At 54.0% G+C, this 139,624-nt stretch overlaps 4 protein-coding genes across 5 annotated transcripts; all 4 read left to right on the forward strand.

Annotated features, from left to right (window-relative positions):
* The first annotated feature begins 8,391 nt into the window (after positions 1-8,391).
* On the forward strand, positions 8,392-9,288 carry OTOS (otospiralin). The gene is made up of 3 exons (XM_030854034.2): positions 8,392-8,449; positions 8,562-8,588; positions 9,104-9,288. The coding sequence occupies exons 1-3, from the start codon at positions 8,392-8,394 to the stop codon at positions 9,286-9,288; spliced, it is 270 nt and encodes an 89-aa protein (XP_030709894.1).
* Positions 9,289-13,807: 4,519 nt separating this feature from the next.
* COPS9 (COP9 signalosome subunit 9) lies at positions 13,808-18,576 on the forward strand. Its single transcript, XM_030857685.3, has 3 exons — positions 13,808-13,941; positions 15,879-15,951; positions 18,307-18,576. Exons 1-3 carry the CDS (start codon positions 13,879-13,881, stop codon positions 18,342-18,344), a joined length of 174 nt encoding a protein of 57 aa, XP_030713545.1. The 5' UTR covers positions 13,808-13,878; the 3' UTR covers positions 18,345-18,576.
* A 4,256-nt stretch (positions 18,577-22,832) lies between these two features.
* Positions 22,833-45,301, forward strand: LOC115851892 (olfactory receptor 6B2-like). The gene is given in 4 exon segments (XM_060302632.1): positions 22,833-22,919; positions 43,121-43,172; positions 43,994-44,482; positions 44,485-45,301. Coding segments are annotated over 4 exon segments (1,002 nt in total). The 3' UTR covers positions 44,859-45,301.
* A 4,426-nt stretch (positions 45,302-49,727) lies between these two features.
* Positions 49,728-98,836, forward strand: NDUFA10 (NADH:ubiquinone oxidoreductase subunit A10). 2 transcript variants are annotated; one of them, XM_030857732.2, is made up of 10 exons: positions 49,728-49,871; positions 53,356-53,524; positions 54,265-54,480; positions 55,021-55,107; positions 57,019-57,140; positions 59,075-59,154; positions 62,942-62,996; positions 65,121-65,206; positions 73,856-73,964; positions 98,402-98,836. In XM_030857732.2, the coding sequence occupies exons 1-10, from the start codon at positions 49,797-49,799 to the stop codon at positions 98,468-98,470; spliced, it is 1,068 nt and encodes a 355-aa protein (XP_030713592.2). In that variant the 5' UTR covers positions 49,728-49,796; the 3' UTR covers positions 98,471-98,836. The 2 variants fall into 2 exon arrangements, with proteins under 2 accessions (XP_030713592.2, XP_069901979.1); XM_070045878.1 differs by lacking the exon at positions 49,728-49,871 and adding an exon at positions 50,301-50,572.
* The last annotated feature ends 40,788 nt before the right edge of the window (positions 98,837-139,624 follow it).

Genomic DNA, 139,624 nt, shown 5'->3' on the forward strand with positions numbered 1-139,624 from the left:
AGAGAATGCCGTACGATGCCAGGCCCACGGGTGGAAACCCAGGGATGGGGTCACCTGAGTAAGTGTCGCGGTGTTTTATCACACAGCGAGGTGACCTGGGTACCCTGGAGGCTCACCGCGCCCTCCGGCACACAGATCGCTGAGTCTGACTTTGCCACGAGGGGAGTATGGACCCGGGTTTGGCTCTGGTCTGGCCTCAGAGCGCTGCACTGCGTCCTTGGGAGGACTGAGGGATACACAGGTCTGGAGCGGTCTCCAGCCCACCTCACGCCCATCCCTCCACTCAGCCTCAGTCGTAGTGCCCAGCTCCGCCCAGGCCTCACCTGCTCTGCAGCCCCTCGCCTGCGGCCCCCCTCCATTCCCTCCGTGCTTCTCTGAGACCCCTGCAGGACCCCAGCGGGCACCCCTCACCTGGAGTAGCCCCTTGCCTGCGGCCCCCCTCCATCCCCTCCGTGCTTGTCTGAGACCCCAGCCCCAGACCCCTGCAGCACCCCAGCGGGCACCCCTCACCTGGAGTTTGGGGAGTTAACTCCCAAGGGCAACCCCCAACCAACGAGACAGAAGACCTCAAATCAGCGCTTCCTCTGGTCTGAGGACTTGGGAGCCCCGGGTGGGCGACGGCGTGCCCCGGGCCCAGCTTCGCCCCTTCTGTTCACGGCTCCATGCGGACTCCCAGCCCTGCTCCCTGACCACGCCCCAGACAGAGCATGCTGGCTACGCCCACACCGGGCGACGCTGATGGAGGCCTGCGGTGCTGGGATGTGGCCCTCGGGAGCTCTCAGTACCCTGGGAGGTGGGGGGTGAGTGGGCAGCCCCTTGTCCTGCGTCTCCCATCACTCTCCCAGGTGGCGACCACAGACCTCTCCCTCCAGGGCCCTTTCCTCCCGCACAGCCAGGGCCACACCTACGGCCTGGACACGATTCCTGCACCACCATGCTGCCGAGGCCCTGGGCTGCCTTCTTGGGGAGTATTTCCAGGAAGATGACCGCTGCACAGGAGCCTTGGGGGCCTGGGGGCACAGCTGGTCCAGCGCTGTGTCACAGACGCGTCACAGGCTCCTGGCATCTGTCACAGCTCACATCTCATGCCAATGCTTCCCATTCTCTGAGTCTTGGGGCTTTGGGGCACTGCCCCCATGTCCTCATCCCTGGCCCCAAGGTCCCTAAGCTCCAAGCCTGAGAGGAAGAGGGCCCTCTAGGAAGGTCTGCCCCACCTCTCCGGCTCCATCAGGCTCTCTCTCTTACGAGCTCCGCTGGGCCCTAGACAGCTGTGGACTCGGGGTGTCTCAGACCAGGAGCTTCGCTGACCGGGGGAGCTCAGGGCTGCAGCCCGGCTGCCCATCCCGTGTGATGACAAGACCTTTGCGATGCTCCAGGAAGAAGCATCTTGGAAAAGACCCTCCAATGCCTGCCCCGCCCCCAGGGCTGGAGCCTCCTCTCACTGCCTGCTGGAGCCTAAAGCCTTGGCCTGGGCCAGAACCTGGGCTTGTCACCACGGGCCAGGCAGGGCCACATGGCTCCAGTTAGATTAGAACCTCAAATAATCAGTGAACGCTTTTGAGTATCGGGGTGTCCTGCATTCCACCTGTCCACCCCGGCACCTGATGGGTCCGCGCTGCCTGGCCTCACTCCACCCCAGGCCAGGGTCCCCTCGGCTCAGGAGAAGGCTTCTCGTGGAGTGAACTGGGACCTGGTCACAAATTCTCACAGATCATTGAAAGGACGGAATGATTTTTGTGAAGAATCACACGGGCCTTAGGCGTGTAACTCCCGAATCTCCCCTCTGCCTTCGCGGGCTTTGACCAGCTCTCCTCAGATTCCAGTGAGCGTGGCGCCCCCTGGAGCCCACTCTCGGATGCGCCGCCCATGATGTCAGGTGTGGGTCTGTCCCGGTTCCAACTTTGCAGAGTTCTCCAACCCACACTCGACAGTAGTTTCCGGCAATGTTCACCTCGAGTGGGCCTTTCCAAGGCAACTGAGTTTTCACGCACGAAACTCTGTTCACGTTCACTGGCTTTCATGGTATTTAATTAAATCCTTTTCTTAAAATGACAAATACAATCAGAGCCTGTGGGTTTGGAAACAAAGAATGTGGCTGTCTCTTCAATTAGTGGTGCTGGGAAAACTGGACAGGTACATGTGAAAGTATGAGATTAGATCATTCCCTAACACCATACACAAAAATAAGCTCAAAATGGATTAAAGACCTAAATGTAAGGCCAGAAACTATCAAACTCTTAGAGGAAAACACAGGCAGGACACTCTATGCCATAAATCACAGCAAGATCCTTTCTGACCCCCCTCCTAGAGAAATGGAAATAAAAACAAAATAAACAAATGGGACCTAATGAAACTTCAAAGCTTTTGCACAGAAAAGGAAACCATAAACAAGATGAAAAGACAACCCTCAGAATGGGAGAAGATATTTGCAAATGAAGCAGCTGACAAAGGATTAATCTCCAAAATTTACAAGCAGCTCATGCAGCTCAATAACAAACAAACAAACAACCCAATCCAAAAATGGGCAGAAGACCTAAATAGACATTTCTCCAAAGAAGATACACAGACTGCCAACAAACACATGAAAGGATGCTCAACATAACTAATCATTAGAGAAATGCAAATCAAAACTACAATGAGGTATCACCTCACACCAGTCAGAATGGCCATCATCAAAAAATCTAGAAACAATAAATGCTGGAGAAGGTGTGGAGAAAAGGGAACACTCTTGCACTGTTGGTGGGAATATGAATTGGTACAGCCACTATGGAGAACAGTATGGAGGTTCCTTAAAAACTACAAATAGAATTACCATATGACCCAACAATCCCACTACTGGGCATATACCCTGAGAAAAACCATAATTCAAAAAGAGTCATGTTCCAAAATGTTCATTGCAGCTCTACTTACAATAGCCCGGAGATGGAAACAACCTAAGTGTCCGTCAACAGATGAATGGATAAAGAAGATGTGGCACATATATACAATGGAATATTACTCAGCCATAAAAAGAAACGAAAGTGAGCTATTTGTAATGAGGTGGATGGACCCAGAGTCTGTCATACAGAGTGAAGTAAGTCAGAAAGAGAAAGACAAATACCGTATGCTAACACATATATATGGAATTTAAGAAAAAAAAATGTCATGAAGAACCTAGGGGTAAGACAGGAATAAAGACACAGACCTACTAGAGCATGGACCTGAGGATATGGGGAGGGGGAAGGGTAAGCTGTGACAAAGCGAGAGAGAGTGGCATGGACATATAGACACTACCAAACGTAAAATAGATAGCTAGTGGGAAGCAGCCGCGTAGCACAGGGAGATCAGCTCGGTGCTTTGTGACCACCTAGAGGGGTGGGATAGGAAGGGTGGGAGGGAGGGAGACGCAAGAGGGAAGAGATATGGGAACATATGTATATGTATAGCTGATTCACTTTGTTATAAAGCAGAAACTAACACACCATTGTAAAGCAATTATACTCCAATAAAGATGTAAAAAAAAAAAAAAAGAATGTGGCTGTGAGAGGCTCCCCTCCCCGTGCAGGAGCAGAGGGGCGGGTGCTTCTCCAGCGGACCTGGGTCATGGGGGGGGAGTGAGGGCAGCACAGCCGGGCGCAGGGACAGCCGAGTGAGTGGCTGGCAGGACCCGGCTCTCACACTGACCAGGTGAACCCGGCCAAGCACAGACCTGACCCAGGTGTTCAGTCCGTGCTCTCAGCCAGCCCCATGCACCCTGGCCAGGAGCTGTTCCAGGCCCGGGACACTCGGATTCTCTCAGGAGCCTAGGGCTCAGAAAGGAAGTGGGCAGAGCACAGAGCCAAGAAGGAGGGCAGTGTCGCCTGCTGGGACCAGGGACGTGGGACAGAGCGACGTGGGCTGGGAGATGGGGGAGCTCCAGAGGAGGCGGGGCTCCTGGGCTGGGGAGCAAGTTCCCCAGCGTTGAAGCGGCGGGCACATTCCAGGGCCCGAAAGCAAAGCGAGCTGGCCACTGGGGTCCCGGGAGCGGACTGGGTGAGCAGCGTGGACCCTTCCAGCAGCAGATCAACACGGCGGGTGGAGGCGCGCTGAGGGTGGTCCTGGGAGGGGCTCAGGGAGGAGGGGCCTCCAGAAGCACCGGGCAGGGGGCCTGTGTCCCGGAGGACCTGTGGCTTTAGGACTTCATAATGAACAGGGCTCTGGCTTGCGTTGGAACGGCTGAAAGAACTGTGACGCAAGCGCCCTCCTGCCCTCAGGAGACCCGAGGTGGGCCGGGTGCTTGTCCTGGGGGGCGCAGGCTCTGGAGTGTGCGGGGCTCAGGCACCGTAGCAGGAGGCCACACCTGGTGCTCCCGAGCTGGCAGCAGGGGGCGCCCCGAGACCTCCTAATGGGAGCAACTGCGGGACTGGCCCGGGAGGACCGGAACCAGGGAGGACCGGAACCAGGCCGCCCCTGGGGCAGGTGGAGCCGCAGAGGTGAAGGGTCCCCAGGTCGGCCGCCCCGGCCCCGCCTGCCCGCACAGCTGGCAGAGCTCCGCAGCCCGGCCCCTCTCTCTGCCTGGGTAGCAAAGAGGGAGACGGGCAGCTTCTGTCCACTTCGTCCCTCGAGACCCGTATATTGCAACCAGAGCTGCTTCTCACCGCAGGCAGGTGGGACCTTCGGAGGCTCCGAGGCGTCCACAGGGAGGGTGCTGGGCAGGGCAGGGCAGGGGCAGTCGACCCGGCTTCAGAGATTTCACCACCACCAGCCTGGGTCCCACCCCTGAACCATTATATTAGCATCCTGCCTCAGGAGCCTGGGGGCTGGAAATCCTGACTATTTAAAAGCTCTGCAGGTGGTCCCCATGTGCAGCCAGGGTTAAGAACTTCTCTGGACAGCTGCTCTCAAAGCCTGGCCCTGGATCTGCTGAGCGCACCCCTGGTAATGTGATAGAAAGGCAGAGCCCTGGGCCCACCCCTGAGCTCTTGAATCAGAACTCTGAGAGGTAGGGGCCCAGGGATCTGCATTCTGCCATGTCCCCTAGGTGATTCTGACACTGCCCAGGTGGAGAACCTGCTTGTGCGTACCTCCCTACCCTAAATGTGCTCTGGGACCAGCAGCACAGACATCTCCTGGGAGCCTTGAGGGATGCAGGGTCCCAGGCTCTACCTCCAACCTGCTGAATCAGAACTGCATTTTAACAGGATCCCTGGGCGATCTGTACATAGTGTGAGAACCACTGCTTTGGGGTCCCACTGAAAAAGAACAGTACACGGCTGGGTGTGCAGAGCCCCAGCAAGGGTCACTGGGGGAAGGCTACCTGGTGAGGGGGTGAAGGGGCCATCTTCCAGGGGGCAGAGGAGTGGGCCCCAGTTGGGGTTCTCCAGGTGGGACCCTTCAGGTGGAGCCCCTCCAGGTAGAGCCCTCCAGGTGGTGCCCAAGACGTTCTGTGTGCAGGTCAGCAAGGGAGAGGAGCTTGAAGAACTCAGGAGGCAAGAAAAGGTTGGGGGTGGACACACCTGGGGGTGGATATGGAAGACCCAGGAGGTTGACCCAGGCCAGCAGATCAGAAAGCTAAGTAACAGGGAGCTTGGGGTGGTGGGTTTTCTTAAGATTTTTTTTCCCATTATAAAGGTAAACAAACTTATGGTTACCAAAGGCGAAAGGTGGGAGAGGGATAAATTAGGAGTTTGGGATTGACATATACACACTCCTATATATAAAATAGATAATCAACAAGGATCTACTGTACCGCACAGGGACGAACTCTACTCAATACTCTGTAATAACCTATATGGGAAAAGAATCTGAAAAAGAGTGGGAATATGTGTATGCATACCTGAATCACTGTGCTGCACACCTGAAGCTGACACAGCACTGGAGATCAGCTCTACCCCAATATAAAATAAAAGTAATGAATTAAGGAAAACGAATACCCAGAAAGAAGGAAAAACATATATACCCATAGCTCCCAACACCATCACTGCTCATTACTTGTGGACTTTTTCTATGTATAGTGTTTTATAGTGAAGTAATCAGTTATAAAATAAGTACTTGTAATTTTATTTCGTTTTCCCCAACATCACAGGGATGTTCGCACATCGTCTTCAGACATGGAACCGTTAGTGATGGACAACATGGTGATGACGGTAGCAAGACCGGCTGGTCCCCGCTCCCCGCCGCGCCCCGGCCAGCTGCACACTTCCCCTGCAGAGCACCGGCGGTCCCAGGCTCACCGCAACGCCGGGCCCGAAACGCACAGACGCCAGACCCCGCGGAGGCTGGCTCCCACCCGCCCTTCCAGACTTCACATCCTCAGCTCCCCATACTGCATGAGGCCTGTTCCTACCTAAACCCCGTGTCCCCTTACGCTCCGAGTGGCCCTGTTGGGTGGAGTACTGGAGCCGGGAGAGGGGCCCAGGGGGTTACAGGGCTCAGGAGGGGCTCGGGAGCTGCTTCTCTGGCCTCTGACATCGGTGGCGCCATTCGCAGTGGTCAAGGGCCTCCGTCGTCCACCATCGTCCACGGCACCAAGTGCAAGATCGAGTCCCGAAGCCAAGTGCCTACAGGAGGCACAGCTGTGGGTGACCAGGCAGCTGCTGTCACAGCCCCTTAGTGGGAATAAGGAGTAAAGACTGTTGGGTTGGCTGGTAGCTTCTAAGTGTGCTGGAGAATTTGGGAAAAGGAAATGAGGAGCTCAGAGCTTAAGATTCCCAGCCAGGGGCAGACAGAGAACCAGAAAGCGTCTGTGCTGTGCAGAAAAGCCCCTCAGACAGGCCTGCCCGTGAGATTGGCCCTGGGCTGGGCGCGCCGGGAGGGTCCCCAGCCCCCTCGTGGAGCAGACGGCCTCATGGCCCCTAGACGTTTGTGCCCAGTGAGGTTCTTGCGGAGTGCCGCTTCCTCCTGGGAGTCTGGAACCTTCACCAGGCACAGGTGCCCGCAACCACTCCCAGGAAAGCCCCAGGTGCTGTGTCTCTGACGGGCTCCCCGGGGAGACAGCACGTCACAGGTCATCACGGCTGGTGGCAGAGAGCTGTGTCGTGTGCTCACGCCTGGTCCCCGACTTGTCCCCACCAGCCTCTTCCTTTTACTGATGCTGCTTTGGATCCTTTCTCTGTCCTGAATCCAGCTGTGAGCACGGCCTCTGCTGAATCCTGGGGGCCTCCTAGCGAACCTGGGAGAGGTTCTGGGGTCCCCGACACAGTTACCAAGTGCCCACCTGAGGACCCCAGCTCAGCTTCCCTAAAAGAATTTCTCTCTTGGAGGCACAGGGTCCGACTTCTGAAAATAAAACCCAAAGTTCAGCCTGGTGTGCGGCCGCATCACAGGCAGGTTGAACAGAGGACTCTCGGGTCCCATCTCTGAAAGTCTGGGCATTCTGGGGGGAAGCATAGCCCCTCCTCACTTGGGTGGGGACGTGTGAGCAGATTCTGGTGGAGCCGGGGACTCGAACCCCTAAATTCTGCTGGGGCTTCTTTGCCAGAAGACATCCTTCCTGCGCATCTGGGGGCTATAGTCCCCTCATACCTGAGTAACCTGTAATGGTCACCTGCTAAGTAGCTGTCTTGCATGGCGACAGACTTAATCACTGCTTATAAGCCAGAGGCGCCAGTCTGGAGGTGGGACATCAGGCTGGACACCCCGCTTCCTGCCTGTCACTGTGCTCAACGGTGACCTGTCGGCGGGGACTGCTGACCCAGGGCTGCTGTTGGCTCCCCGAGGGTCCCGTCCTGCCTGCCTGTCCCCGGGGCAGCTCTGTGATTACCCTGCTCCCACAAGGGGGGCATCGCAGCCCCAATGTCAGACTTCGAATGTCTTTCTCTCCTGGTAGAAAGGAAATTGGGTTTATTTTGAGTACCAATGTTGAATTCAGTCCTAAAACCTTAGGCCTGTGCAAAAATGTTTTTCTCCCAATTTGATCTTTGGATCAGATTCCCAAAAGTGGACTCCTGGGAGGTGGCCGCCAGCAGGGTCACAGAAGCCCTCAGTCCTCTGGGCGGGGATGGAATATTCAGTTTGAAGGTTCACAGAGGTGACGTCTGCCCCTGTCCCCGGCCTTTTATAAAGGGGAGCCTGTGCGCTGGCAGCAGACGCCCGCCAGGCTACACGGCTGGGGGACAGCAGCTGCGAGGTAACCTCTGGGGAGGGCATATGCGGGGTTGGGGGGGGATTCCTTAAATAGTTAAATTAAATAAGGCCAACTGATTCTGCCTGGGGGTTAGCCTCAGAGGAAAGGCTTGAAGCCACTGAAATCGAAATTGTCAGGAAAACACTGGCAACTTCTCTTTTCACCAGGGCTGTTTTCCCAGGAGTGGCCCACCTGTGGGTGGCGGGAGCAGTGGCGGTCCGAGGGGTGGGTGGTCTCACCTGTCCGGGTTCCTCTTGCTGCAGGTGGACCTGAGCACCATTGGTCGGTGGGGGACAGGCCTGGGGAACATGAAGACCTGCCTGGTGCCCGGGCTGGCCCTCTGCCTCCTGCTGGGACCTCTGGCAGGTGAGGGGCTGCCTGTCCTCCTGTGCTGTCCTGTCTAGGCACTGGAGTACTGGTGGGTGGTGAGGTCCTTCCTGGGGGGCCTCTGGGGTGACTTCTCTCCCTTCCCTCGCAGGGGCCAAGCCGGTGCAGGAGGAAGGAGGTACCGTATTGCTTTCCCGGTTCTGGTCTCACGTGTCTGGGGGGCGGTGGGGGAAGAAGAGTGGCTGGGTGGGAGCTGGCCTCGGGTCCAGAGCAGGGGAAGTGGGAGCCCCGGCTCAGGTGTAGGCTGAGCCGCACTGGCAGAGGGACTGCAGCCTCTTCCCTGGGCCCTCTCCTCCAGCCACTGGGGACACACCGGGCAAGAGAGACCCTCTGAGCCCCCGAGGACCCCAGCATTCTCATCTCAGGCCCCTAGTCCCACCTTGGTGCAGAGCATCCGGACTCCAAGGCTGGGGGCTGTGGTGTCGTCCGAATCCCACCCGCATGCCCTGCATCCCGCTCAGTGTCTGCAGGATGGGCCAGACTTCGCCCTTCTCCCCTCCTCTGTCCCCCAGGCCAGGAGTCCTGAGGGGCAGGGCTGGTGTTACCCGCAGCTGCTCCTCAGATGGCCAGGCTCAGTGCCTCCGCGCAGGTGCGGGTGGGTCAGCCCCTGAGCAACTGTTGTCCTCCCTCCAGACCCCTACGCAGAGCTGCCGGCCATGCCCTACTGGCCCTTCTCCACGTCCGACTTCTGGAACTATGTGCAACACTTCCAGGCCATGGGGGCCTACCCCCAGCTGGAGGACATGGCCCGCACCTTCTTTGCCCACTTCCCGCTGGGGACCACCCTGGGCTTCCACGTCCCCTACAGGGAGGAGTGAGCCTCCGGGGCAGGGGGGCCCCCAGCCCGTGGGAGTCGGGCCGGCCTCGTACTGAATAAACTCCTGGCTTGAATGCACGACGCACGTGGTGGTCTTCTTGGTTTTCTTAGGAGAAGCATCTCCACTCTGCTCCACTTACTCTCTCATTTGACAAATCAGCCCGGCTCCTCTTGCCCATCAGGGAACACTTCTTAGAAAGGCCTGTGCATGGTGTCTGTCCACAGAGTACCAACTGCAATGCCCCCTGTCCTCACTGACCCTAGGAGGATCCTCGGAATGTAGGGGGGGAAACTGAGGCAAGCAGACACCAGGTAACTGCCTGGCTTGTTGACAGGACCCAGGTCCCATCCAGGCAGCTGCGCCCCAGGAACCCCCCCCACCCCTTGGCCACTGAGCTGGACAACAGGCAGACCCACAGCGGCCTCCCTGGGCTGGACGCCCTGCCGGGGCTCCACCCCTCGCGCTCAGCTCACACCAGGGCAGCCGGTCTGTGGGCATCGCCGAGTGCCTGGGCGCTGGGTCTGCAGGCAGAAGGGCCCCCAAAACATGACCACCAGCAGTGCAGACTCGGGGACTTGGGGGGAGTGGGGCTGCCTGCCCTGGGCAGAGCCAGGACGCACGAGCTTCGAGCCCCGCCCCATCAGGGGGCGAAGAAATCGGTTTAATGGGCTGCAAGCTGCTTGTCTTTAAAATAAAATAATAGAAAATACTCCCTATTTAACTTTAGACACTGGTATTTGTACTAGCATCTAACCATAGCAACCATTACACACAATAAGAATTTTGTAAGGTTTTGTGAAACTCGGGTGCTGCGTGTTCTGCTCGTTGGAAATATGTGATGGAATGAACTCCATCCTGTGTGCAGCCTCCAGGGTCTGCAGGCTGTCCTCTAAGGTGAGTGAGAAGTAGGGGTTATTCTGAGAGTTCTCTCCCGGGACCCTGGCATGGACACCCAGCTGTGCTGGGAGGGACCTGGGAGGGGGAGGGGAGGTGGCCGCGGTGCCCAGGCAGTGGCTACCCACTGGCCCCAGCCGTCCAGCAAGGCTTCCTGCCCTCACTTCTGTCTCCACCTCCTGTGGCCAACGTGTAGCTTCCCTCCCTGTGTCCAGGCTTCAATGTGAAAGAGGAAGAATCTGTTGGCCTGGCCTGTCGCTTTGGGAAAAACCAGTACATTCTTTGTTTCTTTTCCCCCTTGAGCTGGTCTGAGTTTGATTTCTGTAAATTAACTGCACACACACACACACACACACACACACACACACACATACACACACACACACACACACACACACACACACACACACAAAGTCCCGACTCCCATGAGAGTCCACTTGTGGCAGCTGGGCCTTGACCAAACGTACCAGACGAAAGGCACCCTCACCCCCTGGACATGGTGCTGACCTGTGTGTTAATTCATGTGCGTGCGTGTGTGTTTGCGTGTGTGTGGTCATTTACATGCCACTCGGATTTTCATGCACCCAGTTACGTCAAGCATTGGAGAATGACGGCTCCAGATGCCCCTCCAAAGTGCCCGAAGGACTGCCTCCCGTGCGCCTCCCGGGGAAGCCCCTGGGGTGCCCTGGCCAGAGCTGTGTCCCCTCTTGGACACACCCATGACCACCCAAGACACATAGCTGCATTATTGCGTGTCTTCAAAGTCCCAGCTGCCCTCCTGTTCTCAGAAGAAGAAAACCCCACCCTCAAGCAACCCTCAGCAGACGCCCTACCCGCCTGCCCTGTGGCCCCGGGGACACCTGGCTCCCCATTCAGGACCCTCTCTGTTCACCTGAGCACACACAGCTCCATTTCCCTTCTGTGCACCCCTCTTGGTTTCCCTTCACAGTCAGACCTGGTGGCGGGGGACCCCTCCAATTCCTGCCCCATGTCCTCAGCTGGCTTCACCCCTCAATGCTTGCTACCAACAAGCACCACTGGCAGCCACTGTCTTCTCATCCCTGCCTCGCCGCTGATGGCCTGGGGGGCCACACGCCCTCTGTGCCCAGCAGTCAATGCCCCTGTCGACTGAAAAAAACGCACAACCTAGAAGTTGAGAATTATGTTTTATTTGGCAGACATACTGAGGACTTAAGCTCAGGAGACAGCCTCTCAGATCTCAGGGTCCTGAAAAGGGAAGGGAGGAGCCAGGATCTATAGTTTTTGCCAAAAAAGACTAGGTAGTTGGGACATCAAAAGATTCCTGCTAATTAAAGAAAACCAGACATCTCAAGTTAATGAATTTAGTGCTTTTCTTTGTACGGGAAGATGCAAGCATCTGGGCTCACTGAAATTACTCCTTTGATATGCACCTGAACTCTCCTGCGGGCCAGGATCCTACTTCCCTCCATCCTGAATCCCCTCAGGGTGCACAGTGGGAGCCGCTGCAGAGGCTGAGAGGCTAAGGGCCTGACGGCCTCAACATCCTTTGTTTACTGATACGGCCTGCGACATTCTTTGTTCACACCTGCTGTCCTGGAGCAGTCACCAATAGGGTCCCTTTCACTCTCAAAGGATATGGTCTGGATGTGATCACCCAGCGACAAGCCCAATCCCCTGGTGCTCTGGGGGTCCCCCAAGCCTACCCTGTCCTTCCACCCCTGTGACATCACTGCCCTGCTTCTGCTCCTCCATAAACATAAACATGTGTCCCCTGGGGCGGACTCTGTGCCCCGCTCTCCTGGAGACCTCACCCCTCCACAGGAATGGGGGTCCCTGTGCTTTGAAACGACTCAGAAGGGGAGTTGGCTGGTACCACGGACTCAGGCTTCACTGGTCTGACTTTCCCTCGGGCACTTGGGGTGACTCGTGTCATGGTGACATTGGAGGCTCACCCACCCGGCCAGTCACTTTCCCTTCTCCCTTGGCCCTGCGCTGTCCACCCACGCCTGACCCGGGGCCACAATCCCTGCTCAATCTAGGCTCAATTCCCGTCTCCCTGGAACCACCCTCCCTTCCCCCTCCCCCCCACCCCCACTTCTCTGGCAGCTTAGCCCCCAAGCCTACCTACTTCTAAAAGTCTAGCTCAGATATCTCATGCTCTCCTTCCCCACCATCCCTTCCCCTCTCCCTCCTGCCCTCACTTCTCTCTCATTCACATTCTTTTTAAAAACTTATGATAAAATGCATACAATGGAACATTTACTACCTTAACTTTTTTTTTTTTTTTTTTTTGCTGTACGTGGGCCTCTCACTGTTGCGGCCTCTCCCGTTGCGGAGCACAGGCTCCAGACGCGCAGGCTCAGCAGCCATGGCTCACGAGCCCGGCCGCTCCACGGCATGTGGGATCCTCCCGGACCGGGGCATGAACCCGTGTCCCCTGCACGGGCAGGCGGACTCTCAACCACTGCGCCACCAGGGAAGCCCTATCTTAACTATTTTTGAGAGGCATTAAGTGCATTCACATTGTTATGCAACCATCATCATCCATCTCCTCATTAAGCACTAACTCCCCCTCCCCCTCCCCCGGCCCCATTCTACTTTCTGTCTCTATGAATCTGATTACTCTGCGTACCTCATGTAAGCGGAATCATACGGTATTTGTCTTTGGAGATTTCACTAAGCATAATGTCCTCAAGGTTCATCCACATTGGAGCAGCCGTTAGAATTTCCTTCCTTTTAAAGGCTGAATAATATTCTACTGTGTGGATGGACCACATTTTGCTCAACCATTGAAATGTTGATGGATACCTACCCGAGTTCTTTCACATTTTAGCCATTGTGAAAAATGTTGCTGTGAACGTGGGTGTACAAATACCTCTTCGAGACTCTGCTGTCAGTTCTTTTGGGTTTATGCCTAGGGTGGAATCCTGGACCATACGGTAAATCTATGTTTCACTTTCGAGGAACCTCCGTACTGTTTTCTACAATAGCCGCACCATTTTACATTCCAACCAAGAGCGCACAAGGGTTCCAATTTCCCCACATCCTTGCTAACATTTGGTATTTTCTGGGGTTTTGACAGTAGCCATGCCGATGGATGTGGGGTGGTATCTCATTGTGGTTTGGTTTGTCTTTCTCTGATGATCAGTGATATTGAACATCTTTTCATAGGTTTATTGGCCAGTTATAAATCTTCTTTGGATAAATGTCTATTCCAGTCCTTTGCTGATTTTTTAATCGGACTCCTTGTTTTCTGTTGTTGAATTTTAGGAGTCCTCTGTACATTCTGTATATTAATCCCTTATCAGATATATGGTTTGCAAATATCTTCTCCCATTCTGTGGGTTGCCTTTTTACTCTGTTACCCACGCATACTCTTTAATGGGTATTTCCTGGGCACCTGTCAGTGTCAGGCCCTTAGGTCCAAACTGTCTGTGGCCGCGGTGAAGTCACGGCTTCCCTTGCGTGCCGGCAGCCACGCGGAGACCCCGCCCACCCCAGCCCCAACCAGGCCAGTCCTGCCCGCCCCGACTAATGGAGGAGGGGACCATAGCGTGGAAGGTCCTCCGGCGGCTAGACCTGCCAGATGGTGGAGAGAGGAAACCATAGAGTCGGCCGTCCTCTCGAGTCTAGACTTGCCAAGGCGGGGCTTGCACCGGAAGAGGGACTCAGCGGGCCGGAAGTGGCTCGGGGACGCCGGAGCTGCAGGCGGAGATGAAGCCGGCGGTGGACGAGATGTTTCCCGAGGGTGCGGGGCCCTACGTGGATCTGGACGAGGTAAGGCGGGCGGCGCCGGGCCGGGCGGGAGCGGAGCCAAGGCCAGCTGTCGGGCGCGGGCCGGGTCTGGGGCGAGAGAAGGCGGCGGTCTGCGCGGGCGCGCTCGCCGTCCCGGCGGTTCCTACCTCGGGCGAGAGAATGGGGCCTCCGGGAACCCAGTGAGGTGGCGGCCGGGATGGCTACGGGCCGGGGTTGCGGTGAGCGTCGGTGCCTGCGGCCTGGAGCCCCGCAGGAGCGATTGGTGGGGACCCCGGGGACGGGGTTGAGCTCGTGCCAGGTGCTGGGGAGGAGGTAGGCCCCGGCCGGGATGGCGTGCTGTGGCGCGGCGGGGGCGAGTCCCCGTCTGGGAGGAGGGGAGACGAGAGCTCGGCTGACCAACGGCCCTTGGAAAAGAAGCGGCCGCCAGCCCGCGGAGCGGGGGAGAGGGGCGCCTGGCAGGTCTGTGCTCCGCGCGGGGCAGTTGCGCAGGGTGGTTGTGTCACCCCATGCTCTGGGCACAGGGCGTTCCTGTCTGGTGTTGGTGGTGTGTGCTCGGAGTGTCAGGCCGGCTTCGCGGGGTCCAGACCTCGATTTCTCCTTGTCAAACCTCAGGGGGGACAGACCCATTCTGTGTGCTCCTGGGCGTCCCGGGAGCACAGAGAGACGCTGGGTGCCAATTCTTAGTGCATCAAAAGGCGGTGCGGGTTGCTAGAAGCCCTTGGGCTTTGGGGTGGCCCAGCAAAGGCTTAGGAGAGCAGCTGGCTGCAGCCAGATGCTGGCGGCGCGCTGGGGCGCAGGTAGGGGCGAGGCCTGGCGGGATCGGGAGCGAGGCCTGCAGGGTCTAGGTGAGGGCAGGTCGTGCCTGAGAGAGCGGGAATGGGATGGAGCCGGGCAGGCGGGGTTGGGGGGCAGATGGTGCATGGCCTGTAGCCGTCCTGGGACAGGTGGGCCCTCTGCACCGCAGTCCCGAGGCACCTGCACTCACCCCCTGCTTCTCAGCCCTGTGCTCCAGGCGCTACTTTAGGCAAGCGTGGAGTCGCTGGAGGGCTTTAAGGTGCGGAGTGACGGCTCTGACTGGTTCGTGGCGCCGTCGCTCTGGAGGGTTTGGGGTGAGAGAGTGGGGCAGTACAAACAGGGGGACAGGGGGCGCGAGGAGGGTCTGAATGAAGGCAGTGCCTCCAGAGGGAGGTAGGCGCAAACTCAGCAGCTGTGTCACAGGTAGAATCCGCACAGCTTCCTGTGGGGACGGGGCAGGAGGGCGCCTGAGGAAGGAAGGAAGGCTCTGAGAGTCCCCGCTGCTAAGGGAGCACGGGAGGTGCTCTGCCCTTTGAGCCAGCAAGAGGCAGGGCAGACAGCCTGGGGGCGGTCGGGAGTCAGGGTGGCAGCGGGCCTGTGGGCCAGCCGTCCAGGGTGCTGCCACCAGAGGCCTCTGCTCTGGCTGTCACCATGTGACTCTAAAAGAGGCTCAGAATCCTCGCCACGTTGCCCAGCTTTGGTTGTGGCGTTGTTTCACTGCCACCGTTGAGTGGTGGCAGTGGGAAGGCCCGTGATGGCCCCGCCCCCCTCCCCAGAACCCCAGGTCAGCAGGTCGGTTTCTCAGGGGAAATGGTTTAACTCTCAGAAGCAGTCCAGAGCAGAGCAGTGGTCAGGCTCAGTCTTGCGCGCACTCGGGGCCTCTTGTCCAGGTGTGCGCAGCAGTGCTGCTGTTTGGGGCAGCGGCAGGACTCTACGGAAAAGGCGAGAGGAGTCGAGGACGTCCGACCCGAGGGGACCCTCGCCGTAATTCCTTGGAATGCCGCCTCCCCAGCCCTGCGCGCGCTCCCTCCCTTCCCCTGGACTAAATGTTGTCTCCGACCTGGACACTTTGTGCCCAGGAGTGGTGTGGAGCCTGCGTGGCACTTACACCACTCGTTCTCTCGGAAAACCCCGCTGCCATGAGCTTTCCTTTCCCTCCCCAGGCAGGAGGCAGCACCGGGCTCCTGATGGACTTGGCGGCCAATGAAAAGGCAGTTCACGCAGACTTTTTTAATGGTAAGGACGCTGGGATTGGCTGGCCGGTTTTAATCTGTTTCTTCTGCAAGTTATGCAGTGGAGCAACTTCGTGACATGAGTGACTTGGATCGTAGACCAGTAAAGGCCAGATCCTGTGCCATTCTTGGAACGCCACGCAGCCCTGTTTTTCAGGAGGGAAAAAAGCTTCCAGTCTTATGTTCCAGTTGTTGAGTTTGAGCCATGAACGTGCACTTGGACACTGAAACTGTAGCAGGGTCTGGTCCATCTGGCTTTCTCGTCTCCCCTCTCTCGCGATGGCTGGTTTGCTTTCCTCTCCCTGTTCGCCACTGGGTTCCTGTCCCCTGGGCTCTGCCTGTGCAGAGTGGCAGCCACACTCCTGCTCTTCTCCGCCCCTTTTCTCTGACACCGGGAGCTACTCGCATGTAAGGGCTTAATGCTAGCTTCAGGAACATGGGTGGAGTTTTACCAAATAAACAGTGAGAAACTAACTTTATAGGAAGTCTTCATATACGTTTGAGGGGGTCCTTCTCGTGTCCCCTTCTGGTTTCTTAAGGCCTTGTTCCTATAGAGTATATTCATCCCTACCAAAGGTTAAATCATAAGAAACACAAGATCGCTTTCTTAGGAGAGTAAAGTGGTATTTTATCTCTTATCGTCCGTCTGTCATCCAGGGTGCCTGCCACTACAGAGAACTTTCGTCACTAGTTAGTGGCGGTCAGGATGTTGCCTTGCCATGTTGGTTTTCAGGGGCCCCGAACCTCTCTGGCGCCCGAGCCCGTGTTGCTTTTTCTGGCTGCTTTTCAGGTGTTGTTGCCTAACGAGAGAAGCCAGCCTGCTGCATGAGGGCAGCCTTCCCGGGGAGCCCAGCTGCTCTCCCCAGGCAGCGTCCCCGCAGGACTGAGGGGGGTGACGTTTGTTAAGTTCTCCGGGGGAGCAGGTGTGGGGAGCACGGGGTGCAGAGCCGCCGCTAGGACCTCACCCGGGTAGGGGTGTGTGGTCCCCAGTATGGCACGATCCACTCACACTTTGAGGGTCTCCTTGCAAGCCCCCCTCCTCCTCTGCCAGCCCGGGGCTTAGAGACAGTTGGCTGATTTCCACCTACAGCCCTTTAATTCTGACAGAGCACCTGTGAGAAGGACCCAGGCCGCCAGGCCAGGTGAGCACGGGAGCGGACGAGGGCGCTTCTCCCTCCGAGTCCGAGTCCGGCAGGGAGGAGAAGGGGCGCAGGCGAGCAGACGCCGCCCGGCAGGTTGTGACGGCCCAGGTGTGCCGGAAGCCGTTCCCGCGAGGAAGCCGAGTGGCCTTTGGAAGGACTTGTCCGTAGTCCTTTTCACTCATGATTGAACAGATAGGTTTTGATGGCCTGTCGTCCCCTAGGCAGTGGAGTTCAAACCCCGAGCGAGGTTCGCTCTGCTCACTCACTTTTACAGAATGGGAGCGCTAGACGGGGTGGGCCGGGACGGCTCGGGGCGAGAGCCCAGACAGGTGGGCGCAGGGGGAGAGTGGCGGAGCTGCGGGACCACAGGCCAGGCCAGGCGGTGGCAGAGACGGGCACCGGTGGGGCCGTCCGGGGGGCGGGGCGGGGCGGGGCAGGAGGTGCCTGGGTGCCTTTCCCCGGGGAGCAGGGGTGTGGGGACCAACCCGTCCTCCTAATGGCTCTTCGTTTACTCTGCACATTCTCAGTGCACGGTACACGTGAGTGGCTTTTTCTCTTCTTGTGAAAGTAACACATAACCCGTGGTGGGGATGTAGAAAATATACAAAGAAGTAAACAGAAGGACAAATAACCATGAGTTTGGCTTTGACCCCCTCGCAGGATGCAGTGCGCTGTGAATTTCTGGCGTTTCTTCTAGTGGGAATGGGGATCAGGCTGTGTTTCTCAAGCTTAACTATAGGTCAGACTCTCTTAAAGGGAGTCGTTCTCACGGGGCTCTGTCCCTCCACCGCCTTTCTCCCCCCAGCTCTGCAGTTTCCTGCTCACGGCTGGGAGCCGCAGGCAGCTTCAGCCCGCCTCCCCTGCCCTCCACGCAGCGTTGGGGAGAGCAGAGCCCTGGCCGTACTCACGGGCACGCAGTCACGGCTGTGAGGGGTCGCCCACGTGGTCCAGAACACGCCCTCGTGCATTTTCTTAAGATTGTCATCTAAATAGAAACAAGAGTAAAGGTGCACTCTGGACTGCTGTCCCTTTGGACCGTATGAGCCCCGGTTGGATAAAATTGATAAAATTGAGAACCTGTCCTGGGAAAAGTCCTTTATCAGATTGTTCACTGTTTTCTCTCTAGTTTTGAATGACCATATACCTCATTTTATAGTTATTTCCTCAGCTGTAGACCTCGTGTGCCCCATCAATGTGTGATTTTGTTCATTTTGTAGATTTTGAAGATCTCTTTGATGACGATGATATCCAGTGAGGTATGTCCGGCGGTGCGTTTGCTCAGGCTTTGCCATGCCGTGGTGTGGTGGATCGCCTCAAAGGACAGTTTTAGATGGTTCTGGAGAACTTGTGGAAATCACTTGAAATTCGGAGATGGTTAACAAAGAAGGAAGAGATAGTTTTAACCATCTGGATGAAGCCTGTTAATCTCTGAATGTGACCGCCTTTTGTCCTTAACTTCAATTAAAAAAGTGATGTTATTACTTGCAGGGTGATTTTAATGCTTGCATTTTTGAGTGAATATTACAATCCCTAGACGTCTCCGTGTGCATACGTGTACATGCATGCCTGTGTTCCATGCTAAGAGAAACAGGTCTCAGCATAGAAGTACATGGTGCACTTTTTGTTTTTGCGGTACGCGGGCCTCTCACTGCTGTGGCTTCTCCCGTTGCGGAGCACAGGCTCCGGACGCGCAGGCCCAACGGCCGCGGCCCACGGGCCCAGCCGCTCCGCGACACGTGGGATCTTCCCGGACCGGGGCACGAACCCGTGTCCCCTGCATCGGCAGGCGGCCTGTCAACCACTGCGCCACCAGGGAAGCCCCACATGGTGCACTTTTTGCTCTGTGGCCTTGAGTAATTCTGACAGCTCGCGGTTGCTAACGTGGTGTTTGTGTTAGACCCGTAAGCGGTGCAGGCCGGCTCCTGGAAGTGCCTGTGAGACCTTGCTCGGGTCCCACCCCTCCCCGGAGGCACATGTAGCTGCGTGTTTCCCCCCCTAGCGTCAGAGCAGCTGCTGCCCCCACAGCTGAGGCTGGAAGAAGCAGGGCAAGTCGATAACGGCTCTGGAGGAGGCGCCCCCTACCTGAGAAACGCGTGCGCTGGTCCACCTCAAAGGAGGGCGCAGCACCTGCGGGGGGTTTCTTGCTGGCCCAGCTCAGCCATTGGTAATGGCTGTAAACACTAAGATTACTATTTCGTATCAGTCTCGAAGTGAAGAATGTTCCTTCGATAAGGAAAGGCCCAGGGCACATGGCTTCAACAGTCCCCACAGCTCAGAGTCGAGCAGAGCCACTTAGATGAGTTGGGACGTGCTGACCTTCCCCGTGAGAACTGCCGAACGGAGCACCTCGATGGCCTGGTTATGAAAGACATTTCACCGAAGACCAGGTGAGATTTTAAACAGAACGAGACGTTCCCTCTGCCTGTTTTCTCATGAGTGCCGAGTGGGCTTCTGCCACTTAGCAGGCCCGTCCTGATGGAGCTCCCGGCCCCCGGGAGGGAGGGCCAGTCATCTAGCGCGGCTCAAGGGGCTGACACGAGGGCAGCGACCCTGGGAAGACCAGCTTGGGAGAAACTGGGAACACCCTTCATTTGAAGCCCCGCCCTGTGTCGGGATTCGGGGCTACATCTGTGTCAGACTCACAGCTCAGATCTGCAGCCAGAGTGACAGGGCCTCCAGGCGAGCTGCACGGCCTGACCTCAGGGAGAGACATCTGCTTGTCCTCGAGGTCAAGTCACAGGCAGCTACGTTTCCTCAGCGGGCTCCTCAGAGCAGGCCCGGAAGGCTCTGTGGGGAGCACCTGGGCATTTGGGTGAGTCCTTAGCCAGCAGGTGGTTGCCCTGCAGCCGGCTCAGTTGAGGCCCTTCGGGGCTTGCACTTCACCGTGTTAAGGGCGTGGTGACAGCTCAGGCCGGTGGCGCCCCGAGTTGTCCCTGCGTCGAGCATGTCACCGAGGAGCAGTGGTCGTGCCCCATCAGCTCCCCTGCCTCAGGCCTCTGTTCCTCGTTGGTAGACACAGCCCTTGGTCCCCGCGGTGCCTTCTGGTTCAGGGTCTGTGGTCTTCAGCAGGGAGGAAGCAGCCCAGGCAAAGGAAGGGCTGCCGCGGGCCCGGGTGAGGAGCTGGCCTGTCCCTGCCAGGCCGCGGCTGTAGGACCCCAGCGGGCTCCGTGTTGGCCTCAGAGTTTCAGACCAGTCTGGTGCTCAGTGAACGTCAGCTGTGTGTGTGTGTGTGTGTGTGGGTGTGTGTGTGTGTGTGTGTGTGTGCGCGCGCGGGTCTTTTGCACTCTCAGGCCTCTGCTTACGCGCTAGGCTCTAGGCCTCCTTTGCTTTCACAGAACCCTCGCAGCTTCCTCAGTACCGTGAGGCCGCGGTTCAGTGTCCCTTCTTCCTCCTCTCGCTGTGGCTTGGCCGGCACCTTGGGGAGCGGTGGCTTCCTCAGGAGGTGCTCATACCTTTGACGAGGAAACTCTAGCCGTTGTCCGTAGTGTGTTTTCGCTCACAGTGACAAAGCACGTGGTTTTCACTTTCTGTTCCTAACTGCCGGGGTCACAGGGATCGGCCTGCGTGCCGGTCTGGAAAGCCCACGGCAGAGGGAAGCTGAGCTACCTTCCCCCGCAAGCTCGGCCGCCAGCCGGCCGCAGAGCAGAGGACGGCAAAGCACGACTCCGGCCGGAGTGCCTGCGGCCACCGGGAGAAGAATGGGCGGAAGGCGAGGGAGACTCCTGGGGGCTGGAGAAGAGACAGGAGGGAAGCATCCTGCATTGGAGTCCTTGGAAGCGAAAGAAGAAGAATTTGTCGGAAAGCTGTGGAAGGCAGGCGAGCAGAGGGCCCCGGGGCTCAGGCCACCTGCGGGCGCACCCGCCTGTTGGCTCCTTGGCCCAGGAGGTCTTCATCCACACGGGAGGTGTGGTTCCCACGGTGCCCTGCTGTTCCGCTGCCAGCGCCACCCCGTTGGGGGTTGAGGGTCCGCAGCAAGCGCTCGGGAAGGCCTCTGATTGGCGCACCCTCTGTCCGTCCCACTCCCTGGCCCGTCGGCAGTGTCCACGCTTCTCGCTGTGAGCCAGGAGGGCAGCGCCCACTCACAGCTCGCAGGATTGGGAAGGCCCTTTCCTCCGGGGGAGGGTGCACATGGGGGCCGCCGCTCGGTAGCTGGGGTGGGGACCTGGAGAGTATCATCTGCTAAGGTGGGGTGTTGTGGATCCTTGGGAAGCTGCGGGCTCTTGGAAGGTGGGATTCCATGAAGGGAGCCCTTCCTAAGCCACGTGATCAAGCGCGTGGCTTTTACACGCTTTGGTTTTTGAGAATCTGGGTTTGGGGAGGTAACCGGAGAATAGAACTGTTTTGATGCTTTGAGCTGTTGGAGGGCTTCAGTCACGGCCTTTGAAGAAGCCATCTGCTCCCCCTGCCCTTAGAGTTCTCCTTCTTCCCGGGTGGAGGGAAAGCGTTCGGCCCACGGTCAGCCTTTGCACTGGCCGCTTGTTGGGTAGAAAGGTGCTCGGGAAGCCGCCGGGGAGAGGCGACGGGCCTCTGATTCTTGGACGAACTCTGAGCAGCCGGGTTAGGGGCACTTCCAAACAAGTCACATTTTTAAGAAGCCACGTTATTGACTTTAGAAAATTCACTGCTGTGAATTCTGCTTGGAGCCAAGATGAGAAAGTGCTGAGAAAAGTGTGCTAAAATAAAAAGCTCCTTTGTCCCTCAGGAGGCCAGAGGTGGGCCTTCGGGCGCTGGGCCTTTCCACTGGCTCTCGGAGCCTGGGTCTCAAGAGTTCGGGCCTCAGCAGGGGGCAGAGGGCGAGGCCCCCAGTGCCCCGCACAGCTCTGCCCGCGCTCCTCCCCGACAAGGCTCACGGGACGAGCAGCTTCTCCACGAGCGTCCTGAGGCCTCCATGTCACTCGTCCACCCCCAGCATCAAGCCGGGGTCAGTACTGAATGGTCACGGCCGCGCTGAGGGGTCTTTTAGGTGCCTGTGTTGTGTGTGAATAATTATTATTTGATAAGTCACAAAATAAACTGCTCATAAGTGGCTTTAATGGCTGTCATCACGAGGGAGTGTGATTCCGTGGAAACAGCAAGGGCTCTGCAGTCAGAGAGGTTGTCCAGGGGAGGGGACAGTGGAGTGATGTCCAGGACAGTCAGCTGACCTGCAGGGTGACTGCGCTAGAAGACAGCTGGTCCCTTTGTCCCTGCAGCTGAGCAGAGTGTCCCCCACGTGGCAGGTGCTCGGTGCATGTCTGATCCATGTAAACAGACAGCGGTGTAGTAATCGAGTCCTGGTGCTGCTGGGAGGGGAGAAACCTGACCCAGAGGGGTGCAGAGCACCTGCCCGGAGCTCCACGCCGGTGCCTTGTGGCTTCAGGGCCGGGGCACCGAACTCCAGGCCCCAGGAACTGCCCACGCGTGACTCACAGGGAAAGCCTGGGACTCAAGTGCTGCCACGTGTTCTCAGGTAACACCCGGCCAGAGAGAGGCTGCCGTGTGAGACCCTCAATTCAGAGGCCCCGGAGGTGGGACAGGCCAGACCTCACCGGGGTCAAACAGGCCCTGCCAAACAAGACCGCCCCCTCCTTTGCCCCCAGAAATGTTCTGGCCTCAGCTCTGATTGAGACGGGGATTCGGAGAGGGAGGGGGTAGAGGAAGAGCTCTCAAGACGAAGCTGTGGTGAACAGCGTCCCTGGAGCTCGACTACCCCTGGGTGGTCTTGGGACACCCGCAGCCTCTGAGCCTGTGAAGTGAGGGTACCATGAACACCTTCCCCGTGCGGGTACGAGAGGGGTCACAGAGTGAATTCGAGTTGCACCTGGACAGCGCCCTGTGTGTGGTGGAGCAGGTGCCTTGAACATGAGCTGCAGTGTTGTTTTCACGTTTGTGAGTCACAGGAACGCCTTGTGCTCTGTGCTTGGGTTTTTTCCTTCCCTAAGTCCCTATCCTTGAACAAACACTGTCTTCTCATCGCGCGAGTGATTTGCCCCAGGTGACTCAGCGTTTGGGAGGCAGAGAGGCGCCGGACTGTGGCCCTTCGTCAAGGGCTGCGTTCTCTCTCCGCAGAGACCACGAACAAAGCCAGGAGACAACCAGCACATTTGGAAGGAATACAGGAAACCTGGCTCCCACACAAAGGGCTGAAGTGATCACATTTGCAGACGTAGAGAACTTTTACAAAGTGGCACGAAGGGGGTGACGCGTTGGAAAATGATGGGCACAGGTTACTGAAAAGTCAGTTTGCAGAAGAACATGTTCAAAGGGCCAGTAAGTACTTCAAGGTGCTCAGAATCACAAGAAGTTGGTAAACGTCCATTAAGGCGGCAAGGCGCCGCTTTACTCACTGGAGGGCAAGGGCTTTGAGTGATGGAAGGCTGCCCATGCTGATGCGGGGTGGGGGGGACCATGGGACGTGGCCATGATGAAGACTGGAGACCCGGCGGAACCAGGACAGGAGGTTGGTCCCAGCATTTTCCCTCCTGGCAACAGACCATGGAAAGAGTGAATGATCGTCGCTTGAAGAAGCATTGGTGCATCACACCATGGGGAGCCCTGCACCCCTAGACTGAGTGGCCTTTGACCTGGAGGGGGTTCCACAGGGCCCTGTGGATGGGGAAGCTGAGATGCAGGAGGTGGGCTGTTACCGGGCACATTTATACCTGTTCATCTGATGTATAGAACTTGCCTCTCGGGTGTGTAAAGAGGTACGTTTTGGGGGTGAGTGTGTGTGTGTGCACATACACCTCCTCCTGTACACCCACCGTAGCCCACGGGTTATGATGATACTTGTGTGTATATATATGATCAGGTGTGTGTATGTGAAAGTTTCACAGAAGATGGAGCTCACAGCCCTGTGGGAAAGGACAACAAGCAAAGAGCCTGTGAAAACACTGTAAAGGTGTGAGGGCAGGTGTGCGGGCAGGTATGAGAGCAGGTGTGAGGGCAGGTGTGAGGGCAGGTGTGCGGGCAGGTGTGAGAGCAGGTGTGTGGGCAGGTGTGAGGGCAGGTGTGCGGGCAGGTGTGAGAGCAGGTGTGTGGGCAGGTGTGAGGGCAGGTGTGTGGGCAGGTGTGCGGGCAGGTGTGAGGGCAGGTGTGCGGGCAGGTGTGAGAGCAGGCAGCCAGGGGCCATCCCCGCTCCTTGAGGTAAATGGGAGAGGGAACCTCAGGAGAGGGAGGGAGAGAGCGGCCCAGGTGTGTGCAGGGCCCAGAGGCGGGCAGGTGGGCCGACAGCAGGGTGGCGAGGGGGCCCCCCGAGCAGTGAGGGGTGCTGGGGCGGAGGACAGCGCTCACACGGCTCTTCCTGTCTCCTGCGTCCGCCCCAAGCTGGGGTCCCGCTCCGTTTCCTCTGGTCCTCGGTTTGCAGCCGAAGCAGAGAAGGCAGGCCTGGCCTTCGAGGTCAGGGACGTTAGCGCTAAAGGAGGGATGGATTTCATGGCTGAATTCCTGAGTTTGGAGAGACTGTCAGGGCCTGGCTGAGCCCTGCAGGCCGGGTGGGCCTTGCCTGGAGGAAGGCGTGCTGGGCCGTCTTCAGCGGGAGCCTGCCCCGCTCCGCAGCGTTTTCTGCTCCCCTGAGGACTGGCCCATGTCCTGGCAGCACAGAGACAGCTCTGTACCGCTGAAGGGCACTTGGGGTCAGCAGATGGAGGCTTCCTGTCGGAAGGGGCCCGTATGGGGACCCAGATCATCGCTCCAGCCGGCAGTCCATGGCCGCTGCTGCTGCTTTCGTTTGTGTTTTGTTTTTTTCCTTTGACTTTCAACTTTAACATTTATTTTGCTGAGACTTAATTTATCCTGTCACTTGTAAGGCTCAGTTCTGTCCCCAACTGTGCCCAGCGCAGTTAAATAAATGTTGAAGGAACCTGCTGGAACTTTTGCTGCTGAGACAGGAAAACCACCAAACCTGCTGTGAGAAGAGCATCTGGACAGTTCGCTGTAGTTTTCCTTTACTTAGCATCTTGCTGACGGTCCTAAGAACGCCCCAAAGGTGCCTTTCATTGAGAGCCAACTTGGGGCGCAGCGTTTATAGTCCATCCAGTCCTCAGAATGTTCCAGAGGGGAGGGTCGTGTGCTCTGTTTGCACGTGGATAAGCTGAGGCTCTTGGAGGTGACAAGACCTGCCTGGACTGGCCCTCCGAGGGGACAGAGCGGGCTTCACCCTGGAGCAGCGCAGTGGAGCGCCCTGCTTCGGACACTCAGGCCCGGGTCGCGGTTCTACCTCTAAATTTGTTAACTTCCTTACCTCTGCATTTCCCATCTGCACAAGTGGAGGCAATAGAAACACCCAGCTCAAGAAAAGATGAAGAATTTCTGCTCAGCAAAGATGCCATTGAGGAATGGTCGAACTGCAACTGTGGCAGTGTTGCAGTATACGTAGCTCACAAAGGACCCATTCACAATATATAAAGAGCTCCTGCAAACCAACAGTAAAACTCGGGCAGCCTAATGCAAATGGGGGCAAAAGACAGCAATGAAAAATGGATACGTGGAAACGTGCAAATGGCCACTGAGCATCTGACAAGATGCTCGACAATCGGGGAAATGACAGAGCAACGTCCTTTCACATTGGCTTGAAGGGCCAAAATCCAGAGTAAAAACTAACGCCTTAATCGATAAAGTCCCCCCACCCCTCCCCAGTAACTTCACTTCAGTGTGAGCCGTGACCTACGCGTATTACTGGCTAACAGTCCCAAAGAGTGTAGTCAAAGCAACGTGGCTTTGGAGAGCGTACCGTGAGCGAGGGTTGTGGCTCGCTCTTCTTTAGTGTGGGTGAGGCTCCCTGCTCAGAGCTTTACCTCATTTTACCACTTAATCCTTACAACCCCTCTGCAAGGTAGGTATTATCATTAATATTTTTTCTTCTTTAAAACTCTTTGTGGGACTTCCCTGGTGGTGCAGTGGTTAAGAATCCACCTGCCAATGCAGGGGACACGGGTTCGAGCCCTGGTCCGGGAAGATCCCACATGCTGTGGAGCAACTAAGCCCGTGCACCGCAACTACTGAGCCTGCGCTCTAGATCCCGCGAGCCACAACTACTGAAGCCCACGCGCCTAGAACCCGTGCTCCACAGCAAGAGAAGCCGCCGCCATGAGAAGCCCACGCACACCGCAAATAAATAAACAAATTTATATGAAAAAAAAAGCTCTTTGTGTTATGTACTGAAGTTTGCCACCACCCCCCATTCATATGTAATGTTTACATCCTGGTTTTGGTATTAGAAAAGCGCTGGCCTCATAGAATGAGTTGGGAATTGTTCCCTCTGCTTCTATCCTCTGAAAGAAATTACAGAGAATTGGCACAATTTCTTTTTTTTTTTTAAATTAATTTACTTTTGGCTGCGTTGGGTCTTCGTTGCTGCATGCGGGCTTTCTCTAGTTGTGGCGAGCGGGGGCTGCTGTTCCTTGCGGTGCGCCCTGGCACAGTTTCTGTCTTTAATGTGTGGTAGAATTCACCAGTGAACCCGTCTGGGTTTGGTGCTTTCTGTTTTGGAAGGATATCAATTATTATTTTAATTTCTTTAAAAGAGACAGCCATAACAAGGTTGCCAGTTTCTTCTTGTGTGAGTTTTGGAAGATTGAGTCAAGGAATCAGTCCATTTCATTTCATCTAGGTTGTCAAGTTGTTTGGCATAGGGTTGTTTTAGTAGTCTTTTGTTATCCTTTTAATGCCCGTGGTATCTGTAGTTCTGTTCTTGTCATTTCTGATATTAGTAATTTTTGTCCTCTTTGTCTTTTTCTTAGTTAGCTTGGATAGAGGCTTATCAATGTTATTGATATTTTCAAAGTGCCAACTTTTGGTTTCATTATTTTCCTCTCTTGTTTTTCTGCTTTTAATTTCATTAATTTCTGCTCTAACTTTTATTATTTCTTTCCTCCTGCTTACTTTGGATTTAATTTTCTCTTCTTTGTTTCCCTAAGGTGTAGATCTTTCTTGTATTCTAACGTGTGCTTTCACGGCACTCCACAAACTCTGATGAGTTGTGTTTCATTTTCATTTAGTTCAAAATATATTTAAACTGCTCTTGAGAGTTCTTCTTTGACCCATGTGTTATTTAGGAGTAGGTTGTTTAATATCCACATATTTTGAAATTTTCCAGCTATCTTTCTGTTACTGATTTCTAGTTTATTCCATGGTGGGCTGAGGGTAGAAACTGTAAGATTTCTTTTATTTTAAATTTGTTAAGGTGTTTTACAGACCAGCAGGTGATCTATCTTGGTGAATGTTCCAAGCAAGTTTGAGAATAATGTGTCTTCTGTTGTTGATGAAGTAATCTATAGATGTCCGTTATAGTGATTGATAGCGTTGTTTTCAGCTATGTCCTTACTAATTTTCTGCCAGCTAGATTCACCCATTTCTGATAGAGGAGTGTTGACATCTCCAGCTGTAATAATGAATTCATCTGTTTCTCCTGGCAGTTCTACAACATTTACCTCATGCATTTTGATGCTCTGTTGTTTGGTGCATACACATTAAAGTTTGTTATATCTTCTTTGAGAATTGACCCCTTTATCATTATGTAATGCATCATTATGTAATGCAAAACATATATGTGTATATATATTTTTTCTTCCAGTCTATGATTTGTGTGGTCGGTAGGCAACTTCCAAGATGGCCCCCAGAAGATCTCTGCCTCCTGGTTTCATGCTTTTGTTTAGTTCCCTTCCCTTGAGAACTTTGTTACTTCCTTCTAATGAGTAGAACATGGCAGAAGTGATGATGTGATTCTTCCAAGAATAGGTTAGTTATGTAAAGACTGTGGTTTCTCATTTGATCTCTTTCTTTATCTCTCTCTCCTCTGTCTCCCTCATCATTTTCTCTGAGGTAAGACAGCTTTCCTATTGTCAGGACACTCAGGCACCATATAGAGAGATCCACTTGGCAAGGAAGTGAGTTATCCAGTGAGGACCTGACACCTGTTCACAGTCACATGAGTGAGCTGGGAAGTGGGTCTTTCAGCCGATTGCAGCTGCAGCCAAAACTTAGACTGAATTCGAAGTGTCGCGGCTGAGCTGCTCCCAGATGGGAGACCCTCGGTAACTCTGTGAGATAATATACGTGTTTGTTTTAAGCTACTAAATTTTGGGGTAATTTGTTGTGCATTAATAGATACCTAGAACAGATTTTGGCGCCTGGAAGTGGGTGCTTCCATAACAAAATGCTAAAATGTAGGAGCGGCTTTAGGACCAGGCATTGAGCTTTGATGAGGTATTTGTGAAAGTCTAGGGTGCCTTGAGGAAGCTATTTATAGAAGCCCCATGGTCTTTGATAAGGGCTTACAGGAACGTGAGGGGCGTTTTCTTGGAAACTGTATAGAAGGGGACACCAGTTTTGCGGTGGCGGAAAGTTGGTTAATGCTATTGCCTGCGTTAATGGGGAAAGTAGGAATTACGGCTAATGAATTGAGATGTCTTGCTAAGGAGATTTCCAAGCAAAGTGTTGGAGGTGCCACCTGTTTTCTTTTTGATCCTTGTGGTAAAATGCAAGAGGATATAGATAAACTAAATTAAATGCTATTAAACAAAAAGGAGCCAGGAATCTGTGGTTTTGAAAATTCTCATTTTCTCCAGATGACAAATGGTGCTTTAATTAAGAGATGAGCTCTGGGCTTCCCTGGTGGCGCAGTGGTTGAGAGTCCACCTGCCGATGCAGGGGACACGGGTTCATGCCCCGGTCCGGGAAGATCCCACACGCCGTGGAGTGGCTGGGCCCGTGAGCCATGGCCGCTGAGCCTGCGCGTCCGGAGCCTGTGCTCCGCAACGGGAGAGGCCACAGCAGTGAGAGGCCCGCGTACCGCAAAAAAAAAAAAAAGAGATGAGCTCTAAGAAAAGCTCAAATCCAGGGCACTGCTAGGAAAACGGGGAAAGAAATGAAGCCACGGGTGTGACCATGAAATCCTTCGTTAAGATCTTAGAAGGATCTAAAGTGGTGCCTTAGCCATAAAAACTCTTTCAGAGAGAACAAGGCTGCACCCCAAGCCACTCACGCGATGGTGCCTCCGCGTGGCACAAGGACATCGTCTGCCAGCAGGATGCCGAAGGATAGAAGGAGTTGCCTCAAGGACCCCCAAGATTTGCAGGACACCTTCCAGGTTCTTAAAAGAGTTAAGTATGCGGAAGCAGCACCCGCTAGCCGTGAGGAGGACGGTGATAAATCAGAACGCGGAGAGGCCTTCCGGTCCCCAGAACTGTGGGTATTGGCAGAAGTCAGGGTGAGAGAGCTATTTAGCTAAAAACATTTTACACCTTTCATGTAAAAGGAAAGATGGGTCAAATAGCAGAACTGAGAACCCAGAGGGCAGAGCGAAGGGCCGGAGAGAATGATTCCCAGGCAGTCCAGACATAATTAAGGAACTTGCAGAATTTCCCAGCTAGATTTGAAACCTGCTGTGGTTCAGTGACACCTTCGTGCTTCCCGTTTCCTTCCTTTGTGTGCAGGAATGTCTGTAGACATTATCTTATTCTTGACCCACCATTGTGTCTTGGTGTGCGGGGATGCAAATAACTTCTCTCTTTGGTTCTACAAGTCTACAGATGGAGGAAAACTGTACTCAGTGAGCCATAGTTGAGCAACTACACCTGAGGAGCCTCACCCACACTTGGGCCTAATATAAACGATAAGATCCTAGACTTTGAGCTGATGCAGTAATGGGATGAGATTTGGGGAACCCTGGGATGGAATGAGGAGTGTATTATTCATGCGGGATAGAAATGAGTCAGATGAATAGAATACACAGAAATATGGGATATATTTCTGAGATTAGATTATGAAACAGCTCTGGCTTCCACCTTGGGGTTTTCTTCTCCCCATCTCCCGTGCTCGCTCTCTCTCTCTCTCTCTCTCTCTCTCTCTCTCTCTCTCTCTCTGTTTCTGTCTCTTATTGCTTATTTTGGAGGAAGTCAACTGCAATGTCATTAGTACTGTTGAAAAGATGCTTTTCTTTTAATGAGCTTGGAAGTAGAACTTTTGAGTCTTGTCCGTGGACACAGGTGATCTTGGGAGTGGATACTCCCCCAGTTGAGCCTTTAGATGACCACAGCCCAGAATGACATTTGATTTCTGCCTCGAGAGAGACCTTGAGCCAGAACAACCCTGCTAAGCTGCTTCCACGTTCCTGACCCACAGAAACTATAAGATGATAAATGTTTTGTTGTTTTGTTTTGTTTGTTTTTGGTTTTTTGAGCCTCTAATTTTGGGGTAATTTATTAATCGGTAATAGATAACAGAGCTATTCTAGTTTCTTTGCATTTCCATGTAAATTCTAGAATTAGCTCATAAATATGTACCCAAAAAAAGAAAATCTGTGAGGATTTTGATTGGGTTTGCATTGACTGAATCTATATATCATATTTGGGTGAATTGATATCTTAACAGTATAGAATATTCCAATTTGTGACCAAAAATTATCTCTCCATTTATTTAGGCTTTCTTTAATTTTAAAATTAGTGTTTATAATTTTGTGCGAATATATCTTGTGCTTATTTTGTTAGATTCACACTGAAGCATTTCATTTCTCTGGTGCTATTGTAAATGGTACTTTTAAAATTTCAATTCCAATTGTTTATTGCTAGTATATAAATATTTTGTATGCCTACTTTGTATCCTGAAATTTTGCTAAGCTTATTTATTTATTTTGCGGTACGCGGGCCTCTCACGGTTGTGGCCTCTCCCGTTGCGGAGCACAGGCTCTGGACGCGCAGGCTCAGCGGCCATGGCTGATGGGCCCAGCCGCTCCGCGGCACGTGGGATCTTCCCGGACTGGGGCACGAACCCGTGTCCCCTGCATCGGCAGGCGGACTCTCAACCACTGCGCCACCAGGGAAGCCCAAGCTTGTTTATTGTTCTAAGAGATATTTTATAGATTCTTTGAAATTTTCTGTATAAACAATCATGAAGTCTTCTTAACTGGCATTATCTACTAAAGTTAAACATGTGACCCAGCAATTTTAGTTTACTTGGTATATTTGCAATGTAAATCAGTACTTACAACCATCAAAAGATATGCAAAAGATTGCTCATAGCAGCTTGAGTTATAATAGCTCCCAAGGTGAAACAACTCGAATGGCTATGAACAGTAGAGAGGATAAATAAGTTCTGTATATCTATGTGATAGAATACTAGGCAGCAGTGGGAAAGAATGAAGCCCTGCTACGTGCAACAGCGTGGATGACTTTCACGGGCACTGCGGTGAGACCAATAAGCCAGACAAAAGAGCGTACATTATGTGATTCCATTTTTATAATGTTCAAAAGCAGACAAAAGCAGTTTATGCTATTAGAGATCAGAAGAGTCGTCACCCTCGAAGCAAGGTATTCATTGGAAAGGAACACAAAAAAGCGGGCCTTCTTCGGTTCTGAAAGTGTTTTCAGTCTTGACATGGATGGTAGTTTCACGGGGATTTTCATGAGAATCACTGAGCTGCACACTTAGTATTTGTGCATTACGGATGGGGATGGAGGAGATTGGACGACCTCATACGGAGATAGTGATCTTGGAGGTCACCGAGGGAGGGCCAATGATTACAGAGAGATGAGGGACGAGAACAGCCCCCCAGAGGGCACTAGCCTGAGTGAGAGAGTCCCACCAAAGTGTCTGGGTAGGATGGCCAGGGCTGTTTGGAAAGAACAAGTATCGCCAAAATAACATCAGACACTGAAGGGCAAGCTGGGCCTGACATGTACGACGCTGATACCCGTGATTAACAGAAGCTGGCTCATGTTTCCAGCAAAGACGAAAGGGCCAGACCAGACTGAAATTCTTGGGAGAAGCCACTCTTGACATCCCACAGGCAACTGAAAATAAACTGCAGTCCTTCCTATCCCTGGAACTTAGGAGAAACACCATGCATGGTTGGGTTGTCTGGAGGACGCAAATGCCACATTTGCGCATACGGCTAGCTCCAGTCCACACCCTAAAGAAGGCCATGTTCGAATGGGGGACTAAACAACAGCAGGTTATATCTGAGTTGCAAAAGCAGTCGCTCTACTGTGCCCTTGGCCCTGATGATCCCACTCAGTTATGGCTCTGGAAGAATCCGTGAGTCACACTTTGCAGACCGGAGCTCATGGCTAAAGCCCGTGAGTGCCGCCCAGTGGCAAACACTGGGATTTTGGACCAGGGCGGCTCCAGACCCAGCGGTGATGGTACACACTGTCTGAGAGCCAGTCACCAGTTGCTGTTGGGCATTGAGTGCGAGTGTCCCTGAGACTGAGGACGTAAAATGGACCTGAAGCCGGAGATACCCATAATGTCTTGGGCGATGTCAGAGAAACACTGCGATACAGAGGGAGTTCCATGATGACCTGGAAATGGACACTCAGGAACACGCTGCCTGGGGGTGGGAGGACCGGTTCCTTGTATTCACGCGCTGGGAGCCTCTTCGCCTATGGCTGGCTTTAGGGCCATATGCAGAGTGGCCAGGTACTGCTGCCGCGCGGACAACTTCCTATGACCATCGCTTGATTGACCAACCGTAAGAGTCTTGGTTCAGGGAGGGAAGCATCCTGTCCCGGCACTCCAGGAGGCTGTAAATGGGTCCTGATGGGAAGAGACACTCCGGACAAGGCTTTGCACACCTGACGGTAGGTGAAAATGCTGAAACACTGTAAAAAGACTGGAAATAAGATACTGTACCGATCTGGACCGCGGAGCTACATTTCTTCAAACCAGGGAACACGCCTTACAGCCCACGGTGTCCAACAGTGGGCAAAGAGACACCGTATCCGGTGGATACATCATGTAGCATTTCATCCTCAGAGTAGTGGTTTGATGGGGCGTTGGGACGGGTCGTCGAAACGCTTGTTTAAAGGGTACGTAGCACTGGCTCCCTCTCAGCATGAGGGGGCCAGGAGAGGGTCCCTACTCAGTAGCCCCTCCTTTGCTGGGGGAGGGGGAGGGGAGATGCAGTTCTCAACTTTCCTTTTCCTGTGCAGTGGTCCTGGGACCAGGGCTGCCACTGCAGGTACTGGAAGCAGGGAAGGCCCCTCAGCAAGAACCTATAAGGGTGCTTTAAACCTTTAGGCCAGAATTTCCGAGGGAGATGGGGTGAATTGTGCCCCATTGTCTCTGGAAGCATTGGAGCAGGCGGGGAATGCAGTGGTGTGGTCGCTGGTTGAGGAGGCCCATGGACTCTGCCCTTGGGTGCCCCCCCATGTTGGGGGAGCTGGCTGAGGGGGAGGCCCCTGCTGGACTGGCATTGCTGCCAGGATTCTGGAGTAGCACAGGGGCTGAAACTAATGTCCCTTGCAAAGGTGGAAAAGTTTGGACTAAAATCGATGACAAATGGAGAGAAAGAAAGATAATACCTGAGGGCAAAGGAATGCATAAATGTCATCTGCAAGGAGGGAAGTCCAGATAGCCTCCCAAATTGGACACGGGAGACCCCCTGTGACTTTGAGAGAACAAACATTTCTTGGACAGTGCCAACCTAAAAGAAAACGTGAACGAGCAAGACTGATAAGGGAGAAGGCATCTCTCCATTAATAAGGAGTAACTTCCCTCTATCAGCACCATGGACCAACTTAGGTCACACGTCTACCTGAAGCTGAACTCTCTCCAAGGCAACACTGTGAGCTGGTTTTCTGAATTCTGGGTTCTTGTGCATCTGTTGAGGGCAAATGGGTGTAACAACCACGCTTAGTAAACAGGCTTAGACTAGTTAATACTCTCCCAGGAGTTAGGAACAGGTGGTCTTGCCCCAAGTCCCATGGACTCAGTAGGGAAGGGATGGGCCCCCAGACAGACTGGTGCCCAGGACTTCTGTTCATCAGAAGAAATTAGTGAGAGGATGAAGAATGGAGAATATACCAATATACAGAGTGGAGAATATACTTGTAATACAAATAAATTACCAAAAACACCTGAAGTTATGAACACAGAATTCAAATCAATGAAAGAAATACAGTGAGTTCAATTAAAAACAAGTAAAAGACTTAAGTCTTTCACCAGGGGGTAAGAGGATGGGGGGAAGGAGGGGAGGGATGAACTGGGAGACTGGCAGTGACACATACACACTACTATATATAAAATAGGTAACTAATAAGGACCTACTGTGTAGCACAGGGAACTCTAGTCAATACTCTGTAATGACCTATATGGGAGAAGAATCTAGAAAAGAGTGGCTACATGTATATGTATAACTGATTCACTTTGCTGTGTACCTGAAACTATCACAACATTGTAAAGCAACTATATTCCAATAAAAATTTTAAAAAAAAACAAGTAAAAGACTTAAGTAGGGGCTTCCCTGGTGGCGCAGTGGTTGAGAGTCTGCCTGCCAATGCAGGGGACACGGGTTCGAGCCCTGGTCTGGGAGGATCCCACATGCCGCGGAGCAACTAAGCCTGTGTGCCACAGCTACTGAGCCTGCACTCTAGAGCCCGCAAGCCACAACTACTGAGCCCATGTGCCACAACTACTGAAGCCTGCGTACCTAGAGCCCATGCTCTGCAACAAGAGAAGCCACTGCAATGAGAAGCCCACGCACCACACGGAAGAGTGGCCCCTGCTCACCGCAACTACAGAAAGCCCGTGTGCAGCAATGAAGACTTGATGCAGCCAAAAATAAAATAAAATAATAGATAAATAAATTAAAAAAAAAGACTTAAGTAGTTGTTTCTGAAGAAAGAGAGCCAGCTGGACGCTAAGTGTATGAGCAGGGGCCCAACTTTACCTGCAGCTATAGGGAAATGCACGCTGATGTAAGAAGACATCATCCAAGTGGACAAGAACATAAAAATGTGAGCTCGATCCACACTCTTCGTTAGTTGGTTAGCTTCTATTGCATGGACGTAGTACAATTTGCTTATTAAAGGACATCCGAGTTATTTCCAGCTTTTACGGTTATGAAAAGAGCTGCTGTAAACATTCGTGCATAGGTTTTTGTGCAAATATACTTAGCTTTATAAGAAACTGCTGAGCTGTTTCCCAGGGTGGCGGTACGACCAGAGTTGCAGCGGCACCAGCAGTGTCCGGGAGTTCCAGTCTCCCTGCATCCTGGCCAGCGGTGAGGTTGTGGCTAATGGAGGTGCACACTTTCTCCTGTGCTTTTGGCCGTCCTTTTATCCTCTTTGATGAAGCGTCTGTCCGCCCATTTTGTAATCGGCCGTCCTTTTTTCATTCCATTGGCTTTCCCGAGAGCAGGAAAGTCACTGGCAAGTTGGGGTATTTCTTTACAAGCATGACAACCTCCCTCTGCATGCTCCTCCCCATGTCCAAGCTCGGTGATTCTCCATCAAGGGCAGCCCCAGACTCACTGGGCAAGCACAGGTCTCTAGGTCACTCCTGTTCTCCAGCCAACACAAAACCATCTTCTGGAAACGTTTGCAAGACGGGCCTGTTTAGGCTGAGACTAACACAATGGTGTGTGTGTGTTGATTACATAGATGGGGGAAAGGTTCTCATGCCAGAAACTCAAATTTCCCTGCCCCTTTGTGAGTAATAACATCCATGAACCCTGAGGTAGGGCAGGGTCCCCACCGAGTCCATCGCCCCGGACCACGCCGCGGTCATGGCACATGCAGCACCCCTGCCCCCAAGCCGGAGTCATACCCCTCCCCAGCTCCAAAGGAAGGGGTAGCGTAGGTCTTGGTAAGGACAGTGCTGTGTGGCTGGAGACTGAGTGGATTGGCGAGGAAGCGCGGTCAGGGGCCAGGACACCTGGACAGGGCACAGGGAGTGTCAGCAGCGAAGCCCAGCGGGGCTGTGCCCCCAGCAGACGTCACGAGCAGGACCGGAGGCCCGGGACGGGAGGGGAGATTCCGCGCTAGTTGGTGATGTGGGCAGTTACATCTCCGTGGAGGGGTGAGTGGACCCTGGAGCCCCGCATCTGTGCGCGATGGGGAAATGGCCAACAGCCGTTCTTCCGGTGCCGCCTTTGAACAGGCAGATGTCAGAGCCAGGCCGGCTGCTTCAGGACAGGCCAGGCCACGCTGGGGGCCGCCCGCTCCGGGCCCAGTGGGCAGAGAGGAGCGACGCTCGGCCTGCGGTGGGCTCGGGGAGGCCAGGGACACCCGCGGCTCTCCAGGTAGGTTTCCGTGGGGTCCTGCCCCTCGGTGAAGTGGCCGGTCTGCTGCCTCTGGACCTCGTCCCTCGGAGGGAAGTGTTTGGGGCGGGGCCGGGGTTGAGAGGTCCCTGATCTCACAAGGTGGGGGCTTCCTCCCCGCGTGCTTCACCCCACTGCACCCCGCATCTCCAGCATCCTCCCCCCTGAGCTCTGAAGTTCTCCACCGAGGGGCACTCTTGCCACCGCCCACTTCGTCCTCCCCCCAGGAGACTCCTCCCACTCTAGGAACATGCGGGAACCCCTGCCGAAGGTCTGCTTGTCCCTGCCCGCCACCCCAAGCTACTTACAGGATGCTCTCCATCTCTCTCCCCAACACATGCCTGCCTGCCCGGGCCCCCTCCCGTTCCCTCCTGTCCTCACAAGGAGTCTGCTGAAACGGGACATGGAGGGACTTTTCCAGACAGGAACACTCTTTGTGTCTATTCGCCGTTTGCTGCAAAGCCAGAGCGGGTGTTGGTGGGAGAGGGGGGCGCAGGCTGGTGCTGTCTCCACTTTGCTCACGTCCCTTGTCGGGGTGCCCTGAGTCTCAGTGCAAGGGACCCCCGATTTGGGGGAGAGCTACCCCCACCGCCGCCCCTCCGGCCCCGCCTCCTCCCCTCCGGCCCGCATCCTCCCCTCTGCTCACCCGCCTCCTCCCCTCCGGCCCTGCCTCCTCCCCTCCGGCCCCGCATCCTCCCCTCTGCTCACCCGCATCCTCCCCTCCTGCCCCGCATCCTCCCCTCCTGCCCCGCATCCTCCCCTCCTGCCCCGCATCCTCCCCTCCGGCCCCCACATCCTCCCCTCCTGCCCCGCATCCTCCCCTCTGCTCACCCGCCTCCTCCCCTCCGGCCCTGCCTCCTCCCCTCCGGCCCCGCATCCTCCCCTCTGCTCACCCGCATCCTCCCCTCCTGCCCCGCATCCTCCCCTCCTGCCCCGCATCCTCCCCTCCGGCCCCCACATCCTCCCCTCCTGCCCTGCATCCTCCCCTCTGCTCACCCGCCTCCTCCCCTCCGGCCCCGCATCCTCCCCTCCTGCCCCGCATCCTCCCCTCCTGCCCTGCCTCCTCCCCTCCGGCCCCGCATCCTCCCCTCCTGCCCCGCATCCTCCCCTCTGGCCCCCGCATCCTCCCCTCCTGCCCCGCATTCTACCCTCTGCTCACCCGCCTCCTCCCCTCTGGCCCCCGCATCCTCCCCTCCTGCCCTGCCTCCTCCCCTCCGGCCCCGCATCCTCCCCTCCTGCCCTGCATCCTCCCCTCCTGCCCCGCATCCTCCCCTCTGCTCACCCGCATCCTCCCCTCCTGCCCTGCCTCCTCCCCTCTGGCCCCCGCATCCTCCCCTCTGCTCACCCGCATCCTCCCCTCCTGCCCTGCCTCCTCCCCTCCGGCCCCGCATCCTCCCCTCTGCTCACCCGGCTCCGGCCCCCTTCCACTGTCTCCGTCAATCCCGCTGTGTCTGGCCCTCGTGTAAACTCCCGCTGACCCCCTCTCTGATGAGGCTGGAAATGACCACACATTCCCCTCATAACTGGGAACTTTGAGACCAACAAGAAATGCAGAGGAGCCTAAGAGTCACTTCCTTGAAACACTCTGCTCCGGCCCAGCAGACTAAGGGCTGCTGCCCATCTCAGCGTGAAAGCCAGTGGCCTCCCCATGGCCCACGAGGTTCTGCTGACGTCCCCCCTTCCTTGGTGACAGAGCCTCCAACCACTGCTCTGTGTCACTCTGCTCCAGGCAGGCTGTGTCCTTGCCGCCCTCCACGCACCCAGAGGTGCCCCGGTGTCCCCCCCTCCCCCTGTAGCCCCCTGGCCAATCCTCACCCCGTAGGGACTTTGCCCCTGGGTCGGTGTCGCCTTCTCACTGACACTTGCTCCCCACGGCCCTAACCCGGACCCGCCTTCCGGTCTCACTCTCCACCTCCGTACATCCTAAGCAGCTTATCTGCGTGTTATGAGTGGTGTTTACTGTCCTGTCTGCTTCCCTGCCCTCCCTAGAACTTACATTTCATGGAGGCAGAAGTTTCCGACTGTTTTTCTCTCCCCATCGACCCCAAGTACCTTGAAACCATCACTTCCCAATAGTGGGCGCTCAGTATCAGATGGATGGATAAGTAGGGGCCCCTCCCCTGCTTCCTCCGTGAGGTCTGAACATTGCGACCCTACTCACTGGGTCTCTACATGGTGGTCCCTCAGATCCAACACGTCCCAAAACAAGGTCTTCCTCCTCCTTTCTCTCACAAGTGTGCACCTCCCTTCTGCACCCAAATCCTGAGCTCTCCCTTTGGGGGCATCTCATAGCAGCGCTGGGAGCCCAGGGAGCCCTCGGGAGGAGATCACAGCTGAGACCTGACGGACGCCCAAGTTCCGCTGGTGACGGGGCGGCAGGGCTACCTGAGGTCAGCAAGGGGCTCTCAGGGACTGAACGTGATTCCTCGGGCAGGACGGGGACAGACAGGAGCGAGGGGGCAGCAGAGGGCTTTGCTCAGGAGAGCGGCGTTTGGACGGATGCGGCTGGGAGAGGGATCTGCGTGCAGTTCTCTGCCCCGCGCAGGGTGGACCAGATGGAGTCAGGGACTGTGGAGGAGGACCAGTCAGAGTTTTGGTTATGATCATTCCGGTGCGGTGATGGAGCCCGAATTCGCGGTGGCTGGAGGAAGCCCACGAGGGTGGCGGCAAGGGAGCCTGCTGGAGAGACGTGAGGCTGTGGGAGGGGTGGGACCGGCCTTGTCTTAGCCACGGGGGTAAGGAGAGCCGAAGCTTGGTGTCCGCCCGGGCAGCGGGGCAGGTGGTGGTGCCCTGGTCCGAGATGAACACGAGGAGGGCGTGGACTCCAGGGCCTGTGGAGGCCTCCTGTCATCGGCTGGACGCACGGGTGGGATCTGCAGACAGACAGGGCGGTGCGGGCGTCATCTGGTGGAGACTGGAGGTGGGTGGCTTTGCTGAGTGCGGACAGTGAGAGCAGAAGGCTGGGGCCACAGCACCAAATGCGGAGGCGAGACGAGTGGAGACGGAACGAAACATCCCCCAGAAATTAGGGAGGGGCTGGTTATTGGCATCTGGGGGGCCACCGGTCCGCGGCGCGTGGGGACAGAAGCCAGGTGGCTGCGGGCCGAGGGGGCAGGAACCCAGACCATGGCTGCCCGTGAGCATTGATGGACGAGAGGGGTCCAGGCGTGACAGAGATGCCAAGTCGGGGGGACGTCTGGGGACTCAGCGGAGACAGGGGCAAACAGGAGAGCCCGGAGGAGAGAGGGCGGGAAGCATGTGCCCAAGGAGACTGGTTGCGGGGCGTGAGCAGAGCTGCAGGGGTGGCTCGGCTCTGAGGCAGGAGCCCCGCACCCCACAGCTGGAGTCAGACCACAAAGGAGCTGCAGGTGCTGCCCGCTGAGAGGGCCATTCTCGCCCTGCCCAAGGGTCCAGCCCTTCCGGGTGCACGGGGACATGGAAGCTGCCCCAGCCCTTCCAACTGTTCAGGAGAAGCAAGGAATCTGTGCTTCTGTGTGGAATGTGCTGATTTTCCAAAACGATGATCAAAGTGAGGGTGTAGGGCTTCCCTGGTGGCGCAGTGGTTGAGAGTCCGCCTGCCGTTGCAGGGGACGCGGGTTCGTGCCCTGGTCCGGGAAGATCCCACATGCCGCGGAGCGGCTGGGCCTGTGAGCCACGGCCACTGGGCCTGCGCGTCCGGAGCCTGTGCTCTGCAACGGGAGAGGCCACAGCGGTGAGAGGCCCACGTACTGTAAAAAAAAAAAAAAAAAAAAGTGAGGGGTGTAAAGAGTTTTCTGTTATAAAACGTGTAGGATAAAAAGGGTCGTAATAACTCAATGGTGTCTGGGAGGGACCTGCAGCGTTGCTCAGCCTTCATTTAAATTCTCCCTCTGCCCCGCCATGAAACCTGCCCCCCAGGTATTCTTAAAATGTTGCTCATCTAAATCTTTCACTTATTCTCTAACAACCAAAGCCCAAAGGGAACCGAGGAGCAGGCAGGCCCCTGGCGAGTGGATTATGCCTCCACGCTTGCCGGCCATGCTCTCTGCTCCACTGGTGTCCGTGGACAAGGAGGCTGGGACTGCTGGCCTGCAAGTACTGATGCTTTATCCAGCGGAAGTTTGCTTTCTGATGTAACAGAGAGAGAAAAGAGTCATTTCGTTTTTTAACAAATACTTAACCTACGACCTTGGCATCACTTCTTAAGCAATCCACCCTTTCCTCACTAATTATATCCCATGAGCTCTGAGTTAGGACTTTCTACACTGTTTCCACACTGGCCCATTGACTAAATGGCAGTACTCGTTATTTTTAACATTTATTTTATTAAACTATTAGTTGCATTTTATTGTATTTTCTTATCTCCAAAATAGCCAGTCCACTTCATTAATCCTCTCCTTTCTTTTTCATGAATTTTATTTGCTATTCCCGTCTGTTCACACTTGCAGATGATTTTAAGAATTATTTCATTCTGTTCTTTTAAATTAATTTATTTGTTTTTATTTTTGGCTGTGTTGGGTCTTCTTGCTGTGCACGGCTTTCTCTAGTTGCGGTGAGCGGGAGCTACTCTGTTGTGGTACGCGGGCTTCTCATTGAGGTGGCTTCTCTTGTTGCAGAGCGCGGGCTCCAGGTGCATGGGCTCAGTAGTTGTGGCACGCGGGCTCAGTAGTTGTAGCTTGCTGGCTCTAGAGTGCAGGCTCAGTAGTTGTGGTGCACGGGCTTAGTTGCTCTGTGGCATGTGGGATCTTCCCGGACCAGGGCTCGAACCCGTGTCCCCTGCACTGGCAGGCGGATTCTTATCCACTGTGCCACCAGAGAAGCCCTTCATTCTGTTTTAAGAAAAATAAAATTTGGTGAGATTTCAACTATAATCAAATTAAATTTTAAAATCCATTTGGAAATATTGATAGCTTTACAATATATTTTTCTCATCAAGGAACGTCTTTGTTATTAATTGCTGGATATAGGAAGACAGTTATAATATCGGTTTTGAAATCCCTTAATTATAATAAGGTTCTGGATTTTCTAAGTTAAAAGCCATGTTATTGGATAGGGAGGCTGGGAGGGATACGCAAGAGGGAGGGGATATCGGGATATATGTATATGTATAGCTGATTCCCTTCATTATACAGGAGAAACTAACACACCATTGTAAAGCAGTTATACTCCAATAAAGATGTTAAAAAAATAAAATAAATAAAAGCCATGTTATCTGGAAATAATGAGAATTTTGTCTACTTTCTCCTTTTTGTAGTAGGTAGCAGAGGGCAGTGTTGTTGTGTAGTGGTGGTTAAGAAGAAGACTCATCTTCATCTGATCTCAGTGGGACGGGAGTGATGCTGGTGTCAACCACAGGGATGTTACAGGCTGTTGGTTAAGAGATTATTATTATTTTTTTACCTGATGTCATGATTTATCAGAAGCCATTGCTAAAAGAATCTACAACAAATGGTACTGAGTTTTTTTGGTTTTAAATTTTTATTGGAGTATAGTTGATTTACAAGGTTGTGTTAGTTTCAGGTGTACAGCAAAGTGATTCAGATAAATATATATATACTGTGTATATACATATATCTATTCTTTTTCAGATTCTTTTCCATTATAGGTCATTACAAGATATTAAGTAGAGTTCCCTGTGCTGTACAGTAAGTCCTTGTTGTTTGCCTATTTTATATATAGTAGTGTGTACCTGTTAATCCCAAACTCCTAATTTATCCCCCCCCCTTTCCCCATTTGTAACCATAAGTTTGTTTTCTGTGTTGAGTCAGAGATTATTTATATATGAAAATAAACCCCTTATTTGGGGATGACAAATGTATAACAAGTTTGGAATGGTTTTTAATCTAAGCCTTTCCACAGCAGCTGGGCTCTCGTGTGACCATTTTCGTCACTTTGCCAGCCTGGCAGCCTCCCTGCACTCCGAGTGGCGGCACGCTGGCTTGTCTGCAGCGTGTGCCCTCCTCATGTGCTGCTGGGTGCCACTTGCTGGCTTTTTATCTGACTTTTGTAACTATAGTAAAAAAAAAGAAAAAAGAAAATTGGCATAGAGTTCTCCTTTTGTGCAAAGGAATTTGCCACTTTGTGAAATGAATTGGGAAGAAATTCCCATGCCCTGTGACAGTTTACAAAACATGAGGGAGCTCTGCTCCTGGTATAAAGGGAAGACTCGTGCTGCTGAAGCATCTGAGGCCACTGGCTTTCTCTGAAGCAACCCGAACAATTCTTGTGTTTATATTGTCGTGATGTTGAGGTTTCTGTCTTCACTTGTCAGTGTTCTCGGAAAGTGGTGACTTTGAGGCTCTAACACTGACCATTGCATGACCGACTGCCTTTAGGAATCGCCTAGGCTCTTGGTGTGTCATTTTCCTCATCTGTAAAATGAAGCTATAAAAAGAACCACTGGGCTTCCCTGGTGGCGCAGTTGTTGGGAGTCCGCCTGCCGATGCAGCGGACTCGGGCTCGTGCCCCGGTCCGGGGGGATCTCACGTGCTGCGGAGCGGCTGGGCCCGTGAGCCATGGCCGCTAAGCGTGCGTGTCCGGAGCCTGTGCTCCGCAAGGGGAGAGGCCACAGCAGTGAGAGGCCCGCGTACCGCAAAAAAAAAAAAAAAAAGAACCGCTGCGTAAATCTTTGCCTTTTCTTCTGGCCAATACTGTTTATTTTGTGAACTTTCATTTTATAGCCTGTTAGAATAGTGTCAGGGGGCAACCAGAAACTCTAACTGTCCATCTTAACAATTCCAAATTTCTAGCCCACACCCATATGGGTTCACTTTTTTCTCTTGTTGACATCCCTCGGGAAGAGCCACAGCCCTGGTGTTTGAGGACCCGGTGTGCACTGGTGCTGCCACGACCTTGGGTAAGGCGTTGAACTGTCCACTGTGAGCCTCAGATTTTCATCTGAAGAATGTGAGCCTTGTTCTCCCAGGGCCGTGGTGAGGATTACAGGGGGGGTTTATGTGGACACACCTGACACTTGATAAGGGCTGGGTGCGCCTTTATGGCATTGAGGCTGGCTCTGGGGGACCCACCTGCAGGATGCAGAGAGCGTGCCGGCGCGGCCACCGGACTGCTCTGGAAACACTGCATGTAGGAGCCCTGTTTTCATGCCCCCTTCACTCCCCCATCACCCCGTCACGTGCTGGACAGGTGGCCTCTCCCTCAGCGACAGGTCCCTCGAGAATGTTCTGGACTCCTCCCCTCTGCCGCCCAGCCACCCTCTGCCTTCTGTTTTCTCTCCTCCAGGATCGTGTTGACACCTCCCCTTGCTGTACTCCCTCCAGATCTTTTTGATGTTATGGGGTTTTATCTTTTTCTTCCTTTACCATATTTTAAGGGGGCCTTGACATGGTGCAAAGACAGACACGTGACCACTCTCCCCTCTTGGCCTGGGAGGCTGCTTCTGCTCCTGCAGACCCCCAGCCCTGTGGAGGGACCGCATGGGTCTGGGGTCTGGTTAAGCTGGCTGCCACACACCCCAGCATCCCATGAGCCCTCCTGGTGTCCCTTCCTCTTGTACAATCGTCTCTGAAACCAGGTGAAAGGCCAAGCATCTACTAGTGTAGATGACCCCGTGGCGAAGGGCTGTGCATCCCTATTGTTGTTAGATTCCTTGGGAAAGTCTGGGCTATAAGAGCAATTAGACGGTTTCAAGATTGCCTGGGGGAGAAAAAGGGCAGCGTATTCTGGAGGCCCACGGGTCACCAGGAGACCTAGAGCTGCCATGTTCAGTGGTAAAAGCTTAACTTGGAGACACTTTCTGGTCCCCCGCTGCTCCAGGAGCCAGCTCTCCCCTCCTTGGGCCCAAATTCACCCCCAGGCTGAGCTGTGCTTTCTTCCCCAGCTGTCCTCGGCCCTCATCTGGCACGAAGCTGGTTTGCAGCCCTGAGCTCCCCACACGGAAGGATGAGGGGAGAACGTGACCGAGGTCGGTGCCTTCGTGCTGGTGGGCTTCCTCACGGCCCCGGCTGCCTCCCTCTTCGTGCTGGTGGAGAACCTGGCCGTCATCCTCACCTTCTGGGGCAGCTCCTCCCTCCACAGGCCCATGCACTACTTTCCGGGCATCCTGTCGTCCCTGGAGATCTGGTACGTGTCTGACACCATCCCTAAGATGCTGGACGGCTTCCTCATGCAGCGGGGACGCATCTCCTTTGTTGGCTGCATGACTCAGCTCTACGTCTTCAGCTTCCTGGTGTGCACCGGGCGTGTGCTCCTGGCCTCCATGGCCTGCGACGGCTACCAAGCCATCATGACCATGGGGCTGTGCGTCCAGCTGGTGGCCTTCGCCTTCGTGAGTGGCTTCACCATCTCTGTGATCAAGGTCTACTCTATCTCCAGCACCACGTTCTGTGGCTCCAATGTCCTGAAGCACATCTTCTGTGACATCTCCCCCATCCTCAAGCTGCCTGCACGGACTTCTCGACCGCCGAGCTGGTCGGCTTCGTCCTGACCTTCAGCGTCCTGGTGTTCCCGCTCGTGGCCACCATGCTTTCCTGTGGACACATCACCCTGGCCGTCCCGCGCATCCCCTCGGCCACGGGCCATCGGCGAGCCTTCTCCACCCGCGCCTCCTACACGGTCACCACCGTCTACATGGCCTTGATATTCATGTATGTCTGGCCCCAGGCCATGGATTCCTGGAGCTCCAACAAGCTCATCTCTGCTGTTTACACTGTCCTCACCCCAGTCATCAACCCCTTGATCTACTGTCTGAGGAACAAAGAATTCAAGGATGCTCTGAAAAAGGCTCTGGACTTAGGTCAACTTTCACAGTAGCACAGTTAAATGTCCTATAGTCTAATCTGTGGTGATAATAAAAACAACACCGTATAGGACACTTTACTTTCTTTAATAGTGACAATTTATGTAATTAATTAGTTTATTTTTGGCTGTGCCACGCAGCTTGCAGGATGTTCGTTCCCCCACCAGGAATCGAACCCGCACCCTCAGCAGTGAAAGTGCAGAGTCCTAACCACTGGACCACTAGGGAATTCCCACTTTAGGTTTTTTAAAGTAAATTTTTAAATGAAATTTAGCAAACCCACAGAACTGTGAATAAATAATAAGTCTTCATCCGGATTTGGTTTCACAAAAGAACCACACTTATGTCACCAGCACCCGGATCAAGAGTCAGAAGCTACCCTCACGGCCCGTCCCCAAGATTTCCACTATCCAGACTTCTAACACCAGGTACTACTTTTTGACGTTTCTATGAATAAAACCATGAAGGATGATTTTACATTTGACTTCTTGCGTGCATTGTGATGTTTGAGTGAATCCTCAATGTTTCTGCATGTAGCAATAATACATGCACCTGATGTGTAATGTCCCACAGCACAAATACATCACAACACAATTATGCATTGCTGCTGGGGATAGAATTATGGGTACTGCCTATTACGGATAGCGCCGCTATAAATAACTGATTTGTGTCTTTTCATGAATGTACGTGCAGTTTTGTGATCCGTGTGCTAGGCCAGACCTACGTACATAAAGGCGACGCCTACAGTTCCTGCAACAAAAGATTCACGTATGATCAGGCTTCATAGAAACAGCGAGACTGTTTCCCCAAGTGGGTGCATGGGAATTCCAGTAGCTGCATATCCTTACCGACACCTGGCACGCTAAGCATTCTCTATTTGCCATTCCTCTGGGGTTGCAGAAGAAGTTCTCTCTGCAACCTTAACTCGCATTTCCAATGACCAAGGCTGCTGGGCACTTTTGTAAGTTTAGTGGTTTAATGTCCTTCCGGATGTGCCCTTTCTGGAGGGCTCTTGCAATCAGGTCTTTTGCCTATTTTTATATTGAGTCCCTTTTTCTTTTCAACATGCAGGAGTTCTTACATATTCTGGGTCCATGCCCTCTGTTGGTTATATTTACTGCAAAAATGCCCTAGTGTCTGGGCTTGCCTTTCATTCTCTTAATGGTGTCTTTTGATGAAGAGAAGGTCTTTATTTTGATGTCCAATTTGTTCATTTTCCCCGTTTATAGTTAGCCCTTTATTTTCCATCTGTTTGCCTCCAAGATCATGAAGATATTCTCCTGTTTAATTCCAGAAGCTTTGTTGTCTTACCTTTCATGTTTAGATTCAGTCCATCCAAAACTGATTTTTATTTATGGTATGAGATATGGGTCAACATTAATTCTTTTCTATAGGGATATGAAATTGCCAAGAACCCACTATTTATTGAAAAGACCATGCTCCTCCTCCGCAACGTCACTCTTTTCATAAACCAAATACCTATCTATCTATCTATCTATCTACCCTTATCTCTTTTTGTACTCCTCATTCTGTCCCATTCGTGTTTGTCTATTCCTGCACTAATACCATGCTGTTGTAATTACTACAGCTTCCTCATATATCTTGATACCTGGTAGTAAATCCTCTGTCCTCGTTCTTCTTCTTCAAGATCGCCTTGGTTATTCTTAGTCCTTCCCAAATGGGGGTTGGGGGAGAGACATTTTAGAATCAGCTTGTCAATTTCAACAAAAGAAAACTTGGGGGGCTTTTTATTGGGATTCTATTAAACCTATAGATCAATTTGGAGGTAACTGTCCTCTTTACAATTTTGAGACTTTTAATCCAAGAGTAAGGCAAATCCTCTCTTCATTTACAAGTCCTTCAACTTCTTGATATACTTTTGTGGTTTTCAGTGTAGGGCTCTTTCACATGATTCTGGGGATTTGAGTTTTTTGGGTTTTTTAAACAAAATTCTAACACAAATGGCATCCTTTCTTTTAAATTTTTAAAGTTAAAATTAAAAAGTTTTATCTCTCCTGTTGCTGGTACATAGAACACAATTTTTAAAACTTTCTTCTTGAAACAATTACAGATTTACAGGAAGTTTCAAAGAAAGATGGAGGGAGGTTCTGTGCACCCTTCACCCTGTCTTCCCCGATGACACTGTCCTACATGATGGTAGCCTCCACACTGGGACACTGACTTTGATGCAATCCATGGAACTTAGATTCTACCAGTTATACATGCATTCACCTATGTGCGTGCACCTGTGTGTGTGTGCGTGCACATGCATATGCAGATACGCTTGTAGCTCTATGCTATTTTGTTAGCTGTGTAGCTTCGTGGACCACCACCATCAAGATATGGAACGTTTCCATCACAACCCCCCATTCCCTAGCATCTGGTGACCACTAATCTGTTCTCCATCTCTATATAATTTTGTTATTTCAGGGATGTTACTTAAGCAGAATTACATTGTATGTAATCTTCTGAGATGGACTCTCTTCACTCAACATAATTCTCTCCAGGGGTCCAGGCTGTTGCCTGTATCAACAGTCCATTGGTTTTTCTAGCCGAGCAGTGTTCCATGGTATGGATGTACCACACTTTGTTTAGCTGTTCACCTTTGAAGAACAGGTGGGTGGTTCTCAGTTTTTAGCTGCTAGGAATGAAGCTGCTATGAACATTCATTCGAGTTTCTCTGTGAACCTAAATTTTCATTTCTCTGGGGTTAATGTTTAAGACTGTAATTGCTAGGCTGTATTACAGTTCATTTTTAGTTTTACACCTTTTCCAATTTGGAAACTGCTCTTTAGCAGAGCGGCTGTACTTTCTCACATTCTTACTAGCAGTGTATGCGTGAACTAGCTTCTCTTCATCTTCTCCACCAGTTGGTGTTATCACTATGTTTTTCATTTGGCCTTTCTGATAAGTGTGAAGTGGTATCTCATTGTGGATTTAATTTACATTTTTCTAATGGCTGATCACGTTGAACATCTTTTCATGTGCTTATTGGCTATGTGTATAACCTCTTCAGTGAAATGTCTGTTCATGTCTTTTGCCCACTTTTTAATTGGATTACTTCTTACTGTTCAGTTCTGAGATTTCTTTATGTGTTCTAGATGCGAGTGCCTGGTCACACCTGTGGTTTGCAGGTGTCCACCTCCACCCCCATCCCCACAGTTGCTTTTTCATCCTCTAAGGGTTTCTCACAGAGCAAAACTTTTAAAAAATTTTGATGAGGTCCAATTTACCAATTTTTCCTTTTTTGTATTATGCACTTGGTGTCAAGCCGAAGAATTCTTTCCCTAGTCCCAGGACAGTGATGTCCGGTATTTAATTTAAGGTTATTTTGTTTCCTACTGGGATCGCTCTCCCTTTTTCGCTAGGGCATCAGTAAAAGTTGTTAAACACAGAACTTTGTCTTGGGAAGTGAGATGAAGGATGTGTGTTTGCTTGGGGGTGAAGCAGGAAAGACAACCGGAGTGCTGGAGGGAAGATGCAAATGGTGTGGACAGTGACACAAGGCCAGAGAGTCTGACAGGGAGGTGTCCCCACCCTAACCCCCCCGGACTTCTCAGACGCGCTGGCAAGGACACGGAGCTTCTCAGACACATCAGAATGTAGAGCCAAGCCTTGGGTGATAAGCGGTGATTCCACAGGGCTGGATGACTTAGGGCTACCTGGTCACGCCTGCTCATCCAGCTGTATTTGAGGTGCACCTGTGATGTGTTAGGAGCTTTGCTTGGGGCTGGGGGCACAGTGGTGTAGGATCTGGAAGTGGCCCATGCTGCCGGACAATGCAGGGTGCAGAACACTATTCTCTCGATGTGGCTCATTGACATCAGAATTAGCTGGAAGCTTGTTAAACACATTTTAGGGCCCATCCCAGATCTTCTAAATCAGACCCTCTGGCACTGGGGACTAGGAATCTGTATTCTGGACAAGCAGGGATTCTCTTGTTAGAGAAACAGCCATTGAAAGGACCTTCGTTTTTACAACTCCATGATCATTCTGAAAAGTTGAAAACCAAATGAAATTTAAACAAAAGAAAAGTTAGGGTGTTAAAAACAATAAGCCCGCGGAGGAGAGTGAGGATCTTAAAGCCTTTTCAAACGGCAGCCTGGTAGGTAAGAAATCTCACATTAAAGTCACCTTCTAACCTGAAAGGAACTGAGGCCCCCGGTCATTGGATCATTGAGGTTTTAACAGGGGAATGAGGACAGCTTTTGTTTGCATGTTACTCAAGGTGTTGACAACACCAGGCCCGCCAAGGGGTATGAGACCTCTTAGACCTGGAGTCATGAGCCAGGCGGGGAGATGGGCCCTGGGGAGGCGGAGGATGCGCGGACCTCAGCCAGGCCGGCCCTGCTGGACAAGCGCCGTGGGTCGGGAAGGTCAGTCTACGGTCCTCCTTCAGAGCCTCTCGGACGCCCGCGCTCGTGCTGGGTCGCTCTCACGCCGGCCCTCCTTTCACCCCCCCGCCCCTAGCCCCAGGCCGCCTTCCTAGCCTCGGGTGGTTTGTGAGCTATGGAGACACTTTCAAGGAGGTGGTTTTGAAGTCCGCACCTGCCGGTCTAGGGAGTTTGGGAGGGTGGGGAGCGTCCTGGACGCGGGATGTGCTGCAGCAGTAACTACGAGGTCTGGGGCGGCCTCGGCTCCCCGCACTGCGCGTCCTCAAAACCGGGCAGTGGGCAGGCCTCCCCTTGGAGCCCGGGCGGCGGCAGACCCTCCCCTTTGAGCCCTGGCGGCGGGCGGGCACTACAAGGTCCAGAGGACGCGGACGCCAAGGGAGACCCGAGGTTAATCAGCCCCCGCTGCGCTCTGCGCGCCTGCGTCCGCCGTCCGGAAGTTCCCGACAGGCGCGGCGCGGGCATCCCGGCAGTGACGTCACTGTGGCGCGCCGGTCGCGGGAGGGGCCCTGTCGCGACTGCGTCCCCTCGGGTCCTTGAGCCGGTGCTGACAGCGGAGCCATGGCCTTGAGGCTGCTGAGACTGGTCCCCGTGTCCGCGACCTCTCGGGGCCTCGCGGCGGTCGTCCAGCGCGTGGTGAGGCGGCGGCGGGCGGAGGCCGCGGGTGGGACCTGGCTTGTCCTCCTGGCGCCGCCCCTTCCTCACCTCCCCGGGCCTCCCAGCGTCATTCTCGGGGGGGATCCTACTGTCCCCTGGAGAGTTTGGTCCTGAGTCGCGAGGGTAGGCCTCGGAAGGGCCGCCGCGAGCTTCTCCAGGTCGTTTTCTCTCAGCTCCGAGCAGAACGTGGGGCCCGGAGGGGAATAGGCGGCCTGGCCGCCCTCCTCGGGGAGGCCAGGTTGCAGATATTATTACCCAGTGCGATTGTGCGATAGACGAATGAGCTGGTGTGGGCGAGCCCCGAGAGCCTGGGGGCGCTCATGCATTCATTAATTCACGTGGCAGCGCTGTCAAGGGCCAGGTAAGGGGCGATGTGACGTTGAGACAGTGGAATGACGTCGTACGCGGATTCAACAAGACAAGCAAATGAACTGTGGCTGGAAACCTTAGGAAAACTATTTTATGACAGAGACTGTACATAGCTCCTTTGGATACTAGTGGCTGGAGCAACGTTGGTGTCGAACTGTAAAGGGACTTGACCTCTGTGCTCAGGATTTTGATGAGCAAAGGATTTTGAACAGAACAGTACAGTAACCTTATTAAAAAGTCATATAAATGTTTGCAGGAGATAACTCGGGCTGCAAAATAGAAGAAAGAGAGAAAGAATGAAAGAGGGAAAGGTGATTGTCTGTAACACCCAGCGTACTTCCCTGCATTAGTGACAGTGAGGGCCCCAGAGTAGAGGGGGCTGCCGGGCACACACTAGATGGACCCACCTGTAAAACTGTGTTCACCTCTGGACGCTGCTCCCTACAGGGGATGTAGATGGCCTTCAGTAGGTCCAGAGAAAAATGAATAAGATGAAAAGGGTATACAGCTTGATACTTGGAATAATTGAGGGAATTGGAAATGTGTCGTGAAAGATCACTTATTCCCTGTGATTCCAGAGAGCAGAAGAATGGGACTGAGGATGGGAAATAATAGAAAAACTGTCATAACCGTAAAAAAGCACTTTCTAAAGATTTGAAGTCGGGGAAGAGTTGATTGCTTTATTCACATATCACTGTGCACCTGCTGTGTGCCACATCCGAGGTATATTCAAGTTGGGGACACAGATGGGAGACAGTTTGCACATGGCTCAGAGGTAACCTGGAGGAGAGAGTGATTAATTTCTTGGGTGCAAGGTACCAATATGATTAACACCCCGTCACTTATCTCATCTGCTACTCTTCCCGCACCCAGTCCACTTGGCACCAGCTACACTGGCCTTGCTGACATTGCCTCAGGGCGTGGGCGCTTACTGTTCCCCCTGCCCGAGAGGGAGACCCTCTTCCAGGTAGCCACGTGGCCAGTTCCCTCACTGCCGTCCAGTCTCGGTTCAAATGTCACTCTTTCTGCGAGGGTTCCGTGACCACCCGTTTTAACGTACATCCCATCCGTAAACCGTCCTCCCCCTCACAGCACTTACTTAATATGCCGTATAATTACTTCTTTTGTTATCCTGTGGAATTTTTTGGCTCACTGCTCTATCCCCATCGTCTAGAAAAAAGACTACATAGTATGGGAATCTAATGAACAGTTGCCGAATGAATAAATGAATGAGTGAATGACACACAGTTGCAACTGAGTAAATTGGGTATTCGCAGTTGTTGGGATTTGAGAGTTTTGGAATATGTAGAGAACATCCTGCCGTTTACTCTCCTGGTCTCCTGTCGATGGACCTTTGGTTGGTTCCAGTTGTTGTTGTTGTTGCAGGTGTTACTCTGTGAGCGTTTTGATATGTACCATTCCTCCTGTTTGCTTCTCTTGGTTGCGGTGGCTTCTCAGATTCTCCTTGTTTCTGTTGACCTTGGCAGTTCTGAGCAGTACTGTGTGGGTAGTTTGTCCCTCAGTGGGACCCGTCTGATATGTCTCGTGACTTGACTTAGGAGGAAGAGCACAGAGGCAAAGTGCTGTTCTCGTCACATAATATGAAAGGTACACTGTGAGCATGACTTGTCACTGAGGACCTTCGTCACCTGGCTGAGGTGGCGGTAGTGTCTCTGCTGTGAAGCTACCCTTGCTTCCCCCTTTCCATCGTGTCCTCTTTGGAGGGGAGTCACTGCGTGCACACAGGGAGTGGGGGGTTAGGCTCCCTTCCTCGAAGGCAGAGCAGCCACATAAATTGTTTGGAATTCTTCTTTGTGGGAGGTTTGTCTCTTCTCCGCATTTATTTTTTATACCAGTATGGACTTGTGTATATTTATTTTAAATTTGGGGGTGAAGTTCAGTACAGCTCTCCTTTGTTGCTCAGACCGTTCCAGCTGTGGCCATTGGGAGCTCTTTCGGGGGGCTCCTGTATCCCTGTAACCTGCCCCTCACGGTGTGTGTTGAGCACTTCCTTACTACCTGGCCTGGCAAGCTGGCAGTCGTAGAATGAGCCATTTCTCTGAGGAGCGCTTGTTCCTTTTACTGGAGAATGGCGTTAGAAACCAAGACCTAGGTACTCCGTGTGACTGATCTTGGAGCTTTGTTGCTTCTAGGTCCTCTCAGCAGACAGAGCAAGGGCGTGTACTGTACTAACCTGTGTACATGCCCACATCTATAAGTACTTCTCTGTGTCCACTAAACGAGTTCATGCTGTGTCTGTAGCTCCAATGCGGTACTGCATGGGTCATTCCAGCTCCTCCCCTTGCTGATCCGTGGGTTTTTTTGTTTTTCAGGGATAGGGGTTGTTTGAGTTTCAGTGTGGAGAGTAGATTGGGACACTGGAGACAGGAGACAGAGCAGGCATTTGCGTTGCAGACGAGAGACGTGAGGATGTCGCAGAATCGGTGCACTGGGGGCGGGGAGGGGCCGCTGGCCCGAGAGACTTCAGATTAGGATCAGTAGGGTTTTGTGAGTGATTATGGAGTTGGAGGAAGGAGGAGGGTATCAAAGGTGACTCGTGGCTTTGCTCTGTTCTGCTTGGTGGATGGTGGATAGGGAGCTTGTGAGGGGAGCAGATTGGGGCTTGGGGTGCGGATGCTGAATTTCAGTTTTAGGTCTGTTAGCTTTCAGGTACTTTCAGGACATCTAGGACATCAGGAGCTGTTTAAAGGCATGAGATAACCCGTTCCAGAGCTCAGGACGGGAGCCTGCACTAGAGAAATGTTCCTTATCCCCTTCCGCCCTGTCCCCCCTCCCCCTCCTTCCTGCCTTTCTGTCATCCGTCCGTCCATCCATCCATCCAATTTTTATTGAACATGGTAAGCGTGTCCTGTTCCAGGCCCTGAGGATTTAGCAGTGATCAAAGCAGGCAATCGCTGTCTTTATGAACTTACGTTGGGGGTGGGGCTGAGAGGCAGTAATTCAACAAATAGGTTATACAGAGGTCGGTGTTTTGTCACCAGGGGTCTTCTTGGCATTTATATTTACCTAATAGCTGCTGGTGCCCGCGGTGACCAGAATGCTCACGTGCTGTTGTCTGCTGCGTGTTTTTCAGGGAGGAATTCACACAAGTGTCCAGTGCAAGCTGCAGTACGGCCCGCTGGCGTACCTGCTTGGTGAAAGAACGACCAAAAAGCTGACGGGAAAGAGCAAAGTGATAACTGTGGACGGCAACATATGTTCGGGGAAAGGCAGGCTTGCAAAAGAAATAGCAGAGAAGCTAGGTATGAACTTGTGTCCTGCAGAGTGACACGACTTTCTCAGATATACAGTTACTTATCTGAGTTGGATTTTGCTTTAATATTGAGCAGGTAGAACTGCGCCTGAGGTAGGTATTTTACGCTTTTGAAATATTTACTGAAAAAGCTGTTTTTAGTCTTTCAGATTTGGAAAATTTTAGAAGTCCATGCTGGTTGTCAGTTTGAATTGGGATTTTATCTTGACCATGTAAGCAGAGCACTTTCACAGGAGCAGTCTCATTTGAACTGCGTAACAGCCCGTGGAACAGGGCTGACAATCTCCTCTCACTTACGGACGGGCAACCCCAGTAAGAAGCTGGGTCACAGGCTGCTTTGTGTAGGGCCAGGCGTCCAGCCCGTTTCCCGACTCTGGAGCCGGTGTCGTCCCCGTGCCTTTCTCTAGTGTTTGACAAGCCGAAGCCCAGTTGCATGCAGCGGGCACCCACGCTCAGGCTCTCCTCAGGAGGAGTTCATACGACGGTGCAGTGGGAAATGCTGCCATGCAGCCCTGGACCTTCATGCTGCCCTTGCACATGTGCTTCAGACATGTCGTCTTCCGTGTCTCGTGTGCTCCCTTTCACGCACCAAGAACACAGGTGTCAGGGTAACTTTCCCCAGGTCTTCGCCGACCGGCCTCAGCAATGGTGTTCAGATGCATCTCCGCCGCTTGCTGGTGGGATGCGCCGTGCCCATAGCATGTTTTGTCTGGTTGTTTCTCTCCTCAGGCCTGAAGCACTTTCCCGAGGCAGGGATCCATTATGCAGCCAGCACCACTGGGGATGGGAAACCCCTGGACATACAGCTCAGCAGCAACTGCAGTTTGGAGAAGTTTTACGATGACCCGAAAAGTAATGACGGCAACAGCTACCGCCTGCAGTCCTGGTTGTACGCCAGTCGCCTCCTGCAGTATGCGGACGCCTTGGAGCACCTGCTGAGCACAGGTGCAGTATCTGTGGTTGGGTAGCTGTCGGGTGTGTCCTGCACTTGAACCCTTTTCTGAAATGTAGTCGTTTTAGATTGCTGCTCATTAGAGCTTTTTTGAAAGGGTATTTGATGAGGCAAGCTCTGGCTTTCCAATAAGATCATGGATTCTCTGAGATCCATGGTGGTGGGCGTGGGGCGGACGCCCGGGGGGTCTTACTGAGCATCTGGGATGGGGGCAGGGTTGCAGTGGACAGGGACGGGGTGGGGGGGGCACGGGGCAGGACCTATGGTTCCAAAACGAAATCCCTTTCTCTAGTAGCCGGATGCTTTCATCAGGGCTGAAAGAATGAAACAGAACATTGTATCGCCAAAACCAAAAAAGTATTGTAGTTTTGAAAATGATTTCCCACTTAGAAGGGCAAGTATGTTCTTTTGAAAATATTTGGTTTGGAAATGGAATTGTAAATAATTTTTTCCCTTTCTAAAATGAAAGGGCTAGTTTTCGTTGCTTTAATTACTACCTGAGTTTTGATGTTTGTCTCCATGTTTTTACACAGGGCAGGGTGTGGTGCTGGAGCGCTCCGTCTACAGTGACTTTGTCTTTGTGGAGGCGATGTACCGACAGGGCTTCATCCGGAAGCAGTGTGAGTCCCGCCGGCAGGCTGGCCTTCCTGGGCGCATGGGGTAACTTGGTAAAGGCCCTGCTACACTCACCCTGCAGTTAGTATGCGTTTTGTGAACATCCATTAAATAGATGAATAATGCCATTCCACAGGAAAAACCAATTCCTTCCACCCTCTCTCCCTCCTAAATTCGTCTCTCCCTGTGAAAGCACAGTGGTGTACTGGATCCTGAACGCACAGCTTACGCCGAGTCTCCACACAGCCTCCCAGGAAACTTCCCTGGCTCTCCAGCCACCTTGTGGCACAGCCACGTGGCTCTGTGGCCCGTGGCTAGCTTCACTGAGCGGTCCTGTTCCCGTGCCTCCCTCCCTCCTCTTTGCTGGCCCCCGTGACTGCAGCATTCTTGTCCTTTCCTTCTCTCCTGCACGTGCGGGTCTAGTGCTTTTAGGGACACTAGCACTGGGGTGGGGGATTGTTGAAAGTCTGGCAAGTGGCCAGTGACAAGAATAAAGGCTCCTGGCTAAAGTAGCCTGGCCGTGAGGAGTGAGGGAACCCGTCCGGTTGGGGCCGGGGTGTCTGGAGCTAGGCGTGTGCTGGACAGGGCTGTGGAAAGGCCGTGTTCTCGTTCAGCCTGTGGGCATTTTCACCGTGAGCTTGGTCGCCTGGATCCAGCAGGTGGCTAGATCTGGAGCGCAGAGTACGAGCGGTGGGTTCCTGAATGGGGAGACCGAAGCCAGCCAAGGCTGAGCGGTGAGGGGGCCGCCCTTGGTCTGCGGGCCCGTCCTGCTGTCTGCGCAGTCCTGGTGCCTGTGCGGAGGGCAGCCAGAGCCCGTGCTGCTGAGCCAGGCACTGAGTCACACAGACACTCCGACAGCCTCGAGGCCAGCCAGCCAGCCTTTCTGGGGTGCGCGCTGTGTGCCGGGCTCTGCCTTAGGTGAGACAAGGCCCGCGCCATCCTGGGGGGAGGGGTGGGAAGGCAGCCTAGGTGCGTAGTTGCAGCGAGCGCACTTGCTGGCTGCGCAGCCTGGTCCCCGGGTGCAGAGGAAGCGTGTCGAGAGTGTCTGACCCTCGGGAGACGGGGTGTTGTGGGCAGCGTCCCTGCGGAGTGAGGCTGGCTGAGCCGTTGGTGGTGCCGCTACAGGGGCTTTGAGGGCAGCAGGCGCTGGTGCGGCTTGGAGGGGGCCGGGTGCTGGCGGAGGGGCGGGCAGGGCCGCGCTAGCAGGACGGGCACCTCGGCCGGGACGCTTAGGTTCCTCCTGAAAGTACTGAGGAGCCCCTGAGGGGTTTTAGGTGCGGGAGGCATGTGGTTAGATTTGAATTTGTTTATCTGAAGGATGGTTCGGGGAAGGCAGGTCAAGGAAAAGGAGAGCCTTGGGCGCAAGTCGGGGTTGGAGGGGGCCCCGCGGGAGGGAGGCCCGTGGCGGGCAGCGGAGCAGCCTGCTGGGCTGGGCGGACCTGGACACGGGCGCGCTCTTGGCCAGCCCGGCTGCTCAGCTCTGTGGGAGAGGAAGAGTGGACCCAGCTGGGCCGATGGGGCCAGCAGCGAGGAGGACCCGGAGGGGCAGCAGGCTGGGAAGGTGCTGCACCCTCCGTGTGGCTGGGCACACTTCAGGTCTGGCCTTTAGAAAGCTCTTAGGCCGGGCCTAAAATCCCGGTGTTGGTATAAGTTGCCTGATTTCTCTGGCCTGACTCTTTTGGTCTGTAGAGATGAGAAGCCCTGCCCTGCAGGGTGGCTGTGAGTGCTGCGGTCGCCGTGTGCCAGCCTCACGTGTGTGCAGCTGGCGGTAACGGCCGTGACTGTTACATGCTTCGCAGGTCGACACGTGGCTCTGGGAACCCGCGTGTACCTTTGGCCTTTTATTTGAAGAGAAGTGTGCATCTGAGGGCTGTCCGTGGACCATCGGCTGACAGATGGTGCCTCTCTTGTGCCAGGTGTGGACCACTACAACGAGGTGAAGAAGGTCACCATTTGCGAGTACCTGCCCCCTCACGTGGTCATCTACGTCGACGTGCCCGTTCCCGAGATTCAGAGCCGGATCCAGAAGAAGGGAAACGTAACTCAGCCTTTAAGTCCAAGACCACTGTCTCTTAATGTGTCCTCGTTACGTTTGACATAGATCAGCGCTTCACACCGATACTTATAGTGGGATACTGTGAATTCCTGATGGCCCCCACAGGGACGGGGGCACGCACATGGGTCCCCCCGGGGGAGCGGGCACTTGCGCGATGGGCGACTGAAGGAGGCCCCGGCCGCTCACTGCTCTCCTCTAGTGCTCTCCGTCCCTGGTACCATCCTGCCACTGTCCCCTGACCCTGGGTCGCCTGAGCCACTCTGAGGATGGGTGCATCTCCTGACAGGACTTCCCCTTCTGTTTTTCTAATGGGCTTTTCATGCCCTGTTGTTTCCTACAAGTTGAAAATAATTTCTAATACCCTTTCAGTTTACCACTCCCATATGTTGGGCCTGTCTTCCTCTTTTTCCTACTCAGTGACCCTAAAACAGTAGAGCAGTGATCTCCACACGCGTTCATTAACTCTTAGGAGCGTCGAGACAGGCAGGTGCCTAGAAACCCTGCGATTTGAAGTTGGCTCTGCAGGTGTGATGCAGGATGCAGGTCAACAAGGCCCGTCTTTGCCCTTTTGACTAGTTCTTATTTGGAAAGATCCCTCCTACCTGGAGTATTTTTTCCTGGGAGGAAATGCTCTTTTTGACATTGTGATGAAAAGGTAGGCTTGCCTGTATATCTGTCATCCCAGGGCCCGTCCTTAGCGCTGGGAGTCTCGTGGGTGCTCCGTGGGTGCCTCTGATGGCAGGTCCTCGCCAGGGTGGCAGAGACACTCTGGGTGTCTTTGCTGCAACTGAAAGAGGCTGTGGGTCCCCCTCCTCGCTCATTTGGTGGTGAACACACGTGACACCCGTGGCTCCCTGTTGGTTACCAGTCTGCACCTGTGTGAGAGTTTCCTCCTAAGTGTGATGTGTAAGGTAGACTTTGGAGAATATTCCATCAGGTGGCGGAAGGAGGGAACTGCAAGTCAGAAGTATTTAATTATCATTCAGTGGAATAATTTTGAACACTTTTGCTTATTAGAGTGACGTTTATTGAGAAATATGAAGATATATATTTAGAATTCTCTAGATAACTTTTGATATCTGGATAGCAATATTTTAGAAACCATCTTGAGGAACAACTTAGAGCTATGAACAATTTTTATTTTTCCAGTATTCCATGAATACTGTCACCGGCTAAAATTACCACTGTGTCTAAGTAAAGGAGACATTTTATCAAAGAAACATTATGTCATTAATAGATGTGTGTTCTTATATTCTAGCGGGGAGACTAATAGTAAACAAGGAAATAAGTAAGAAGTACGGGAGATAAAGGCAAATGCCATGTAGAAAATCAAACAGGGTGACAGATAACTTAGCCTTTAGCGTTGCTAAACCGTGAGAGGTTTTCAGTATGGAAACTTGCCACTCATAATTGGAGCTTTATGTTTCTGAAATTGGCAAACGTTGTATGAAAGGGAAGTGGAGATGGAAAAAGCGGGAGAGGTGGGGGTGAGTGGTAGAAAAGCGGGGTGGGCCACGGGGGCGGGTTCTGCGGCTCGGGGGGGAAGTGGGCCAGTGCCCCTCCCAGTCCCCTCGTGTGGCGTGTTGTCTTGCATCGCCTGCACTCGGGCACGGCCCAGAACGGGAGGCGGGGCTGTAACTATAAAGGGGGTTCTTCCTGATCCTGTTCTAAGTCCACCTCTTAGAGTCTGTGGAAGAAAGGTCATGCCATACGTTCACCTGGGCAGGCTTCCGTGCTCTCTGCGGTGCAATGAGAACTGTTCTAACTGGTACCGAAGCCCCTCCCATCACCCCACAGTTCCTAGAGCACCCAGCGTGACTCGTTCTAGGAAAGCTGTTCGTTGATTGTCTCACATTTTCCATAAGCACGGGAAAAAGGAAAGTCCAGACGTATCACACTTCTCTGCTTCTTTTTAGCCACATGAGATGAAGATCACCTCCGCCTACCTTCAGGGCATCGAGAATGCCTATAAGAGGACCTTCCTTCCCGAGATGAGGTGAGCCCAGGGCACAGTGGATTGATGTATTTATTTAATTTTATTTAATTTTATTTTTCTAGATGTTTTTGATGTGCACCGTTTTTAAAGTCTTTATTAAATTTGTTACAGTATTGCTTCTGTTTTATGGCCTCAAGGCATGTGGGACCTTAGCTCCCTGACCAGGAGTCAGACCTGCACCTCCTGCATTGGTAGAGGAGGTCTTAACCACTGGGCCACCAGGGAAGTCGCAAGGATTTATCCGCCAGAACTCCATACGTGCAGTTCCTTAGGCCCCACCAGCCCAGGGGCGCGCTCTTGTTGATTTCAGTGGATGTCGTCTGGGGAGTTTTAATGTGACGTTCATAAGCAACAGTGACAGCAGATATATCAGTTTGAGTTAGTAGGTTTGGGGTTGACTTTTGTTTTTTGATTTGCTTATTTTGCCAAGACATTTTTTTGTTGTGTTTTTAGAATATTTTGATGCTAGAAGTGAGCTGAAGCTGTATTCTGTGACAGGTTTTAGGGTTAGAGAACTCATGTGTTCACTCTAGGTGGCAACTGAATGGTCATGTTTATTACCTGGAAGCCTTGCCCGAAGGTGCTCAGTGAGTCCACACAGAATTTGTGAAAGGTCAGCAACGTCTGTACATACCTTTGAAAGATGTTCTTAAGTGGGGTCTGGGTTAAATGAAAACACCACCAGACCTTTCTCCATTTGGTTTCTTCTCTCCCTCCCTCTTTCTTTATTGAAAGCACCGAGGGATTCGTGGTTTCATCCATTCTCTCTAGATGGTCATTCTGTGGTCTGCGTGTGTGTCATGTGTAAGGGGTCATCTCCTACTGTCACTCAAGTCCAAGTAAAATTAGGATGTTTGAATAATGCTGTTACTGAAGGTCTCTAGTAGTATTTCTCAGACTTTTAGAAAACGTAAGCCTCTCTTGATACCTTAAAGTATTATGCTCTTGTTTAAAATTTCAAAGTAACTGTAAAATTATGAATAAAAACAAAGTAATGTCTAGCAGTTTTGGAAGAAAAGTTCGATTTTAAATTGGAATGTAATTTTTTTAGCTGTGAGCATTGAGGCTTATAGTATCTCTGCTTGCTTGTGATAAGCTTTTCTCTCATAGGCGGTAGAAGCAACAGGGCGGACTGTAGGTCGTACTGCTCTATTTTCAAGGCCAGAAGTGCAGGAAAAAAGTCAGTTTTGTAAATCTTGTCCAGGGGAATGTATAGAGCTATGAGAATAAACAGAGATGGTTGACCCTAGGATTTCAGTTCCAAAGGTTCCTCTTGGAGATCTTCTGGCTACAAAATCACCACCGACAAGGCTGCCCGGCAGGTTCTCCAATAGGCCGTTCAGCTGTAACATCAGGAAAGTAAAGGCTAGATTGAACTTGCAGATGGGGTGGGATTTTTCCTGTACCTGGCAGTTATTTTCCAGAACTTACCCTCAGGGCTTCCTGATCATGAAGTGTTTAGCAGTGATTCTAAGTATCCGTTGCTCCACTTGGCGCTCTGCCCTTGAGCCGCGTTGGGAGTCAGCTCGTGGCCTCTCCAAGGTTCAGCGCTCCCGAGGGGCCGCTTTCCGTTGTGCTGGAGACCAGACAGCCTCCTCCTCCGCTGGTGAACCCAGCCCAGCACGTTGCCCTCTGGTGACTGGTGAATCCCAGCGTGGAGTGGATGGTTCTTCACATCCTCACCGGTCAGGGCAGACGGTCAGACGTTCAGTTCTGTTGTCACATCCCTGCCTCGGTGGTTGGGCGCGGGCCTTGTGGGTCGCCGCACGATTTGGAAGCCGTGGCTCGCTGGTGATGGACTGGTAGTTCCTAAGGATGGGTTTTTACTGGCTCTTGGTCTCTGCTGGACGGTGGTGCCGCACGCTGGGTCACCCCGCGGGGTCAGTCTGGGAGCTTGGTGGTGTCACCGTAACGGCGCAGGTGTTGTGCCTTCCAGATGATTCCCGGGCTTGAAACAGCAGCTTTCTCTGCACCTCATTCTGAGGAACCTTGCGGGTGGGGTGAGCTTCCTGTGTTGTGGTGTGCGGGGCCCTCGTCGGGAGGTGCCCCTGAGGACGTGCGGTGCGCCGGCCGTGTACAGCGGGGCCTTTGCGGCCTCTGCTGGTCCCTCGTGCCAGGGCCGCTCGCTCTCCTAGAGTCAGGTCGCACTTGGAGGGAGAGGCTTCTCCGGCGTCCTCGCAGGTTGGGCTGGGTCTGGATGTTTTTAAGTGCCACGGGCTCAGTTAGTTCAGAGTCGCTCAGGAGTGTTAGACCTACTGTGCGTTGTGAAATGGACCTCTGTTTCTGCCGCGCGGACTTCCCAGATTCCCGGGTTGGTTCCTTTCTCTCTTGGTCCCCAGCCTCAGCCACCTGAAAGGGGAAGGTGCAGCCAAGGTCTGGCTCTGCCTGTGGAGCTGAACCTGTTGGGGCACGGAGTCGGGCTTCCCCTCCAGGAGGCTGCGCTGCTGTCCTTCTGTTTCCGTCTCTCTCCTTGCAGACTCACCACCAGTCGGGCCCCTCAGGCCCGAACGCTGGCTTCTACTTTGATAAGCAGTGAGCAAACCAGAAGAAATAAAAAAGAGGGTTTTTTGTTGATGTTTGTTTGCTCTTCACGCGACATGTAGCGCGGCACTGTGACTACAGAATCTGTTTAAGATGATGCATGTATTCACCTGAAAGGAGGAAACTCCACTCTGTTTATGATGGTGTCACAGGCCGTCCTGTGCGCTGCTGCCCGACACTGCACAGGGGCCGGGCTTCCCGCCTGGAGCCGCTTTGCAGGAAGGTTGGGTGGAGCCCTGCTTCCAGTAGTTTGTATTGGAGGAGCTGTATGTGGGCATATGCGTGGGGGGCCGTGTGTTCTTGGAGTAGTGACCCTGGTGTAGATGTGGCTCCCGTCAGTAGGGGGCACTCTGGTGTAAAGACGCCTGAATGAGAAGATGCGGAGCGGTGTTCATGGGAGTGTGGTCCAGCCTTGCCCTTCTGCTGTACCCTCCTGGAAGCGGGGCGGGGGGGCGGAGTCAAACACTCCTGCAGAGACAGGCTCTCCAGTGGGCCTCTCTGAAGCGTCCCTCGGGTTGGTCTGGAGGTGGTGGCGGAGGCAAGGGCACACTGACTAGGAGGCGGGTTTCAGTCTTCGCCTGGCTGGGCAGCCAGGTCTCCGCACAGCAGTAGATGTGGTGAGGAAATGGGTAGACGTGCAGGAAGCTCCCTCCACCGTCCCCCTTTTTGGGACCCAGCGTGACTTTTCAGTTTACAGACTGAGGACCTGGACTAAGGGAACCGAGTTGCTGCTGTCCTGTTGCGTAGTTTGGTTGAAACAGGTTATTTTGAGGGTTTCATTTGTCTCCGAAATTCCAGCAGCTCAAGTAACGTGCCCCTCCCATCCCCCCTCTGGCTCCGCGACACCCACCCTCCAAACACCACTTAGCTGCTCTCTGTGCGTCCGTCCCACTCAGGCCCTGGGCTCCCCTGTACCTTCCTGTAGCGAGTGCTGCAGCTGGAGATGGTTTGCGTGGCAGCAGAGATGACTCGTGTCCCTGCTCCCTGTAGACGCTGGCCTCACGCCCATGCAGCGGGAACGGTCCATTCAGAGGGGAAGTCAGGAAACAGACCTGCAGCTGTCACCGTCCAGCCTCGAGCATCCCTGCTTCTGACTTGCCCTCCTTAGCTGGTCGTGCCCCGTGAGCCAGTTCAGAGAATGTGGAGTGTTGATACTTAGAGTGGGAGCCTTGATGTCAGGTGTTCATTTGTACAGTAACGTCCACGTGGGAAATTTACATGAATGTCGTCTTGTTTTCTCTAACAGTGAAAACTGTGAGGTTTTACAGTACAGTGCAAGGGAAGCTGAAGATGCAGAAAAGGTAAGAAAATGGCTGAAAAACCTATAATTATTCTTAAATTTAATTCATGTATAAGGTTTTTACAAATCAGGTAATGAATTCAGCTCCTACTGGTCTTAGAGGCGTCTGTGTTTTATAATCTAAAACAAGTACCGAGCCAACCCATCACATTCCCCTGGTCATGAGATTTTGATTTTCTTTTAAACTATTCAGCTTCTAGAATCTTAAAATTATGGAATGGTGAAGCTGCAAAGAACCTTAGGTTATCTGCACCAACATTTTTGTTAAACAGATGGTAAAACTGAAAGTTGGGTTAGTTAACGGGAAAGGCTTACTAAGACTGTTGACCCTTGAACTACACGGGTTTGAACCGTGCGTGTCTGCTCATACGTGGATTTTTTCAGTAGTAAATCCTATAGCACTGCACGGTCTTCAGTTTCCAGTAATAAACATCCTGGCGCTACACGGCACCGCGGATGTGCAGGGCACTGTCCACGCACGGGGAGGGCCGCCTCCAAGTTGTACTCGGGGCTTTGACCGCGTGGAGCATGTTGTTCAGCAGCCAACTGTGTAAAGATACCAGCTTTCCCCAGATTCGCAGGTGCATTTGTGAAATCAAGTCACCCTCTGCAATTTTCAGAACTTAGTAATAACCAAAAATTTTGAGAAAGAATAACATTTTCCTGCCCAAGTATGAAAACATATTACAAACTTACGTTAATTAAGGCACTGTGGTATTAATGCAAGGATTAATGAATACCTTAATGGAACAGAACAGAGTGCAGAAACGGGTGCATGTGTGCTCATGTGTGTTTGTAACTTCAGCTTGGAAAGGTCAGTACCTCAAAGGTTGGTAAAAAACAAAATAGAGGAAAATAGATTATTTCTTAAATGGTATTGAGGCAAATGACCATCTGTTACGTTAAAGAAAAAAGGCCCGTATTTTGTGTTATATATTAAGCATAAATTACTAAAAACACACAACAAAAGGTGTAAAAAATCTAGAAGAAAATACAGGTTTTATGATCTGGGGTTGGGGTGTAGGTGGTGACAGCAGACAGAAAGCTTTGCAAAGCAGTTGGCTGCTTTAATGATAGCACAGCCCTCAGCTGCCTCCTGGCTTGGGGAGAGGGGAGGAGAGAGTTGGAGGGAATAGGCCTCACTCCTCCAGGACGGGAGACCTGCAGTCAAGTCCGGCTCTGGGCCCAGCCCTGGCAGTTCTTTTCGGCTTGGCTCTTTCTACTTGGACCCGTTAAGTTGCATGTCATTTCCTTCCAGCCTTCTTTTTCTGTGATGTTGATTTTTGTTTGTCTTTGGGTAATTTTTGTTCCTTTGACAGACTGTTTCCGTGGCATGTGCCTGAGCAGAAGAGTAAGACATTTTCTCTGAGACTGGGTTATTATTTGTGTTCATAACTGAATGTGCTCCAATTCTTTTTTTTTTTTTTTTTTTCTTTTTTGCGGTACGCGGGCCTCTCACTGTTGTGGCCTCTCCCGTTGCGGAGCACAGGCTCCGGACGCGCAGGCTCAGCGGCCATGGCTCACGGGCCTAGCCGCTCCGCAGCATGTGGGATCTTCCCAAACCGGCGCACGAACCCGCGTCCCCTGCATCGGCAGGCGGACTCTCAACCACTGCGCCACCAGGGAAGCCCTGTGCTCCAATTCTTGAAAGCTAAAGAGAGGTCCCCAGGTTCGGTGTGTTTTGGGGGAGAATGCGTCTGGAAAGGCCGCCCCTCTGGGAGGTCAGGCTGTCCGGACCGCCGGCTTTGGGGCTGAGGAGCTTGGATTATTGGCGCTCTCTAGGACATGTATTTATTTTCTTGTCGTGTTGTTTCGAGTGGCTGAATCTTGCCTTCTGGAAGAAGGGTACATGGGAGGAAATGAGGAGTCTGAGGAATGCTGATTTTCCTCCCTCGTCTTGATGCTTCCTGCACCTGCTCCTTTTCTCCCAGCCTGCCAGGGAGTTTCCACAGCACCCTGGTGTCAGCTGGGCCAGGTGCCCACACTGGGCGTCGTCGCTCGGCCCCCGCTTCACAGAAGGCTGTCTGCCCGCCTTCCTTTCATTTCGACTTTCACGGTGCGCTTCTCCCGCCAGGTATTTGTGGCTTGCCGTGCACTGAATGTTGTCATTAAATCCTCCATCCAGGTGATCGAGGATATTGAGTATCTGAAGTACGAGAAAGGCCCGTGGCTGGACCAGGACGACCGCACTTTCCACAGTCTGAGGATGCGGTGAGTCTGCCGGAGCTGGGCGGTGCCGGGTGGGGCCGGGCTGGCTTCCAGTGTGGCGCGCTGCCCGCTGTGGGAACTTACAGAATTTTGGGGTAACCGTGTTGCAGGTTGCCAGATAATGAGGCGTACTTCCTGCTCCCTTCCACACAGGCTCTTGCTCCCTCTGGCCTGGCGGTGAGTTGATAGGCAGCCATTATCAACTCCCCAAGTATTTTGCTCGCGCCCTGTGCCAGGCAGTGCTCCAGATTTAGGGAATATAGTGTCAAATAAAAGTCCTGCTGCCACTGAAACAGTAGCGCCGTACGGGTGCTAAAGGCCGGGGAGAAAGGTAACCCTGCGTAATGGGGCAGCCAGTGGCTGGGGTGAGTGACAGAGGGCGCTCTGGGGAAGGCTCGAAGGCCTCTCTTCTGAGGAGAGCCGAGTGTGTGAGGACTGGGCCCGCAGTGTCTGGGGTGAGCGTGGGGCAGGGATGCCGGCGGGCGGAGAGGTCCTGAGACAGGAGCCGCTGGGGCTGGAGCCGGGAGAGGAGGGGCGGGGAGGCCATGGTGAACGTGGAGGTGGGGGGGCCACGGCAGAAGGGGACATGCTGAGTGGGCTACTTTGTTCATGAGAGATGCAGTGACACGTGGGCAGTATTTTGCCCAGAGAGCCCATTAGACACTCAGTGCGCAGAACTTGTGCTGGGTGCTGGTCACACAGCGCCCTCTGCTTTAGTACCTCCTTGGGTCCCAGCCTCCCAGCGAGGAGGCAGGTGCTCACCGTGGTCACGCTATCCCTGGTGCGTGGGGCTTGGTACTCCAGCCCAGGGAGACGGCGGTGCAGGCCTGCTGTGCTCGCAGCAATGGGCAGGTTCTGTAGGCGTGCGAGCTGTGCTTCTGCAGAAGTGTTCCAGGCAGAGAAGACGGCTCCGACCCAGGAAACGTCACTTTCCTGTGAGCGTAGGTGACTGCCCCTGTGCTGGAGGGATCCGGGGAGCCGACCCCCGTAGTGCCCCGGGGCGGGGGCCTGGCGGAGGCTCGCATCGGCCTGCGCTGCTGGCACCCGGGCTCAGGCGGTGGCGGGGCTCAGTCAGTGTTGGGGAACACACGTCTGTGTGACCCTCGCGCGGCCTTCTGCCTGGGTGACCGCTCTGCCGTCGGCCCATCGGGTGAGCGCCGCGGAGCTGGTCTGCTGGCCTTCCGCCGTGCAGAGCCCTTTGCTAGGTCAGGCTCTCTCAATAGCGAACGCACTTGTTTCTGTCCACTTGGACGCACCCTAACGTGAGCGTGTATGGAAAATGGACCTGCCGTTAGTTTTCCACATCCTGTGCTTGAAAGTGAATAAGTTTTCCTTTTGAACCTGTTGATTTAGTTGTTAAAACTAAGACTTAAAATTTTATTCATTTTTCACTGTTTTTGTTGTATGTTTTTTGTTGTTTTTTTTTTTTGGCGGTACGCGGGCATCTCACTGCTGTGGCCACTCCCGTCGTGGAGCACAGGCCCCAGACACGCAGGCTTAGTGGCCATGGCTCACAGGCCCAGCTGCCCTGCAGCATGTGCGATCTTCCCGGACCGGGGCACGAACCCGTGTCCCCTGCAGGCGGACTCTCAGCCACTGCGCCACCAGGGAAGCCCTGTTGTGTGTTTTAAGGTGGAAGAAATCGCATGTTTTGTACCAATGAGAGAGGTCCTGTGGCTGGACTGGGGGTAAGGATGCCGAGAGGACAGGAGAGGCCCTGGAGGAGGGCGTGGGCTGGTGCACTGATGGGCAGTTCCTGCTTCCCACGCTGGCGCTGGGCAGGCGGGGACAGGGCGGGGCTTAGGGAAGTGGGTCTGTGCCAGGCGCGCCTGGAGCTTCTCTTCAGCTGGAGCTTCTCTTCAGCTGCCTTCTGTCTTCATAGTGAAATGAGAGAGGGGTCATCAGCCCTGAGAGGCCTTGAGGGCGGGAGGGGCCGTGTTGTAGTTTGAGGAGGGAGGAGAAGGTCCAGAACGCCGCCCAGGCCCGTGGGGGGGACCGGACGGGGAAGGAGCTGTGGGCGGCTGCCGCGGACGGGGGTGCATGGTCATGGAGGTACCGGGGGGGTGAGGCAGAGCTCTGCATGCGAACAGGGTCGGGCTTTGCCGGTGGATGTGAGCGAGCAGGAGAGCTGAGAGAGTGTGATGATGAAGAATTTAACCTGGGGAGGGGCACTGAAAAAAGACTGGGATCGGGAGGGTCAGAGGTCAGAGTCACACCCACACGTAGAAGAAGGTCAGGAAACAGAAGTCCAAGACGGAGCCAGACCACCTACAGTTCTGCCACCACAGGAGCCAGCGTCAGAGTTTAATGCAGGCTCTTCCAGTCTTTTGTAAAGTGTTGGTGTGTTCATATATTTCTAAATAAAAATTACCTTGCATTATGTCTTTGTATTGTAACTTCTAATATGAGCATGTCCCTATCTTGTTAGACGTTTAAAACTCGATTTTTTAATGGCTGCTCACACTGCATAAATCCATTGACTGATGCCAGTCAGGGGTTGGCAAACCATGGTCTGTGGGCCCACCCAGGCCTCAGCTGCTAAGAATGGTCCTTACATTTTTAAAAGACTGAAGGAAAAAGTGCATATATGAAGCCGTACGTAGCTCTCTCAGGCTGAAATATTTACTATCTGGCCCTTTACAGAAAACGTTGTTGACCTCTGAGATACAGGCATAAGCCATTTGCCGCTTCTTTAATATCAGTCTTTTGGGTTATTTCCATTTCTTCATAATCGTAGTAACGGTAATGAGCGTAGTGTATTTATTTTTGTTCCATTTCAGGTTACTTTCTTAAGGTATAAAAGTGGAGTTACTGGGTCAGATTATATGAACACATTTTGAAATTGTTCTCCAGAAGATGTGTACCAGCTTGCACACTTGGACCGGTCTTCTGAAAGCCTTTATTAAGCCAGAATAGTTAAAATAAGAAGCAAACAAAAACTTGTGATTTTGATATCAAAGAAAAGCATTTGCTTTATTTTTGCATTTCATAAACACTGAACTTCAAACAGGTGTATTTTTATTGGCTATTTATTTGTCCTTTGTGAATTTTTTCTTCATGTTTATTGATCTTTTTAAAGCACCAGCTCTTTGTTTTATTGATTTTCTCTGTTGTTTTCTTATTTTCAGTTTCATTGACATCTACTCCAATTTTTATTGCTATTTTTTTAACCTGTTTCCTTTGGGCTTCAATTGCTCTTCTTTCTCTAGTTTCCTAAGGTAGAAGCTTAGATGATTGGATCTTTCTTCTTTTCTAATGTATGCACTCGATGCTATAAATTTCCCTCTAGTCTAATTCCGCTGTGGTCCTAGAACGTACTTTGTATGATTTCTGCCCTTTTACCCTTGTTAAGACGTTTCTCGTGGTCAGCAGTGTTTTCTGTCTTGAATAATGTTCGGACTGAGCGTGAGAAGAGTGTGTATTCTGCTGTCGTCAAATGGCGTGTTCTACAAATGTCAGTGAGACTGAGCTGGTTGGTGGTGATGTTCAGGTCATCCATGTCCTTACTGCTTTTCTGTTTGCTGGATCTGCCCGATCCTGAAGGAGAGTGTTGAAATCTTTAACTGCAGTGGCAGATTTGTCTGTTTCTCCTTTGAGTTTTATTCGTTTTTGCCTCGTTTATCTTGGTGCTCTGTAAGTGGCGTGCGTGTTTAGGATGTTAAGTCTCTTCTTGGACGACTGAGCTCTTTACTCTTACACAGTGCCCCTGTGTAAAGGATTCCTGATCCTTTCTTGTTCTGAAGTCTGCTTTGTCTGAAATTAATGCATCTGTTGCAGCTTTCACTTAGTCTAGCAATGGTGTATCTTCTTCCATCCCCTTACTTTTAGTCCGAGTCTTTGGATTGATTTCAGGTGGGTTTCTTATAGACGGCATATAGTTGGCCTTATGTTTTGAATCGACTCTGTCAGTCTCCAGCTTTAATTAGTGTAGTTGGATAGTTCACATTTAAAGTGGCTGTTGATATACTTGGATTAATTTCTACCATGTTTGTCATCATTTTCTATTTGTTGCATTTGTTCTTTGTTTCCTTCCCCTGCCCCTTTTTTCTACCTTTTCTGGTTTTAATTGGGCATTCTGTATGATTCCATTCTATCTTTTCTCGTAGCACATCTGTTGTACTCTGTAAAAATTTGTTACCGTTGTTGTGGTTTCCAGTTCATGTCTGCCTGCTTTCAGGTGGCGATACCACTTCACGGCTGGGGCAGATTCCTCCCTCCATCCCTTATGGCGCTGCTGTCGTTCATTGCACTCTGTGTGCTCTAATCACCCATATGTTGTTGCTACTGTTATTCCAGGACAAGCAATTGATTCTCATTTTTCTCAGCTTCCTTTGTTGTAAAGGACTAGAGAGGTGGTTTCCAGGCTATTTCCTTGTTGGAGCTGAACCTGGAGTCCCTCTTTGTTTTTTAAAGCTTAGTGGTTGACTTTGTTTTCTGTCAGATACTTACATATGTATATGTGTTTGTAAATTTACCTAAATGATATTATGTACTATTTCGTTCTGAACCTTGTTTAAAAAAAGTAATCTTTACAGGCAGACTTGAGAGATAATGCAGGTTGGTTCCAGACCACCACAGTAAAGCAAGTCTCACAGTAAAGCAAGTCACATGAACTGTTTGGTTTCCCAGCGCATATAAAAGTTATGTTTACACCAAACTGTAGTCTGTTAGGTGTGCAGTAGCATTATGTCTAGAAAAACGTACATACCTTAATTAAAAAATACTTCATTGCTGAAAAATCGTAACCACCATCTGACGGCGCAGGGTTGCCACGAACCTCCGACTTGTAAGAGACGCAGCATCTGCGCAGTGCGGTAGAGCAGAGCACGTGAGATGAGGTCTGCCTGAGCTGCTGCGTGGTGTTCTCCCTCTGCTGAGAGCTCAAGGTGTCAGCTTGATCCCAGGCACACAGTCAGCGTCGACACCGCGTCTGGGAGGTGTCTGGGAAACGTTTCCTGAGTCCACAGCACTCCGCCTGGTGGAGGTTCCCGTCCTCTTGCAGGTGGGGGACTGGGCCTCCAAGAGCACTGCCCCGCTGAGGTCCTGGAGCCCTCAGCTCGCCGCGCCCTCCTGCGGTCTCCGTTGTGCCCTCCCTCCTATCAGCCTGGAGGCCGGGTGGGGTCGTTGCTTCCTCCCCGGGGGTCATCTGCTTGAACCCTCCTTTTCCCTACTGACCCCTCACCTTCCCCTGGGTCCCGCCCTCAGGGTGGTGCTGGTCTCCGGTGACTCTTCTTTGGGGTTTGATCTCCGTTCCTTGGTTAGTTATTTCTTCATCCCACCCATCCCCTGTGCGTACGCCCGCCAGGTTAATTTTCATAAAATATCACAGTGACCCTGTTCTTTCTTTACTCAGAATCCTTCAGTGGCATATCTTGGTTTAGGCAGTTTCATTTCCTAGAATTAATTCAGAGTCCTAATCATCTGGTTCTACCTCTTCCATCAGGATACAGTCTCCTGAATCCATTACCTCCCCCTCTGCCCAGTAATTACCCAAAGATCTGAGCATTCTCCTAAGCCTCGCTCTGTGCACCTTCTTTTCTACTTGAACCCTTCTCTTAACTTTTCCGGCTGTCGTTTTATGTGGATTTATATGTGATTCTTGTTAGCATTAGCTACTGCAGGGCAGAGTACGTGAAAAACATACAAAAAGGTGACTGTCCTGGCACCCTGACATCTTGCTGAGACCGGGCTCAGCAGCCCAGTGGGATGCGGGATGCCTTTTCCACTCCTTCCACGGGTGGTAAGCACAGTGTAATTCCTAAAGGCACTCTGGAATGTGTATCAGTTAGATGCTACACCATGTCCAAAGTTCGTGTCTTAAGATCATAGTCTTATTAGTTATTCGGTTATGTTGATACCAGAGCATGGAGAGGGAGCCTGTCATTCCCTCACAGTTTACAAATTACAGCATTCAATTGGTTCAATTATTTTTGGAATAAATGGTATTGTTCTTCCTTCTCGCAGTTTTTTGCTCCTCTGCCTCCCAAGGATATTGCATAACGGTTTACAATGGTAATTGTGTTTGCTTTCATTTAAGTACCATTTCGTAATTTGGGAGACTCAAGTGAAAATTATGGCCATTTTCTAAGATAATTATGGTAAACCTGCCATTTACCAGTTGTACTCATTTTGTCTAGAACCTGACCAAATCACTGGTTTAGGACATTCTTGTACCGTCTCCGAACGCGTGTGGGGTATAATTATGTGCGTGTGAGTGCTTATTTCCCAACCTTGATAGCACTTTGTGTTCGTATCCGTAATCCATAACTGACCGGCGCCGCCCTGGTGGTTTCATCCTCGTGCTGGAGACTTGTTACCAGTGAGGCCTCCACTGTGCCCACCTTCCTCCCGCCCTCCAGAGCCTGGGCTCCCCTCTCGCCCTTGCTGACTTGTGTTTCTAAGACTCCTGGAGGATGGCTTTCTAACAGGAAATTCCAGTGCGACAAAAACTGCAGTGTATGAGTTTGGTATCAGAAGTATAGGGTTTCAAGCAGAACTTTGCAATTCAGGAGAAACTAAAGAATATGCTTTGGACATGTTTTAGGAGAAAGTATAAGCATTCTGTTAATTGGGAAACACTTTGAGTCATAAGTCATAGTTTACTATTTTTGTTTTCTTTCTCTTCTTGGCCTCACTCTTCTGTTTTGGAATTATGTGGCAGAGCACCTCGTTTTGTGAACCACACTGTAGGATGCTCTGTCTTCTTACGGGGGGTGGGGGGGCACTTTGGCCTGTGATGTGAAGAGCGTGTGCTCAGGTTTTGAATCTCCTTAATTAAACTAAGTGCTCTGTGAACAGAATTTTTCCTTTCACTGCTTTTTGCTCCTGAGTCATAAAAGGCTTCCTGTTGTCTTCGTTCCTCGCTTATCTTCAGTCTAGAATGTGTCTGTAGTTTTTGGAGGCTGAGATTTCGGGTTTACTGGAGACAGGACACACGGGCTCTTCTTGGTCATAGTTTAAGCTGGTAGTCAGAAAGTGAAGGAGCAGTTTATCCAAGTTTGAGTAAGTGGGAGAACAGTCACTGTAGATTATTTTTTTAATCTCCAAAGGCAGTTTGAAGATATTTGTTCAAAGATACACCCATTTTGAAAGGGGGGGGTTGTGTGTAAACTGTAATTCTGCCAACTTATGCATAGATGGCGCCGTTGCTCTGTGTATTCCACACAAGCCCCTAGGCCAGTCTGTACTTTCCAGTTCTTCAGGGTTGTGTTAGGTTTTTCAAACCACAGAGAAAATCACATCATACCCCACTTTGATATTTATTAACATTTAAAAATATAAACTTCATTTTTAGTTGAAATTGTTTATGGTGAGATCACTTTAAAAGTTATCCTTGCTGTAATAAGTATAGTATAATTCTATTTGTGTTAAAAATACATATGTACTTTATTGATACATGCTGATGAAAGGTATTCTATAACCAACTTACGGTTAAAACTGAGGAACACTTCTCATGTTTGAGCGTGTACGTTATAGCCATAGGCAAGATGTCGCAGCAGTGTTTGCTTGGAGTGATGTTAGGTTATTGGATTACTAGTTGTCATATGAGTGACACAGACACAGTGTTTATGGTGACCCTGGGATGTGCCTGTGCCTCCTGTTCAGTCACATTCAGCCTGTCACAGGTTCTCAGTGCTCTGTGGTCCTCTATGGGAGAGGGGCCGAGCGTCACCTGGGCTTGGGCTGGGACCAGGCGGTTCTGACTGCGGCTGAGTCTGCCCAGGGTGCAGGGGACAGGCTGGGCTTGTCCTCACAAAGCGTCTGAGAGCCAGATCCATTTAAAAGAGCTTCCGTTTGGGCCATTACAGACAGAAACTAAGTCATTAATGGGAAAGGGGCCATTTAAAAGAATCATTTTCTTTGGTTTGAGCCCTTAAGAAAGGAAACTTTAACATTTTTTCCTAAAAGCACTCAAAATGCTTTTTATCTTCAAGTATAGTGGTTATATTCAGACTAAATTTAATTTAAAATAAGCAAGTTATAACAAAGTATAAATATTTTAGCATTCAAAATAAAATGGTCAGGCAAGGAGTGTGTCCTCTCATGTGTGTTTCTCGGTGCCGAGAAAAGCAGGGGAGGAGACGTTTATAAGCAGGGATGCAGCAGGCCGTCCTGCGGGGCAGTTCTCCCCAGCCCCGCCCTGCAGTTCCACTAAGGCCTCGTCAGCCTCCGCCCTGGAATCGGTCCCCCAGGCGGTGTGGGCGTCGCGCGGGGCGGGGGGGGGGGGATGCAGGAGGGTTGCTCGTCTCTCTCCCCCAAGAGTCATTAAGTGTGCACATTGTTCATGATAGCAGACCACGCGCGGCACTGTGACACGTGGTGTTTGTGTTTAGCTCTGTATTCCTGGTAGTCCTATGTTTAAAACACACTGCGGCTCCTTTTTTATTGTTCAAAACTGTGTCTGTCCCCAAAGGGAGTCACCTGTGGCCATGAGACTCCTGAAAGACCCCGTCTCCGGCTGCGGAGGTGGTTTCAGAAGAGCAGCCGCCGCAGCCCGGACGGTCTCTGGGGGGGAGTTTGGCTTCTGAGATGCCTGCTTGGGAGCGCGTGGATGAATTTCTCAACATGGATGTTTTAAAGAACCAGCCTGATAGCTTATTTTGTTATATTTACTTTGATGTTTAGTGTGACTATATCTGCCTTACCTTCTAGGGTTCAGAACAAGTTGGAGGTGCTGAATTACACAACCATTCCTGTCTACCTCCCAGAGGTCACCATCGGCTCTCACCAGAGCGACCGGGTCTTCCACGAGTTCAAGGAGGTGAGGCCCTCGAGTGCCGGGTCTCAGACGACTGGCACAAAGTCACTTCTCTGAAGAATGCTTTCTGTTTGTTTGTTTTAGTGAGAGAGCTCCGTTTTCACTGCAGTAATTCTCCCTTCCCCCTTCATCAGTGTATTGACGCGGCAGGGCTGCGTGCAGGGCGCTGCCCCTCTGGGCCGTGTGTGCCGCGGGCGGCCTTCCGGGTCAGCGTGTTGTCTTGACATCAGAACCTTCTCTCCTCCTCAGCTTTCCTCTGTGTCCTTTCATGTCAGATTTCACTCTGGCGTCGCCTTCCTCTTCACGGTACATCCTCCATAAGGAGGGAGGGTGTGTGTTTCTGCAGAAGGCGCTCGGTGGGACGGGAGCCCTCGGGAGGGGGAGGGGCAGGAGTGAGGCGGGAGCTGGGCGGGGCCGACTGCTTGTTGGTCGTCTTTCCAATTTCCGTAGCTTTTTAGTGAATTACCTGTTTTCAGCATGGTGAATGGTGAACTTAGAGAATATTGTAAGTTCTGCCTTGGGACCTGGCCGGTGAGTGAGCACCTCCTCTGAGAATCGTGGCGTCAGTGGGGTAGTGAGAACGTGACCCGTTTCCGCGTCAGTGGTGGTTGTGTTTGGTTATCGGCAAAGGTGTGAAATGATTGTACTTAGGGCAGAACTTCGAGCTGAGCAGTCGATACTTAGGTGAGTTGAAATCTGGGTTAGATATTTTTGCATGACTGTGATTCTCTGATTTGATGCTTAGCACATTGCTTGCAGCTGCGCCGATCGAATGTCCGGGGTACCCCGTTGCTCTCTTTCTTACCTGAGATACTTGGCCTTTTCTTTTACGTAAGTTCTTTTGGTGGCCTTGGAAGTGGTGTTATTAAATGTAGACATTCGGGGAAGTACGTAAAACTGTGAAGGTGTCACTCGGAGGGACCTACAGTTAGTATTTTGGCACATTTCTTTCTTCCTCATGTTTGCGGGGATGTGAGTGCATGCGTGGTGTCTCTTTCTCTTTTTGAGGGGAGCTGGCAGGCCAGAGGCCGAGCTGGCTCCTCTCGGCCGCTGGTGCCTCGATGCCGCTCCTGCCGAGGCCGAGAGACCCACCCCGTCGCTGTCCCCACCCTACATGTAATGACCCACCCGGCCTTGATGAGGCTGTCTTACAGGCGGCTGTCCTGTCATCAGGGCCGCTACCCTGTGCCGGCCTCCACCGTCCTACTTAAATTTGTCCTGCAGCTTCCTGTCTGGCCTCCTCCGCGTCGGGTCTCTCCCTGCAGCCCTCCTCTGCAGTGCAGAAGTGCCTGAGCTGAAATGCCAAAGCGGCAGAGTCTGTCCCATGCCTGTAGCCCTTCCGTGACCTCTGATGAATTCGGTCCTGCAGGGTGGGTGCCCTGGCCCCTGCAGAGTCCCCTCCCTCATCGCAGCCCTGCGAGCGCCCGTGGTCTCACTGGTGGTGTCCGTGAGTCCATATACGGGGCCCTGGGGGTTTGGAGGTGGTGCACAGAGAATTTTGAAACAGATAAATAAATTGCCCTTTTAACTTGTAAATTTTTCTGATTACACCAGAGTAGTGATTTACTGATAATGTGTCTTTAACGCCTCTGTAGCGTTCTGTGACCTCACTTTTAAACAAGGAAGCAGCGGGCAGTGGGTTCAGAGATTGTGCAGTCGCCCACGTGGAGTGGGGTTTAGGGACGTGGCTTTGCTTCGGCGGTTTTTCTTATGCTTCCTACTGTGGTTGCGTGGTAATGGCTTTTCACTTGTATTACTGATACAAAGTTTCCTTTTAAAATGAATTTATGTAAGAAAAAAAGGCATTGCATTTTTTAATGTAAGCGGCAGTGCACTTGGTATGCAGCTGTGACCTGATGGGCAAGGTGCCCTCGGATGACCTGAGCAGCCGCCTCTGCTCATTTCAGGTTCTTTGGGCATCAGGCGCTTTCATCTTGTTCTTTCATGCGTTTACTCCATTTGTTCATTAGTTCAGTTATTTATTCCACTAAATATTTATGTGTGTGTACTAGGTGTTATGAGTGGTACTAGGTATTATGAGTGTGTACTAGGTGCCAGACCTGTCCTAGGCCCTGGAACAAAGCAGCGCGTGACCCGGAGAAGAATCCCTGACCTCCCAGGCACTTACATCCGAGTGGGAGGAAACAGAAAATAAACAGAAGGTGAAGCAAAGAATTCGTTAAGTGACGGTGGCAAGTGCTGTGGAGAAAATTAAATTCCCAGAGGAGGGCAGGGCCAGCTGTTGTGGGCTGGGGGAGTTGGATTTGAAGTCCGGTCGTGGTCCAGGAAGGCCTCACCCAGAAGCTGATGGGTGAGCAGAGGCTGCAGGGGCGAGGGGAGGGGGTGGGTGTGCTGGGGGAGGTGGCCACATGGGGAAGAGAACCCAGGCAGTGGCGCAGCTCCACGTGTCTGGGACATCAGAGACACAGGCAGGAGGCCACTGTGGCTGGAGCGTGGAGGGCGGGCTGGGACAAGCAGTAAGAGGTGGCGGAGGCCCCCCGGGCTGGTGTGAGGGCTCTGGCTTGTCCTGTGCAGGATACGGGGAATAAGAATGATTTGTGAGATGCACTTGGTAGTGGGAACGTTCTGGTTTCTGATTAAAGGATGGATTGAGTAGGGGCGCAGGCAGAAGCAGGGAGATTAGCTAGGAGGCTGGTAACGGCATACAGACTGGGAGGTATGTCAGCTGGGACCAGGGTGGTCCTCGTAGGCGTTTTGGACAGTGCTCAGGTCGTGGATAGACCCGACAGAGGCTGTTGAACTTTTGTATTGGCAAGTGAGAAAAGGAAGCTGATTTCTAGGTTTCTGGCCTCAGGAACTAGAACTCTGGAGTTGGAACCGGCAGACTTTGGGAAGGCGCAGAGGTACAGGTTTCCAGGAAAGATCAAGAATTTTTCATTGGCCATGGCAAGTTCGAGATGCTCGTTATTCCCCAGAGGAGGTGCTGAGTGGTGGTCGCCCTCTTTTCATCGCACTGTGTGGATACTGTGTTTCTCACCGATTGAAGGTTTGCCTTAAGGCATGCACAGTGGTTTTTTTCAGACATAATGCCACTGCACACCTAATAGACTACAGTATAGCATAAACATAACTTTTATACGCGCTGGGAAGCCAGAAATTCACATGACTTGCTTTATTGTGTTGTTTGGACCTGAACCTGCTTCCAAGGTCTGCCCGTAATGGGTTTGGAGTCTGGAAGTTGTCAGCGTCTGACTGTCCTGTGAAGCTGTGGTCCTGGTTGAGATGGCTTTGCAGTGAGGAGAGAAGGGGAGCACGGGGTTCAGAGGGGCGGGAGACGGCAGGGGGCCCAAGTCACTGTCTTCAGGGAGCTTATGCTTTTGTGTGTTTATTACTTCATCAGTTATCTTTACAAGTGGGAGACTGTTCATAGGAATTTCGTCTTTTCTGTTAATGTATGTCTCTTTATAAACAGGTTGTGTTTATCTCTATCTCTGTAAGCAAGGAGGATTGAGCCAAATGACCCCAGAGAAGTTGAATGGTACCCAGAACAGGCAGGACCCTCATAGCCAGGTAGGGGGGCGTGCACTGTGGTCGAGCATGGGTGGGCAGATGAGGGGCTCAGGAGGTCCAGTAGGGCTCCTGGGGACGGAGTGGCCTGACGTGTCGTGGAGGAGACTCAGTTGCACCGACGTTGTCCCTCGTGGAGTGGGTGAGGGCCCCAGGTGGCCCTGCTCACTGCTGGGAGGAGACACTTCTCAGAAAATAAATTCCAACAAACCAACAGCCCAGGCCATCGTCACGACAATTACGGGAAACACTACAAGTTTCAAAAATTAAATCTGTGTGGAAAATGGGCATTTGAAAGTCCCATATAAAAAGGAAAATGCATGCCAGCAAATAATGACAGTTTTGTTTCTTTCTAATCTTTATACCCGTGTCTCTTCCTTGCCTTAATACATTGGGTGTGTCTCTAGTTCATGGTTGGATAGAAATTGTAACAGTGGTCGTCCTTCTCTTGTTTCTGATCTCGTGGAGGAAGTTTTCAATAATTCACCAAATATTATGTTTGCTCTGGGTTAGGTGTAGATACTCTTTATCAGGTTGGGGAAGTTCCATTTTATTAGTAGTTTCCGAGGACCTTCTGTCGAGTACGGGTGTTGAGTTTTATCACATTTGTCTGTCACGGGTGATTTTCCTCTTCTTTATGTTAATATGGTCATAAAAATTACAGTGATTGATTTTCTCATGTGAGACCAACCTTGGTTTCCTGGGTCAGTCCCACTTGTGTGTGCTTTATAAACTCTCCATGTGTAGCTGAACCTAATTCACGTATCTAGTTCAGGAGTTTTGTGTTTATGTTGGATGGTAATGTTTCTTTCTTGTAATATCCTTGTCAGATTTACTATCAGGATCATGCTGCTATCAAACACTAAGCTGAGATGGGACCCTCACATTTTAGTCTCTGGAAGAGTTTGCCTAAGATTGTTATTACTGCTTCTTTCAGTGTTTAGGATTGACTGATGGAGCTATGTTGAAATATTTTAAATTATAAATTTGTTTAATCGATGCGGAATGTTCAATATTCTGTTACTTCTTAGGTTTGAAAGTTGTGTTTGTTGAGGAAGTTGCCCTCATTTCTAATTTTCTAATTTCTTTCACTAAGTTGTTTCAAGTGTCCTTTTTTAATGTTTTTAATTAGATCACATCTGATGGTGACCGCTGTCCCCTTCTCCATCCCTGTTGTTGGTCCTGGTGTGTCCCTTCCTTCTATACTCTTGAGAGAAATTTGTCATTTAGGGACTAGCTTCTTGCTTGGTATTGTTTGTTGTACATTCGAATTCACTGATTATTGCTCCTTATTTTTTCCTTTTCATTTGCTGTTTTTCTATCTTCTTAGTATGAGTGGGTGGATCATTGATTTTCAGCCTGTCTTGCTTTTGAATATATGCGTGTAAAGCTGGTCACATTGCCCTCCAAATTTGTCTTAATTAACTTGATCTCATAATTCTTTCTTTTTTAAAAAATTTTAAAAAAATTTTACTTGTTTTTGGCTGCATTGGGTCTCCGTTGCTGCACGCGGGCTTTCTCTAGTTGCGTCGAGCGGGGCTACTCTTCGTTGCAGTGCGTGGGCTTCTGACGGTGGTGGCTTCTCTTGTTGTGGAGCACAGGCTCTAGGCGTGCAGGCTTCAGTAGTTGTGGCATGTGGCCTCAGTAGTTGTGGCTTGCAGGCTACTGAGAGTGCAGGCTCAGTAGTTGCGGCGCACGGGCTTAGTTGCTCCACAGCATGTGGGATCTTCCCGGACAAGGGCTTGCTCGAACCCATGTCCCCTGCGTTGGCAGGCGGATTCTTAACCACTGCGCCACCAAGGAAGTCCTGATCTCATAATTGTTGATGTTATGTTTTCATTATCCTTCAATTCAAAATATTTTCTGATTTTAATCTGGTTTCTTTTTTGACCAGTGTGCGAATTCAAATTATATTGGATCATTTAAAAGCAGTTGGAATCTTTCTAATTGTCTTTTTGTTACTGATTTCTTGCTTAATTTCACTTTAGGCAGAAACAGTCTTATGATTTCTGTTCTTGGAACATGGCTGAGACTGACTCTTCGGCCGAGCATTGGTCATTTTGGTGATGTTTCACGGTCCTTGAGAAGAAGGCCTACTCTGCCCCATTGTGTGCAAGGTTCTTGCAGCGTCATTGAAAGGAAGTCTCTTGATCACATTCTTCAGATTGTCTCTATGCTCACTGATTTTTGTTTCCTTCTTCTGTCAGTTTGCTGTGAGAGGCGTCTGGAAATCTGTCACTCTGTGTGGGTTTCTGCCTCCTGTATTTCTGTCAAGTTCTGCTTTGTGTGTATCTTGAGGTCGTATTATTAGACATACACAAATTTAGACTTGCTCTACATTCCTAATAGAGTCACCCTTTTATGTGTTATGAAACTTTCCCTGTTAACTTTAGTCATGGTTCTTACCTTAAAGGTTACTTTATTTGAAACTTATGTAGTGTCTACAACTTTCCTTTGGTTAGCATTTGCATGCTATTGCTTTTTCTACATCTTTTAATTTCATTCATTCTGTATCTTTGTATTTCCAGTGGACACCTTTTAACCTGAAAACAGTTATGTCTTTAGTTTTTGTCCAGTCTAAATATTGGGAATATTTGTCCATTCACATTTAGTGTAATTACTGATACATTTGTGTTTAAATAGCTTATCCTACTACATGTTTTATATTTTTCTTACCTGTTCTTTGTATTTGTTGTCTTTTTTCCTTGCCTTCTTTTGGATTAAGAGGTTTTTTTTTTTTAACATTTTTATTCCATTTCCCCCTCTATTTGCTTACTAGTTATCATTCTTTCAATAGTTTTTAGTGGCTAACCTGGTAATTACAGTATTCATCCTTGATTTATTAACTTCTGTTACAAGTTAGTAGCTCTCTAGTTCCAGAACACTGTAAGGACCTCATAACACTTCTAACTCCATTTACCCAACTCTTGTGTTTTGTGTTGTTTTTGTCATATATCGTAATTCTTCATGTATTTTAAGCCCTCGGGACACTGTGGTTATTGTTCATGTGGTCAGTTCGTGCAGATTGACCCATGGCTGCCCTGCTGCTGCTCTTACCCTCCCTGGTCTCCATACCTCCAGGTAGGATCATAGTTCTTCTGACTGAGGAAGCTTTGCTGACAACAAATTCTCACCCTTATTGTTTAAAATGGTCTTTAATTTGTTCTAGTTTTTATTTTGGAATTTTTCAAACTTACAAAAATAGCAAGAATAGAAAAATAACTTCTGAACCTTTGTAAGTGGTCATCATTATACCCCATTATCTTCAAACATCTTAATGCACAGATTCTCAGAGTGTGGTCCCCATATCGGCATCACCTGGGCACTCATGAGGAATGCAAGTTCTCAGGCCCCAGCCCAGGCCTACTGGATGAGATTCTCTGGGGATGGGGCCCAGGAATCTATTTTAAGGAGTCCTCCAGCCGATTCTGATATGCACTAAGGTTTGGGAAATTGTAACAGTGGTCGTCCTTCTCTTGTTTCTGATCTCGTGGAGGAAGTTTTCAATAATTCACCAAATATTATGTTTGCTCTGGGTTAGGTGTAGATAAATGAAATTAACATTCATACATTGCTACCTCTAATCTACAGACCTTGTTCAAGGCTAATCAGTTGTCCCAGGAATGTTCTTCAGAGCAAAAAGTTCTAATCCAGGATAATGGATTGCATTTAATTATCTTGTCTCTTTAGAATCTTTGAATCTGATCAGTTCTTCAGGCTTTCCTTGATATTCAAGACCTTGACACTTCTGAAGATTAAAGGATGGTTACTTTTTAATATCCCTCAGTTTGGTTTTGTTTGATGTTTTCCCATGATTGGATTTAGGTTTCATGTGTTTTTTGTAGGAAGGTCACAGAACTCATTATATCTTATCAGGTAGCACGTGATTCCTCTTTGTCCCATCACTGTTTCTATTAACTTTGATCACTTGACTGAGATAGTGTCCTCGCTGTAAAGTTATTCTTTTACTCCTTGTAATTAATAAGTATTTTCAGGGGAAGTACTTTGAAACTAGGTAAATATCCATTTTCTCATCAAACCTTGACCCAGTAGTTAGCATCTGTTGAGTTTCGTGGCTAAATTAATTATTAGGTAATTTTCCTAATTCTGTCATTCCTTCTACATTATTAGTTACTATTCTACTATAAAGAAATGCTCTGTTTCTTCATTTATTTATTTATATCACTGTGGACTCACAGATTTCTGTTTTCTCCATATACATCTGTATTCATTTCTGTCTCTCAGTATACTGACAGCTATGAATTCACATCAGTACCTTCAATTCCAGAGTGACACAACAAGGCTCGTTCTCATTGTCCCCCAGCCCACGTCCTTCTCAGATAGTGAGAAACCTGGCTTCCCTCAGGTCAGTGCGTCTCCTTCCTGGATCATTCCCCCCAGTGTATCACCAGGTTCCCACCACTGCTACCACTGCTCCCTTCCACAGTTTCCACTGGTGTTTCTCCAGCCTCTGCTGTGTCCTGCTGCCCACCCATGTAGGTGCAAACCTCTTTTGAAGACCGTTTTCCTGTGTTTCTGGCAAGGTTTGGTTTTGTTTTGTTTTGTTTTAGGTGGTGTTTCTGACTTGGTTCTGAGCAGTCACACTGTCTTGGGGTGTGTGCGTCTGTGCTTCTGTGTGTGCTTTGCTTGTAGCTCAGAACATTCTTTGGCTGACGTTCGTTGTCAGTTTTAGAAGAGTCTTGCTGGCACCTCGTCAATGTTGCTACACCCCGTCTTCTCTGCTCTCCTTGGGCTCCACTTGACCACATGTTGGACCTTTTCACCATGTGCTGTGTCCCTCTTTTCTGTGTCTCTCATTCTGTTTTTTCTGTGACCTTCAGCCTGGATATGTTCTTCAGTCTGTCTTCTAAGTTACTACTCTTTCAGCGCTTCCCAATCTGCTCCTAGACATGTATTTTCTATATTGGAAGTTTTAACTTTAATTGTAGTCCTTTTTGATTTTAGAATTTCCATTTTTTTTATAATTTTGAGTTGTCTGTTGAAATTATTTTGTTATCTAAATTCTTTGACATATTAATCACAAAGTTATCTGGTAACCGTAATATCTGGACCTCTGTTCCATCTGTTTAAACTGATTCTCCCTCTGTCCTTTCCGTTTGGGGACATTTAATCTTTTTTGGTATGCTGGTATTTTTTAAAAGGCCAGTCATTATTTTGGAAGAACTGTACAGCTAGCGTGAGGCTGCTGTCGCTGTCCTTGCTGTCTTCTGGCAGCGTTTTAGTAGGGCAGGCTCCCGAGTCTGTCAGAAACCAAGCCAGGGGACGCTGCACTTAGGTGTGTGCGGTCTGGCGTATTTCCTGTCTGACCTTCCTGGTGGAGCACTTGTACTAGAGCCCCCCTCTTTGGTGGGTCCTGACCTGCAGTTTTGTCCCCATGGCCCCCTCCCTGCTTAGGGCTGGCTCAGCCCCCAGGATCCTGCCAGTGAGAGTGGGCGGGGCCCTGGGGGGCAGCAGTCACCTTGCAGCCGTCCTTTTTGCTTTCCTTTCCTGGGGCCTTGGCACCACCCTGCCTTCGATGTCTCGGCACAGGTGTTTTTTCATGTTGTCCGTTTGTCTTGGTGGCTTGGGAGGGGCTTGCTCTGCACTAGTCCACCAGAAGCTGGACGTACTCGTCGCTTTACCCAGTGACACGGGGAGGCTGTTTGGCAGGTTTTCATCGTTGTTAAGTTCTGTCTTATTTTTAATCTGTGAGCATTAAAGGGAATCTATTAATACTGTATTGGACTTACAATTTTAAAGTTTAGAAATGTTGAAATTTTTAATCAATATTTAAATGATTGGGGAAATCTAACTTTTAAAATGCTTAACTGTTTTTAAAAAATAACTTCATTTTTTAGAACGGTTTTAGCGTTACAGAAAAATGAAGGTACTGGAGAGTTCTCATATACCCCAGCTTCCCATATTAACGTCTTATATTTGTGGTATATTTGTTACCAATACTGAACAATATTGATACATGTTACTAACTAAAGTCCATACCTTATTCAGATTTCCATCGTTTTCTCCCTAATGTCCTTTTTCTGTCCCAGGATCCCATGCAGAATAGCACGTGACTTTCAATTGTCACGTCTCCATCGGCCCCTCCTGGCTGTGACGACTTCTCAGACTTTGCTTGTTTTTAGTGATTCTTACAGTTTTGAGGAGTACTGGTCAGGTGTCTTACAGAATGTCCATCAACTGCAGTTTGTCTGGTGTTTTCCTTACAATTAGCCTGGATGTGTGTGTTTGGGGGAGAAAGACCACAGGGTTAAGTACCATCAACGTGACACATCACTGCTGGTGTTGACGTTGACACCTGGCTGAGGTATGTCTGTCAGGCCTCTCCGCTGTGTGTTTGCTCTTTCCCCCTTCCCAGAAGTCACCATGCCTGCCGTAGCCTTTATATTTGTCTGTGGGGTAAAAATTGTGTGACTGTTTAGAGGAATGCTGTTTTCTGAAAGGAAATTTAGTTGCTTGATATTTTAAAAAATGATAAATTGAAATTAGAATGTAAATAGGGTGACTATATTTCTTCATTCACAGAATTTCTTTTGAGTGTTGAAGACATGAGCAACAGTTATTACCAAATTTCCCTCTAGAAAGCGTGTTATGAGGGATAAAGACGAATGAGTGAAGCCCTTCTGTGAGCGTCTTCTGCAGCTGTTTGTAGCTGGAAAGGTTTGTTGCTCCTCAGAGAAGGTTCCCTGGCCAGGCTGCAGAGCGTATTTCTAGAAACGCCCAGGCGAGCGGCCGGGAGGCTGGTGTGTCTCTGAGACACCGAGACACCGGTTGGTTCCCTGCAGGGAGGGAGCCAGCAGTTTGGGAACATTTTAAGGAATTGTTTCTTTTAGAGAAGGACTGGTTCAGTATTAGAGTGGAGGGTGTTTTGTGGCCATTTATTTCCTGGAATAAGGGGGGGTTGATGGGGTGCTTTTTTATGGCAGTGGTCTGTAGAAATCAGTTTCCCTGGTTCCTCATATTCTAGGAAAAAAAAAAAATTAATGTTAAGTATGTTTTAGCCAAACTCCACTGACAACGTGAGAAGTTTATACAGTTGACCCTTGTACAACGTGGGGGCATATAACTTACAGGCGGGCCTCGGTGTCCACGGTCTGTGGTTCCCCCGTCCGTGGATTCAGCCACCCAGGGCCCGGGTGGCACGGTAGTGTTGACTATCGAGAAGTACCCACAGATGAGTGGCCCCACAGAGTTGAGCCCACGTTGTTCGGGCTCCACTGTATCATCCTGATTAGTACAACAAGGGGATAAACTTAGAGACACACTTCATGGCTTCATGAGGAGCTTGAAGGGCACTTGCACTGTGCTTATGGAGACACTTGGGAAGCCTGAGGAGGGAGGTGTTCTCGTAGTACATCCATTATATCGTATGCATATTTTATGGTGGATATGGAACTTGTTGATACTTTGTGGCTGGAAATTATTGGCCAACACTTCTAATTCTTGGAAAAAGTCATGCAACGTCCTTTTGTGTTTTTTTTCTTTAAACACAGAAAAAGTAAACCAAAATTTATTCATATGCATATGGGGAATTATAAAATAAGTAGGTGGTAAATGGCTAAAATTAGACGCTTACATGATTAACTTCAGAAAGGAAAGGGAGGGGCAACAAGAAGCTTGCATCAGAAGAACAATTTTGTTCCTAGGGGAACAAACGGGAGGTAAGAAAATTTGTGATACTAATTGTTTATGCAGGTGCAAGTGGTATTTTCCATATGTTCATGGCCATAAACACCCCAGCAATAGGAATTTATAACAGTTTCTTCTTTCTTTAAAAAATTAATTAATTAATTAATTTATGGCTGTATTGGGTCTTTGTTGCTGCGCACGGGCTTTCTCTGGTTGTGGCGAGCAGGGGCTACCCTTCGTTGCGGTGCGTGGGCTTCTTGTTGTGGAGCACAGGCTCTAGGTGTGCGGGCTTCAGTAGTTGCAGCACTCGGGCTCTGTAGTTGTGGCTCGTGGGCCCTAGAGTGCAGGCTCAGTAGTTGTGGCGCATGGGCTTAGTTGTTCCGCGGCATGTGGGATCCTCCTGGACCAGGGCTCAAACCTGTGTCCCATGCATTGGCAGGTGGCTTCTTAACCACTGCACCACCAGGGAAGTCCCTTTATGACAGTTTCTTCCCCAGAAGTGTCTGCTTCCTTTTTTTTTTTTTTAAATGAAATATTATGGTCTCCTTTTCTCTTTCAGGAACTTTCTACTCTTCCTGTCTTTGGTGTTTTAGAGTTTAACCAAGATAGGTCTAGATTGAAATTTCTTTTTTGTTACGTGGGTACTTTCTGATTTGTTGGTAGGATCTTATTCCTTGCTTCTGTTTTCAGTTTCTTCTCTTGCTTTAAACATCTTAAATGCAGTCACTGTCTTCTGTGTGTGATCTCAGGTTTGGAGGCCTGACTCTGTCGTTTATTGTTTCCTCTGATTCTTACCCGTGGTGGCTTATTTCCTTCTGCATTTTGGAGACTTTGGACACTGAGTTCATGCTTCGTGGGTATTTATCCCTGGGCCCCAGGGACGTTTGATTTCAGGTGAACCCAGACTCTCTCGGTGTAAGCACGCCCCAAATATTTCGTTCACGGGGCATCCTGTGTTGTTTGCTCACGCTGACAGCCCCGCTCCTGGAAGGTCTGTTGCCGCCTCCAGGCCCTGAGATGCAGGAGGAACCGGGATTTAAGCTTCCTTTGCTGCTTGTGGGATTCCAGGCCCCGCATGGTGAGGATTGGAACCCCACACTTGTGTGAGGACAGGCTGAGGCTGTGAATTCTTAAGACGCCCGCTGAGACCCCCTTGCCGTCAGGGCGCTTTCTTCCCTCCCGCCTTCCCCTGAGGGTGCGCCCTCAGAGCTGTGCATATGTGCAGAGGTGCATCACAGGTGTCCACCTGCACGGGGCGCCGCTTTGCCTTGCCTCCCAGCGGCTCTGCAGATGCCCCGGGGTGGCGGGGGCTGCAACTCTCCCTCTGGTTTCCAGCTCGCTCTTCATTTCAGCCCCTTATGATTTCTCGCAGAGCCCATCAGTGCATTTAAAAGCATTTGTAGAGGTTTTATATCACGAGGTTTTTCAGGGTATCGGGCTGTTGTTTTGCTGGAAATGGAAGGCGTCTGTTTCTCTGTATGATCTGAAAGCTGATTTGGTGCTGGTTCTTCCCATGTCCCTTCCACAGAGGGTCCAAGTGGGGAGCTCTGTGTCTTCCTTTGCTCAGTGAACCCCCGGGATGGAGAAATCTTTCAGTCCCCAGCGTTGAAGGCGTAGGAGGGAAACGCAGAGGATAAAAGGCTTGTGCGGTGATGGGAGGATTCTGTCCAGGAGAGCTATTCGGGCATCTCCAGAGCACTGAGTGGCACGAGGGATGGTGGCTCAGCCCGCGCACGTGGTGCTGAGCCTGACGTTGCAGACACGCCCCAGTGGGGTCATCTCAGGCCGTGTTCTACATCGAGTCACTTACCCCTCAGCAAACACTTTCTGTTGCAGGCACTGTTCTGAGCACTGGGGATATTGGGGAATAAGACAGAGTTGGGGGAGGAATGGGCAAGCGATCACCAAATACGTGGGGGGGCCTCTGAGTGCTGTGGGGCGGAAGTAAAGCCGTCCCGGGTGGGAGCTGTTTTGTGGAGAGAGGCCTTGGGTACCAGAAGACGTGGGTGTCCCGGCTGCACTTGCGGGGAGGGGGCAGGGTCGGGAGGTAGAGGCAGGCTTGGCACGTTCTAGGAAAGGAAGAGTCCACGTGGTGAAATGGAGGGGCGGGCCCAGTGCAGGTGAGGTGAGAAGGTAGCAGGCCGCGCGCAGCAAGGGCCTGTGGGCTGTGGTGTGAGGACTTTGGTTGAAGTCGTAGCAAAGCTGTGGCCCATTGGCATGCTCTGAGCGATAGAATCTGAACCACGTGTTAGGAGGATGGCTCTGCGTGCCGTGTTGGGTGTCGACTGGGGCACGGGTGGAGGCGGGGAAGCAGAGCTTCAGGGTGTGGGTGAGAGACGACGGGGGCATGGCTGTGACCAGGACAAGCTCACCTTCCTTCCCCGCAGCTGCTGTCTTCCGGGCAACCTTGCTGTTCCCTGTGCAGCCAGATTTGTTCTTACTCCCTAGGTTTTCAAAACTAAACTATCATTGAAGGATTCAAACGAAAGAGGGTCCACAGGGGAAGGGCTGTGACTGCGAGACAGCAGAGTGGGCACCTGAGGTCCCTGCGATGGACGTGGGTATTGGTCTTACGACTTTCAGACTCACGTGTATGGTCCTAGGAAGAGAGTGGGGAGCAGTGTAGACCACACCTGGGTGTGCTCTGAACTGGATGCTGGTGGCAGTGGGGATGATGTGGGGGTGCAGGGGATTCCTAAGAGGGGGAGTTGCTTGTGGCAACAGTGGCCTTTCGTTGTAGACCGTCAGGCACTCTGGTTTATGGATAGCTTTCCTTTAGAGGCTGGACAGACTCAGGGGGGCCGGGGCCTGAGCTGGGAAGTGTCCAGGTCACAGGGCCCAGGCAACTCATTTTGCTTCCTGGGCGTTTGTAATTCTTTCTTTTGCTTGCCCTTGTGTAGTTTGAGGTGCACGCTGACATTTGGGCATGCGTTCTGCATGACTTATGCCCCGACAGGTGGCCCATATCCTGGGAAGGGGCCTGTTTTTCCGGGAACTTCTTCATGGGGCCTCTGAGCTCTTGCAGCCCTGGAGTTGGGCGCGTGCTTTCTGGCTCCGCAGCGTGCAGTGATACGTTTCCGTGGTGGCCACGCTTGTCACACCGCAGAGCCAGGAAGGGGCCCTGGGAGCTCCCCTGTCCTGTGTATTCATCCGGCGCCCATTCGTTGCGCTCTCAGTGCCAGACGCGGCTCTAAGGACACAGAGCTCTGGAGAGTCACCGACCGGTGGGGGCGACAGACACGTGGACACAGGATGCGACGAGGTTCCCGCTGGGGGCTGACGGGGGAGAGGGCTTCACGGTGGTGGCCCGGGTGTTGGGATTACAGGACGAGGGGGTGAGCCGAGTCGTCAGGAGCCTGGGGGCCTGGGTCTTCTCCGAGAGGAGAAGGCTGGAGGGCTGGAGGCCGCCGGGACGGGGCTGCCGCGGGCAGGGGGGCTGGTGTGTTGGCTCCGGGGCGTGTGTTCATGACGGGAAGGGGGAGTGGTGAGGACTGGGAACCGAGGCAGGTCCCGGGGGCTCCCGGCTGCTCGGGGATCCTGAGTCTCGCTGCGGGGAAAGGGCTTTTGTGGGCCCCTGGGATGAGCCGCGGGCTTTGTTTAGAATCACTGACTGCAAGAAGCCCTGTGAGGAGAACCTGAGAGACGAGGGAAGGGCGTGAGGCTCGGGGGCCAGCCCAGGGCGACACTGGTAGGAGGAGGTGTGCGGCAGAAGCGGGGTGGAGGTCGGGTCAGGAAGGCATCTCCCCGCGGCCGCGCACCTGGGGCACCCGGGGCGGCGGGAGCAGGCGGGAGTCGGGGAGGCTGGCCTGAGGGTGAGGCCAGAGGGTCACGGTGGGAGCGGGCCTGAGGGCACGGGACGGGAGCGGGGTGGGGGAGGAGGCTGACGAGGAAGTGGCCTCGCTGGCCAGCTTTGAGCCCCCGTGTGGGTGGGCCCCGCGCTGTGCCCACAGGAAGGCATGACAGTTCTCGTCGCCGCTGGTAGGTGAGGCCCTGCGGCTCCGGGAGGGCAGGTGAGGCCACGGCATCTGCCGTCCATGGCAGGCAGCCCTTCACGCCCACGTCCCGGCTGGGGCCACGGGGCCTCCCGTGCAGCCTGGGCCGGCGGCTCGTGGCACAGTTCACGTGTCAGCACTGCCCCTTCAGCTGTGTGGTGGCCCTGGGGCCTCCACTAGTGCGGAGCGACCTTTTTAGGAGAGAAGGGAGCTCGGGTTTTCATAGAACAGAAGAACTCGTAACGTCGGTTTGGTTTGGTTTGGTGGATCTGGTGGCCTGGGCGTGTGGCTCAGTCCTGTGGCTGGACCGGCTGGGGTCCTGCTGGCCTTCAGCCTCCCCTCTGGTGTCCAGGGCCTGCCCGGGGCTCTCAGGGGCGTGAGTCCCCGGAGCCTGAGAAGCATGTGTCAACGCAGTTTTCATGCACACAGCCCCCCCCATTTTCTGTTTGGAAGTGACCCTATAGACAAATTCATGTAAATACCTAGTGTGTGCATGAGCGCCTGCTAATTCTTTTAAGTCATTTTTCAGGCACTGTGCCAGGTCACTTTTTGTTACTGTGCAGCCCTCCCTTGGGGTAGACAAGCTGTGAGTCGGTCTCCACTTTACCGATTCCATCTCTTTCCAATTTAAGGAGGCCAGATGCTGTTAAGATACTGCGTTCCTTCCATGAATCCGATCTTGTCCAAGACAGTTGCTAGGACAACAGGATCTTCGGTTTTCTCTCCTGCTATTTTTATTTCTTTACTATCTCAGGTTACTATTTTCATTTTCCGTATCAAGTTCCTCTTTACCATTTTTAAAAATAGAGACGTTTAATAACTTTAATATGTTAACACTGTATGTTCTTGCCTTTACGAAGTTCACCTTAATAAAGACAAACCCGCAGTAAACAGCAAGGCCTTAGGATCGATGTACCTAAACCTGCCGAAGAAGAAAGGTACAGGCTCGCTCGTTTCATGTTTCCTCTCGATGTTCAAACCTTAGTTAGGGCTTAATTTGGTATTTATCTTTTATGTTAAAATACCGATTCTCAGTTTAGAAGTCGTTTAACGTGAAAGTAGGTGCTAAATGTCTTCAGTCTGTCCTTCATTAGTTGTGGCTGGAGGAGGCACGCACCCCTCTGCCCTCAGTGCCTGCCCCGTGGAAAGCTCATGATCGAAGTCCAGTGTTCGTCTCCATGTCCCGTTATTTATATTTCTGCGTGCAGGAAATAACGTATGTCCCTTGGAGAAGAAAGTTAGTGATAAAAGGTAGACTTTCTACCAGGTGCACTGATTGGTGTGCAGTTGCAGGTTTTCTCAGGGACCTGCTGGTGCGAAATGATAGGGTAGTGTTTCACACGCACCCTGGCCCACCAGGGGTGCCTGGACTTTGCGTGTGTCCAGTCATTACTTGGGTTTTAGAATTTTTAGGACACATCCCGCTTCCAGGTATTTGAACGGGCGCTTGAGTTAGGAGCTTTGCTTCTTCACGGTTAATATGAGTTAAATGGATTCAGACATTTAAAGTATATGATGTTGTGACACGTGTGGTGTGAAGATGGGACCTCAGTGTGGATGTATGTGTAATAGGCTGTGGTGTTCGTGTGCTAAAAATAGGAGGCACTCATTTTTAAAATAAAAAGATCGTTTTTGAAAATGGACTTTGATAAAATAAGATTTTTTGGAAGTTGATTTCATTTTTTTTATACTTGATTTATGTTTAACGGTAATGGAAAATTGGGGAAATTGTATATCAGAGAAGTGACTTTAATAACTAATTTCTCTGGTGCTCTTCTTTAAAATTAATGAGAAATTCTTAGCCGGGCTCATCAGCATTCGTATGCAATAATGAGTAACAGGGGTGGGCGATTGGAGTCCCCGAGCCACCCCGCAGTTAGTTAGTAGTTTCCAGCTCCTTAGTGCATCTAGACAGAGCAGAGTCAATAGTACCTAATAGTACCATTTACTGCTCCAGTGGAGTAGAGCAGATCCAGAAGAGGCGAGGCGTGGTCCATCCTTTTTCAAAAAATTCTCCTTTTTACGGTAATACAGCACAGGATTTGACGCTAGAATTACGACACATACTTAGTCCTCCAGGAAAACTCTTCCAACCAGGAAACCCCGAGCATCACTGACTACCCCTGAGGTGGTGCTAAGAAATAAAAGTGCCCCCGCTCCCCGGGTAGTTCTTTGAGGCACACGTAAAAGGGCAGGAAAAGCGGGGCCTCCCCAGGGCAGGATAGTTGTGGACTGGACCCTGACATGCGTCCTGCAGTCTCACAGCGGCAGAGCGCAGTGTGTACCGGGTGACAGGAGGGGAAAGCTCCACGTGGTGCAGGGACTTCACGTGCTAACAGCGCACGGAGACGCCGTTTAATACAGCGGATACCTGCAGGGGGTGGTGGGCAAGACGTTCCTGGACTCGAGAGTCAGAGCATCTGGGCTCGGGTGTCAGCCTGCCTCTTCTCGCCCGGTGACCTCGAGTGCGTCACTTAACATCTTTTACCTCTGAGACAGTGCCTGCCTGCTGACCTCCCGTGTCCGATCCCAAGGCGGTGCTGGGACTGGCAGGCAGGCCGCCCTCTAGGATCCAAGTCCATCTTCATTGCGGCAGGCATCACCAAGGTGGGTACCCATAGGATGGGACGGTGGACTCGGGAGTTCCCAGGAGTGGTGCTGGCTCCCTCAGCTTGAGGAAAGGTGCTGTGGAGGAGCGGGCATCGTTTAGGGCAGGCGTTCAGGAGGAAGAGATAGATGCTCAGGAGGGCGCTCCAGGGAGGGCAGCCAGTGCTGGGGAGAGCGGGTCCGCGCACGTCCAGGAGGCTCGCTGTGGGCCCGTGAGGACCCTCGATTCGTCTGATGGGGGCTGAGCAGCGGGGGTGTGGTCGGCTTTCTCCCGAATGGTGTTTCCAAGGGCATCGGGTCATCAGACTCACTGAGTGTTCTTTCCCCCCGAATCGTTAGTTTTCATAAAGCGGCAGTTTTCTTACGGGACTTCTTCCCTGAGAGTGATTCTCTAGCTGGTAGGTAACTGCGCGCAGTAGCAGCTGGGGCTGCAGAGTTAGACGTTCTCTGAGCAGAAACCGAAGTACCGGCACCGAGGTCATCCATTGAAGGGGGCGCGCCCGTGACCTTTGTGCTGTCAGCCGCCTCCGGGGAGGGGCTTCCTGGGTCAGGGCGAGGCGCTTCTGCTGAGGGACCCGCTGCTCCTGACCTGCTCACGTTTCAGCCCTGCAGCAGCGTCTTACTCCCTCTTTCCCTGGCTTCTGTGTGCTAGTTGATTGTTTAACGTGGTTCTGTTTCATTCCCTCCGTTGACCTATCCGCTGCACTTCTTTATCTCATCGTTAGTGACTGCTGTGAGGTGTGCAGTGCACGCCTTTACCTTGTCACGGTCCCCCAGAAAGCCAGCATCGGGCCACGTCACACATGACGCGAGCCCCTCGCAGCCGGCTTCTCTCCCCCCTTCTGTCCTCTGTGCTGTTACGCGTGTGTATTTCACTTCCACACATGTTAGGAACCTCAGGATATACTGTTACTACTTTGGCTTTAAACAGTTCACTCGAGCTTTTTATTCCGTCTTTCCTCCTTCCTGCCCTTCCTCCTGCAGCTGTGGTTCCTGCTGTGCTCGGTTCCTTCATGCAGGTCCAGGTTTCACCTGGCTGAGCAGAGCCCCCTTCAATAGCTGAGCTCCTACTACAGGCCTGCTAGTGATGACTTCTATTAGCCGTTGTTTAGAAAGATATGTATTTCCATTTCATTTTGGTAGATTTTTCATTCATCATAGAATTCTGGGTTGACGGTTGTTTTCTGCCAACACTGAAGATACTCCATAGATTCCTGGCTTGCACAGTTTCTGATGAGAAATATGAAATTATTCTTATCTTTGGCCCTTGTACCTAATGGAGCTTTTTTCTCTGGCTGCTTTTAAGACCTTCCCTTACTCTCTCTTTAATTATTATGCGCTCTTGTGGTTTCCTCTCTGTTTGTCCGGCTTGGCGTTTACTGAGTTTCTTGGTGGTGAGGGTTTCTAGTTTTCCTATCATTTGGAAAATGTTTGGTCGTTATTTCTTCAGATCATTTTCCTCCCCCATCGAGGACTCTGAGTGCACATATGCTGGATGACTTGATCCTGTCCCACAGGCCACCAAGTGTCTGTCCATTTGTCCTTGACCTTTTCTCTCTGTGTCTTGTTTGGGATAGTTTCTGTTGCTCAGTCTTCAAGTTCACTGCTGTTTTCTTCTGCGGTTACATGTAATAACGCTATTAATTCATTGCGTTAGTTTGGGTCCTCCGAGAAACAGAAGCCAGGATGGGAGTAAACACTGATGAGGTTTTGGAGGGAAGCCCCTGTGAAGGATAAAGGGACCAGACCTGAAGTGGAAGGAGTCTGGCCCTGTGACAGGGAAGCGGGGAGGAGGAGATTGGGGAGGAACAGTCCAGGAAGGGTTTGGCCAGGCCGACGGGGTGTCCTAGAGCCAAAGGCTCCTGCTGAAAGAGGCCCACGGCCCACGGATGGGCTGCCATGGAACTTCTGCTGCTCTTGGTCGTGGGCTGCACCCTTACGTGGGAAGCGTGGCCTCTGCGTGAGCAGGGTGGCGGGCCCAGAGGGTCAGCACCTGGGCCCTCGGCCACTCGGGCCTCCTCGCAGCAGGGCATCTGAGCAGCACATCTGCATGGCTGCCACACCTACCCAGTGGAATCTGTATTTCGGGAATCCTGGGTTTTTTTAAATTCTAGAAGTTCTTTTTATATTTTCCAGTTCTTTCATTGTTTTCCTTTTCCATTTAATTTCTTGATTACATTGAGTATTTTTATAGCTGTTTTAATGTCCTTGTTTCCTAATCCATCATCTTTGTCGTGTCCTTAGTCTGCTTGACTTTTTTTCCCCTGGTTACAGGCTACATTTCTCTCTCTCACGTGTCTAGAACATCGGTTGCCGTAAGTCATGAGCTTTTATGTTTGTGAGCACCAGGTTTTGTTTCATTCTGTTGAATGGCAGGCAGTTAAGATACTTGCAAGTCAGTTTAAGCTTTCGGGGCTTGATGTTTAACCGTTTTGGTGGGTCTAGAGCAGCCTGTCTTCTAGGGAAGGGTTAGCCCGGTCCCCGGTGTGCAGTGGGCGGTCCCTCTGCTCTGGCTGGCTCAGCCCCAGGGCAGCTCTTGGACTGCTCACCCGGAGACACCCTGGGACGTCCTTTGCCTGGGGTGCTCTCCACCCGCCGCGGGGGCACCGCCCCACGCACCCTGCCTGCTGCTCAGCTAGAGACCAAACGCGCTGGATGGACGTGGCTCTTTTCTGCCCCGGTCCTTCCCCCTGGCACTCAGCCCATGTCCCCCTGGCACTCAGCAGTGCCACCAGCACACTCAGGTGGCCCAGTTTCCAGATGCGTGTGGCCAGGGGTTGAGTCCAGGCCCTGTTACTCCCTCGTGGCGGGAACTACAGGCATCACCTGGCATGGGTTGGCCTCTCGCTTGGGCTGTCCCTAGTGGCGCCGCTAGAGGCCAAGGTGACTGAGGTCGTGGCCATCAGGGAGCAGCTTTCCACGCCGGCGGCTCCAGCAGGACGCGCTCCACCCCCTCCTGTCACCCTTGCCCCCCCGTCCTCCTGACCGTGTCCTCTTCTCCGCTGTCCGGGTCCGTCAGGGAGGACTTCTGCATCCCCTGCACTCCTCCAGCACTTTCCACCTGCTACCATCCCACTTCCCAACTGGTTTATATGTTCTGTGTATTTTATAAGGTTAGAGAAGATGGGACTTTTATTCGTGTCTCAAAGCAGCCAGGACACAGTGTATCAAATGTAGAAGGAATGCACAGTTTCCTCCAGGAGGATGAGTGCATATATGTTTCTCTTCTCAGCTGGCTTTTGTCCAAGCAGCTGCCAGTTTAAGCCCGTGCCGGCATCTCTAAGCTGCGTGTGACAGCAGTGCCTGGGAGGAGCAGCCTCTGTGAGCCCAGACCTCTTGAGCCACTCACGGCACCCATGCCGTCCCGGCCTGTAGCGTGTAGAGATGGGCGCCTTTTCCTAAAATCACAACTCACCCAGGGTTTAAAGTGTCCTCACAGTCAAACTTAGCAGCATCACTTTGTTTCAGCCGCACCACCCTGAGCTCAGACCTACCATGCCTGCGGCTCCCCGGCCTGACCCAGGACAAAACTGACTGCGGGCCCGCGGCCAGGAGTCACGCTCTCGTGCTGACGGTCGGACGAGGTGCCCGCGTCAGCTTCTGAGAGATGCTCCCGCCAGGAGGTCCTGGGCCACTCCGTCCTCACAGGGCCACAGAGCGTGTTTTCTCAAGTGGTGAATGTGGTGGACTGGGGCTGGGCGGTTTGAAGGCTGGCTTAAAGAAGCAGATGCAGGTATGAGGTGATGAAAAGGAAGCAGCTTTGTTTTGCTTTCTCGTTGTGAAGCATCCCAAATGGGAGCCCTCCTGGGGTTCTCTGTTGGCTTAACTGCACTGAACGGGAACCCTGAGGGTCTGGGGACCCTTGTCTGGGTATGAAGGGCCAGTTAGGTGCTGCCCCAGGAGGTCCAGAGAGCAGATTTTGTGATGCAGTTAATAGACGCTGGCTGCACTCAGCGGTTCCACATCCTGCGAGTTTTTATTCTCTGCTCTGTGGTTTAAAATTTGATTTGCAAAGAAGACAGCAGAGCCAAGCTGTGGCCTCCCGGCCCTTCCTCAGCAGGTGCTGGGGGCTGGCCCGGTGCCGGTGTGCTGGTGTCGGCGAAGCTTGAAAACCTTTCCGATGAAAAGAAACCACTTTCTGGTGTGATAAAAATTACGCAGTGATAAAAATTAAGATTGTTCTTTTATTGCTGCAGCAGTTGTGTATTCATAGCAGTTGGCTGGGAACGTCTTTGTGGACAGACAGGGAGAGACCACGTGGGGAGATGCACCCGCGGCTCCTGCTTTGTGGCCCCTCTGCCCCCGTCCTGGTTCTTGTTCCCAGGGGGTGGCCGCTCTCCACGGCCTCAGCGCGGCCTCTCTCTCGTTGTACAGACACGCCCAGTGTCTCTGTCATAAAACGCAGAACAAGCTGCATGGGTTTTCTGTAGCAGCTGTAACGAACGGCCACCGGCGGAGCGGGTGAGAAGGTGCCCGTGTCATTTTCCGGTTCTGGAGATCAGAGCACAAACCCAGGCGAGGGGCTGTGCTCCCACTGGGGCTCTGGGGAGCCTCTGCTTCTTTCCTTTCCAGCTTCTAGGGCCCCTCGCGCCTTGGCTCCCGTCCCCGGTCAGGCCAACCTCTGCTTCTGCCACCGCATCTCCTGACCTGACCCTCTCCCAGGACCCTCATGATGACCCTGGGCCCACCTGTCAGTCCAGGGCGGTCTCCCCGCCTCGAGGTCCCGGCTGAATCATGTCTGCACAGGCACAGGGTCTGGGGGTGAGGGCGTGGGAGTCTAGGGGGAATTTTGCGATCTCAGTACCCCCTTGACACAGAGGCTCTGCTCACACCCCGTCTCCGCACACAGCGCCCCCTGCTCGCAGGCTCCGGGGCCCCTCCTCTCCTCGGGTTCTCCCCCGCGCCGTCCTCGCTGGGATGGCGGCCCCTCCCTCGAGATGCCGGGGCGGCAGCTGTGCACCTGGGTCTCCAGCAGAGCCCCGCTTTCTCGGCCACCGACTCAGCTCCCCACCTTCCCGTTGGTGGTCTCCCCGCGGTGGCCCACGCGCTGCTTCCATTCCGCTTGGGAGCCAACCGGGGTGCCCGCCTTCCTGGGGGGGTGCCCGCCTTCCTGGGGCGCCACCCGCCTCTCCCCCGCTCGTGCTCCGCTGTGCTGCCCAGGCTCTCCTGAGCCCTTAAGGCCCGTGGAGGTCGCTGAGACCCTCGCGCAGGGCCGCACTTGCAGCTCTTCCGGCCCAGCGACCACCTTCTGTCGCAGTGCCTGTCGGAGTTGGAGAGCAGGGGCGCCGCCCTCACTCCCGGGTCCTCCCGCCACTCCTGTCCGCTGCTCCTCCCGTGGCCACGCCAGGTGTCCCCGCTCACCCCGTCCCCGGGCTCTGCTGCTCCGTGTGCGCCCCCCGCCGGCTCCCCCTTGGCGGGCACCCTGGGCCGTCATGTGCCACTGGCTCCCTTCCCAGTCTCCGCCCAAGAGGATGACTCCTGGGGGGGAGCCGGGTGTTTCTTTTCAACTCTGTTGTATACCCAGGATGCTCCTAGCACCTGGACGAGACCTTGTGCACAGAGGCTCCCAGGGCCGGAAGCTGCGGTCAGCCTGCACTTCGGTCCTCCCCACTTACAGGTCCCCACTTCTCTCCACGTCCTGCAGCCGCGCACGCCCACTGCAGGCCTGTGCACCTGCCAGAGGGGACGCAGGCTCAGTGCCGGGATGGGTAGTGTGGCCGCGGGGCGTGTCCAGGCAGGGCTGTGTCTGGCCTCGGGTGTGACTGTGACCGCCCTCCTTGCACTGTAGCCTCTGCCTCCACCTCGGTGTGGCTGGTAATGAATGCCCTCTGCTGATGAGAATCAAGGAAAGGCGGATTTCTTTCTTAAGCTGCTTCAGTACTTGTTCTCAAGGGCAAAGTGTGGAAGATTTTTGTGTGCGGTACGTAGTGTGTACTCATCTACTGTTGGACCACATTAACTGGAAGGTAGGAAAAAGAAAACTCCGTATTTTGTCCCCACTGTTGACTGGATGAATCTCATTGTGCTTTGCCTGTTCCCTGCCCGGCCCACGCAAGACTCCTTCCAGCCTGGCCTTCAGAGCCAGGCTTCCACGCTCCACGGCGGAGGCCAACCCCGTGATGCGCCATCCCAGCCTGTGGACCCCTCGTCCTCGCCGCAGGCTCCCTTCCCCTGGGAGCCCTCCTGGCCATGTGAGGGAGCCTCTGTGCCCCTCCAGGTCCACCCTGTGTGTGCCCTGCACCCCTGGGGCCCCTGCCCCCGATTTGTGGTGGGGCCCGTGGCAGGAGGTGCTGGCAGGAGACGGGCAGGTGGGGCAGAGAGAGGGGCTGAGACACCTCCCCTCCCGCCCTCTCCCCCCCGAAAGCTGCGGCTCCCCTAGGTCAGGGCCACTTCTGCCCGAGGCTCCACGGCCACCCTCCCAGCAGCAGCACGGACACGCGGGTTGGCCACTGGCGTTTGTAGCCCCCCCAGCAGCATGGAGGCTCCCGAGGGCAGGGTCGTGTTGTGCTTCCTTCCGCGGGACCCCTCACCCTTACAGTGGGACCGCCAGAAGCAGGCCCTGCCGGCGCGGGGAGGGCAAGGGTGGAGTGGAGGAAGCCGTCAGGTGAGCTGCGGGGACGGACGGACGTTGTAAACTGCTGGTGACCACGGCTTTCCCTCCCGCAGCTGCCGGGCCGCAGGTACAGCCCTGGGTACAACGAGGACGTGGGGGACAGATGGATCTGGCTGAAGTGACGGCCGCCTCCGTGGAAGCTGCCTCGCGAGGATGGAGGTGCACCCGGGCCGCCTGACTCCCCTGGACTCCACGTAGCTTAACATCGGGGGTGGGAGTGAGTGATCCTGAAGTTGCACAGTGGAAGAAACGGCCCAGCAGACGGCAGTCTGCCCTGCAGTGTACTTACGGGAGTGGAAGGAGGCACCCCCGTTTAAAGGGGGGCCCTCCAGCTTTATTCTGGGACGATGATCACTGGGGAGAAACAGTCTGCTGGAAAGAGCAGGTGTCACTTGGAGAATCTCATTTTGTCACAGTCATGCTCTGTGTCAGGCAGGTTTTGTACACTGTGTGTTCAGACTTCAAGAAATAAAACCGTTCCTGTGGCACATCCCTCCATTATACATCTGCCCACACGCGTACGCGCCACACACGTGTGTACGCACACACACTTACCATTAGCCAACAGTTGGCTTTGATGTGGTTTGGTTTGATCAAGACATATATTAGGATTGAAGAGTTTTTCTGAAGCATTTCTTCTTTTTGTTTTAGAATGTAACTACCACATTAGAGAAAAAGGAAAAAAAGCAAAGAGGAAATACCAAAAAGAGGAAGCAGTTACCCTAGATTCACAGAGCAGAGTATTGGCTGTGAAAGGGCTTTGGGAAGAGTCTCCTGTGACGGCCCCCGTCGCTGGTGGTGCGACTCCTTCCTGAGGGGACTTCCAAGCACAGAGTGTCAGTGGGAAAAACACAAAAGCAAAACATACTCTCTTTATCACCTAAAAGTCAAGTTGTTGATCAAAACTGAGTCACGTGAGAGAAAATCGCACTTGCTTATCCACCTCTGTTGAAACTTAGAAACAAAAGTAAGATTTCCTGAAGGCCAATTGCTGAGGTCCGCGTTTTAGTTGCGGAGTTAAGCTGTGAGTCCTGTTAAGTTGGGTTTTCTACTGTGGAGCCCCCCTGTGTTCAGCATGGTCCCTCCGAGCCCGCACGTGTCTATTTAAATGTAAATGAATTAAAATCCACGTCCTCAGTTGCTCTGGCCACAGCTCAGGTGCTCGGAAGCCACGTGGCCCGTGGCTTCCGTCCCGGACGGCGCAGGCGAGACGGCATCCTCACTGTGGAAGGTGCCCTCCGGCGTGGCTGTGTTGGAGCTCCCGCTGGCCCCCGCACCATCCTTCCTTTCCCTCCCTCCCTCCCCTCGCCCGTCTCTCCCTCTCTCTCTCTTTGGATTTTAAGAACTGAACGTAAAGATTCCCAGCAGTTTCCGAGTTGGAGTCTAGATTTAAGTGGGCGACATTTTGCATTTCACTAAAACCCAAAGCGCTTTCACGGTTGACTGAAAGTGCGCCAGGCGTGGGGCCAGTCCTGCAGTCTCGTGGCCCGGGCGCCGCACAGACCCCTTAGAGAGGGGAGGACGGAAGAGGCGACCACGTTCTACTGTCCTGGCTGCTCTGGCGTCTGGGCCGTAACGGGCCAGCGCGTCCCTTCTCTCGCCGCCACCCTGCAGTGTCCCTCCCGCCGGGGTCGGCGTGCGTGTGGCCAGAGGACTTGGGTGGCAGACAGGCCTCTCGGGCGGGCAAGGCCGGTTCCAGCTTTGGGGGCAGCCTACACCCCCGACGGGGTGTGGCTCTGTGATTGGTGGGGCTGAGAGGGTGAATGGTGTCACGTTCGGTGGTTCCTTTCCCGTGAGGTTGGGCAGAAGAGCAAGTGGATGGTGCCCAAGTCTCTGCACATTGAAGCCCCGAGGGGCCCGGCCGACGCCGCGTCTTCCCCCAGAGCTGCCGCGTCGTCGCCTCACAAGAATGCTCGCAGCCCTGAGCAGACCCAGGGTGGCAGTCAGATTGCATTCTGAGTGTTTCCTGCTCGAGGATCGGGACGGAACGACGCGGTTACATGTCTTGCAGGTGTGTGTTTCCAGGCGAGAGACTCTGTATTGAGGAAAAAGTGCTCATTCTTTTCCTAAAGTACATTTTTTGTTCTGTCAGGTTTTGTAAGCAGAAAGGTGAGAACGGCGGCTGCCCAGAGGGAAACGACAGACTGTTTCTTCCGTCCACCCTAGCCAGTGGGTCGCCCCGGCCTCACCATCCCCCGCTGGCCGCAGCCGTTCAGCAGTCACCCGCTGGGGCCCGCAGCCTCGTGCCGACAAGGCGTGTGGCCCAGCGAGGGCAGGTGACGAGGCTCCTGAGACGGCAGGTGTGCCGAGGACTCTCTGGTTACGTTGTTCTCATCTGATCTCGAGGGCTGGGGTCTGTGATACAACAGGAATGAAAGGCGCGCCTGCCTTGCCTGCCAAAAAAGCCCCTTTTGTTTGTCAAAGCCTCCCCCCCCTTCAGCCACCAGCTTGGCTTGGGACCTTGCTGTGTCCTGTGTCCTTACCAGTTACCCGTTTCTGGGCTGGTCGTCCTTAGAGGTGTTTGTACGTGTCAGAACGAAGGAAGCCTTCAGCTGCCTTTTTGTAGGAAAGCACGGTCCGTGCTCGCACTGGGTGCAGATCAGTGAGACTCGGGCATTGGCAGAGCGCGGGTGGAGAGAAAGCTGCAGTTACTGTCACGTTGGGCTTCAGAGGAGACGCCTGTGTGGGCGGCAGCCCCTGGCTGGTCAGGACTGGGTGAATGGAAGCGTGCGCCCGAGGGATTCGGGGCTTTCACGTGGCTGCAAATGAAAGGCGGGAACCTGAGGCTTCCTTCGGGGACATCGGGAAAACGCAAGGGCAGCGGCTCTGGTGCCACCCCGCTGCAGGGACCGCCTGATACTTTTTTGAATTTTGCTGAGGAAAGTGTGCTTTTAAGTCCACATCCAGGACTTGAACCAGAGGTTTCCTCGGGGAGGTGCTGGGGGCTTGGCCAGGATGAACCTGGGGTGTTGGGACCCTCGGGGCTGTAGGAAGAGGTGACGCTTCCCCGCGCAGCGTGGTCACCGGGCTCGCAGTTTGGCTCAAGTTGCCCTCAGGATTCTCCCCTCAGGAAGCAGTGAAGCGTGGTCAGACTTTACCTTCAAACACGTAAATAAATGCCACATCTATACCGTTGACTTACTAGTCTTGAAATTCTTGACGAAAAATTGTAATAAGAGGAATGACGTGTGTTTCACAAGTGGTGCTTCCTAGTTGAGGTTCTGAAGCTCCGTGCTTAGACCCGGCTGCTGCTGGTAATTTGGAAAGTACTCAGGTTGGTACCATGTAGTTTCATGGAATTAACTTTTTGTTAATCACGAGGCTATGCTAGTGACTAATAAAATCCCAGCTTTTCATTTTTAAAAAGGCCTTTTCCTCGGCATGGTTTGCGTGGCGGTGGGTTCTTTAATACGTGGGTGTGTGGAGCCTCCTGGGTCCCAGGCACCATGTGCGGCCCTGGACGGAGGGCAAAGAAGAAACAGACACCAACCGCAGCTCCAGATGTCGGGTCCCTCGTGCGGAGAAGCGCTGGACGCCGTGAGGCTCGGTGACCGGCAGGGTGAGCGTGTCGGCCGAGGAGGTCCAGGCCGGCCCCCGGGGCACCCCAGCACCGACTCGGGAGCTGAGGTCGGGGGACAGTGTGGCTTTGGGAGGTGGCCGGGCCGAGGTCCTGGGAGGATCTGGGCCGGGAAGACGGCCGGGGATGTGACCCCCGGCAAGAGCTGCATCCGGAGGTGGACGGAGAGCCTGGTGGGTGGGGACCAGGTGGGGCAGGGAAGCACGTGGGGACAGCTGGGAGCAGAGGCCAGGGTCCTGTTAAATTCCGAGTTTTCCACTGGGCCTTCTTGTAAAGTCAGTCCCCACGCCAGAAGTACACGAGGGTGAGCACGTGCCCGTTCCTCGTTGCTGAGCCTTCGTCTGCTTGGGAAGCGCCGTGAAGAGATGGCTGGGGGTCACCGGGGGCAGCCTCGCCCGGGCTGAGCATTCCCTCCCGAGACGCAGGGACATTCGGGCCGGGGAGGCCACGTCTTCTCCGAGTGTCGCAGTGGAGTGTACAGCTGGAGCCCTTTCGTGGGAGTCTGGGAGCCTGAAGGAGGACGTCGACTTTAATCTCCCAGACGTGTGCTAAGTGAGGCCAGGGCCCTGGCCGGACGGGAGCCAGTGCTAAGCCCCCTCCTGCTTGCGCTGCTGCTCCCACCTGTTCTCCCTCTAGAGGAGTCACCTGACACGTGGTGAAGACGCCAGTGTTTTTGCTTGAGTTTGTGCGTCTCACCTGTGTGGCCCTGGGGGCTCACCTGGGCTCACGTGGGCGGCGCGTCAGCAGGGGGGTGTCCAGAGCTCAGTTTTCTGTCGGGGGCCAGGGATGAGCGTGTCTGCGTCAGCGCGGCATGTGTCTCCAGGGATGACTCCAGGCCCCTGACCTGGCCCCGGCCCCTTGTCCTGTTGCTGCCTCCTCTCCTGTCCCAGTCCCGGGGCACCCAGCCCATCCCCCTGCGGCGTGGGTGCATGCAGCCCCGAGCCTTGCTGCTGCCGCCCTTCCTGCCCTTGGTCCCTCAGCGGGGAGGCAGTGCTGCCGCCGGAGGAGAGCATGTCTGCGGAGGGGGCCGGCGGCGGAGTCCACGCAGAGCTCGTGGGTCGGTGGCTGCCCCCTCCCCCAGTGCCGCCCTCAGCTTCCCCGCCTCCTCAGCCTAGGCTGCCTGTGGGCGGCCCTGGAGGGGGGTCTTCAGTGGACTCACAACTCTCACCCTCACCTCGTAGGCTCTTCCGTCCGGGTACCGGGCACTGTGAGCCTGGAGCTGAGGGGCCCTGTGGGCCGGACCCGGATGAGGAGGCCTGGGCACCGAGCGCTGGCTTGGCCGCTGGACAGCCGCATTCTGGTCCCGTTGCCATGAGCTCTCTGCCATCCTGAGGCCTGGACGCCCCCGCTGGCGCCCGGTCATCACACAGCCAGGCACCCCGAGGGCCCCTCCACCCTCCTCTGGCCCCTTCACATTCTGCAGAAGGGTCTTCCCCCACCCCCAGCCCCCCAAGTGCTGAGGTTGCCGAGATGACCTGCTCTCAGGGCAGTTCTCCACATATCTACGTCTATAGTATTTGTGTACTTCATGTGAGGCTTGCTTTCTTAGGAGATAAATGCAATAAACCCGTTTCTGTTGAAATAAAAAGCAAGACTTGCAACGCACCCGTCAAAGCTGAAACGAAAATGAATCCCTTCTGCGAAGGGGGACAGTCTTGCCAAGAGAATGTAGCTTAGATGCAGAAAGAATTCCAGCTGGCAAGAAATCCCCAGTGCAAAAAGCCGGCACATGAGCCGCTTGTCCGAGGAAGCGTGGCTGCCCGTGGCAGGGAGGGGTGGCGGCGGTGACGGCGGTGACGCCTGGGTCTTAGGACCCTTGTTTCCAGAACGAACTCGAAGCCAGCGTCATGGCGTCAGTCACTGCCTGCCAGCCGTGCCGTGCAGTCAGGCATCTCTGGTCTTGCTCTGGCTTTTTCCAGCTGTCAGCAGGTTTTACATCTGTGAGTACAAAAAAAAATCGAATGATAGTCTTTACCTGGTCAGAGGTGGCTGGAAAGACCCCAGACCTTCTTCTTTGTTGTAACATAAAACAGCCCTTTTCTCTCCGCCAACCAGTCTCATCACGTTTGCTCTCTCGTGGGTCCATGTCTGTTGCTGCTGCTTCCCTCGAAGGTGCAGGGTCGGCCGAGTGTGCAGTCACCTCGCCCTCCTTAGGAGCCGCTTCTGTGCCCCGACGCCGCTGCTCTGGAAGCCGGTTGGCGGTGGACCACCCCCCCCCCACCCCGGGGCCGGGACGTACCCCAGAGGAAGCTGTGGCAAGCGCACATGGGGACGCCGGGGGACTGGCTTTTCCCTGCAGGGCCAGGCCTGGAGCCCGGGTGAGGCAGCGGTGGGGAGCCGTCCTGTGAAGGGCGGTGTCCGGTGCATGGAGCGGGTGTCCAGGCGGGAGGGTCCCACGGTGGGTGCCCGGAGCCCCGCGCGATTCTGCAGGGCGCACTCGGCGGGGCCTGGGGTGGGGCCGTCACAGCCGCCACGGACTTAGGGGGTCAGAGGACACCTGTGTCCTCTCGCAGTGGGCCTTGGGTCCAGCTGCCGGCAGGGCTGGTTCCTCCCGGAGGCTCAGTGGACAGAGGCCAGTTCCCTGGCTTTTGCAGCTTCTGGGCGCTGCCCGCAGGCCCTGGCTCGCGGCCCCTTCCTCGCACCGCTGGCCTCTGCTTCTGTCCACACGTCTCCTCTGGCTCTGGCCCTCCTGCCTCCCTCCCTGAGGGCCCTGTGAGGACATGGCCCACCGAGATAAGCCGGGGGTCCTGTCTCAAGGTCCCCGATCACATCTGCAGAGCCCCGTCTGCCACACAGGGTCAGAGCCACAGGTTCTGGGACCAGGACATGGACATCTCGGGGGCCGCCAGTCTCTCCACCACGAACCCCATAACACAACGACTGAAAGCCCCTTTAAAGGCCACGGGGACGGCCTGGCAGTGCTCCTGGCGGTCCTGACCGTCTCCCGAGGGGCCCGGCCGGGAAGGTCCATCCCTGGAGAAGGTGCTCGGCACTGAGACCCACCTCGGGGTTGTACCCTGCTGTCCCAGCAGCTGTCGACAGCCCCGGCCGTCGTGAGCCAGGCCCACACTCGCTGGGATCCAGCAGCTCCCAAGGTGGGCCCTGCCCTCCCCGGGGCACCCTGCCCGCACCCAGGCCGGCTGCCCACACCTTGGGGGGCGGCTCTGAGCGGTCTCCATGGGCTTGCCCAGCGTGGTGGCTGCTCCCTGGGGAGGGTCCCCGCCAGAGCCGCCGGCCTCCCGGACCTTCACTGTCCATGACACCCGCTGCCTCCTCCCCACCCGGGTTGGGGTGCGCCCTCTGCTGCCGCCCTGCTTTGTGGTCCCCGGAGCCCTGCCGGCCACCCAACCCCTCCCCGGGCCTGCCTGCAGCCTCTGTCTCCCGGGGCCTCTGCTGCGTACCTCTCCGCGAGCTGCTCCACCCATGGCCCAGCTCCTCTGAGATGCAGCGTCGGGGCCACGTGCGTGACGGCGTGGGCCGGGCCCGGCAGGGTCACCGTGCACATACCTCGTGTGGACCGTGGGCCGGACCCCGAGGCTGGGCGGGGACAGGAGTGCTGGGCACCAAAGCCCCTTCCCAAGCGCAGTTTGGGTACCGTGGCCCCACTGAGCTGGGCACGTCCTACCAGCCGCTGCTCGAGCCCCGACCGTGGGGACGGGAGGGGATGTCAGGACCGGAGAGGAACGCTCCCACCCCCTGCCCTCCCTGCTGTCTGGGTGATGACCAGGCGGGGCCCTGGAGGTCAGGGCTCTGGGGAAGTGCCCCAGCCCAGCCGGTGGCATCAGTACCCCGTTTCCTTACAATCCTTCCTCCCCACTTCCTGATGCACCAGTACTGTGTGACCGTTTTACACAATTTAGGGATTCCAGGCGGCAACAAGGAAGAGGACTTCGGAGTCAGCTGTGTTCTCTTTCTCCACGTCCTTAAAGACCTTCCCAGACAGTGTGACGGCGCTCGGTGCCCCCTGCCCAGACGGGATAGAAGTTGTGATCCCACCCTGGGGTTTCTCACCTGAGCCCAGTGGCCAGTGTGCCCCGTATTGGGGGTTCAGGGCACCGGGGGGAGCGTGCTGAGCAGTGGACCCTGGCCCAGTGCTGCGGGCATCTCACGGGGCCGCTGGCGTTGGTACCTCTGCCACTTTGCTTTGCTGGTTTTCCCTCTTCCAAAATGAACGTTCCCTGATTCCTTGTGGCCGGACCTCGGGCAGTGGTGGGCACAGCTCTGATGCCTGCGCCTCTCCGTGGTCTCGGCCGAGCTTGCCCGCGAGCGAGGACACGCGTGGACCTGAGAAGGGGCCACGGAGCCCGGCAACCTCCAGCCTGGCGAGGAGAGGCCTCCGTGGGCACCGTCTGTGTTGATTCAGGAGTTTTCACTTAATTAGCGGATCCTCTGCGGCAGGGCCCTCCAAGATCAACTGCCTGCCGAGGGAGCCGGGCTGGAGTGGAGAGGTACGGAAACCGTGGCCGGCACGTGGTCAGCTGGACGCCGACAGGACACCTTCCTGAAGCAGGTGTGGGAGTCGTGAGAACGGTTTCCCTGTAAACTGTGGGACGGTAGCCTTCAAATGTCTGCCTGTTCTAAGGACACGGCAGAGCGCGAGGGGCCCCCGGACACCAGGATGAAGAAGCGGGGTGTCATGGGTGCTACCCCCGAACCCAGTGAGGGACGTGGACCCGCTTTGGGGTGTCTCTGGTTCCGTGGCGGCCCGAGCCCAGTGCCTGCAGCCTCAGATGGGCGTGGGAGAGTGGGTCTGTGCTTCTGATTCCTACACCAGTCAGATTCCCAAGTCGGTGTCTTCGAGGGCAGGGAAGGGCCTGGCCACCCTCCTGATCTCCAAGGGGAAGGCGCCTCGAGGGCTCCGCGGGCTTCAGCTGCCTGTGGGTCCCCGGGGTCTCACGGCCACGCCTGTGCTCTGACAAGGCTCTGGGTGGGTGCACCGGAGACCCGGCCTTGCTTTACCATCGGCTCCTTGAGTCAGTAGCAGGCGGCAGACCATTTCCCTCCAAGCTCAGTGCGGCCCCAGACCAGGGACACCATCGCGAGCGCTGCCAGGGGGCCTTGGAGCCGTGCTCCCAGAGTTCGATCTTGCTTCCCAGGAAGACTCCAGCTTCTATTGAATTGCAGATCATTTTTTTGATCCAGGCTGCCAGTTCCCGTGCAGAAAAACACTCCCAAACCAGCGTGGTGGGAGCCCCACCTCCCTGGCCTGGCTAGGCCAGGGCTGAGTTAACACAGGAGAGAAAACCCATCCCCGTGGGCTCGCCGAGAGCAAGTCTGACAGCCTGGGCCTTGGGGGTCTCCACCGTCTGGGACGGCACTCAGGGGTCCCCAGCGGGGGGCAGAGGCCCACCCCGCCACCCCGTGGGATGCTCTCCCGCTACGTCGAGTGATGGGAAAGGCCTCAGCATCCACGGGTCCTTTCAGGTCTGGCCTGGGGCTCCTAGCAGGAGGACCGCAGTGCCCGGCAGGGGTTGTCCAGCCTGTATCAGCAGCCTGGGTCTGGATCCGTGCTCTGTGTCCTCGGGAGGACCAGTCTGGGTGGCCGCAGACCCTCAGGATGCCGGGGGAGGCCCCGCGATGCCCCGGGACGAGGGAGCAGGGCACCTGGAGTCTGAGGTCCCCCGGCGACGGTGGCCGGCTAGGGCTGACCTCAGCTCTTTGCCCCGAGCACTTGCGTGCCGATGTCCATCCCTGGGAAGGGGCATAGGGAACCGGGCCCTGACGTGAAGAGGCGGGAGCTCCAGGCTCCCACGCTCACCTGCCCACACTCGCGCTCCCACCTTTATAGAGCTCCAGTGGGTTCCAGGCACTCTGCAGAGAGGGATCAGCACTGAGGGAGGTGGGAAGGCCCCCGGCCACCTGCGGGGGACGAGGATGTGACGGGGCACGGGGGGAAGGGGCCCGAGTGGAAGGTTGCACACAGAGCCCTGAGGATCACTCTTGAGAGGCCGGAGCAGCAAGGGGTGGGGGGCCGTGTACAGATGGGCCAGGGTCCCGGAGGTGGGCCGAGGTGGGGTGTGTGGGAGAGCAGGGGAGCCCTGGAGTCAGTTCCCAGGAGCGGGGAGCGACCGGTCCTGCGTCTGGAAAGTCAGCGCGGCTGCAGGGGGTGGGTGGTAGGTACCGAGGGGGCAGGAGCTCAAGAGGAGGGCGGGGCGGGCCGTGCAGGGGCAGTGGGCACCGCAACGTCTGAGCCCCGGCGCGGCATCCAGGTCGCACAGCCCACCCACCTCGGGCTTCGCCGGCCGCAGGGCGTCTGGGAAGTGCCTCGCTTTCTAAGGAGCCCGAGTCCCGCCTGGGAGGACGTCAGTCAGATCCGGAACCTGCCTGGGGGACGTCTCCCTTCTTGGCCTTGATATTACTTTTTGCTCTTTTGACCTGGATTGCGCTCCAGTCGTGGCCCTAAAGCACTACGTTTTCCCTTCTCAGGGACATCCCCAGCATCCCCAAATCAGATATGCTCTTGCGGGGCTAAGAGTTGTCCCTGCTTGTGAACATTCAAAAAAAAGGTCAAAGATAGCAGATGAGGCAGAGGCTCCTGCCCCCAGTCTCTGAACGAATAAAAAGGAAACGATGACAAATTAGAAAAAGAATCCCAGCAAAAAACAAGCTAGGTCATAAACTTCAGACACAGGTTGCTGAGGAAAGAGGGGAGGGCTCCACGGCAGAGTGGCGGCGCAGACCAGTTGGCGCCCGGGCCCGCCCTCCTGCCTTGGAAACACGCCGGCTGGTGACTGGGGGCTGGGAACCCTGGATCGTCTGCGCATACGGACCCTGGGAGGTTGTGGCATAGCAGAAATGGGGCAGGCTGTGGGCTGACCCTCCCTGGGGGAAGGGGAGGCTCCAGGCACACTGGCCATGGGAGTGGCCTGGGATCTGGGACTGGACGTGCCACTCTCCCACTGTGAGTCCAGGACATTTCACGGGATTTCAGGAGGAAGCAAGGTCGGGCTTCTAACAACACCCCTCCCAGGTCGTGGAGACCTTCCTTCTGCCACCAGCCCCTCAAGCATCCCAAGTCATCCAGAACACAAACGTCTGTGCCTCCGATGGGAAAAAAACATCATTGCCAGGCTTGGAGGGACAAGGGTTAAAGATGCAGTGGGACACTTGGACACAGTCGCTCAGGCTTGAACAAGATGGAAAGGGGTGGGGTGGCCAGGCTGTGTGCAAACAACCACGGGAAAATAAGTGACTCAGTGCACAGGACAGGGTCATAGCCTGCAAAGATGACTACACACCCAACTTAGGAAAAACACAGCTAGGGAACAGAACGAAACCTCCTCCCATGCTCTGGCTGAGAGAATAGTTTGATAAGAACACGGACTCATAAGATAAGCATCAAAAATATACCAAAGGCTAAGAAATGAAAATAAGGTTCCAGACCTTAGAAAACAACTTGAAAACCAAACAGTATCAATAAAGAACCAATAAATGAATTACAGAGAGCAAGGAGCAAAACAGACAAGGCTGAAGTCAAGCAGGGGACGAAAAGCAGTGTTCTCGGAGTGTGGTCCCTGGACCAGCGGTGCTAGCAACTCTGTTATAAATGCAGGTTCTCAGGCAGACCGTATTGACTCAGAAGCTCCGGGTGCAGGGGGACACCCAGCCTGGTTTAGATGACCCAGTAAATGAAGTAAGTTAAATAGGTTTTTATTAAGAACTGTGTAAACCTAATTCACATTAAGAATAGACAAGACAATCCAACATAAGGATAATCGGTGCTCTTGAAGTGGAGCTTCCAGCAAAAGGAACTTAAAAGGTGTGCCTGTGGGGGGGTATGTGTGTGTGTATGTGTGGAATGCACATATGTGTTTTGTGTGTGTACGCCTGTGTACACACGTAGTGGGGTGTATGTACACATATGGGGTGTACACGTGTGGGTGGGTGTGCACGCGTGCACGTGTGTGTGCACATGATGTGATCTTTCTAAATGCAAAACCAGTTTTGGTGGTTTGTTTTTTTTTTTCATTTCAAGGGATTTTTAAAATCAAAGGTACAGACTGTTGTGGTGCAGAAATATTTCAAGTTTAGAAAATGCACTAGTTTTACTTCCATTATGTTAAACCTAACATTAAATGAAATTAAATATACTTTGAGGTAGCATCTATAGTAAGATTTCATTTTATAAAAGTGTAGCTATCCTTCTGTATGTACGCACTTGAAAGTGTCACCTTCGCTTATGTGAATGGTGGTTTTGCTGAAGAGAAGACCTTGGCCTGTTTTCCTCCTTCCTTATGTGATTTTTTGTGTAGATGGCGTGGAGGGACGTCTGACACCAAGGACTGAGATGACCAGGCTCTCGGTTCCTGGTGCGTCGTCATACTTGGGCAACGGCAGCCCCTCCTCGTTCGTTTGCTGATGTGTTTCGTCCCCCGTCTCTCCCCTGACAGAGGCCGCGGGGCTCCTGTGCTTAGCCCATCTGTGCCGTTCGTGTGTGCTGCCTGATGCATTGTTTTGTGTGCAGGCATTTTAATGCACACGCGTGTCTATGGGATCTACAGCTCCTTGCGCTGCTTGTATGTTTTGCCCACTGCTATGTCTTAAAGATCCGTCCTGATGCCATGTGCACCTGGCTGGTCATCCCTAACTGCCCCGTGGGATTCGGTGGTGGCGTACCTTCTACAGGGACGGACACTCCGGCAGCGCTGTGAGGACAACCCTGCGGGTGTGAACGTTCCCACTTCAACATTAAACTGTACGTTGTCTAGAGAACGCGGTCAAGGTTACTTGATTCTAGTCTGTCGTGGGCTTTGGGCTGTTTTCCAGCTCTGTGGGGCGTAGGTGACTGAAGAGCACAAAATACTCCTTATAGATGGGCAAGCCCTGCACCACCCATGGACGCTAACCAACACCTCCTCTCACAATGTCCTTGTCCCTTTAAATCCGGGTCCATCCGTGTCTGGTCTTCGGATTCTCTCTGAGCCAGTTATAACGTCAGTCCTATTCCTACAATGAATAGAATAAAATCTCTAATGTGTTCCTTTTTACATCTCTCCATTGAGAGACATGACTTTCTTTCTAGAAGTTATCTTGTCCGCTGAGGGGACCCCTGACTCCTCAGGGAGCCATGCGAGTGTTTCTTTGGGAAACGCGTCAAAGGAGGATCTCACTGATGGGCCGTATTGCACGTTCTCACCAGCGTCTGTTCTCTCCTCCCTCCGGGTGCCTGACAGCCAGGTGGCACCGGACGACTCCTTGTGCGCTCCATGCTCACTTCCCTGGCCCTGGGCGTGTGTGATGTTCTAGATCAGGGGTCAGCTAACTGTGGCCCGTGGGCCGACTCACCGTCTGTTTCTGTAAATAAGTTTTATTGGGACATAGCTGCCTCTCATTCACCGGCTCTTCTGTCGGGCAGAGATGAATCTTTCCAACACAGGAAAGGCCTTCTGACCTTGTTCTGGTGGTAGGGCCTCCATCAGGTGAAGCAGAACCCACTTCAGCACGTCCGGGAGCCAGGCCTCTGCCGGGCGGGCCGCCCAGATCTGCTCTCAGGCTCCTGGCGGCTCTGTCTGCACGTGACAATGCAGGCTGCTCCCAGCCCCTGCCCACACCCCTCCACGCCGGGCTCGCCCCCTCCCTGACTGTTTCTCCCTGAAGAGCCCTGGTTTTGACGCACGATTGCCCGTGGGAGGGGTGTGGGCAGGGTCATCCGTTAGGGTCTTGCTTCGTGCCCGAGCTCGATTTCTTCCGAGTCGCCTGCTGCGTTCTTGGCTCCTTTCTGGCTGGGAGAGCTGTGGTCCTTTTGTTGCTGACATGGAGAAAATCCTTTTCTATTCTAGAAACTGTGCACATTACAAACATCTCCTACCATTTCTTTTTTTTTTTTTTTTTTTTGCGGTACTCGGGCCTCTCACTGTTGTGGCCTCTCCCACTGCGGAGCACAGGCTCCAGACGCGCAGGCTCAGCGGCCATGGCTCACGGGCCCAGCCGCTCCGCGGCACGTGGGATCTTCCCGGACCGAGGCACGAACCCGCGTCCCCTGCATCGGCAGGCGGACTCCCAACCACTGCGCCACCAGGGAAGCCCCATCTCCTACCATTTCTTGAGTGTTTCTGCACGGCTATCCTTTATAATGAACTTGCATAATTTTTACCAAAACAATGAGATTTTTCTTAAAAATACACACAGAAAAGTGTGGCAAGAGCAGAAATGCTTTAAGCAGCGGTGGAAACCTTGGGATAAGCAAACCCCGGGGAACTGTGCCGCGCGTAGCAGCATCACCTCCTGGTTGCGTGAGCTTTGCGGGCGGGTATTCCTGCTCCTTTCCTCCGCAGAGCCCTGCTGCCTGCTCCCCCAGAACCCACAGTTGTTTCAGCAGCCGCCCTGTGGGGTGAGCTGGATGAGTCACCTCCTTGGAAAGTTGTGGGAAGACGCCGGGGTGGGTACGGCCCGCCCAGCTGAGACCCTGTGGGGCCTAAGACAGCCACCTCTCTTCCCACTGAGCGCCCCCAGGGAGGATGGGTGCTGTCTGCCGGGACCCTGATGGGCACAGGCCCCCCACATCCTCCCCGTCTGGACGCGTGGCACCACCTGTGTGATGTCCCTCCACCAAGCAGTGTTCCTCCCAACTTTATGGTTGGACAGGAACCAGGTGGTGGACGAGAGACCCCGCTGCCCTCGTTACTCCGTGTGTGTTACTGGGCGCGCTTGCCAGTCAACACTCCTGCATCCCTGCCCGCAGGCCCGGGGCAGCCCAGTCTCCCCACAACCACTCCGGTTTAGTGGTTCGACCTTGCAGGCCCGCCAAGCAGGAGCCCGGCCTGGTCCACGCCCCCGTGTCCTCTCCTGGCAGCTCGGCCCTGCAGCTCGGCGGGACCCAACTCAGCACCTGCTCGGAGCAGAGGGCACAGGGAGGGGACACATCCTCTGCACACAAACACAGGGGTCCCTTCCTGCATTAGTTATACAGCCTCTGGCCAAATGGGGAGCAGTTGACCCGTTAGATGAGCCATAGGACATGCACGACCGCTGTGACCCCATAAACTCTTCAGCGGGGACGGGCCAGCACTGGGTCTGATTTATCTGCCCGCACAGTTGACGGCTGAAGATCTTGGGCTGCCAGCCTGGCTGGTCGTGTTTGCAGCAGCTCCATCCCAACAACTCAAACTGGTACTGGGGATCTGGTGTGACAATGAGGTGAAGTAGAGGCTGCTCTCCAGGGACTTAGCCGTGACCTAGTGGGTCCCACAGGGACAGCGTGCAGGATCAGGGTGCCGTGAGCAGCTGCGAGGTGTGTCACAGACAGTTTGCTGCAATGCAAGTCAGTGGCTGTAGGAAAAAATCAGACAAGAACAAGCGCTGGCAAGGATGTGGAGAAGCTGGAGCCCTCGTGCACAGCTGCTGGGAGTGTAAACACGCAGCTGTTTTGTAAACAGAGTCACCCGTGGCCTGGCGGTTCCACCCCAGGTTGATACTCGAGAGAAATGAAAACACGTGTCCACACGCACCCTTGTATAGGGATGTTCACAGCAGCTCTCTTCACAATAGCCCAAACCTGGAGACGCCCCAGTGTCCATCAGAACGTGGTCTGTCCACACAGTGGAATACTGTTTGGCCATAAAAAGGAGTGAAGCCCTGATAACATGCTACAATGTAGGTGAGCCTTGAAACCATGATACTGAGTGGATGAAGCCACTCGGAAAATGATCACGTATTTCACGATTCCCTTATTTGAAATGTTCAGAATTTCAAGGCCAGAGAAGCAGGGGCTGGGCGGACGGGAGCGAGGAATGATGGCCAGTGAGCCGGGGGGGGGTCCCTTGGGGTCGTGGGGATGTGCTAACATTGGATTTGCAGTGACTGTTGCACAACTCTGTCGATTGATGAGAAAGTGTTAAGTCGTGCACTTAAAATGGGTGAATTTTATGGTATGTAAGTTATGCCTCTGTAAAGCTGTGAAAAAACTGAGTGGCAAAAAAATAAAGTTAATGGGTTCGAGTTTGCGTATTACTGACACTTCTGTAAATCTCAGCTGAGCGGAGATTGTCTCGAGGTAGACTCTGCTGGCTGAGCCTCCGTGTCCTTCCTGGGTCCACGCCTTCACCCTGGAGTTTGAGCCAGGAATGAGGCACGCTGTTCCCTCCACTCCTGATTCACCGAGAGGGGGCACGTGACCCGGTTCTGGCCCACAAGACAGGAGGGGAGGGCTGCTGAGGCTTCTGGAAAAGAGTTCATCACTTTTAAGAAGGAGGCACCGGACGAGATGCCCACCCCCTGCCCCTGGACTTCTCCCCGCCTCCACGTCCAGCCGTCTTGTAGCCTTGAGGAAACCAGCAGGGACGCGGGAGATCCTGGGTTCTGGAGCGTTCCTGTTTAAGTCGGTGTGTGTAGGGAACTGTGCTTTCCTCTCAGCAAAACCATCCTAACTGCCTGTCTCTGTCCTTCCTTCCCCGTCTCCCTCACCCTCCCGCATCCTCACGAGCGCTCTTGAGCAGAAGAATAACGGCTGGGTCCACAGTCAGCATTTTGCTAAGCACACAGCCCGCTGCCTGGCCAGCTCTGCTGAGCCCTGGGTGAGCAGGTAGTGACAGCTTCCTTAATCACGGGCGGCTTCCAGGACGTTTCTGAAGGTGGCAGGGGTCTCCTCCAGGTCAGGACATGCCTGCCGATGTCATCCCTGACTTTGTGGGAAGATGTTACAGGCCAGTGAGCTCAGTGGGGGCTACAAAAGCGTTTATCAGCAAATACGCAATGAAAAGCTGAGCAGTTAACATGCCCCGAGCCAGCCCCTCGGGGTCCCGTTGGCCAGCGGGACCAGGGGATCTTGGAATAGAGCTGAGAGCAGTTCCTTTCTCTTATTCTGCCGTGAATCACAGATCTGTGACTTTCAACGAGGTTATGTCCTGATAAGCGCATCCTACGTTGAAAATATCGTCAGTTGAAAATGCACTTAATACCCCTGACCTACTGACCATCACAGCTTAGCCTCATACCTTAAAGGTGCTCAGAAGACTTACGTCAGCCTACAATCGGGCAAAACCATTGAACACCAAGCCTATTTCACAGTAAAGTGCTGACTGTCTCATGTGGTTTATTGAACACCGTCCTGAGAGTGAAAAACAGAACAGCTGTCAGTGTATCGGTTGTTCACCTGGTGATCACGGGGCCGACGGGGAGGTGCACTGCCCGGCATCACGAGAGGGGATCGGACCACGTACCACTGCCCAGGAGAAACGCAAAAGCCGAAATTCAAAGTACGGTTTCTACTGAACCCGAATCACTTTCACACCATCGTAAAGTCAAAAACTCAGAAGTTGAACCATCCTAAGTTGGGGACCGCCTGTATCAATGTTCCTACCCGATGACACAGGGCAGTGCCCACATTAGGAAGGACTCTTCCCTTGGGTTACTTCCAATCCTCTCACTAAATGTGTTCAGGTGCTTTGGTTCGCTCTGATTCACGCCGGCGGCGCTGCTGGAAGGGCAGGCAGGCCCCTTGAGTGCCCGGGGAGGCTTAGCGGGGAAGGAGTCTCCCGGGAAGGAGGCGTGTGACACCCACAGGGGGATGCTCAGGCCTACAGGTTCAGAGGTGGGAAGCCCTGTGCCCACCCTCCCGGCCCGGGCAGGAGAGGAGTAGTGCCATGGGGGACTCCCGGCCTTCTGCACTGTTAATTCACTTCAAAAATGAACATGAGACCATCTCAGTGTGAGAGCCGCTTGTCCCAGGAAAGGTGTCCTCCCGATGCCTCTCTCTTGCCCGCGGTTTTGGGGAACGAACGTCCCTATCTTGTTGATGTTCGGGATGTTCCCCCGACATAGCATCCGCAGACCCGAGACGTTTTCACACAGGAGTTTGCAGGACCCCCCACGCACCAGCACCGTGAGGACCGGCGCGGGCCAGGGAGGGGCCCTTTGGCTGCACGTCAGAGATGACGGCTCAGCACCGAGGCAGCCGCCCTGCCTGTGCTCCCCCGGGCCTGGCTGAGGCCTCTTTCCCCCTGACGACACCTCCGCAGGGCCCTGGTCTCCCTCAGGAAACCATAGGAAGTGGGAACTCCCGGGTAGACGTGGAAGAGCTTGGAGGATCTCTGGCCAGTGTCGGAAGCGCCCAGTCCAGATGGGGAAGAAGGGGCAGGACTGTGGGGGGAGTGTGGCTCCCAGACTTGCTGTCAGCCTTGAAGGAGTGAAGACGTGATGGACCCCCAGCTCTGCGGACCCGCATCCCCACCCCACCCCGGGCTCCTGGTCCTGCCCGGCTCCACCTCGGCAGGGGCCGCGGCGCTGCCTCCACCCGGACGGGCCCTTGTCGGAACTCAGGTCGCTCGGGGCTGCAGCCCTTTGTCCACAGGCCTGTCTGCCCCACCTCGGGAAGCTTCTAGAGTGGAGGGTGCTGACGTTCACGGTGTGAGCCTGAGAAATGGCTTTCGGATAAATGGATGATGCAGTCTGTGACGTACGCTGACCAGAGAGTCTCACCTCTGGAAACATGTCCCAAAGAAAGACCTACGTTACACAAGGATTCACAGCTTCGTTGTCGAAAGCAGCCAAACGCACAAAGAAACCCGCCCACCGTCCTCTGACCGGCGCCCCGGAAACCGTGCCGACGGCAAAGCGAGAAACATCTCGCTTCTGTCAACGTGGTGGCTGCCTGGACATTCGTGGTTCTTGGAAAACAGCTTTTAAACTGTTAGAAGAAAAAGAATGTGAACGAACGCTTATACACTTGTCTCAACCACATAAAAGGGTAAAAAATAGGGACTGGGATCAAGCATATGAATCGGATCCTTGGCGTTTACGGTAAAAGGGTATTTGAGGGTTTATTTACTGTGCTTTCCAAATATGAAGACAGGTATTTAATCAAAATAAAAATTCAGAGCTGAGCCCCACGACCATAGGATCTGGCGGAAATCCTGTTGAGGAGATGCCGCCCGCCTGTCTCCAGGAGGCGGGGGAGGGGGGCGGTCCTCCCGCAGGACGCAGGGCTTGAGGGGCTGCGTGCAATTCCTGGGCCATCCTTCTCATTTTACTTACTTTACACTCAGTGAGTGAACACACACTCACTGGGTGCCTACTGTGTTCCAGACGCTGGTTTGGGCGCTTGGAGATCCGGGAGGGAGTGGTCTGTACAGAGACCCCGCCTGCTGGAAAATGGTTGTAGTGGGTGTGGGGTGGCCCCCCAACGCTGTGTCCACCTGGGGCTTGTGAGTGTGGCCTTACTTGGAAAAAGGGTCTTTGCAGATGTGATTATTTGAGGATATTGAGAAGACAGCCTTCTGCATTTAGGGCGGGCCCTGAGTCCAACGCCTGGTGTCATGTAAGGGGACGGAGAAGGCACAGAGAGAAGCAGGGAGAAGCCAGGTGATGCTGCAGCAGAGGTGGGCTGGTGCAGGGTGGCAGCAGCCCCCAGGGGCTGGGCGAGGAGCAGGACATTCTCTTGCACAGCCTTGGGAGGGAGCAGCCCCGCCAGCGCCTGGAACGGGGACTCTGTTCTCCACGCTACGGCTTGAAGCCAGCCTGGTGCTTCATCGCAGGCGCCCCGGGAAACTCCAGCCGGAGACGAGCTAGATGGCCGGTGTGGCCGGCTCAGTGGGAGCCCCGGGAGAAGAGCCCGCCCGTGCCCGCGGGGCCGCAGGACAGAGCGGGGCCTGGGACATCCCCGGAGCAGAGACCCTGGGCACCGGGCGGAGGACATTCCAGGTGAGCGGCAGGGCCGGAGGCCCTGGGGGTGCACACACGGGTCGCGCTCAGGCCGTCACTGTCGGGGGACGGGTGGGCCGTGGGGCAGCTGAGGGTGTCTCGGGCAGAGGGCGCCTGCTGGGACCCCTGCCCCTCCCACCCCGTCCCTCGGGACGGGCCGCGGACCTTGGCGGGCGTGCACTCCCGGAGGCGGGAGGGTGTCTGCTTCGTGTGGGGACCCGCGGGTGTGTCTGCATGTCGACACCGTGGATCAGCAGTGAGGTCAGAGCAACACAGAAAGGAAGCCCTATACTTTGCTCATCTTAGGAGTCATTTTCTGGGAGCGGGATTCCAGAATAGTCTAGGAAGATCCTTGGAAACACCAAGGAGCACTTAAAATGCAGTGCAGGATGGAGCAGACAGGACTGGAGCCAAGAGGGGCCGCAGGGCCCACCCAGGAGGGGACGGGAGGGGAGGGAGGAGGGGGCCTGATGCCGTCCACGCACGCAGGGCATGAGCCTGCGTCCAGGTGGAGGGCACGCGGGAGCAGAGGGGCCAGAGCACACCTGTGCAGGGCGGGGAGCCCGCGGCCCAGAGGGGAGCCCGCGGCAGGCAGGCTGCCCCTCGCAGAGAGTGGGGTCCCGGGTCTCCCGGCCCCCAACTTGGGTGTGTGGGCACAGCGTGGTCTCAAGACCTCAGCGTGTACACACCTGCCCAGAAAGTTCTGTGACTGGACGGCCTCCTGAAGGTCTCCAAGCCACATCTGCTCCCAAATTCTGCGTCTTTGGACCCTCCGACTGCCCTGTTAGGCAGGACCCCACCCTATTATAGATGAGGAAGGAGGGGTTCAGAGAGAGAGCCTCGGCCGAGGTCACGTGGCTGTGAAGCGTGGTCACCCATTAACTCCTGGAGGGGAGGAGGGGGTGTGCCCAGCTGGGGTGTGGGGCGCAGGGGTCACCGGGAACCCGGCCGCATGACCCTCCCTTGTGGACGGCAGAGGGTGGCTTCCTCCAATGTGTGGGGAAGACCCGAACCCCGGCAGCCAGCCCCTCTGAGTCCGGCCCACAGACGGGAGTACAGGGTCCAGGCAGGTCTGGGAGGCGGCCCGATCAGGACTCGCCTCTGGCCCCAGCGCTGTGGTTCAGAGGCGATGCTCTTGATTCACTCCTCACTCAGCAAGGAGCCAGAATGGTCCAGCGCACGGCCGGGAAGCTGTGACAAAGCTCGTAGTAAGCGCTTTCTGGAGCTCGGTATCAGGACCTGTGAGTCAGCTGTCGGGTGCTTCCTCCGAGAGCGAAGGATGTACACGTAGCCAGCCGTCAGGGACACGGAATTACTGCGTTTGAGGGAGTAGCGAATAGCCAGGTTCACGGAAGGGGTCCCACAAGTGGGCACTTATTTAAACCGGCTCGTGGCGACCCACCCAGACTGACAAATCCCTTTGAGAACGGAAGGCTTAATGGCCCATCTTGGGCAGGTAATCTCTGTTTTTGCTGCAAACGTGGCGTCCCGCCGTTGGGCCCACTTCTTCCCTGGCCCCTGGCCCTGTACACCTGTCACCTCCCTGTGTACAGGCACGCTGCAGGGGGGCTGCAGTTACAGGGCAGCTGTCCCCCCTCTGCTGCGCCCCCTACCCCACTGCCCTCTCTCCCCCTTTTCTCCTGACCACTCACCTTCTAACCCACGGGCTCTGTTTACCCTCTACTCCTGTTTCCTCCGGGGCAGGGGGTTTACACTGTTTTCTGCTGCGTCCCCACACCTGGCTCCAAGCAGCAGCCCAGGTTCTACCTGGGGAGTGAATCAACCGTGAGTTCCCAGGGAGACCCAACCAAGAGAAGAGAGAATATCTTTAAGCTTTACGGCTTGGCGGCCGGCAGGGCTGCAGCCCACGGAGCAGGCGGCCGTCTGGAAATTGGGGTGGGGCTCGAGCCACAGCCGTGAGGCAGAATTCCCTGTTTCCACAGGAAACCGCCGGGTTTTCTCTTAAAGCCTTCAACTGATTGGGTGAGGCCCACCTGCTTTGTTGAGGTTGATCATCACTCAAAGATGCTGATGGCTAGTGCTAACCAGCCTGCCAGGTACCTTCACAGCAGCGTCTGGATCAGCGTTTGAACCGTGGGGACAGCAGCCTGATAAAACGGCACCGGAGCTCAGTGTCCAGGGGGTGAGGTACGAGCCCCGTGGCGCCAGAGTCGGGGCTCACGGCCCGTCGTGAGTGGGAAGCAAGGAAACTTCCTGCGGGAGAGAGCAGGGCAGCAGAGGCTCCAGCGAAGAGCTGCCTCCTGCCTCCTGCCCCTCCCCAGCCCTTCCCACCCCAGGCCCCTCCCCTGGCTGAGGGAGGTGGGAGCTGCGGACAAGGCAGTGGGCAGGGATGCGGAGGGTAGCGCAAGGGGCAGGGGCGCTCAGGGCTCCTCTCTCCAGCAGGGAAGCGCGTGCAGCGCCACGCCGAGACAGACGTGCCTCTCTGGGCGTTCTTCCCTCCAGCACCGGGGGACACAAAGGACCAGTTCTCAGCCATGACAGATGGCCAGTGAGAGAGGATGGCGGCCCAGTGAGGACCGGAGCAGGAGGGCGAGGGGATAGACAGCGCAGGCGGTCAGAGGACGTGTGGGCACGTGTACGCGCGGAGTCTGAGGGGCCCCGGGCGCCCCGGGAGGGCGGAGGGGCTGGGGGTCTCCCCCATGGGGGTGGCTGACCTTGCGAGGGTGGCTTCTGAGCCTGGGTGGGGGTGAGGATGGAATTTGGGGAAAACAGCCATCCCTGTGTTGGGAACAGGGCCCAGGAGAGACTTGGAAGAGGCAGGCGGAGAAATGTCCCCGCGTCCAGGAGGCGTCTGTGGATGTGGCGACCTGGAGGGAGGTGGTCCTCTGCGCCGTCCGTCCCTGGAGCGGCGGGAGCCCGTGGGCGGGGCGAGGACTCTGCGGGGATGGCGGCCGGGGTCCCTGCGGCCCTGCGGAGCAGCGAGGGGGCGGAGGACCGAGAGTTGCCCCAAGGACAGCGGGGGAGTGGACGCTCCCGGGAGCCCCCAGCGGCTGGTTTTGAGGGACCACGGGAGGAGGTGGAGGCATGGGGCCCACGGGGAGGCCGGGAAGGCCGTGCGCCCCTGTCTCATCGCCTCCCCCAAGCCCCGGCAGGAGGCGCTGGTTCTCCAAGACGGAAGTCACTGCCAATTAAACAATTTTGAGAGACAAGAGAATATTGTGTCATCATTTACTCTGTGCCCCTGAAAGAGACGCTTGCACTCTCGTTTTCCCCTTATGTGAGCACAGGAGGGATGCACGGACTGAACCCGTGTGGGATTCATGGGTTCAGCCTCCCTGGCCTCCCCTCCCTCTTCACGTCGGAGCCCCACTGTCCTGAGTCACCTCTTGGCTCAGACGTGGCAGCCTCCTCCCCGGCCTCATCCGTGTCCCCAAGGCTCATGCCCCAGGCGCTGTCACCACTGTCATCTGCCTACCTGCCAGCCGCGGCCCAGAGATGCCGGACATCTGCTTCATCGGTCCGACACGACATTCTATCCTCATGGACTCAGGACAACGGGAGGACGCTAGAGGGACTTCAGCCGGGTGGCCACGCACTTTGATTTTTGTCTTCCACCCACCTGTGCCCGGGTGGAAATTCCATCCCTCAAGCACTCAAGGTGAGCCTCTCTGCACTGGGTGCTGGTGGTGTCCAAGGGGAAACAAACTGGGATTTAGGATCACGGGGGGGCTATTACAATACAGGGTGGGGATCGGGGGCCACTGTCAGGGAGAACACTGACCGTGAGTCTGCTGGCACGTCTGAGTCAGGCACAGAGAGGTTTTCTTTTAGAGAGACGGGTGCAAGCAGGCTGGAAGAACGGGGACGTGAGACCAAGGGAGGCATGACCCCACCCTCCATCCAGGGAGTTTCCCCCAGGCCAGCTGCGTCTTGGGGGGCCCTAAGCAGGGGGCTGCGTGCAGGGTGGGGTGCCAAAGCTCAGGGGCCCAGAGAAAGGAGACAAGTTCAGCCCAAGTGTTTTGTTCCCGTTGGTCAGTGGGGTGAGCAGGTCAGCTGAGCAGCCTCCCCAGGCAGGAGTGGGAGACCGTGGGGTCTGGGGGCCACACTCCCAAGTGGGGTCTGATCAGGTGGCGCTTCAGGGCTCTGTTATGGGGCCCCTGCAGCAGTGCCCACGGGCTGGGACCTGCAGGAGCTTACGTGGGGTCAGTGCGCCTGGCTCTCTGCTGCACTCTCGCGAGGACCGCCCTGCTCCCCCCCGCCCCCGACCCAGAGTTGCTTGAGGATTAAAAGTGATCTGCAGCCAATCACCTCCACTGACCCCAACTGCTTTTGGGGCCCAGAGCCTCCTGCTTCCATGGGGCTCACATTCTGTAGCTCGGGCCATGGCTGAGCCCCACTGGGGTTACAGGACTCCAGGGAGGTTAAAGAGACCCCGACTCCTTTTGGGAAATGGGGCTTCTATCTGGAGACTCCTGTCCTCAATGGAGAGCCCAGGAGGGAACACTTCCTCAAATTGGAGGTGTCGGTCTGCAGAAGGCTTAACCTCCTCTCTCACGTTGCTGCCGCTTTCCGGGCCCCAGGCTGTCTGCAGGCGCAGCAGCTGGGGGCCTGAGCCATCTCCTGCCACGTCCCACAGAGGCCACAGGCCTGTCCTCTGACGGGAGTGTCCTTCCGTGGGACGCAGGTGGCTTCGCCCAGCGTCTGGCAGGCAGCCGCTGTTCAGTCACCTTCTACTCAGCTCGCTGGTGAAGGAGGGGGTCCCCGCTGTGGGGTTATGGGGAGGCTGAGCCCGGGATGCTGGGCAGACCAAACAGACAGCAGTCATCAGTCACGTACACTCACAGCCCAGGGAGGGGCTGCACGGCAGGCAGGGCCACATGGGCTGTGTTGGGCAATGGAATGAACACGGGGGGCTGTGCTGTGACATGAGGGTGGGGCTCCCTGCTTTCCAAAGGACACGATGACCTTGTTTACATAATTCTGGAGGCTGGCGTGAGCTGAAGACAGTACTCAGGGGTGAGCAGGCTTTGCTCCTGGTCCCTGAATGAGGAGGACTCTCTGGGCCCTTACTCGGCTCCGGCTGCTGTAACAAAATGTCCTAGACTGAGAACAGGTGCCAGCAGGTCGGGTTCTGGTGGGAGCTCTCATCCTGGCCTGCAGATGTCTGGCCGCCTTCTCACTGTGTCCTCACATGAGGTTCTGCTGTCTCTTCTCATAAGGGCACTAATCCCACCATGGGACCCCACCCTCATGACCTTGTCCAGCCCTCATCACCTCCCAAAGGCCCCACCTCCTAATACCTTCACGTGGGGGTTAGACCTTCAACATATGAATTGCGGGCGGGCACACAGTCAGTCTGCAGCATGCTGGAGCAGCGTGGGGGACAGAGCCTGAGCTCAGACCCCTGGAGGAGGCCCTGCCAGGTTCACCACACAGTCAGGCACCTAATGTTGCACCTAAATGTTTTGCTGTAGTCTGTTGCGCGTAATATTTTTATTTGTTTATTAATTAAAGTATCGTTCTATACAATTTATATAAGTTACAGGTGTACAGTGTAGTGATTCGCAATTTTTAAAGATTATACTCCACTTATAGTTATGATAAAATATTGGCTATATTCCCTGTATTGCACAATATATTCTTGTGGCTTATTTTACACGTAATAGTTCGTGCCTCTCCCTCCCCCATCTCCCCAGTGGTAAGCACAAGTTTGTTCTTTGTATCTGTGAATCTGCTTCTTTTTTGTTACATTCACTAGGTTGTTGTATTTTTTAGATTCCACATATAAGTGATGTCACACAATATTTGTCTTTCTCTGCCTGACTTATCTCACTCAGCGTAATGCCTCCAAGTCCATCCATGTTGCTGCAAATGTCATTCTTTCTCATGGCTGAATTGCACCTTCATTTTAAGCCCTAGCTCACACCCCCCCCCCCGATGGGAGGGAAACCGGGTCTCCTTGGGAACCACAGCATGGCTGAGTCCCAGGGCACGGCCCCCACCTACCTGAGGGCTCTCCCGTGACATCCTCCTCCCAGATGGCATGATAATCCGCGGAGTCTATCAAATCAATGCATCGTGGGCTGAGTGACGTTTGGGAGGAGGCTGCAGGGTAAAAGAAATCCTTTTGCGAAGCAAGGAAAACTTGGGAATTATTCTTGTTTGTCTGTACGTCAGGTGTCTGTGTTTTTTTGGTTGTTGTTTTCTTGGCCGTGCCACATGTGGGATATGAATTCCCTGACCAGGGATCGAAACCCCACCCCCTGCATTGGAAGCACTGAGTCTTAACCACTGGACCACCAGGGAAGTCCCTGTCAGGTGTCTTGGAATATGATTCTGTCTTGAAATGGGACCTCACAGGTCCACGGGTTGGTTGAGTTACACGAAGAACCTTCAAACCCGACGTCCCCAGTACCCAGAGGCAATCACTGTGACCACGTGGTGAATTTTTGTGTGTAGAACCTTTAATAAGACTATATTCAATTAGGGCTACACTCATTACTTATTCACATCATATGCCTATTACGTGTCAGGAACGGTCTGGGTGCTGGAGGTTTAGTGGGAAAAAATCAAAACTAAAGATGGTCCTGCCCTTGGGGGGGCTTCCCTTCTAGAAGGAGACGGAAGTGAGCTTGACGAATGACTGACAGGGCCATGAAGGATGGCATGGGGGGAGTGCATGGGGGGAGGGTGGGCTTTAAGCAGCTATAGGGGACAGCCCCGCTGCAAAGGTGACCAGATCTGCAGGAGAAGGTAGAGCTGGGAGGCCCAGGCCCGAGGGAGACCCCGTCTCCTCGGGCAGTCACTTCCCTTTGCTGGCGGGGTCATTTCCCTCGGTGGTGACAGTGACAACACAGCTCCCAGAGACCCCATGAGACTTGGTCATCCTGCTAACCGATCTGCAAAGTTGCACTTGGTTCTGACCCTGAATTGGGGGCTCTGTTCATGAGGGTGTGATCCCCCACGCCACCCACTGCCCAAGGCTGGCCTGGGAGTCAGGGGGTGCGGGAGGGACTGGAAACGGTAAAGCGCAGTTCCCGGGACTGGTGCGGGGGGCCTTCGTCCTGGGGCTGCTGCTGCCCCAGGGGACGACGCGGTAGGAAGTGGGAGGTGGCATTTACGGGCGAGAACGGCTTCGAGGACTCAGCTTGCCTTGGCCTCCATGCTGGGCGCCTGCCATTGGGGCACTGACTGGCCCACTGCCTGGCGGTTAGAGATGGGGAGGGCGCCCGGGGGGGCCGCGGTGTCTGGCCTGGTCTCACCACGTGGCCCCGGGGACACTGCACAGGATGACCAGCCTCAGAGGCCCTGGAGTGCAGGCCCCCGCCTGCTCTGCCCTTGCTGGTTGACCTTTGCCCTCAGCCCCCCCAAGGGCCAGGGCAGTGTCTGGGCTGCATCCCTCACGCAGGTCAGCAACTGGCACAGCCTTTCGGGGGCTTCGTGGAGGTCCAGTGCCCTCCAGTGGTAAGCGCCGCGTCTGGATCGGTGCCGCCACCCAGTGGTGCCGGATGCGTGTCAGGCGTCCAGTTCGAGGTTGACCTCTGCCTCCAGGCCCAGAGGAGAGACCTCGCTTTCCTTTCCTATCGCAGGACTGTAATAGGATCCCCTGGGGTGTATGAGCCCTCCTTGAGGTGAGGGTGGAAGCCCTGTGCAGCGGGAGGGACCTGCGCAGGGTGGGGACGGTGTGGACAGAGCCTGTGCCCCCGTGGAGCGTGGCTGATGACAGCAAGTGACAGCCAGCCTCCCCAGCCCTCCGCTTCCGCCCCGAAATCATCTGAGGGTTTCTGATGAAAGTCTGGAATCCTCAGCGGAAGCTGAAGCCTGGGAGGTTGAAGATATCGGCTGTAGGAACGGGATGACATTTTCCAGAAACTGAAGGTATGAATTCGGAAACTTGGCGGGGCAGAGTGAAAATGGGAAGGCAGCGGAACGTGGTGCTGGAGGGATTTAGCTCCATGTCGATGATCTGAGATTCCAGCCGTCTTTCCAGTTTGGGAAGGTGATGGCGAGGCTCCCAGGTCCTGGGCCTCTGTTCCTCTGTTGCCCTGGAGACCTGGGTGGCGGCAGGCAGAGCACGCGCTGGCCCGGCGGGAGGAGCTTCTGGAGAGAAGGGCTGCCGACCCCCAACACGGGGGCCCCGGGCTGTGATGGCAGCAGGTCAGTTGCTTTCCTGACACTTGGGGCTCTCGCTCACCCTGCTCCAGGGAGGGACTGGCCCTGGCTGGACGCACTGCCCTTCCCGGGGGACAGGCCTCCCCAGTGACCCTCACAAGACAGGGGCCACTTAGGGTCTCAGGCCCCGTCCGGGCGATGGGGTCCATGCCCTGAACCCAACTTGCCACTCGTCATCTGGAGAAGCATGTCTGGAAAGGACCAGCGATGTGGACACCCCTCTCCCAGGCTCTGGCCTGCCTCTGTCTGCAGAGCAGAGGGGGGCCTGGTGCCGGGTCACCGAGTGGTGCTGACGAGAGGGCAGCGGGCAGAAAGTGAGGGCGCCTGGGAAACAGACCCTGCCCCCGGTGGGCCTGTCTTCCCGTTTGCCGCGCTGTGGGCCGTCTGAGTGCCCGCGAGGCGCCTGGACGCCTGGGCCCTGCTGGATGCATTTGGTCTTGTTCCTGGAGTGACCCAGTGGGAGGCACAGCCTTGCTGTCCCGGGACAAGCAGACGCCCCGCCATCGAGGGCGCCCCGTGCTGCCCGCCTGTTGCCAGCTCTCTGCAGCCCAGTGACACGTGCCTCCCCTCTGAGGCCGGCAAGGCGACCCCGGTTTTCCCCGGGTGTCAAGGCCGAGAAGGCCTCCCAGTGCCCCCGACTCTAGAAGAGCTTTGGTCTCCCCGCCTCCTCCCGCCTTGGTGATCCTGTTTCAGCGGGGCCTGTGCGGCCGCCTGCGAGCAGGGGGGAGACAGGCTCTCAGAGCAGCTGGACAACAGGCATGGAAATTGCAGGAAATGGGGACAAATGGCAGATCCGGGACACGGCTTTCAGACTGCAAAGATGTTCTGACCGTACATACAATAGGTACAATGTATATGCTTTTCCTGTGCCGTGCTTGCAGATCAACTCTCTTCCTTTTGAGCAGGGCTGTGTCTGGCCCTCTTGGGCAGACATGCTGGTGTCTTACCTGTGCCTCACAGAAAAGCGGGCCTTTGACCGGGGGGTCTCGATCCAGAGGGACCTAGAGCTGCCCCGTCCCACCGCAGGGCGCGCTGGGCCGCGCGGCCACCGCCCTCCTGGTCACGTCCAGACAAGGTTCACGAAGTACCTCCCGGCTCTGTGTTCGATGAGGAACGAACGCACGGTGCCCCTAATTATGACGACCGTGTTCCTGGAAAACCCGATTGGAGTTCAGAGCACGCTGGGGAAGCCTGGTTCTCTAGAGAATTTGTCGTCGCTAAATGAGATCTGAGGGTGACCTGGGTCAGACCAGAAAACACCCTGGAATTCCCCTGCGGCCGCTCACGGCCCCCTAAACTCCGGGCCTCGTTCCCTGTCTGTGAAGCAGGCCCGGGGCCGGCCTGGAAGGCTGTGGTTTAGACTGAATGAAATGGCTCAACACAACCCAACATCCGATGGGCTCGAGCTGTCTCTCTGAGTTAAAATCAAGTCAGACCTGCGTCGGGAGCCCAGGAGCCCAGCGCCTTCCCCAGGAATCCCACCCAGGGCCCTTCCAGGTCTGACTCCGGGGTGGGGACCACCTGCCCCCTGGGGCTGGTCCAGGGCCTCCTCCTACAGCCCCATGAAGTGCCCAGCGGACACCCCTGGCGCGGGGGCGCGCCCGCTCAGAGGCAGGGCCGGGCTCTGCAGCCTGACCCCTCCCGTCCAAGCACAAGCTCCTCCGCTGTGTCTGCGCCTCGGGCGGGGTCAGGCTGCGGAGCCCCTCCGGATGCAGGGCTCTCTCCCCGCTGCCCTGCCCAGTGACCCCTTCTCCAGAGGCGGGGTACGACACCCCCCGGGGAGGTGTGCCCGGTGGTGCCTGTGCCACAGCCCCGAACAGGCCTCTCCTCTGTGCCAGGCCCAAGGGGTGCCCCCGGATGGGGCGGGACGGCGCCGTGCTGAAGCGTTTGGCCCCGAGGCCCAGCCTCTCTAGCTGGCAGGTGCGGAGACTCATTTTCCCCAGAATGAAGGTTTGCCGACCACGCCCCATGGCCAGGTTCCTGTCTGATCCTGGTTCTTGCAAGGTGGGTCACGACACCCTGCCCCACTGGAGAGAAGGCAGACAAAACGCCCGCACGCGCTGGGCGCAGAGTCAATGCCACGCTCTCTCCTGACGACTTGCTCTCCACGGACCCTGCCCCGATCCTGGATCCTGATTGGAGGAGGGGTGCACCTGGCGCCTCTCGCCTCACAAGACCAGGGGGCCTGGGGCCGGCTCCGGGGCCTTCCCACTGGCCACGGGCCCTGAGCCTTGTTCGAATGACAGGAACAGAATTAGGGCTTAAACAGCGTCTTTTGAGCCTAGACACGGGATCCCTCTTAGACTCTTCACAGGAGCTTCCAAAGCCAGAGCTGTGATTACTGACCTCTCCGTGGCCCCGCATGACGCCCAGAGCTCCGCCTCCCCCTCTGGCCCACACCTGCCTCGCCCTCCCGGCTCTGCCCGGGCCAGGCCGCCTTCTTTCCTGCGGGGCCCAGGGCTGTGCTGGTGAGAGACACCCAACGGAAAGACTCCGTGTCCAGGCCAGTCCCCCTGCCTCTGCCCACTCCGGCCACCCGCCAAGGCCGCTTGCTGTGCTGACCCTCTGGGGTCAGCGGCTTCCTACTTGGTCTGTGCGCCGATCTGGGACGCTTGTGTGCAGTAGGGAGTCGTCACTCCTCTCTGGGGCTTGGTTTCTCCACCTCAAGCGAAGGCGTTCCATCAGCATCAACGGCTTCCAGACTGAGCCGGGCAGCCCCGCAGGGCCAGTGGGATCGGGGGAGGAGGGGGGGCAGGCGGGCAGGGCTGGCGGCCTGGAGCTGCTCTCCCCTGCCCACCCTCGAGGCGAGGCTGCCCGAGGCACGGCTGCCTGGAGGCCCGCACTGAGCTCCATTACTCACGTGTCAGGTGCCCACGTCAGGAGCCAGGCCCCGGCTCGGGACGCCAAAGCATGGGCGCGGACGCCGCCCGCTGCCTACCTGGTCCTGGCACCGTCCCAGGCCAGCCCACTTCAGGCCCTGTGGTCCCCGTCTGGAGTCCTCTGAAGACCGTTCCGTGATTCCAGGGAGGTTTGCGAGATCTCCCTTGGAGGGTCCGTGCCCGCTCCCACCGTGTGCCCCGTAGCCCGGTGTTTGTCCAAGGTGTGTCCCACCGGTGGGGTGGAGCTGCCCCCGCTGACAGCCCGGCAGCAGCCACACTGCTCTGGCAAAGCCGCGTCGCCCTCCCGGCCCAGTGCCTTCCCCACCTTGAGAGCCGCAGAAGTACCAGGTGGAGGATCTAGGACATCACCGGCCCCCTCCTTTGCCTTCGCGAGAAGGGAAGGAAGGGGAGTCGTCTTCACAGACGAGCCCTCCGCCCAGTCATACACCTACTGACCTTCCACCGCTCAGCAAAGGAGCACAAAACCCTCCCTCAGCACTGCTCTGCTCCAGGGCCTGCCCAGCGGCCAGAGGAAGGACCCGGCTGGCTGGGCACTGGCCCGGGTGCCCTCGCAGAAGCAGCAGACCACGGCCCACGTCACCCAGAGGCGCTCCTCACAGGGAAGAGCCTCTGGTGTTCACGCTTCCTTTGGGTTCCGTTGTCTTTGTTTTAAGTGGCACGTCTCATAATTGAGAACCAGCTGTGGGCAGCTGCCTCTTCTGAGGGAACTTCTGGCTGAGCTGCTTCAAGATAAAATAAGAAGTATTTCCGAGGTTATCAGGAAAAGCAGGACAGCCTTGGCCTCACTGTTGGAGCTTCTGTCCATTCTAAGGAGTCTTTTCCCAACGTCTGCGTCACACAGGGCTGCTTTCCAAACTACAAGAGGCGCTTCGCAACAGCCGAAAACCAGCCAACGGTACCCCTCTGGCGTTATTAATCGAAGGCCATATTTAGTCAAATCCAATCTACTTCTGTTCGAAAGCTCTAACTCGCTCATCTGTAACATATGCATATTCAGTTCTCTTCACTGTGGGAAAACATGTGATATTAAAAATGTTGTTTTTCCTTTTCCTTGAACAGTCCTGGGAGGTGATTCGTCACACATAATTTTAGTGATAGATGTTTCAATAAGACAGGATTTCTCTTGAATTTGTTATTAAATAGAAACTTGAAAAATTAGCCACTTAGATGTGTATACTTACATTTTCAAGAAAGAATGTTCAAATGTGTCTAGGCACTGGGAAGATTTCCGTATTGCTCTAAGTAATGAAAAGGCAGCTACCAAGTTGAGACAAAGTGATTTTCATGCCCAAATCCTCACTTGTTGATCACAGAATTTATGTGTTTTCATTAACTGCTTAGTAATTTGTTGCAAAAAAGATAATTCAGTGTTGAAAATAGAATTCCTTATACACTAAGAGAAAATGTTTGCTCTTTAAAAATACAGAATAAAAATGATACATGTTTTGTTTTCCTTCTCTCCATTCCAGAAAATTTAAAACTACGTACAAAAGTAGAGAGAATAAAACGCTGTACCTATCACCTAGACGCAAACATTTTCAAAGTTTCCAATCTTGTTGTATCTATTCCCCCGTCTCCCTTTTTTTCTTTTCATAAAATACATTAAATGTCAAACGTCCTGTCCTCTTACCTGTAGAAACTTCCGCCCGCATCTGTCACCGATAAAGGTTGTTTCCTCTGTAGCCGCACACATACTGTCACATTTGACTAAGTTAACAAGGCTTCCTTTATACCCTCTTACACCAAACACAAGTTCATGTTCAAAGGTCCCTAATCACCTCGGAATGTGCTTTCACCACTGATCTGAACCAGGATGGACCCCAGAGCACCACGCCGTAGGTTGTGACGTCTCCTTCACTCTCTTTTCTCCCCTCCCTCATTCTCTGTGCCACTGGCTCCTTGGAGAAACCAGGTCCGGTTCACTTAGGACTGGAGCCTGAGTTATTTTCAGGTTCAGGTCTTCAGGAAGAGCGTCTCCTAGGTGGTGACGTGGACTTCTCACCGTATCACATCTTGACGCTCGTGGTGGCTGGCGGTTCCACCTTTAATGAGGCCAACACTGACCGTTGGTTCAGGTGGGTATTCAGTGGAAGCTAAATTTTTTTTTTTTCTGAATGTTTATGGGAGAGAATTATTCTTGTTTTTGCCATCAATCTTGATAAGGACATATGTGAGGTTAGACAGCCTGGATGGGGGTGTCCATGGGCTGAAGGAGGTCACAGCGCTCCCCTGGCATAGAAAATTCATCTCTGGATTCCAGCAGACCCAGGGCACAGACGGGTCAGCCCTGCTCAGTTCTCCGCTGGGTTCCCTGTGCTCAGCACAGACTGTTCGTGGAGGAGACTCCTAAGTGCCCGTCAGTAACTCAACCAATGGAAGCAAGGGGTCTCACAGACATCCTGGAGAGGGAGGATGAAGATGGGAACCAGACTGGTGATGCTGGGGACGAAGTGAAGGCTCTTCTCTTCACAGCACAGCCACCGGCCTCGGGCTAGAACGGGTGCGGGGGAAGGGGGGGAAGGGAGCCAGGCTCCAGCTCTCTGGCTTGGGTGACGGGGTAGATGGAGAGTGTGGAGAAGGGGGTCAGGTTTGCTGGGCGGCGACTGCATGTCCATTTGGGACCTGCTGATTTCGAGGTACTTCAGGAACATTCCTGTAGCCACATCCAACGTGGAAGAGGGCGCCTCGTGGGGGGGTCGGTGGCCCCTAAGTTTCAGCCTATCCTATGAGAAAGATGTGACATTATCAACAGAGCGTCAGGGGCAGAGAAGAGGCGAGGGTGTCAGAAGAGGGGGTCCATGGAGAGGGGAGAAGGGAGAGTCGCAGAGAGCAGAGGAGAGCCGGGAGGGGGCACTGTCACAGGGGCGGGGGTCAAGATGCGGGGCGGGGCGGGGCGGTGCTGCAGACGGAGCCACGTGGGTAGAGAAGCGGAGGAGGCAGGCCCTGAAGGCGCCCACTGGTAGCGAGAGGAGGGCGCCAGCCAGAGCCATTACAGAGGCCGAAGAGACAGGCCTTGGTGACGCAGTCGGTGCTGGAAGAGGCCGGAAGCAGACCCTCACCCCGTGCCGGGAGCTTATGGAGAGAGACACTGGTCGTCGCAAAGTGCGAGGAGAGCCCGACCGTGCTGGCGTGAGCCTGAACCAGGAGAGCTTTAGCAGAATTCCCAGGGCCTCACGCGCTCTCTCACTGGCACCCTCCACCCACGTGACGGCCCACGTGCATCCGGGGCCCCTGGCCCCGCTGGCGTCTGCCTTGGTACACCTTGTCTGGAAGGCCGTGACCCTTAGTGCTGGAGCCCGTGGGAAGTGCTGCGAGTGTACAGTAGCCACTACTTCCGCTAGTCAGCTTGCATCTGAAACGTCCGTGTCGTGACGTGTGACAGTCAACTTGGACAGTGAACAATTGATACAAAATCTGATGCATTTGGTTTTGTCCTGGCCAAACTGTCAGTTTTTCAGATACACAGAAGGTGATCGGGAACGTGAATAATCACTGAAGTTCTGTTTCACGTGAAGACGGTGCTGAGAAATGTTCTCATCCTGTATTTTCAACACTGTTATTTGTGATAATTCCAAGGGGGTTCCTGGATCCTCCACGAAGAGCCCCGTCAGAGCGGTTTCTCCGCGTGAAGGCTGACCGGGGAGCATCTCTCTTCAGCCACATGCTGTGTGGCATCAGGAATCCCTGATTATACTTACTTTATGAGCAGCAGTCAGACATACAGGCACTGCTGCTTTCTTCAGACGTTAAAGGGACACTTAACAAAAGCTCTCCACTCCTATGTGCTGTGGATCAGAAGTTCCAGCCCAGGGACCCTGAGTCAGCAGAGACAGCGGTGTCGCAGTGTGCCCCCAAAGGAGGCCGGATGCTGTCCACACAGCTGCAGAAGCTGTTGTGAGTGCCCCTCACCTTCTTTATTGAAATGCAAGGTGTGCACTGGTGCTAAACCCTGGATAGTATTCGAAGGAAACATAACACCCACCTGTTCCTCAGTGAAAGGTGTGACCCTGTCTGCCCACCGTCTTTTCTCTCTCTGTTCAGGTGACATCTTACCTTCTTCTCCAGCCCTTCTGTGATTCTCACCTGAGTCCAGCACCTCCTTTTAACTACAGATTCACTGAAATTACCCGTTCTCACCTTCAGCGTCAAGCTTGCATCTTCCGCGGCGCCGCCAGCTTGGTCCACCCTTCTCATGCGCGTGGGGCAGCGTCTTCGGTTCTGGCTCGTGTTTCTAATGGTAACAACAGGTGTTTTACTCATGAATCAGCTCTTGGCGTGCTGGCTGTCCAGTGACCCCGACTGGAGGTTGCTTATTTTGCCTCGTGTCCTGAGATGGCTTCAGCCTTGATCGTCGGAGACAGCGACACCAGGCCTCCTCTGCCACCCACCCGCCGGCTGCCTCGGGGCTCTGTTCGGGGCTGGCGAGCGCATCCGAAAGCCCAGCCAGACCCAGAGCAGCTGTGATTCCAACCTTCTCGGCCTTGCCACCTGCTGCAGCAGAGCCCACGTTGGCTGGGATATGGGAGTGGCTGCCTCCCCCAGACCCCTTCCCTGACCTTGGGGTCATCATCGTCAGATTCCCCAAGGCGAGGACACTAACTCCTGTTGGGGCCCCACCTCACTCAGAGTTGAATGATTTTGACCCAGGGAAGATGAAGACTTGTCCTCTTGTGTCCACCGTGGGGACTCCCATGGGAGGCCTGGCCTCAGCCCAAGCCTGTGTATCCCATGACTTGTTTCAAAGCAGTATGATGACTTGAGCTGAGATAAGGTCCAGCCAGGCCTCAGCCCACAGGCGTTGCTGCAGGGTTCACATAAGCAGGTCCCCGAGGTGCTGCTGCAGACCCCACTCAGAAGGGTGGGCACCCAAATACTGCCATCTCCCACTCCTGCTTGAGGAAGAGGAGACAGAGCCAGGGGCGTGTGGGGACAGAGCCAGCGGCTCTGGCTGCCAGGCCTCCACTGGGGAGAGACACAGACTTTGAGGGATGGAATTTCGACTCTGTGTTTGGGGTTTTCTTATGAGAGGCTCTGGGGCAGGAAGAGAAAGCTGGTGTGAGGCTGGGCCAGACGTGAGTGGGGCCCCATGGACAGTAGTGGGATGGGGCTCCAGGCTCACCTTTACGAGGGGGGGTCCCTCGAAGCCAGGACCAGCCAGACCTCGAGGCAGGATGGGACCAGGGTGTGTTCTGCTCTTTGCTCTAGGTGACCCCAATCTCAGAGCCACATTCCAGCTACCGCTTAGCGCCTGAAGGCCTTTATTGTTTGCTGCTGGGCTAATCTCATGTTTTCTACAGTTACTTCCCATGAGTCCCTGTTGCACTGCAGGTGTATTGATAAGCTTTTCTCATGTTTTCAGGTGTGAATTATTTCCTATTTGTGCCTTACTCTGTTCATCCGACTGGGGCTTTTTGTGTTTTATTTGTTAAGTGTACAGTTCAGGGGTTTTTAGTATAGTCACAGGTAAACACAGCCAAAGCACAGTAAACTTGAGAACACTTCATCACTCCCTGAAGAAACCCCAACCCTCCAGCCACCATTCTCATTATCCCCCATCCCCCACACCAAGCACCCGGTCATCTACTTCCTGTCTGTATACATCTGCTTATTCTGGACATGTCTTTTGGGAGTGGCTTCTTTCACTTAGCACAATGCTGTAGAATGTATCAGAACTGCTTTCCTTTTTGTGGCCAAATAATATTCCAGTGTATGGATGGACCACATTTTGTTTATCCATCATCTGTTGATACAGTTTTGCGTTCTTTTCCACCCTCTAAATACTATGAATAGGGCTTCCCTGGTGGCGCAGTGGTTGAGAGTCCACCTGCCGATGCGGGGGACGCGGGTTCGTGCCCCGGTCCGGGAGGATCCCACATGCCGTGGAGTGGCTGGGCCCGTGAGCCATGGCCACCGAGCCTGCGCGTCCGGAGCCTGTGCCCCGCAGCGGGAGAGGCCACAGCAGTGAAAGGCCCGCGTACCACAAAAAAATATATAAATAAATACTATGAATAATGCCAATAGGAACGTTCACGTACAAGTTTTTGCGTGGATGTATGTATTCATTTCCCTCGATTATTTGCCTAAGGCTGGAATTGCTGTATCATATGGTAATTCTATATTTAACTGTTTGTGGGAATGCCTGACGTTTTTCTAAAGTGGCGACACCGTTTACATCTCCCCCCAGCACAAAGGCCACGATTTCTCCTCATCCTCACCGGCACTGGCATTCCTTTATAATCCTGTTTCTTTTTTTGGCCGAACCGCACAGCATGTGGGATCTTAGTTCCCTGACCTGGGATGGAACACGGGCCCCCTGATTGGAAGCACGGAGTCCTGACCACTGGACCGCCAGGGAAGTCCCCCTTTATCATCCTTTTTATTTTTGTAAGATTGGTTGTAATGAGCCCTCTTTTCCAGTTCTGACTCTAGTAGTTTGAGTCTCCTCTCCTTTTTCTTGATCACTCTGGCTAACGGCTTGTTAACCTTTTTAAGGAATCCAGTTTGGGTTGCATTGATTTTTCTCTGTCGCTCTTCTAGTCTCTCTTTCATTAATTTCCAGACTAATTGGTACTGTTTCCTTCCCTCTGCTTCCTTTACATTTAATACGCTTTCATCTTCCAGTGTCTTAATATGGAAGGTTAGAAAGATTGGGGATATTTCTTCTGTTTCGATATAATCACTCACAGCAGTGCATTTCCTTCTAAGCCCTGCTTCAGCGGCACCCGGTAGGTTTTGCTGTGTCGTGTCTTCATCGTCATTTATCTCAAAACATTTTGAAATGTCCTTTTGATTTCTTCTTTGACCTATTTAATTCCCACATATTTGCAAGTTTCCCAATTTTCTTTCTGCTGTTGACTTCCGTTCCACCGTGGTCACAGGATACAGTGTTATTTCCGTCCTGTTACGTTCACTGGGGTTTATTTGTGGCCGAGCACATGCTCTCTCTTGGAGAGTGCTCCCTGTGCCTCCAAGAGGCAGGTATGCCTTGCAGCTGTTGGGTGTGGTGGTCTACACGGTCTCTCACTGTGTTATTTAAATCTTCTATTTCCTTCTTGGTTGTCTCCACTGTTGACAGCGGGGTGATCGAAATCTCCAGCTGTTACTGTTGAAGTGCCCATTTCCTTCTTCACTTCTGTCAGTTTTTGCTTCATGAATCGTAGTGGTCTGTTGTTAGGTGCACATATAATTGTTATCTCTTCCTGATGGATTGACCCTTTTCTTGTTATAAAGTGTCACCGTTGGGCTTCCCTGGTGGCGCAGTGGTTGAGAGTCCGCCTGCCGATGCAGGGGACGCGGGTTCGTGCTCCAGTCCGGGAAGATCCCACATGCCAGGGAGCGGCTGGGCCCGTGAGCCATGGCCGCTGAGCCTGCGCGTCCGTGGCCTGTGCTCCGCAACGGGAGGCCACAACAGTGAGAGGCCCGCGTACCACAAAAAAAAAAAGAAGAAGAAAAAAAAAAGTGTCACTGTTTATCCCTTTTCGTATTTTTGTTTCCGTTCTATTTTGTTTGTTAGTAACGTGGCCACTCCAGCCTTCTTGTGACTGCTGTTTGCGTGCTGAATCTTTCCATCATTTTACTTTCAATCTGTGGGCATCTTTGATCTAAAGTGTGTCTCTTGAGGACGGCATGTACCTCATATACTGAGGCAGGTGTGTTGTCATCCCCATTCACAGGTGAGATCACTGGGGCTGAGAGAGAGAGTCGCATACCTTGAACCCCAGCCCCGCCACTTGGGTGGTCTTTCCTGGTGCTCCCAGGGCGCACCGTCGGAAAGTTTCTCTTTTCCCATGTGAGTTTCGCTAACCATGGAGGGCAGTGTTTGTAACCCTGGGCTCCCTGGCAGACGTTTCTCACTTGGTTTTCACACTGCTCTGTGGACGAGGTGTTGCTGCCTCGCTTTGACAAGCGCGAGCTGTATGTAACTCACGGTGAAGAGATGCTTAGCTTGAGGTTGTGCAGCCGGTGGGAGGGAAGTGGACCCAGGTCAGGGCCGGGCTCATCTGACCCCTGGGCCGCCAGCTCCTCGCCGACCTGGGCGCCGCCCGGCTGAGCCAGACTCACGCCACGGCAGCAAGTTGCTTTAGGATGAGGTTTATTCACAGGCACACAGAGTCCATGGCTGGTGGAGTCGCCCCTCCCAGGCCCTGTCTCTGCACAGAGGCTCAGCGTGACCCCTCATCTTTGGTGTCTCCTCCCCTTCCTGGAAAGGGTGACCGTCACGGCCGCAGGAGGCTGCGAGAGTGGTGACTCCCGAGTCACAGGTGCCTCTTCTTCCAGAGCTGTTGACACAGCAGTGCTGTCTGCAGGGGGCTGGGCTTCAGTCTCGGACAGCAGAGCGCTGGCTGTGGCCACTGCACCTGGGCTCTGGGCACCATCCCCCTGGCCACCTGAGTCCGGATGCAGCGACTTTGAATCAATTTTCTTCCTATTTGCTGGTGAAGCGAGGTTCCTTCCTCTCAATTACCTCTGCACATGATGGGCCGCGCTCCTGGGCGCTGAGCTCAGCGGGGTGGAGGGTGCTGTCGGTTCCGTGGCTGGTAGATGCTTCTCTTTGCACGGTGGTGGGTTTTCACAGCCTGGCTGGGCAGCTGGTGGATGAGCGTGTTAGAAATCTTCTTGGAAATTTGTTTTCAGGACAGCACACCCCTCTCGGTCCTGATGTCCTCCCCGAGGCCTCCAACCTGCAGCATCCACTGAGGCTGACCTCCTGCGGAGCCTCTGCCTGGTGCCCAGAGTGGCCGATGCCTCCGGTAGGTGGGAGCACCTGAGCTCTGGGCACGGAGCTGGGGCCGTGTGCCCAGTGGGAGGAGGGGGGCGCCCAAGCTCCCAGGGAGACGGGCTGTCCAGGTGCCCTGAGTGGGGGACATGCAGGCGGGGGATGCCCGTCTCACCTCGACACCCCAGTTGGTCCAGAGCTCACCACCCAGCAGGAGCTGGAGGCCTGGGAACTGCGGGTCCGTTGTCTTCTGGTCAATGGAGACCTTAGAACCCACTTGATTAAGGTGACCCGTTACATGGGCCGTCTGTGGATCCAGAGACTTGGAGGTTTCCTTTCTTTTCCAATTATGAAGGTTTTCACACACAGACCCTCGTCTGTGTGCCCACCACCCAGATCAACCATCCATTCTGTGATGGGTGACAGATGGACCGTCCCCTCCCGGCTGGATTTAGGGCCCTCCAGGGCAGACTTTGGGTGGGGCATCGGGCTGCCCCATCTCGGGTCGCAGGAACCCAGCCCTGTGTGCTTCCCGCCTCTTGGTCCGAGGCTTCAGTGAGAAATGCCCAGTGCCTGTGTCCCCCTTGTTTCTGCCCTTTGCTGCGGCAGCTGGACTCTTTAGGGAGCCGTGTTGGCCTAGGATCCAGGAAATTCGCTCTGGGAGGGAAGCACTTATTCCCACAGGGGGCTGCCTTTAGGGAAATCAGATTCCGCTCGGTTATGATTAGCGGAGATCAACTGCCCAGGAGCAGCTAAATTTCACAAGGATCTCAGCCCTACGCTTCTGCTCTCCGCCCTCCGCCACAGGCAGACGGCATGTGTTTCCATTGGCTGGGGCCCAGATAACATCGAGAGGTGGAAAACAACCCCCAGAGATCTGAAAAATGTTGAACAAGGAAAGAAAATGTTCAATCGACCAAAACAAACAGAGATACAATCTCACCCCTGTGGGGTTTTGCGCCGCTGGGTCTAGGGGGACAATTCAAGAGATTGCAGGAGGAAACGTGTGTTAAAAACACACGGCCTGTGAAGACAGAGGCTGAGGGCATCACCCACAGAATCCAGCCCCAAGGGACCCCAGGCCCCAGGGCAGGAGCCCTGGAGGGAGTGGGCGGGGCTCTCTGGGGCTCCGCTTGCCCAGACCAGGGAGACGCCTCTGTTGTGGGTGCCAACACCAGGAGTTTCCTGGTGAAATGGAACACCTCTCCGCTTTTCCCCATTTACCTGCTTCTCTTTCATTGATATTTCAATAATTTTTGCATTTTGAAAATGCATTCATTCATTCTATCATTTACTCCACAAGGATGCTCTGTGCCGGGTAGGGGCCAGGACTCGGGGTCCCCTGGGATGAGGGCGACCCAGAAGAGGCAAGAGGGTGGGGCAGCTTGGCTGGGAGAGGGGTTGGCACTGCTCTCTGGGACCTGGAGAGCAGGGCCTGTGACCCCAAGCTGTGTTAGGGGGCTCTGCTGGCACGCAGCCCTATAAGGTGATATTTGTAGTGGGTTCAGCTTCTGGTTGGAAGCGGGGGGTCCCTGGGAAAGCACCAGACCCACCCTTTTGGCCCTTCTTGCTCTGATCTCAGGGTGCATGGAACCCTTTGAATGCCGCCAAGTGCACTGCAAACAGGAGGCTCCGATTTTATGAAGCATTGCACCCGAATTAGCTGCACACCCAGAGTCTGTACTGAAGAGCTGGAGGGGCGTGGGCGCTGGCCCGGCCGTGGGCAGCAGGGAGGACAGTGTGGCCATGACCAGTCACCTCCCTTCCCAAGCCACTCGTTGTGGGTCATGTGACCTGGGTCCCTCTCCCTAGGGGCCTTCAGGGCTCAGCTGGTGTGCATCCTAGGCGGGCTTGGAGGAGGACACTCTGAGGAAGTCCCCTTGCTGGTCGGGTGGGAACCGCCCTTCAGTGTGTGCCCAGCGGAGCTAGCACTTTCCTAACAAAAGGGGCCATGGTGAAGGTCCCCACCCCACCAAGGCACTGAAGGGGGCCAGGTTTGGTAGGATTGGGGTTTTGAGGGTCCAGGGCAAGGCCTGAAAACTCTATTGTTTCTCCAAGACCCTGTGGCTGTCCTGGGGGCTTGAGGCTAGATGGGAGTTGGTGTCTGACCGGGTGGATGACCCAAGCCCTAGAGACCCCCAGGCAGGGACAGGGGCAGCAGAATTCGTGAACACTTAGCGTGACAAAGAGGACTTTACAAATGTAATTCAGATCGCCAGTCGGTGGACTTCGGGTTAATCAAAGGGGAGATTATTGGGGTGGGCTGGCCTAGTCAGTGGAGCCCTTTAGTTCTGAGTATAGAGGCCAGAGACAC

The sequence above is a fragment of the Globicephala melas genome, chromosome 7 (genome assembly GCF_963455315.2).
Source record: "Globicephala melas chromosome 7, mGloMel1.2, whole genome shotgun sequence".
NCBI classification, from domain to species: Eukaryota; Metazoa; Chordata; class Mammalia; order Artiodactyla; family Delphinidae; genus Globicephala; species Globicephala melas.

Excerpts from the sequence above, each read along its gene's own strand:
- OTOS (XM_030854034.2), top strand. The coding sequence starts at position 8,392 with ATGAAGACCTGCCTGGTGCCCGGGCTGGCCCTCTGCCTCCTGCTGGGA. Across the intron at positions 8,450-8,561 it reads CCTGCTGGGACCTCTGGCAG|GGGCCAAGCCGGTGCAGGAG; the intron begins GTGAGGGGCTGC and ends CTTCCCTCGCAG. Across the intron at positions 8,589-9,103 it reads GCCGGTGCAGGAGGAAGGAG|ACCCCTACGCAGAGCTGCCG; the intron begins GTACCGTATTGC and ends TCCTCCCTCCAG.
- COPS9 (XM_030857685.3), top strand. The coding sequence starts at position 13,879 with ATGAAGCCGGCGGTGGACGAGATGTTTCCCGAGGGTGCGGGGCCCTAC. Across the intron at positions 13,942-15,878 it reads CCTACGTGGATCTGGACGAG|GCAGGAGGCAGCACCGGGCT; the intron begins GTAAGGCGGGCG and ends TTCCCTCCCCAG. Across the intron at positions 15,952-18,306 it reads TCACGCAGACTTTTTTAATG|ATTTTGAAGATCTCTTTGAT; the intron begins GTAAGGACGCTG and ends TTCATTTTGTAG.
- NDUFA10 (XM_030857732.2), top strand. The coding sequence starts at position 49,797 with ATGGCCTTGAGGCTGCTGAGACTGGTCCCCGTGTCCGCGACCTCTCGG. Across the intron at positions 55,108-57,018 it reads GGGCTTCATCCGGAAGCAGT|GTGTGGACCACTACAACGAG; the intron begins GTGAGTCCCGCC and ends CTCTTGTGCCAG. Across the intron at positions 62,997-65,120 it reads AAGCTGAAGATGCAGAAAAG|GTGATCGAGGATATTGAGTA; the intron begins GTAAGAAAATGG and ends TCCTCCATCCAG.